At 39.4% G+C, this 144,179-nt stretch overlaps 3 protein-coding genes across 8 annotated transcripts; 2 read left to right on the top strand and 1 right to left on the bottom strand.

The window, feature by feature from the left end:
* The first annotated feature begins 44,505 nt into the window (after positions 1 to 44,505).
* LOC126419850 (sodium/bile acid cotransporter 7-like) lies at positions 44,506 to 74,505 on the top strand. Of its 6 annotated transcripts, none has more exons than XR_007576008.1 (7): positions 44,506 to 44,633; positions 44,729 to 44,948; positions 45,022 to 45,169; positions 45,248 to 45,494; positions 51,745 to 51,870; positions 58,605 to 58,878; positions 72,805 to 74,505. XR_007576008.1 is itself a non-coding variant. In XM_050087106.1 (6 exons), the coding sequence occupies exons 1-6, from the start codon at positions 44,528 to 44,530 to the stop codon at positions 58,760 to 58,762; spliced, it is 987 nt and encodes a 328-aa protein (XP_049943063.1). In that variant the 5' UTR covers positions 44,506 to 44,527; the 3' UTR covers positions 58,763 to 58,991. The 6 variants fall into 6 exon arrangements, 4 of the variants coding, with proteins under 4 accessions (XP_049943063.1, XP_049943062.1, XP_049943061.1 ...); XR_007576009.1 differs by lacking the exon at positions 72,805 to 74,505 and adding an exon at positions 70,067 to 70,337; XM_050087106.1 differs by lacking the exon at positions 72,805 to 74,505 and having other exon boundaries at positions 45,040 to 45,169; positions 58,605 to 58,991.
* On the bottom strand, positions 71,019 to 119,171 carry LOC126419852 (histidine protein methyltransferase 1 homolog). Its single transcript, XM_050087108.1, has 5 exons — positions 118,594 to 119,171; positions 107,099 to 107,271; positions 103,270 to 103,514; positions 89,416 to 89,531; positions 71,019 to 71,655 (listed from the first exon to the last, which is right to left on the bottom strand). The coding sequence occupies exons 1-5, from the start codon at positions 118,868 to 118,870 to the stop codon at positions 71,609 to 71,611; spliced, it is 858 nt and encodes a 285-aa protein (XP_049943065.1). The 5' UTR covers positions 118,871 to 119,171; the 3' UTR covers positions 71,019 to 71,608.
* A 23-nt stretch (positions 119,172 to 119,194) lies between these two features.
* LOC126419853 (mediator of RNA polymerase II transcription subunit 8) lies at positions 119,195 to 121,956 on the top strand. The gene has a single exon (XM_050087109.1). It carries the CDS (start codon positions 119,311 to 119,313, stop codon positions 120,091 to 120,093), a length of 783 nt encoding a protein of 260 aa, XP_049943066.1. The 5' UTR covers positions 119,195 to 119,310; the 3' UTR covers positions 120,094 to 121,956.
* Positions 121,957 to 144,179: the final 22,223 nt, after the last annotated feature.

Genomic DNA, 144,179 nt, shown 5'->3' with positions numbered 1-144,179 from the left:
TTATATTCGATGAATTATTCAGATACAATTCTACCCTTGAATGACGTTTACTATTTTTCTATCTTCATACTCGCAGAATCCATGCGAAAAGTAGTTCATACAATAGCTATGCCATGAGCGCATAAGTATTCTATGTAGTACTCTCTCTGGGGGTTGTTAGAAAAAAAAGAAAGGGGGCTTCTGAGATTGTCTTCGTGCCGATTAACCAGAGCTTGGTTTAGAAGAACTGTAATCTGATTATTGAGATTTATCACAGAAGATAACTGATACGAACTGTACGATTAAAAGGAAATATATATAGATGGCTTCTTCAAATAAAAGGTGTGTAGTTTAAATTTGAGAATTAATGATATTTATCGATATATTGCGTAGTTGTTAATCAGAAGGGACTTCCGAAAGACTGGATACGAACCTGCACTTAATAATCCAAGAGCTCCATTACTTCTTCGGAAGGTTAAACTTCATCAAAGCCAAATATCCGCTTGATCTGAGGTTTCCCGACTGATTATACAACGCTCCCAAAATTACGAGACATTTTATTTGTACAGATTAGCAGACTGCCGCAAAGCACGAGCCTACAGAGAAGAAGAATCATCGCCTGATTTCATTCTAACAAGTAAAATTTCAGAATCATTTTGAGTGACTGAGCTATGACTGTATTTCCTATCATGAATGATTGATTGCTCGAACGAATTGAGAGCTACAGAATTATGTAGAATAGAAAGATTGGAGGAAAAATTACAATCTGAAATTCTGTATGCACCGGCGTTTGAGAACACAAGCATCCTTCTCCACCATAACGTTTCCATTAAAGATATCAGGTGAAAAAATCCAACCGACCACGTAAACTCACGAACGCGAAGAGTGAGTTGTCCGCCAGCTGCGGGAGTTGTGGACGCGCCATTTGCTGCCAGTAGGGACATCGAACAGTCTCGTGAGCGCCGGTGGGGAGAGACCCGTACACATATTGGCTATGCTGGCACCTGCACGCTAATCCCCTGGCAACGACATGTCTGCTGTACTGAACGCTCAGAGGTTGGAGAGAGACTGTCACCAAGCAGTCAACCGATCAGTTTACACAGGTAAATTAATTAAAAAATCTTTAACATAATGCAGAGCTTCAGCAACCGTGAATTGTTCAGACAATAAGAAATTCAGCCTTCAGTTGCAAGGTAAATTTTTTTTTAATGTTTCGATGCCAATAATGATATCTTTTTCAGAACTTATAAATTAACCCATACAGACATATATTAAACATTTAAATACATCATCAATCTGATGAGCCGGCAGGTGTGGCCGAGCGGTTCTAGGCGCTTCAGTCTGGAACCGCGCGACAGCTACGGTCGCAGGTTCGAATCCTGCCTCGGGCATGGATGTGTGTGATGTCCTTAGGTTAGTTAGGTTTAAGTAGTTCTAAGTTCTAGGGGACTGATGACCTCAGATGTTAAGTCCAATAGTGCTCAGAGCCATTTGAATTTGAATCTAATGATTTCATAATAAGGAAAATCGTGATACCTGCAAAAATTAAATAATTTTGAGGGCCAAACTTTGGTCATGTCACAGAATAAAACTAATACAGAATAAAGACGCATAATCATAAGATTATGTCTGTCAATACTAAAAACTATAAGAAAAACGTAGACGGAGCTACGCCGGGTCAGGGATAAGGGTCACACGTAAGCAACAAGGAAACTAGGTGTTGTGGATTGGCAGGAGGGCCAACCCACGAAGTTTAGAGGAAGCCGAAAGGCACGAGTTTTAGCTCACGCAGGCTGGCGTGAGGTCTGGAACAGGACAAGGAATTTAGACTAGAAAAAAAAAGGATGTCGCTAGTGGAATACTTCACTTTAATCCATTAATGTTGAACGTAGCTCTTGTCTGTACATTATTTACAATATCAATAGTAACTGAACATGGTGCCTTGCTAGGTCGTAGCAAATGACGTAGCTGAAGGCTATGCTAACTATCGTCTCGGAAAATAAGAGCGTAATTTGTCAGTGAACCATCGCTAGCAAAGTCGGTTGTACAACTGGGGCGAGTGCTAGGAAGTCTCTCTAGACCTGCCGTGTGGCGGCGCTCGGTCTGCAATCACTGATAATGGCGACACGCGGGTCCGACGTATACTAACGGACCGCGGCCGATTTAAAGGCTACCACCTAGCAAGTGTGGTGTCTGGCGGTGACACCACACTAGGCATCGCGAGCAGTTCTACGGCGAGGCTCGGCAAGTGGCCAAGCGCATGCGCGAGCACATGCGCAAGTGCTAGAGACAAGCTGTCTCAAAATTACTTAGCGCAACGTAAATTGTAATTTTGAGACAGCTTGTCTCCAGCACTTGCGCATGTGCTCGCGCATGCGCTTGGCCACTGGCCGAGCCTCGCCGTAGAACCGCTCGCGATGCCTAGTTTCCTTGTTGCTTACGTGTGACTCTTATCCCTGACCCGGCGTAGCTCCGTCTACGTTTTTCTCATTGTTTTTAGTATTGACAGACATAACCATATGATTATGCGTCTTTATACTGAATTAGTTTTATTCTGTGACATGGCCAACGTTTGGTCCTCAAAATAATTTAATTTTTGTAAGTATCACGATTTTCCTTACTATGACATCATTAGATTGCTGAAGTATTTCAGTGTTTAATATATGTCTGAATGGGTTAATTTATAGGCTTTGAAGAAGATACCATTACTGGCATCGAAACATAGGTAAACTAAAAAAATTTTACCTCGTAACTGAAGGCTGAATTTATTATTGTCTGATAAAATAATTGTCTAGTACAAACGCCTATCATTTTGAATCTTCTTATGCAAGACACACGACTGCTTCTGTCGCCACTCGTCCAGCACACTAATCGCCTCACCAGCCCCCACTGCCACGGGCATGAACAGACAGGTTGGCACATTCTTTGTACCCAACGGCCCATCACTGCAGCCTGCCATGGCACCCTGTGAGTCAAGCGGAAGTAGCGTGCATGTATATAGTAGTACTAACCAATTCCACACCGACAGATAATCCCCAGTTTCAAAAATCCACTATACCCAATCACAGACAGTGACGTTGTTGCCTATACACAATGAATTTCCCACGCGAAATATAGATTCCTCTCTTTTATACAAGTTGTTTTCGAAGATAGAAGAAATCGAGGTATACACACGTTTCACCTCGCTGAAGTATCGTTATTTGTGAAAATTCTGTCACAGGATGGCACATGCTATATTTTCTCTAAGTATTCTCTCATCAGGTAAAAAAAATTGTTCTAATCAGTTTAATATTTGTTAAGTCCTGCATAAGTCCTGAATATTAAACTCATTTTTGGCTCATGATGGAGTGCTAAGACCTATCTCTGTCACAGGATACCTCCTCACTTTCGATCTACCTTACAGTAACCAAATGCTTCACCACATACAAAGTCTATTAGGGTAACAGAACAGAGAAGTAGTAAATGTCAGGTTTATACTATGTATTACTTTAAAAATTCGGCAATACATCTGATTTTATTACGATGGTCATCTCTCCCTGTGCAGGTGGGAATCATTTCCGTGGTATCCAAGCCATCACTTCCATCCACCAGGTGGCATGTCATTGATACCAAATTCATAGGCTAATTAATAAAGCTGATCATGGAGTCACTTTGCAAGGCAAGTATTATTTTTTCAGTAGTCGGATTACGCTCACTACACAGCGCAAATGGGAATCCCTGGAGGGAAAACGATGTTCTTTTCGAGGAACACTATTGAGAACCGACATTCGAAGCTGACCGCAGAAGGATTCTATCGCTGGCAACATACATTTCGTGTAAGGACCGTGAAGACAAGATAACTGAGATAAGCGCTTGTTAGGAGGTATATAGGCAGTCTTTTTCCTTCACTCTGTTTGCGAGTGGAATAGGAAAGGGAATGACCCTCTGCCACACAGCGTACAATGGCTTGCAAGCTAAGTATATAGATGTAAATGTAAATTTATCCACCTATTAAGATGTCAGTCCATCCATTTGTAGGCACATAAAACTCATGGTAGAATGCTGTCTTTGATTTATCGAGAAAAGAAAAGATGGAACTTCTGCTGCAGATTGTCTCTCAGTAAAAATCTTCATGTTAACTCCTAATTCCCTCACTGTAGTCACTTTGAGAGACAACTTTGAGAAATTGTAACATGTTTGCCCACAACACTTAGAAGGAGTGGAATACAGCTCACCTCTAACCTCCTGTTTCGTTAGAGTATCGCTTACCTACCATATCCTGAAGAATCTTCCAATCTTCGATGTATAGTATTTGAATCCACATCATTTGCACGAGTAAGAGATGTCCCCCCGCCAAGTCACAGACCCCTGCTAATTCTCTTGAAATGTTATCACGTTCCAACAACACTGTTTCATTAGTTAGAAGGCTGACGGATAGCTATCACAATGAGGAAAGTAGCATATAAATGTACAAGAGGAGATTCACAGCTATGCAGAGCATACACAGACTGTACAAAGAAATTCAGACACATAACACCAACAATTCATTGATATCGAATGATGTCTATAAACATCACTCTGTACACACCTACTTGGACAGTGTGTCCAAGTCATCATTGAGAGCACTGTGTCACTCTCTCTCTCCCTCCTCGTTATTTTTGTAACATACAATGTAATAAAACTACCAACTATAAGAACTTCACTACCATCACCTGGTAGAGAACTCAATAAGATTTTAATCCATCTCTCTCTTCCGATATATCGGGAAAGAAATATTGTCTGTGTTTTGACATCCCATATGTGGTGATCCTATTGATGATAATACATGTATTAGTTCACTGGAGCAAGTGACCAGTGATCGAACTCGCATCCATGGACCTATGTAAAGTTTTGTAGCCATTTACTAGAGGAAGACCATATTGAGTATAAGTCACAAGGACAGGGATCTTGTGTTGTTTCATATGCAGTTTCATACACTGTTTTTGCTATAATACATCCAAGCAATGTATGACTATAGTGTTGTACACTGTCATTTTTTTTCCCATCACAACACTGAGATCCGTGTCAGGTGCTAAACCAATACTAACACATTTTGATCCATTGATTCTCACAGAAACCTGGACATCGCATGGTGTAAACTATGTTGTTCCCACAGAGCACAGGATGGTTGAAATAAAAGACAGAGGTGGTGCTTCTTATTAACAAAAATGTGGAAGATATTGCAACATAAGGAAACTGGAAGAGTTTTTAGCAATGTGAAGCGTTTGCAATCAGTTATTTACTGGTAATGAGGTCTATGTTTAATCTCATCTTCCATAGTGATGGGGTATTAGATGTCTCATTATTCCATTTCAAAGAGACCAAGAGCATTAATTCCTCATATTGCAGCTATGCATGTGATCACTGTTTCGGTACTGGTCATCCCCATAAGGTGTTGTTCCCACCAAGACTCTTTCTATCTCAAACAAGGGGTGTCAGTCAATCATTACATGGCAATCAACAGCATACCAGTGAATGGATAGGATAGAAAAGACCATTGATATGGGCCGACGTACTGTTATAAGCACCGCAGTCGATAATGTGATCAATTATGTCAGGTTTTCTGCAGTTTCAATGAAAACCATTGACACTGCAGCATGCTTCCCAATTTCTGTATCATCGCTAAACTACCCCTACACTACTTAGAGCCGGCCGATGTGGCCGAGCGGTTCTAGGCGCTTCAGTCTGGAACCGCGCGACCACTACAGTCGCAGGTTCGAATCCTGCCTCGGGCATGGATGTGTGTGATGTCCTTAGGTTAGTTAGGTTTAAGTAGTTCTAAGTTCTAGCGGATTGATGACCTCAGATGTTAAGTCTCATAGTGCTCAGAGCCATTTGAACTACTTAGAGAGTGTCATATACTAGATTGCGAATGTAGGTAGATGACTGTGCAGTATGTCCATTCATGTTTAATTCTCGGACAAGTATGCCAGACAGCATCCTATACTGATGCAGTTAGGTTGTCTAAATATTTCTGACAGTTTGATCATAGTGCACAATTTGCGCTTATGAGATGGGAGTCACAGAGTGTCCTCACATTCGTAGGATAAAGTTGGAGATAGAAGATTTCCCCACATTGTCTTTGACCAACCCTCACTACAAGATTGTTCCTGATTTAATTTGCATCTGACCAAAAATAGGAGTGTAGTATAACTGCTACATTCCATATATTGTGAAGGAACAGGGCAGGCAGAGTCCATAATTGCTGTTCAGTGAAGACTGTACCATATCAATTATACACATGGCACCCATTCAAGAGCACAAGATATCTCCAGATGCATGCATGTCAAGGAGCTTAGCAGCCCTTATTGGTGTGTAGTAGGTATGAGAGTGCTATTATGATATAACAGATGGGTAACAAGAAATGTGTGGTTAATGCCTGATGGAGCTCCAGATGGATGGAGTTTGAAGCACTTTACGTAAATCAACTGTACTATCAATTGTGAAGTAATGTGTCTGAAGTAGGCCAGACAGAAGTGATCATAGCACATAGAAACACATGCTCCTAAGACTACATAGTTCTTTATTTAAACACACTATAATGTTAAATCCATGTGGTTTCTTGAATATTAGTCATGCAGAGTGCAATGCTCTTAATACTCTAATGCTGAACATATACTGTTACAATCAACATCTGACATACATCCACCCTGTAGGTTTTCCAACCCACTCACTACTGTGACACTCTTTAAGATGATGAAACTACTTCCTTCTACACCAGAGAAAAGCATAGAGCCAGCCAGTGTGGCCGAGCGGTTCTAGACACTTCAGTCTGGAACCACGCAACCGCTACGGTCACAGGTTCGAATACTGCCTCAGGCATGGATGTGTGTGATGTCCTTAGGTTAGTTAGGGTTGAGTAGTTCTGTTCTAGGGGACTGATGACCTCAGACGTTAAGTCCCATAGTGCTCAGAGCCATTTGAACCATTTTTGAAAGACATAGTTCATTTGCCATACATGCAAAATATACCTATCCAGAAGTGTATAGCGCCCAGTCCTCACATCTGATTATAGTTCAGAAATTATGCTGTGCTTTCATCAGGCCCACAAAAGTGATCGTCAGCAAATAGAAAAAGGATCTTTGAGGAAACAGAACAAATGCATAACAGATGTGTTTGACATGTGAAATTACACACCATGCTGCACTAATTCCGTAAACAGGACAACTGTGAAGCAAATGTACACAAGCAGCATTTGCAGTACCTCACAAAGTCTTGACAGTGACCTAGAAAAGGAGTTTGAAACATTTTATATAAAACACTTATGCTAACAATTCTGAAGAATTATTCCAGTGTTTGGTGTCCATAACAGATATGTATCTGAAAGAAATAAACGATTGTGGAACACAAACCCATTGCAAGGGCTACATGATTCTGCACTTAAATATGCTATAATGCTAGAGTTGTGCAGTTTCTGATATACTAGTCATATGGAATCCAACACTCTTAATATTCCAATGTAAGACATAAATTTTCAGTGCATGACATATATTCTCTCTGCAAGTTTCTCTCTGATAAACTATGGTCAGACACTGTAAGGTACGTGAGGTACGTTGCACACGAAAGAAAACAGCTATTCTTTGTAACACGAACACTACGTAGGTTTCCAGAGGTGTGTGACGCCTGTTGTTTACGAAGTTCCAGTTCAATTACGGTTTGGAAATTACGTTCACAACAGCCCTATAAAATGGTCGCCAACAGCCGAAAATGCATACGAAGAAACAGTGACACCTTACAAGGAAATAAACGCCACGATTAGTAGCCAGAGGAGATGTAGCAGTCTTACTGCAGTTTACCATCGCTCCTGGTAGCCTTCCTCTTGCACATTCAAGTCATAATCTTATGTTAGGTTATATTGCTCTCGTGCAGGATGATATGTCGTTTAGTCTTGACATCACTTAGAGAAAATGTCTACTCTTTCCATTATTGAGATGTGTAAAGTAGAATCAATCCACAATGGTCAGTACTCCTTTCATGGTATTTTCTCATTAATCTTATGTATTCTCAGTCAGTTTCTGCAATTTAGCCAGGTTTTCGCGGTTTTACACATTTCATCATACTTCCCAAATTTTACGTATTTCATATCAATTTTTTGGGATTATACCAGGCTTTTCCAGAGTTTTACCAATTTTATATAATTTTTCATATTTTTGATAGTTTTCCTTATGCATATGGTCGTATTGCTGACATATCCATGTTTTATTTGACTTTCTATGAGAATATTTCTGCATCTTATACACCAACCTACTAAAAAATCCTATGACTTCTCATATTCCTGGTGATCCACATGCATGTATTTTGGATAGGACGATCCCTTCTCTCTCATTACCTACAGAGTGCATCTCCCAGCACCATCAGTTATAGAAGAACAGTTAGCAAGTTATGCATCTGATCTGCATCCATCCACCACTGACAGCTCTACACACGTACACATAGAGACTCTTCAGACATATTACCAATCGCAAAGTCTCGATTTCAACCAGATTTACATTATTTTTCGACAATGCTACAGCTATGTAAATAGTGAAATACTCTCTCCAAAACGGTACTGCAGTGGATGTTAGCATATTATATTTTCCTGCCAAGGAGTGTAATATATTCGATATAATTTATATTACCAATGTTTGTAACAAGACTATCTAGATACTCCAGTAATAACAAGCATCCAAGGCATCCCACAGCATCTGTCATACCTTCTTTTATACTCCAAAGATAATGATGGCACATGAGCACCCCCAGTCATGCTATTTTGTGCATTAGATGTCCATTGGATAGAGGGAGACATTCCTTTGTGACTAAGATGGAAGAGCACATTACTTGGATTGTATAGTATAACACTGTAGTCGAATGCATCCAGTCACATCCAATCACATATTCTGTAGTTGTACTGCATTTGCTCTATTATCTGTATGTCTGTGTCACAGACAGCTCCCATAACCCAGTGTAGACCTGAGTTAGTGTTTGAGTGTGGATCCTCCATGCATTATACCCGGAGCAGATGGAACAGTAACTTGGGTCTACTTTGGGTCATGGGAGCCATCTGTGACTGTCATCTCTGAATGTATGCTTGCTGCTGAATGTATGCAACCCACACTAACAAACTGTTTCAGAATACAGGTTGTCCCACTACTCACAGTGGCCATCAGGCTTCACTTAATGATAGAGAGCAGCAGCTTTTACGTTGAATTGTCAGTGTTAACAGACAAGCAACACTGCATAAAATACCAACAAAAATTAAATTGGGACATATGACAAACGTATCTGTTAGGACAGTGCTGTAAAATTTGATGTTAGCGGGCTATGGTAGCGGATGACCAATGCAAATGTTGCAGCGTTCGTCCTGGGCTTGTGACCATATCGACTGGATCCTAGACTAATGGAAATTCATGTCCTGATCAGATGAGTCCCTGCTAAGAGCTAATGGTATGGTTTGAGTGTGGTGCAGATCCCACGAAGCCAAGGACCTAAGTTGTCCGTACTGTGCAAGCTGATGGTGTCTCCATAATGCTCTGGGCTGTAATTTCATGAAATGGACTGGGTTCTCTGGTCAAGCTGGACCTCTTGAAGACAATTTTCAGCCATTCATGGCCTTCATGTTCCAAAACAACGATGTTTTGTTTATGGATGGCAATGCGCAATGTCGCAGGGCCACAATAGTTCGTAATTGATATGAAAAACATTCTGGACATTTCGAACGAACAATTTCGTCACCTAGATAGCCCGCCAGGAACCCTATCGAACATTTGTGGGACATAATCGAGAGATCAGTTCATGTACAAGTTTAGTGACCGGAAACACTTTCACTTTTATAGTCAGCTATGCAGGCAGGATCAGTATTTCTGCAGGGGACTTCCAGCGACTTTTTGAGCTAGTGCCATGTCGAGATGCTGTTTTATGCCGAGAAAAAGGAGACCCGACACGATATTAGGACGTACCACATAATTTTTGTCACCTCAGTGTATTTTGCAGCACTATTTGCAGATGCTGCTAAATGTACCTAGAAATTTGTATTACGCAACCACAAACAGTTCAGGAGATATGACGTCATAAACACTTAGATACGAGAAAAACTGCCGCATTGTGCGCGACGTTTCAATTTATTTCTTCTTTGCTACTAACTCCATTCGCAATACATTTCGCAGGCATTATCCACATATGCTGCAGAATGTACATACAAAATAACTGTATGACATGTATGATGAGACAAAAGGAAGTTAAGTGAGTCATGTGGGGCTAGAATTCGACAATAGGAAATGAAGAGAAGGAAAAATAGTAGGTGAATACGGACTGGGAGAAGGAGTGAAAGAGGAAGCCGCCTGGTAGAATTTTGCACAAAGCACAATTTAATCATAGCTAACACTTGGTTTAAAAATCATGAAAGAAGGCTGTATATGTAGAAGAGACCTGGAGACACCAGAAGGTTTCAGATTAATTATATAATGGTAAGACAGAGATTTCGGAACAGATTTGAAATTGTAATTCCAGGAACAGATGAGGACTATGACCACAATGTTTAGGTAGGAATTTATGTAAATGGGATAAAATGGAAAACCAGAGTCTGTAGGAAGTTTCAGAGGGAGCACTAGGGAGAGACTGACAGGAACAGCGGAAAGGAATACAGGAGAAGAAGAATGGGTAGAGATGATTTACTGAAGACAGCAGAGAATCAAGTAGGTAACAAGATGAGGGCTACTAAAAATCCTTGGGTGACGAAAGAGATATTGAATTTCATTGATGAAAAGTGAAAATATAAAAATGCAGTAAATGAAACAGGCGAAAGGCGATACAAACGTCCAAAAAATGAGATTGACAAGAAGCAGGAATGGCTAGAAAATAAATTTAAGGATTTAGAAGTATGAGACTAGCGCAAAGATAGATCCCATCTATAGGAAAATTAAAGAGAACTTTCGAGAATAGATAACCACATGTATGAATGTGAAGAGCTCAAATGGAAAAACAGTTCTAAGCAAAAAAGGGAAAACAGAAAAGTGGAAGGAATATATAGAGTGTTTATACAATGGAGATGTAACTGAGGGCAATATTAGGGAAATGTAAGAGGACATAGGTGAGGATGAGATGGGAGATACGACACTGCTTGGAGAGGTAGACAGAGCATTGAGAGAAATAAGTCGAAACAAGGTCCTGGGACTCGTAGACGAAGAAACCTTTACAGGTGAAATACCCTCACACTTCAAGAAGGACTAATAATTCCAATTCCAAAGAAAGCAGGTGCTGACAGCTGTGAAAATTACATAACTATCAATTTAATAAGTCACGGTTACAAAACACTAACACGAATTCTTTACAGAGGAATGGAAAAACTGGTAGAAACTGACCGTGGGATGGATCAGTTTGGGTTTCGGAGAAATGTAGTAAAATGCGAGGAAACGCTAACCCTACGACTTTCCATGGAAGATAGGTTAAGGAAAGGCAAAACTACGTTTATAGCATTTGTGGACTTAGAGAAATCCTTTGACAGTGTTGACAGGAACACTCTGTTTGAAATTCTGAAGGTAACGGGTAACATACAGGGAACGAAAGGCTATTTGCAACTTGTACAGAAACCAGATGGCAATTATAAGAGTCGAGGGTCATGAAAAGAAGCAGTGGTTGAGAAGGGCGAGAGACAGGGTTGCTGCCTACCCCCAGTGTTATTCGATATGTATACTGAACAAGAAGTAAAGGAAACAAAAGAAAAATTTGGAGTAGGAATTAAAGTCCACAGAGAAGAAGTAAAAACTATGAGGTTTGCCGACGAAATTGTTATTCTGTCAGAGACAGCAAAGAACTTGGAAGAGCAGCTGAACGGAATGGGCAGTGTCTTGAAAGGAGGATATAAGACGAACATCAACAAAAGCAAAACGAAGATAATGGAATGTAGTCGAATTAAATCAGGTAATGCTGGGGCAGACTAGGAAATGAGAGTTTTGCTATATGAGCAGCAAAAATCTGATGATGGAATAAGTAGAGAGGCTGGCAATAGCATGAAAGGTGTTTCTGAAGAAGAGAAATTTGTTAACATCGAGTATGGATATAAGCGTCAGGAAGTCTTTTCTGAAAGTATTTGAGACACCTGGTTAAATCCGCAGGACAGAACAGGTCGGAACTGTTGAAAGGGGCCAAAAATGAGCGGCAGTCAGTTACACTCGAACGCATATAACTTTATTTAGCTGCCCAAACATTACAGCGCAAATTTCCGAGCTTAACTATCGACTGAACATGTCACACAATCTTGTGGCTCAAGGTACAACCTCTTTAACTTCTAAAAAGGCTGAAGGCCCATGATTTAACACACAACTACAATAAATTTTCAAAAGGCAGAAAGTGCAAGGTTTTATCCTTAAATAATATTTCAAATGAGGTTGAAGGCCCAAACAATCTAAGACTTGACAAGAAAGGAATTTTAATTTTAAAACGGCTGAAGGGCCATGATTTAAAAACACAACCACTATAAATTTTCAAAGGCAGAAGGCTCAAAGCTTTATCCTTAAATATTTTTTAAAAAGGAGGCTGAAGGCCCAAACAATGCAAGACTTGACATGTAAGGAACTTTCAATTATAAAATAGCTGAAGGCCCATTATTTAAAACCCAACTAAAAGCATACAAATTCCAACTATCGGCTATGATCCATTAAAATACTCAATCAAACACCAATAAGAAAAGGCAGTACAGCCAGCAGTGTACAGAATTTTCCAGGGGTCGGTCTGCACTTGAAATATTAACGTTTGCTTAGGGGAGACAGGTAGTCGGCCCAACTATATCCTATCCGCGGGTAATCCAACCAAGAGACAGTCAACGGACCCACCAGCAACTTCCACCTGACCAGTACACAAGGAACTCCACAGCCAAACGTAAAAGGCGTAGCCACCCATAACGAAGTCTGCATAAGCTGTCAAAACTACACATACGTGTTGGACAGCGACAACACGGTGAGGAAAGGACACTGCCTGAATTTTATATCAGCGGTCAGGGCAGGTAATCGGAATGCTAACGGCCACAAGGCAGAAAATTCCGCTGGTTCACTTGGACTTCAAATAACCAAAATACAGTTAAACTACACTGGATGGTGGCCAAACTTTCGCCAACTCGAACACTCGCTGTTGCTCACGGGAATACCCCCAACAGCCAACCATGAAAACCAACAGCACAATGTGAACACACTGTCTTCGGTAATTAAATAACCGCTCAACTTTGATGTCCTGGGTTGGTGAGCCATTAACATTATAGCAATTGGAACAGCTCCCACACACTCCGAAACTGCGTAGAGACCGCCAGCCGGCCCAGCGCACTACGCCGCACGAAGATTTCCTGGCTGATTCACACCAACCGACCGACTCCACACATCAGCACGGAGGTAGCACTAAAATAACTGAGCAGTAGCCATCACAAGCTACACACAGTGTCACGAACACTTGCATAAAGGACTAGACAATACTAACAGCAGTGACTGTGCAATATCAGGGACGAATCACGAGTCGGCACATGCAGGCAACCCATAAGCGAATGCCGGCCAACATACACGTCGTCCGAGAAGACGACCGACCTACGACTAACCAAGGTGGTCCGCACTCAACTGATATGTATCGGCAACCGTCGGGCGCGTCATGGCTGTCCGGATCTCACTGCAGCCGCACCCCATCTGAACTTCTGCTGCGTTCTAAGTCAAACACTGCCAGGTCCGAACAGCACAGCTAGCGCCTCCCAACTCACTGGCAGATCCAAACTAACTAAGAACACATGACAACCGGGAAGTAATAGCAGTCAGCAAAGACAATACGACAGGGCTTTTACGATAAACGCCGCTGTTGCTACTCATGGGCAGGCAAGGCTGCTACTCAGTGACACCAATAATTGAAATTATCATAACGAGGTGGTAGTACAGTAAAAACAAGATGTCGAATGAGATATGGCACAAACATGAGCCAAGCACGTCACAGTATTTGTATGGAGTTTAGCCATGTATGGAAGTGAAACGTTTAGACAAGAAGAGAAGCTTCTGAAATGTGGTGCTACAGAAGAATACTGAAGATTAGATGGGTAGGTCACGTAACCAATGAGGAGGAGGTATTGAACAGAATTGGGGAAAAAAGAAATATGTGTCACAACCTGATTAGAAGAAGTGATCGGCTGGTACAACACATTCTGAGACATCAAGGGATCACCAATTTAGTACTAGAAGGAAACTTGGGGGGGGGGGGGGAGGGGGGGTAAGAATCATAGAGACCAAGAGATGAATACAGTAAACAGATTAGTAGGATGCAGGTTCCAGTAGCTACTAGAAGATGAGGAAGCTTGCAAAGGATACACCAATGTGGAGAGCTGCATCAAAGCAGTCTTTGGACTGAAGACTATAACAACATGACACATAGAGCAGGAGATATGACGTCATAAAACTTAAACTTATTACATCTTCGCTACTAACTCCATTCGTAACAGATCTCTCAGACACTATCCACATGTGCTGCTCAAAGTACCTACACAAGTACATACCCGCTTATCAACAGCAGGATCACTAAACTTCAGCGACACTGTAGGTTGCGGCAGATGGGTAAATCGGCCTTGGCGGAGCACGTGCAGTGTGAAACCGACCACAAACTAAAATTTGCCGACACGGAAGTTCTTGTTATAGAGGAGGGCTATCACACACTCTTAGAGAAGCTATAGGAATATACGAACGTGAAAATAACTTCAACAAGAAGAAAGAAAGCCTGAAGTTGAACAGTTCTTGGCTCCAGTGCTGCAGCAAATGATCGTTGCCGATAGCAAGGGGAGAACCGCAGCGGAAATGACCTCGGAAACGTTGGCGCGCCAGGTACATACAATCTGCGGCCGCGAGCTCGACTCCAGTCCACCACCAGCAATGGAGGGTGAAGCTTTGACAATGTCAACCACTCGTACTGACAAAAAGTCAGAAAAAATCATCAAAAAAAATCGGCCGAAGAACTCTAGCAGAGGCCAACAGGCAGTTTGTCAACTTCCTTACATTCTGACCAAAACCATACTCGTCATTACAACCATGTTACAGTAGTCGTGAACCATTAAAATGAAGAAACGAGCAGCGTGATGTATTCTCTTAGGCTGTCAGGTGGCTGCATGGCTGGCAACATCCAACACCCAACAGCTCTCAGCATCTTCCCATTCTCCTTCTATCTAGAACATGTCTGTACAACAATATATAGAAAATTATCATAAGTATAGGACAACAACCAGTTTTTAATTAGCGATTAAATAAGTTAAGGCATTTTCTTTTATCGTGACGACAACCACTACTTTGTAAAGCCACAACGGCTAATTCACTGGGATGCGTAATCGTAATTCATTCAAATCAACTTTCGGTCTACGACGAGGTCGCTATAGTTGCAGAAAGAAGGGCATGCAATTCAATCGTCTCATTATCAAAGCGACCATACAATCAATTGCCGAAAGTCCCATACAGAAACCGCTGTGGACGAAATCAGGGTGTCCACAGTTCTCCTGAATACGAGTCTCCTTCAGTCTGCTCCTCCACGCTCTGTTTCAATGAATGAAGTAGCAGACACTTCTGATAACACATAAGACTGGGTAGAGTGGCTGGCTGAGTAACTTTAATTTACTGAAAATCTTTGAAATAAATTAAGAATGTTTAAAAACGGTTGGATTTCGGTTTTACTCATTTTCTCGAAATGGTTCAGACAAATGCCAGATTTGTTTCCACTACAATATAACCTCAAGTATTCGGATTAGACGGGATCGTAGGTCATTCGGATTATCAAAAACCCGTATAATCCAGACATTCAGAAATTAAAATGAAATGGGTTAATTAAAGAAATCAATTTGAATAGGTGTCATGTGGCGTCAGGTCAGACCAAATACCGAAAACAATAAACAATAAAAACGAAGGGAAAAAAGGCTCTAACGAGTGGCGCTCGACTCGTAGGTACACGGGTTCGAATCCTGGGTGTTGATGAAAGAAAGGGAGGAGATACGGCAACGTGAAGTTCCAGACCACAAGTCTTTGCGCCAATGTCCTGGTTTAAATTCCAAATCTCTCCGCCGTGTCTCTTGAAATGACGGCATCTGACGTTATCGGCCAGACCACGGCAGATACACCTGTTCTTGTCAGATCGCGGAAGTAAAGCGGCGTTGGGCGTGGCCATTACTTGGATGGTTTACACTGCGGATAGGGCTGTTAATTTTTCCTATGTCCTTATGGGAGAGGGCTTAGGAGCGATGGTGGAGTGATGTCACTGATCACCCGTCTTTGCGCCAATAAACTGGATTTAATTCCCAACCCCTCCGCAATGTCTCATGAAGTGAGGGCATGTTACTCAGTTGACCATGATCTGTCCGTCGTATGGGGACGTTAAGCTCGACAATCCCCTCTGTACTATTCGCTATGTGGTGGCACCTGTTTCACGCCCTTCCTTCTCTCATAATCGTTATACAACACCAACATAACACTCTAAAGCACCCGTTACACTTACAGTCCACAAATAAAAATATGAACAGGGCCTTTTCGAGACCATTTTCGGACACAAGCGACTCATCATTGGCTACCTTCCTCCCCCCTCCCCTTTCCCTTCCCATCTCACCCTAGTTGCGTATCCTTGAGCTTTAGATAAAACATTTACAATAAATTTAAAGAAAGTAATCGTGGAAACGGTATTTCTTTAAAAAGTATGTAGCACACAGACATTCCTCCGTAACAGACATAATTTTCTGAATCTTATTACTGTGCTCAACATTAAAAGAAGAAACGATTCATACCTTAAAGCTAATTTCGAAAGTAGAAAGAAACTGACCTGTCGTATGGTCCTAACTTCAATACAGATTCAATTATTAAACTGAGTGGAAACAATTAAAATTTTAAATGTCTACTATTTTTGGTGCAACGTTTCGATTTATTTAAAAATTATTTGCACTTTAGATAGTAAAAACTGGAACAGAAATACGAACGAATCTCATTTTACAGTGACATGTTAAACGTAAAACATTATTTAACTTGCAACATACTGAAGTAGTATTTTATTTCTAGTTATAGTAGATTTTGGGTGAAATTTGAGCCCAATTAGATGGAGATATAATATTGAAATTTATATTTCTAATACATTTATACGAATCAGGATAATATTTGATACTGAAGTCAGTGGAAGCTCTTGACCTCATTTTCGCAATTTCTGTATTTCTTAAGTGGCTCATTTGCAGATCCGTGTTGTCCAGGATGATTTTGCTTATATTATATTATCCTTAAGCCGTGACTGTTCCTGTTCCTAATTATCTTAAACAGAAAAGATGCTAATGTGAACGGAAGAAGAACAAACACACTTTCCGACAGGCGGCGGAGTCCACCCAGGGGGATATCTCAGCCAATAACGCCATACGAAATATACATTTGTATTTACACAAATTATACATTATTTTCACATTAATTTTGACCATACGAGGTCTAGTAGGCAAATAAACGAACAATTCGAATTACGCGCCAACGAAAATATTTAGCGATATTCAGTTGGCAGCACTGTCTTGAGCATTACTCCATTGCAACCACATGTTTCTGGAATGTTGATTTTCGTTTAGTTTCCATGATATTGTTATTTATGTTCGGAGTGTTTAAGTGTTAGTGGCGATGTGTGAAATGTGTGATTTTCTGGGGTAACAATCCAACGTAAAATTTTTGTGAAACTTAGAAAATTTTCACAGAGACGTTTCAGCTTTTGAAATACCATTACGGAAATGATCCTCTGTGTCCTACGCGATGTTACAAATGGTTTTCACGATTTGAAATTGGTCGTCAGTCAACAAAAAATGATTCTCGATCAGGAAGGTCTTCCACTTCTTCCACTTCGATGGTTCACATGTTCAGAAAATCAACCATTCACTGGGTGTAGATCGCTGACGCTGTCAGAAAAATTTGAGAAGAGGTCGGCATCCCAACTGGGCCATGCCATGAAATTTTGACAGAAAAACTGAATATGCGACGAGCAAAATTTGCTCCTTGTTTGACGACACAACAACGGAAATAAAATCGAGTGGACGTTTTTCGGGAACTCCTTGTCAAGCCAATGACGATGAAACAATCATGCTAAGGATCATGACGGGATACGAAATGTGGGTTAACGATTACGTCATTGAGGCAAAAAAAAAATGGTTCAAATGGCTCTAAGCACTATGAGACTTAACATCTGAGGTCATCAGTCCCCTAGACTTAGAACTACTTAAACCTAACTAACCTAAGGACGTCACACACATCCATGCCCGAGGCAGGATTCGAACCTGCGACCGCAGCGGTCGCGCGGTTCCAGACTGTAGCGCCTAGAACCGCTCGGCCACCACGGCCGGCGACATTGAGACAAAAGTTCAGTCATCACAATGGATTGGCGAAGGATCCCCAGGCCCTAAGAAAGCATGTCAGTCTCGACAAAATGACAAAATGGTGCTCACTGATCCTTTCAATAGAATTGTACATTTTGAATTCTTGCCTCAAGATGAAACAGTGAACGTGTGTACTATCAAGGTGTTTTGCACAGGTCACGTGAAAAAATCGGTAACAAGAGACCAGAGTTGTAGCAGTTTTTGCAGTCTTGCGCCACGATAATCCGTCCGCAAACCGTCGGTTCGTTAGTTTTGTGCCGAAATGTCCTCCTGCAGCGTCCTTACTCGACAGACCTGGCCGCTTGCGATTTCTTCTTGTTTCCGAAATTAAAGTCAGCGCTGAAAAGACGCCGTTTTCGAAGTACCGATGAAATTAAAGGAAATTCGTCACAGACCTTCATTTAATCCACCTCAAATTAAGCTATCCTGGATTGCTTCTAGAAATGGAAACACCGCTGGGAAACGTGTATGAACAGAGGAGTGAAGTACTTTGATGGGGGCAAGGACCAATAATCTGTAAAGTTTTTAATAAAATTTAAAAAATAAAGCTCGGTTATTTTCTGAACTTGAAAAAAAACACAGTGGTTTTTTATATATTGAAATAATCAGTAAGTTTCTTTTGAGCCCAATTAATATGTGGTATATGCTCAGCACTCTCACGCAGGCTTCTCGCCAGCAATAGATCGGCCAAAGTTGTTTGGGTTTGGTGTTCAAAATAAATTATTATTTCGTCCAGTTGCGTTGATGCCTCTGTACGTGTCATAATGTCCTGGAATCGAGCGGCAGTTCCATGAACTAGATCATCATCGCTATTATCACTCCTGTAGACGAACAAATGGTGATGATTTCATCATCATAAATCATCAATTGACGAAAAACAACTTTCAGTTTGTTTCCGGATTACTTGTGACCGTACTGGCTACATTTGGGTCTGTTTATCTTCAGGCGTTTGTGTATGCACCAAAGTGTTACTTAAAAGTAAAATGTGTTAAATGAAATTAACGTAGGACATTTTGTTACTGTTCGCTGCTAGTGCGGCTGTTGGGGTATTTAAAGGGAGGGGAATAGGTAGTGGTTCACCAGTGAAAGATTTGTGCAGTGAATTACATCGACAAACAATGCCAAAATAAATAGACCAATAGTGTAATGTCTCACTACAGCTTCACCAGTGTGCCAAACGAAGCTTTGGGACGCTAAAATCGGGTGTGAACAAATGTCAAATAAAAAAGTGTATCACTCGATTTTCGCACCTTAACAACTGATGCAAAAGTATCTGCATCCCATACAGGTTGTGGTGCCAGTCGTATTAGACAACGAAGCACTGTTCTGCACCAGCAGAAGACGTCACTGAACATCAGTTTCAGACCAACTGTGTCCACCGCCCCCTCCTCCCCCCACCTAACACCCACTCCTCCAAATATTCCAACAGCCACACCAGTAGTGAACAATAAACAGAGAGCCATATGTTAATTTAGTTTCAGACATTTTATTTTTAAGTAATAATTCCCTGCGTGCATAAACGCCTGAATATGTGCAGAAAATGCTCGAAACACGTAGCAATATGTTAAATTAAACATAATACAAATAAAAGTGGCTGATAGTAGAAAATACAAGTAAGTAATAATTTCTGGATTATCCTTGAATCTGGAGCCGTTGAAGTTCGAACACCAAACTAAGCAGCAATATTGTCCTTTATCCCTTCTGTGCGTTGCATCCAAAAATTTGTCCGTGGACAAAATGCGTTTCTTTCTCTTTGACGTCATTTCAGCTTCGCAAAAATGGGGGCAGTGCAGTACCGTACAACTCATTCATCTTCAGTGACACTGTGCCTGGTTCCATGTACGGCGATTATATTTAAATGTAATGGTTAACGTAGTCGATTGTTACTGCTAATACTTTCGGATTATCAGAGATTGTACAGTGCACTGAAGGAAAGTCGAATCGGAGATCCTGATTGGTGAGGACCAAATAAACGAGGTCCTACAGTACTAATTATCCAGTACCATCCCCTCCCCCCCTATTAACACGCAACTGGTAAGGTGGGGTCGTGCTGACCATAGGGATATTTTTTTGTGAATGTTTGCAACACTGTAGCCCTACAGATCTCAGTACCTTTCAGACAGTTTGACCTGTTGAACTGAGTGGTTGTATTCACACAAGGTAATTTTACGACCACAGACCAATTTTTCTGCTGAGTTGCGGTCAGACTGCCCCCATCATACTGAGTACAAGATTTTTCTAACATTGTATTTTCTGCTGTCCCAGACTGAATGGCATGACCTTCTCGTAATGTAATCAAAGTATTTGACCCTAAACTCGATGAATAAGTACGGTCGATCCTTGATGAAGTAGAGAGTGAGTTGAGTTGCAACGATGACTGAGATCTTGATACAGATTATAGGAGCAAACACAGCAGTGATTCAGAGAAAGGTGCAAATGAAAATGAGGTGGAAAATGAAAAGGTGTTAGAAACAACTACATGAAAAAGTAGGAAAAGAAAAGTTTGCCATATTACTTGTAGCGCACCAATATGCAGAAACTGGCATAGTGTTTGTAAGGACGATGTATAAAACCATTATCTGCTTTTGTTTATTTCCTGCTTCAGGAAGTTTACAGTTTACATTATTTGGTTGCTTGAGTTCCTGTTGTTATAATCCATTAACATTTTTTAAGTTTTGAGAATCAGCAATTTTGTGATAGTAAAACACACCAATTCGTTGGACACTGCATTTGTGTTACTTTAACAAGTAAATTGTAACATTTCATATATCTAAAGTACGTTTGCCTTAAGGTATTAATAACTTAACTGCTACCCCACACGAACAGGTCTCAGAAGGCCCAAAGGTACTGACCGACCGCCGGGTCATCCTTAGCCAGTAGGCGTCACTGGTTGCGGATACGGAGGGGCATACGGTCAGCACACCTCTCTCCCGGTCGTTGTCAGCTTTCGTGACAGGAGGCACTACTTCTCAGTCAAGCAGCTCCTCAGTTGGCCTCACAAGGGCTGAATACGCCCCACTTGCCAACAGTCGTACAGTGAGTGACCCGTTCAACTACTAGCCAAACCCGACAGCGTTTAAATTCAGTGATATGATGGGAAATGGTGTTACCACTGCAGCAAGGCCGTTGGCAATACAATAATAACTATCGAGATTAAACTGATTTTACGAATTTTTTTATTTTCATTCCCTAATTATGAAATAAAAAACTATGTTCCTGATGACACCACGTTAACAGTAGCACAACAAAAACTTCACTCTACTAGTTACATGTTCAGATTAGATGTAAAACAAGCGAGCACTTACTGTGTGTCTTTACTATTATTACTTTTTCCCAGCCCCGGATCTACGACATTTCCGAACTGGGTCAAAAACTTGATATTTCACCCCCTCCCGCCCGCCCACCACCCCCCGCCCATCAAGCGTTTGAGATACTTACTTACTTTTACTCTCCTGGCCCCACAAACCGCAGTGGGTTTTTGGCCTCGTCAAGTAGCCTGTACCACAATATTCTGTCTTCGGCGTCTTTCCTTGCTCCCAGTCCTTTGATATCCTTGGCAACTTGGTATCTCCATCTTATTTTCGGCCTTCTGGTTAATTCTGAGACTTCTCTCAGTAAACATACCTGCCCTCTTCTGTAGACGTCGCCGGCCCATGAGTTTTCGTCAGGTCACAGATGTGAGTTATGAGTGTTGTTGACATGATATTAAGGAAAGTGGCTTCATTTTCAAAAAAATATTAATCTTGGCTTTCGCAACTACGTCTGGTTCATTGTCCTTTCTTCTTCGCCATTCTGCTCCATCTTATTTTGATCCAGATATCTTTCACAGGATTTTATTTTCAAACACTTTCTCTTTCTCTCCGTGTATTTATCTATTCTCCATATTTCTGCCCCATATAGTAATACTACTCTGATTATGATTTTATATATTCTTGCTTTGGTTCCTCTTGAAAAAATTTTAGACGACAGTAGTTTGTTGACTGTGTGTGATGTTCTGGATGGAGCTTTGATCCTCGCCTCTGTTTCTTGCTTCTCATCGTTTTTGTTGCTTACTTCTACCCCCAGATATTTAAACCCATCAACTTCTTCAAACAAGTGGTTGTCGATCTGCAGAGTTTCCCGGCTTTTTGCTCTTTAATTTACTTCTACCCTCATAGATTTTGTTTTCTCATCATTTACTTCTAATCCAGCTTCCCTTGCTTTTTGAAGGAGTCTTTTTGCCGGTATTTTATGGTCATCTGAATTTTCAGCGGTTAGTGCTACGTCGTCTGTAAAGGCCAGAACATTTATTTTTGTTATTTTAATTCCTTCTTCTGCTTCACTTGCTGCGACCGGCGCTTCCTGTATTACAATGTTGAACAAGAAGGGTGATATTCCATTTCCTTGCCTGTCTCCTGTTTTTATATTAAACGCCTTGGAATATTCTCCATTCATTTTCACTACCCCTTTCGAGTCTTTCAATGTCACTTTCGCAGGATTTATAATCTTTTTCGGTATTCCGAATTTCTGAATTTTATCGCACAACTTATCTCTGGATATACTTTCATAGGCTTTCTTAAAATCAACAAATAGTGTTCACGCTGTTTTGTTATACTCCAAAACTTGGATATGACTTCTTTTAGTATGAATATATGGTCAGTAGTTGAACGATTCCTCATAAATCCCGCTTGTTTCTCATTTATTATCTCTTTTGAATATGGTTAAAAAAATTTCTGGAGGATCTTGAAAAACATTACAGGTACTGCTAATTAATTAGATGCCTACGTAGTTCCTACATTGTTGTCTGTCGCTCTTTTTATGAATTGGTATTATTATTGCTTCTGTCCACTTCTGTGACATTCTTTCTTCATTCCAGATGTTCGCAACAAGTTTATGTATTTGTTTACAATTTTTATTCCTCATTTCTTAAACAGTTCAGCTGTTTGGCCATCTCTCCCTGGAGCTTTGTTGTTTTTTAATATTTTGATTGAGTCTATTGTCTCTTTCACTGTCGGCGGTTCCACGAAGGGATCCACATTTTGATAATCATGTTGTTGCTCCATTTCTGCACTTCTGTCTTCAACATTTAGAAGTTCCTCAAAATATTCCCACCCAATTTCCATGCCTTTGGATCTTTCCAGAACTGAATTACCACTTTCATCTTTAATGAAATACCTCAGTAGTATATATCTTTTTCTGAAACATGTGACTGATCTGTAAAACTCTCTTGCATTTCCTGCACTTACATCCTCCTCTGCTCTTTTGATTAAGCTATCCACATGTTCTTTCTTTTTCCTTCTGAGAAGATTTTTCGTTTCCCTATTAAAATTTTCATAAGCTTCTTTACTTTCGTTGGAATTCTCTTGTAAGCGTTTTTCCTTCGCTGCTCTTCTTTCTTTTACTTTTTATTCATATTCTTCTGAAAACCATGGATTTTTCCTCGTTCTTTTTCTTTTTCGCGGACTTATAGTGTCGCTTCTTCCACATTTGTTTTTATCATTTCCCAGTGGTCTTCAATGTCAAGGACGAGCGTTTGAGAAAGGACATCAAACATTTAAAAAAAGGATTTTTCAAAAAATGTTCATTTTGTAGCGTACATCTTTCTGAAGAGCTTCATATATAAAACAAATATGTTCGACCAAATGTTTAAGACATGTTCAGAATCTTAAGTGAGCCAAGGTGCGATGTCACGTCTCTTCACACAGCAGTCTTCCATCGCATGTCACTGTATTTCATTCTGTAGAGTTCAAACGTGTATATTTTGTAAAGGAAGCCATCAAACCCATATTCAGGACAGTGGAAATTGAAATGTCTTATGGTGCCTCTCCTGCTCCCAGTCGGCCGGTTTGACTTCCTACCCCGTTTAAAAAAAACTCACAGTTATTACTGGGTGGGATTAGTGGTGACCGGGAGAACAACTCTTCAGAAAATTTGCACTCTTTGTTGCCTATTAGCTAATAACTTTTTCTTTTGTGTGACATAAAATAAAATGTAGGAAACATAAAAGCAGCAAAGACAAGAAACAAGCAAGGCAGTACATATTTCTTAGGTCCCAGTAATTTTTTTTTTCCTCTCTAATCTTGCTACAGCTTTAAACGGAGTGCTTTCCTTTCTGCGAAAGAATCTATTATCTCATCAAAGTTCTTCAGACGTTTTGCTACTTGAAAAATCAAAATGTCGCTGTCTAATACTGAAAAAGTTGTTAATATGAATAGTACCCATGACTGGTGTGGTTTCTCGATTTGATGATGTCTATTTTGTCAGTGTCTGCTAGATAAAACGAAATAGGCCTTTCTAATATTGCAACCATTGTAACACACGTTAAATAAGAGAGACTGCTTTGGCACAAATTGTCTTTTTTAATTGCCTCATTTAGATAAATAACACAACAGAACATAATTCATGATGTACGAATATCAAATGCCTATTAGACCTACTACAAGCATAAAGTTTTATGTTAGGAAATAGTTTCACATTTCATTCATGTGCTCCATTTTCTAAATCATGAGATCGAAAAGTGGTAGTAGTAGTAATAGTGTGAAATATTTATATAATTTTGGAATCGTCATATTCTTCCATATAATTTGTGTGATATCCCCGTTTATTCTCCTTCCTCCTTCTAACAAACAATATTGTCATCTCTAATTCTGTAATTATTCCTGCCATTGTCAATACTTATTCTCCAGTTAAGTTCACTAACCCTGCCAGAATCATCTATTTAGTTATCCCAAGTTTATTCTCCTGTTAGTCGTTATTACATGTTCATACAACGCCTTACCGCGCTATTCCGAGAACTGAATTAAGCGGTTGCTAACCGGAGACTATACAACTAGCCCTTTGTAGTGTAGTGAACTGTCAAAAAATTTTCTGTCAGGATTTCATTTTCTTGGATACACCGAGAAGATATACCTGTTATTCCTGTTCGTCGTTTATTTCCGCTCTGGTAGTCCTAATCTATGGATTTCGCTAATAATTACAATAACACTTATCATTCGCACCCCAATCAACCACTTAAACAGCGATTGGTATTCGCCCTTTCAGGTTTATTCGGCTCAGCTCGCATAGCCCATCCCCTTTTGTCTGTTGGAAAGTTTTTTATTACTTGATGCGACGGGGATTCCCCTGGCAGGGACATCATGTACACTATGCACGCATTCAAAAATCAACAAACGATTCGTTCAGATATCAACTCTGAACGTGTCAAAAATGTTCGAAAACTAACAGGTGTGCGTTTCCAACCGATGGACCAAAGTGCTGGAAGCTAGGCGCTTTTTGAAACAAGGTGTTTTACTCGAAGAATATGAACATTGCGCCCCCTGAAATTGCCTTCCGGGGCAGATTCGCCCGTCTGCCCACCGCCCCCCCCCCCCCCCCCTCCTGAACCGGTCCTGCTCTGCTTTTTCCGATGTTAGTTTCATTTCGGAATTTCATTTTTCGACGATTTATTAACCAGATTCTTTCTTTTAATTAGTTCTATGATATCCATGGCATAGTAACATTGTCCCATATATAAATAAAAGTGTGGTGTCACCGCCAGGCACCACACTTGCTAGGTGGTAGCCTTTAAATCGGCCGCGGTCCGTTAGTATACGTCGGACCCGCGTGTCGCCACTATCAGTGATTGCAGACCGAGCGCCGCCACACGGCAGGTCTAGAGAGACTTCCTAGCACTCGCCCCAGTTGTACAGCCGACTTTGCTAGCGATGGTTCACTGACAAATTACGCTCTCATTTGCCGAGACGATAGTTAGCATAGCCTTCAGCTACGTCATTTGCTACGACCTAGCAAGGCGCCATTACCAGTTACTATTGATGCTGTAAAACATGTACCGTCACGAGCGATGTTCACCAATTATGAATTAAAGTTAAGTATTCCAGTAGTTACGTACGTTCTTTGCTACTATAAATTCCTTGTCCTGTTCCTGTCCTCACGCCAGCCAGCGTGAGCTTAAATGCGTGCCTTTCGGCTTCCTCATAGTGGATTGGCTGTCTTGCCAGTCCACAACAAAAAGTTTATTTATCTTTTGAGAAAAAAACAATGTTATGCAACGCTACAACAGACTAAGTACGTTCACACATCGCATGTACGCGCACGACAACACACTGAGCATCCTAACTGATGGTGGCTGCAAGCCAGTTCGACCACTGACTGACCCCTAAACAATGTTGTCAGCGGGGCAGATTTACGGGTGTGAACATTTCCCCCCTAACAATTACCTTCCCGTTTTAGAGGGACAATCTGGGCGGGCCATCAGGAGGGCTAAACGGAGTAGAATGGAGCGGCAATTAACACTTTAGCGGCGGCGTCGTCTTTATTTTGGTGAATGAGCGCGGGATGAGAGGCGGTAAATTACGACGTCCCACCAGGCCTGGGTAAACAAGCCGCCCCGCCACGCCCCTAACGGCCGCACGATAACCACTATTAATTTGCGGCCGTGCCGCTCGCAGCGTTCCTCTCCGTGACGTCACGAGCTGCTGCCCAGGCCTGCCAACCCAACACCATCTAACGGCTCCGCTTCAAAGCACGAAAGAAGACTTTATTTAGATAACTAGCAGGCAGTAGAACAGGTACGCGATTGGACAGAAGGCTTCAAAGAAAACAAAATTCAGTACTTTATTCGTAATACAGACACGATGCCGGAAGTTCCTCATGGAACTTCGTTCAATAAGGACCTTGTTGTTTAAACGTCTCTAACTTTCTGAGTATCGTTTGACTAGATCAAAAATCAGCCACTGCAGTCTGTCATAGTGGTTATGTTACCTTACTTTAATCTTTGAAAACTGGGCAGATTCAGATAATTTGAGTTATTTCACGTATTTTTCATTCCCTTGGACGTTTTTTCGTATATCTTTCTTACAGATAATTCTATCATAGTACCGAACCCATGTAACATTTTTCATGTTGTGCAGTACAATCAACAACACCCCCACACTTTTCAGCGCTGAGCTTATTCCGTTCAACAGTCCACTGAACGTCTACCACAGAAAATATTCTCTCTTTAGCTTCATTGAATGCAGGTATCGCAAAATAGTGTTGTACCACTTTCAGAGTTTCGTTGCAATCATCACTTCTACTCATTTATTAGTACCGTTACTTAGAAAAAGTTTTCACTACCAGTGTTGCGTGATTTCCCTAAATCGCTTCAGACAAATTACGAGATGGTTCCTTTGAAAGGGCACGGCCGACTTCCTTGTCCACCGTTCCACCTCGCTGTTTGGTACCTTCCCCAATCAGTGTTGTTCAGTTCAACGTGCAGTATGTCCTTAAAGTACTTATTTCATCAAAGAGCACAGATTCATCAATAACAACATTAAGACCTTTTAAAAATAACAGAGTTTTCTCCACCGCATGTCACACTGGCTCTTTTCCCATAGCTAACCACTTAAATACAGATATAACACAGTATAACTGCAAATAACAGTGTAAAATGTGTTCATTTCTCTTTCAAAGACTTTAACTAAATTTCCGACATCACATTTAGTAACAATTTCCTTTAGTTTTACAGGACAAAATTATTATTGTGAAAGATCTCTCGTCTACCGCGTCTTCACAAAAGCATTTCGCCAGACTTAACACCTACGGATTTTTTCTTGTGAGGATTCGTGAAAGACATTGTTTATAAAGACGTTCCAATTACACCTGAAGATATGCAGAGAGAATAATCAGACCATGTGCTTCGATAACTGGTGAAGTTATAAGGAATACCACTCAGTTCACGATAATAAGATTGCAGCACTGCATTGATACCAATGGTCATCACGTCAAACACCTTCTGTAAATGGACGTTCATGCCACCTTTGTGACCTTCGTTGAAATTCAAAGACCTTACACATCATTGGGTTCGTCTCGATAGCCGCTATCAGAAAATAAGTAAAAAACTAGAGCATCCCACTTAAAAAAATAAAAAAAACGAAATTGACCTTCAGATCTCTGAAGCGACCCCACCTAGCAACAATGAACCAACGTCATATTAAGGCCCCCATTGTCCAATGCAACTTTTGTCCCACAAACGTTTCAGCTCCTATCATACTTTCGGAGTTATTTTTGGTGGCAACAGTTAGTGACTGACCCAGTATAAGGAAGAGCTTTAATCATTCCTTCATCAGTTGAGATACAGATACAATGTCGACTTCTCGAATACAAGTTGCGTGGTGGTGAGGCAATGTATATTATAAAAACCAGGGGGTGTCTGTTTGGTCCACTCCTCTTTTCAACGATCAATTAGGCCGAATTTTAACCGGAATTGTTCTATTCTATAAGGGAGGAAGTCTAGAGTGCAGTTTTGTTCTCAGGCTCGGATCTTCAGTATTTCCGGACCGGCGAAAGAACTTCATAGTGGCGTCCTCCCCACCCCAACCCACCCACTTCCCCTCGAGGGTTGGAGATAGGACGTCAGAAATTTAAAAAATCGATTTATCAAAAATGTTCGTTTTATAGCGTTATGCAAAACATATTTGTTCGAGGAAATGTTGGTTGGTTGGTTATTTTGGGGGGAGGGAGGAGACCAAATCGCGAGGTCATCGGTCCCATCAGATTATGGAAGGAAGGGCAAGGAAGTCGGCTGTGCCACTTCAAATGAACCATCCCGGCATTTGCGTGAAGCGATTTAGGGAAATCACGGAAAACCTAAATCAGGATGGCTGGACGCGGGTTTGAACCGCCGTCCTCCCTACGCGAGTCCAGTGTGCTAACCACTGCTCCACCTCGCTCGGTTGAGGAAATGTGGGACACGTTATTCGGTCTTAACTCCGCTAAAAGTGCAGAGCCACGCCTCTTCACACAGTGAAAGGTATCTTCGCAACTAAGGGGTATCTTTACAATTAATCTGAATACGGGGGGGAGGGGGGGGGGGGGGGGGAGAAGTATGACCTCAACACAACTGTAGCGTAAAAGGAATGCAGTAGGATGTGCCGTACATCAGAGCTGGATGAAGCAGGAGTGGAATTTTAGCAGTGAGAGCCTAAACAAAAATTCTGGCAAAAGAACATTTAATTGATCGCTACAATTAATTGCACACATGAATATGTATAGTAAGTAATATGATGGTTGCTGTTGCCTGCAATCTATTAAGTCGCATATTAATTAAACCTAGAACTTTACTTCGGAGTCCCCTGCAAGGTCTATGATCTATGGAAGAGGAATAACCAAAGGATGGTTTAACCACGAACACTTACATTCACACGCACTTGAGAGACTAACAGGAGGGAAAAGGACTAAAAACCTTCACCTCAGCACACGTCGGTAGCAATAGAGGATGTTCCCTTGATTTTATCACGCGGGATGAATGAATAAAGTTTCTATTAAAGTGGATTGCTATAAACATGAAACATAAATAGGAATCACAATTAATTCAGATATTCTACAGCGGAAGATAACTGTAGTCTTGGAACTGTAGATTTTCTCATTAGATCACGACCATGTGGTCCTCACATACAAAAGCGCGCCCAGAGAAAGTTATCAAGTGGGACGAATTGCACGAAAGTCAGTCATAAAATCACGGAAATCATACGCAGTATACGTGGTCTCGCGAAGGGGATACTAAAAATGAACTGAATCACAACAAACTCAACACGGCTCCACGTGTTTGATTAACGGTTCAAGTGGACAACAGCCTACATCGTCCCTAGATTTTAACGCATTTAACACTCGCGCATTAGCAAGTAAAATTTGTCACACATGATAATAAACAATGAACGATGAAAGGAATCATTTACTTTGACTAGCATTGAAAAACTTACACAAAACACAATATTAACTTATCATCGAAAAGGTACACTTACCGCCGATAGGTCCACGGAACACTCCACGAGCATTCGCTCTCCACCAAAAACTGCTCCCCGTACCTACGGAAGTGGCCAGTGGAACCCCTGTTGCAGTGCCAACCTATACAAAAGGTTCGTCCAAGGCAAACAGAAACCTCTTTGCTACCTTGCACGTGTTTGCTACACTTGACTGTTCTGACGCAGTGACACACTACTACACTCCCACGGGGCTACACACTGAAATCCTTGCACACATTCATACATTCAACTGATCGGACAAGAAGAGGAAAGAATAGATACATTGAAATATGGCACTTAAATGTATCAAACATGCGTGTGGGGCTCCGACAAGTACCAATAACGTAATGAAATGTTTAGACGAAATATTGATAGTATACTGTGGCCACCACAAGCACACTCAGCTGCTCAGTCTTTTCCCTTTTCTTCTTTGCATCCAGGGCAATAGACAATTTGCACCAACAACTGAGGTGCCACAGGCAAACAAACGAAGCAGTGTGGTATGGAAAATTATGAAGAGACTCATGCAGAGACCCTTCGACAGCATTCTTCTATCACACGTCACTGTATTTCGTAAGACGTGTATATTTTGTAATGGAAGCCACCAAGCCTATATTCAGGGTAGTGAAAATTAAAATGTCCTTAGTGCCTCTCCTGCTCCCAGTCGGTCGGTTTGACGTCCTACTATCTTAAAAAACTCACAGCTAATACTGGGTGGGATTATTTGTGACTGGGAGAAGAAAATTTCTTCAGAAATTTTGTACTCTTTATTGCCTATTACGTAATAACTTTCTCTTCTGTGTGACATAAAATTAAATATAGGGAACATAAAATCAGTGTAGACAAGAGACAAACAATCAAGACAGTACACATTTCTTCAATATTTAGATCTCAGCATTTTTCTCACTGTAATCTTGGTACAGGTATACATGGCGTGCTTTCCTTTCTGCGAAAGAAGCTTTTACCTCACCAAAGTTCGTCAAACGATTTGCTACATGAAAAATTAAAATGTCGTTGTCTAATACTGAAAAACTGTTAATACGAATACTACACAAGACTTGTGTGGTTTCTCTGTTTGGTTACGTCTGTTTTGTCACTGTCTACCAGATAAAACGAAATAGGCCTTTCTAATATTGCAGCAGTTGTAGCACTCGTCAAATTAGCGGGAATGTTTTGGTATAAATGGGCATTTTTATGTACCTCATTTACACAAATAACACAACAGAACATAATTCACGAAGTACAAAAATCTAATGCCTATTAGGCCTAATATACGCAAGAAGATTTATGTTCGGAAACAGTTTCACATTTAATTCATACGCTCCAGTTTCTCATTCATGAGATCGAAAAGTAGCAGTACGAAATTTTTGTATAAATTTTGAATCGTCGTATTCTTAGATATAATTTGTGTTATGTCCCCATTTCCTCTCTTTCCTCGTTCTAACAATCTTTTCATCGCTAATTCTGTAACTATTCCTGCCATTGCGAAAACTTATCCTCTGGTTAACTTCAATAACCCTTCCAGAGTCACAGGTACAGTTATCCCTCGTTTATTCTCCTGTTAGGCGTTATTGCATGTTCGTACAACTCGTTTTCCGCGTTATTCCAAGAACAGAACTTAAGTGGCTGCTAACTGGGGACTGAACAATTGCCCCTTAGTAATGTAGCGATCTCACAAAAAATTGTCTGTCAAAATTTCATTTTCTTAGATACACCGAGAAGGTAATCTTTCTTACCTGTCATTCCCCATCTCGCATAGCCCCAGCCGCTTTTCTCTGTGGGAAAGTTTTTCATTTCTAGATGCGACGGGGATTCCCCTGACAAACACATCACGTATACTATGCACGCTTTCAAAAATAAACTAATGATTCGTTCAGCGATCAACTTAGAATGGGTTCAAAAATATTCAAAAACCAGCTGGGATGTGTTTCAAAATCGTATGAATAATCGATACACCAATGTGTGATGGATGCTAGACGCCTTGTGAAACAAGTTCTTCAAGAATATGAATATGGCTCCCCCTGAAATTGCCTCCCAGGGCAAATAGCCCAGTTTGTCCCCCCCCCCCCCCCCCTCCATCTCCATAGATCCGGGCCTGCATGCGACGACACAATTAATCGAACGCTAAAGATAGTTGCTGAAGAAATATAATGAGTAATATTTTATGTACTATTGTCCTTGCCTTCCCGTCTTTTGGCTTACTTCCATATGGTTAATGTTTTACCTTGTCTTGTGTTACATACTTTTCTAGCGCAGAATAATAAACTGCAGTATTTCATTTGTAGTAGCTACATTGTGTTTTTATTGTGGATAGTGTTCCCACTAATGGTATCCTCACAAGAGCTAAGGAGAATGGGAAGAACATAATGTATGAACCTACAACACCGGTTACTTAGACGCCATTCACAGTGAATTATTGAGTGAATCGAATTAATTGACTACCAGTATTCTTATTCTCAAATACTTCCGACCGGTGGATGTCCGCCAGAAGTTTTGAGTTTCGTGCATTTCACCTACAGCTACACTGCATCTTCCCACACTGCGTAACAAGGTTGTATTTCTACTGCGTATGCCACACCAGCCAAACCTGTGAATCGAATGCTGGAACTTCCGTTTTCCACATATGGCGTGCATAACGACAATATACAGTTTATATTTGCCAATAGCACGTTGGAGACTCAGACTCTACTACACCTTCAGATGTTTTTCATGCCACCTGCACTGTGGACAAACACGAACACCTCAAGGACAGTGTAATTCAATGCGTACATAAATCGAGGAAACAATGCATACAAAATGTCCCATACAGGTAACGTTATTAGTGACAATTCACCATCATCATTTTGGCGTCACCTTCGAACATGCAGCATTATGGCACGTGTGGTTTAAGCAGTTAATTTTCACAGTTAAAAGGCATGTCGTCGCAGTTGACCATCGCTGACATAATTTACAGTATTTTGCAAAATGATAATGCTGGTGTGGACCCTCAAACTGGCGATAATGTCATAGCAATAGTCTCACCCAGCATTACTAGAGGGCGGCAGCTTCCACTAGTGGACCAGATCCGTGTAGTACAGCGATATTGAGTAGTCTCCAGTGGCAGCTTAGGTTACGTTAGGTTAGGTTACTGTCAAAGAAATTACAAACAGATTGCCGTCTCACACCTGCTCGGAAGACAACACCTACAACAACAAATGCTGTAGCACCTCCACGTGAACTCCGGATTGGTGTTGGTACCATGCCCATTACCAAACTCCAGCAATGAAGTGCATTTCCCCTTGCGCTTACAGGCAACAACAGCAACTGGGTTCAGTTGCTACTCCAAGAAGAAGCTCCCTGTAACCAGCAATAGTAGAACTGATGTTTATGGTTCTTCATATCTTTCCAGTGTTTTTACCAACACATCTGAGCAACAAACGACCAGCGCCAATTCATCTGTCTTCAAGTGCAGTATTGGCAAAGTAAATACAAAGGAAGCACCAGAGTAACATAACATGCCAGGTACTTTTTGTGAACCATTCCAGTTATATGTCACAGACAATACATATCGTATTGATTCAGGGTCAGATGTCATTGTACTCCTCATGAATCAGGACAAATCGTGTTTAGCAAACTTCTGCCTTACAGCTGCTCAAACTCCAAAATTCGTACATTTGCTAAACTAACTGTGGTTGTGAATCTAGGCTTCAAGGAATCATTACAGTGGAATTTTCTACTGGCTGATGTTACAGAGTCCATTCTACATGCCAGTTTCCAGCATCACTATAACACTGCTATTTCCTTGTGCCAAGCACATATCCGCATAAGTTTTGAAACTATCCATGGGCATCTTGGCAAAATAAACACCACTCAAACCCTGCTACATGGTGTACCACAACTGAGTGGTGTCCAAGGCATTTCTATATTAGATGCCATGATGACCAGTTTATATTTAATGGTTCCATTTCTCATAACTGCAACTATATGCTAAAGGATTCTAATATTTTAGGGTGTGCTTACCATGATTTCAAAAACAAGTTATCATCCACAAGGGATCCACATCTGCAGCTGAGTGGCCAGCATGGCAGAATGCCAAGTGAGGGGCCTGGGTTCGATTCCCACTTGAGTTAGAGATTTTCTCCACTTGGGGAATGGGTATTGTGTTGTCTTGATTATCATTTAATGCTCAATGACACACAAGTCTCTGAAGAGGCGTCAACAAATAAGACCTGCACCAGGCAACCTGTCTACCCAGTGGGAGGCCCTCGCCACATGACATTTCATATCATCCACAAGGGAAGAAAAAAAAAACGAACATTCTCACTGATAAGAAAGTGTTACATTCCAAAATCTGTGTCGATTTTAAAAAGCTGGAGGGTGCACAAGCCGAAATGTAGACATTATGGGAACTGTTTCCTAAATGCCAGCTTGCATGTACATCCCAAATGTCTCAGGCCACAGTCGCTAGAGAGCAACCTATGACTATTTCTGTTGTAACATGCAGCATAAAACACCACATTAAGACTACTCCCTGACCGGTTGCAACTTTCAAGTTTCACAAACCCACATCCACAGCCAATACTGAATTCTCAAACATTACTGCATCTCAGTGTCATGCCCATCAGCCAACACCTACAACGAACAATGCCTGTAGCATGGAGCATGGTTGACAGATAATTCTTGAAGCTCAGTGATCTATCCAGGGTGACATCCAGATATTTATTGTCAATACTGGGATAACAGTTTGTTCTCAAAATACATATTGTGTTCTCTGTTAGCTAACTGGTTGTTGAGGTGGAATGTAAAGACTTATATCTTTGTGGTACTTGGCTGTAATCTCCAATGGCATGGTTGAAAAGTCAGTTAATATACTCACACTTCACTGAATAGGGCAACAACAGCTCATATCCTTCCTGGGTGAACTCAATGGTGAAAATGGAGATGTATCTAATTTTACTGAAGTCAATGGAAGCATCCAATTTCACCTGTCTGCTTTGACCCATGACATAATGGTGTTATAGAGTGAGATGTCACTATGATGCAATGTGTTTCTGAGTTGGTTGTATTTGTAAATGCCATATTGTTGTATTTGATGGTGCTGAGTCTAACTTGTGCTATTGGGTTTATTTACGTTTTGGTTGTCATTATGCTAATGTGGTTTTGGGCTTAGGTAGTTAGTGTGGCAACATGGGAAGTGGATGTGTTTTCAATGAGTTGCTAACGGTTTTTTTTTTTTTTTGCTTATGTGTTTGGCGCTTTTGTTGTCTGATTAGTTTGATGTTTGTTGTGGGGAAAGAAGTCTAACATTTTTATTGTTTTTCTCTTAGGCACGGATATGACAGTGAAGTTCACAAGTAGATGTAGGACACATTTTATTTTTGGTGTGTGTGTGTGTGTGTGTGTGTGTGTGTGTGTGTGTGTGTGTGTGTGAGAGAGAGAGAGAGAGAGAGAGAGAGAGAGAGAGAGAGAGAGAGAGAGAGAGAGAGCATGTGTGAGTGTGATTGTAAGTGTGTGTGTGTGGGGGGGGGGGGGGAGGGGGAGTTGGTGGGTGGATGGGTGGCTGGGCAGGTGGCTGAATGTGGGGTATTTGGGTTTTAACGTTGTTGGGGTTTTGATGCCACTTTTCGGAGTTGTAGATGTTGGTCTTTGGTATTGACAGCTGTAGTTGAGCTGTATAGGTCAAAGGAAATGTGCAGTTCCATTTTTTGTGGTTGTAGGTGTTTTTTTTAGTACTGATAGTCGCAGTTGAGCTGCATAAGTCAAGGGAAATGTCCAATTCCTGCAGTTTTCTTGGTTTATCAGAATGTAATTTCAATTTTTTTGGATGTTATTTGTTTTTGGATGGTGCAGTGATATTTTTATTGTTGTATATTTAACTTGTCTCCACCCTAAGCCCACACTTTTCCATGGTTGTTCTGTTAGTTTCATTTTATTTTTGAAGTGAGATGTTGTTGTGTCAGTTATTATTTTTGTTCATGTTTATTGGTGTATGTATGTAGTGACGTCATTTTCGCTGTAAGTAGCAATTTTCCTCCATATTGAAGACATCATAGGTCAAAGCAGATGGGTGGAATTGGACGCTTCTGTAATGCCAGTTGAGTAGGGGTGCTGTTTTCTAACGTTCTTATCCTCTTGCATAGAGACATGGCTCCATTCATGGAATTTTAAATGTGAGTATAAGTACTAATTAATATTCTTTCCTGCTGTATTTGTGGTATCTACCTATAGGCTGTACAGTGCTGGAGCTGTTTAGTGACAAAGTAACTTAACTTTTTCTTATATACGAATGGTATTTTTTTCATTTTGGTACACAATTCATTTTTGTATAGTCATTAAATAACAAAATATAAAGTTACAGGATAACCTACAGCCTTTTCCTAATCATTAAATGCTTTGGGGGAAATTGTTAAGCTGATAAATGGGGTAAACTGAAATGTATAAATTCCATAAAATAGCATAGAAAAAACACAAAAAGAATTAAATGAGGAATAATGATCAAGTATCTTTACCAGCATTCCTCAATAATTATATGGTGTCTAACAGACAAATGTTTTACGAAAAGTATGTTATCATTTTCGTACCACATATGAAGTTGGCATAACAGTAAACAAACACTTTGATAGTAAGCTATTTGCAACCTTATTTAAGCCAATATCATTCTTGTGTTTGGCATGAACCAAACAGCTCCACTGTCTTACATAAAATCATTTGTATGATAAACAGTAACTATGTGGAGAAAATCATTTTACATTCACATAACAAATTGATTTGTAAATATGACTAAATACTGATCATTTGTAGGGTCTTTTTAATACACTCACCACTTTTTACACATTACAGTAATATAAATTCTTTAACAGAGTAGGAGTTATAAGGGAGAAACATTTTCAATTTGTTTTCAAATTTTATTTTGCTGTCTCTGGTAAATGACCAAACATTTTAGCTACAGGATAGTGCAACCTTTTTTGTAGTAAATACACTCTTAATTTGGAGTAATGAATGTCATTTCTTCTTCTGTATCATAATTATGTACATCATTGTTTCTGTTTAACTGTAGTAAATTATTTAGAACCAACTTCAAGAGGGAATAGATATACTGTGAAGTAGTGGTCAAAATGCCCAACCAATAGATATATTCTGAAGCAGTAATCAAAATGCCCAACTCTTTAAATAGATGCTTACAAGATCAGCTCAGTTGAGCACCATACATTGTTCTTACAGCTGGAGCAGCAAGGACTGTCTTTCTTGAAGAGGGATTTTCCCAGAATATTATTCCATATGACATTACTGAATGAAAATATAAAAAATAGGTATGGTTACCAATTTACTCTCCACAAGATTTGTAAAGATTCTAAGTACAAATGCTGCTGAACTATGTTGCTTTACAAGTTCCAAAATGTGCTTCCTCCAGTTTAAATTCTTATTGATATTAACATCCAAAAATTTTGAAGTTTCCGCGCTATTTATTATTTCCTCAAAAGTCTTACACACTGGTGTAGTACCCCTATATGTGCAGAACTAAATATGTTGGGTCTTTTTTAAAACTGAGAGTGGGAACATTCACAAAAAACTAGTCAATGATATGTCAAGAACATTGTTTGTGATTTCTTCTGTTTCATTAAGTATGCTTGGATTGATTACAATGCTAGTGTCAACCACAAAAAAAACTACTTCTGCTTGTTATATACATTTGATGGAAGATCATTTGAATATATGAGAAATGATATGAGACCAAAGATTTATCGTCGAAGAGCGCCATGTGTAATTTATATCCAGTCAGAATAATGTCCCCAGACTAGACTGATTGAATTACTAAGGATAACTTTATGTGTTCTTTTTGTTGCATATAAAATTATCCATTGATTGGCTGGAGCTCTGCCTTTGTGATAAATAATGGCCTTAGTGCAGAACTGGCATGAACACAATCAGGTGTTTCACTGAGACGGTAGGCTATGCAGAGAAGCGTGTGTTTCTATCAAGTTTCATGTTATTTAACATTGATAGAATTCCTGGAAGCTGTTGTGTCCTTGTGTGCAAATCTAATTATTATGAAGCGGAATATAGGACAACTTTTTTCTTTTTTTCAAGTTAAGGAAGGAGAAACATGTGGATAAAAAAATCTGAGGAAAAATGTGATAGTTACAAAGAATATAGAAGTTTGCATCTTACATTTGCCTGAAGATCAGCCCAACCCATTGGCAAGTAATTACTAAAAACTTACAAAATATTTTACAGTGTACAACAAGCAGGGAGACTGGTACTGAAGATAGGCTTATTCTTTTTCAGGTTTTGTGCTAGTAGTCCTTTGCAAAATGTTGGTTTAGGAAAGTGGTGCTGTTCTGTCTTACTGACAAATTTCCCTACATATTTCACCTCTCCTGATATTTCTCAACACACACACACACCCAGTTTGTGTTTATTAAAGAGGTACCAATACTGATTTGGAATGCAGCTTTCTGATGGTACAACTGTGCTTTGCACTTACATTATATTTGTTCACAGTAGCTGTGGGTCTATACATGTCATTTGTATTTTGAATTTTGTTTATGTTAATATATCGCCTTGCAATCTGAAGAGTACACATATTAAAAGATCAACTCAGTCCTGTTAGCAAGCTATTGGTCATTCATATCAGTTTGTCACATAATGATACAACAAAATACTTGCTAGACTTTCCTGGTATCAGCATATTTGACTAATTCGTATTTTACCTGACAGCCTATAATTGTTAACAACTGTTCTGTAAACTGTATGCCCTATTTTGCCATGTGTGTTTTACCGTTTCTTCTTAATGTATGTATGTAACATATGCAATATTACATCACATACTAACATGAAAACTAATTACAAGAAGTAGTATAATGTCATTCAAATGTATCCTGTCTATCACAAACAGAGCATGGTATAATGTCTGCCACAGTATGTTCATGTAGACAGTTTCCAATATAAATCATTTAACAGTATTGTAAGGTATCAGAAGTCCAAACCCATATGAGTTGTAATTAATTTTGTATGAGAAAATACAATCACTCAAGTTGAATTTGATTTATGTATGTGTTCAAATCCGCTATCTTACTGACAACTCAATGTGTGATGTCATTAAAGCTGTGCTGTGGCCTTGAGTTTATGAGGGCATTTTCTGTAGCATTAATTTCATAATAACTCAGTTTGTATAGGAGAATATTGTGATTCACGCAGTAGAATGCCTCAGATAGGTCACAGAGAATTACAGCTGGTGATACTTTATTATTTAATGCTTGTAAAATTAGTTGAGTGAATGTGTAAATAGCATTCTCAGTAGAGAAACTTTTCTGAAGTACAAACTGTGATTTACTGAGGATATTATTGTTGCTCAGGTGGAATGCTATTCTTGAATATAGCACTTTTTCAGTAGTGAATAAAGTCGGTAGTTATCGGCATCTCTTCTAAGACCTTTATTATAGAGGGGTTTAACACTGTCATATTTCAATCTACCTGGAAAAATGTCTTCACTGTAAGTCTGGGATTTCCATGTAAAACGTTTGAGATGGATGCCATCTTGCATAACCAACAGAAGTTAAAAGATATATCTAAAGTAATTACTTGTTCACTGGTCTGGAAGAGAGCAACTTCTTTTAAATTCAATATTTGATTTGATACCGTTCTTGTAACATATAAAATCTGCAGCTCATGAGATAAATTCTTGGGTTATTCTTTTTTCTGATGATATCATGATATTGGGCATCTGCATGATAACAACTGAACCAACTTGATTTTGGTAAAAGGTTAAATTTTGAAAGAGGTCATTAAAAATACTAAATATAGAATTCAAAATGAAATAAGTGACATATTTCACGAGATTATAAACTTCTATACTGAATATCGTATTATACATAAGTTTCTGGATATTATAAATGGCAAATACTTGCTGTATGTAGTTATATACATTGTTTATTCCATTGAGTAAGCAGTTGTGTATATGCAAACATGATTAAACTGAATATCTGACCTGGAAAATTATATGTCATATCAGTTCTCTGAAAAATATAGCTTGTGATGTGATGTTGTTTTAATTTTTTGTTCAATTTGATGCACAGTATCTGAAAGGCTATTCCTCAAACTGAATTTTACAGCATTAGAATTTGGGCAAATAATTCTTCCAAATACATTTAGATATTTTTGTGTCAGTCTTACTTCAGGATATGAGTCATGCAAAACCTTTGCATATACTTCTCCTGAAAATTAACCTCAGAATCTACAAGAATATGAAGCTCACCTTTCAGAGTAAAGACATTGCGTAATGATGCATGGGGAGTAGACCACACATAGTGCAAGGCACAGTACTGTTGTTAGATAACAGTCTGCAACTGTTGTATTGTAATTTGAATTGAAAGGAAATTTTTCGTAAATACACTCATGCTCATACATTAATGATAATTGCAGAACGTGGTGCCACATGACGTGGCACTACACAAAACTGGCGCTAATAGCATAGGCACATAAGGAACACACACGACCCAGATCTGTAAGTCCATGGTATTGGTGATAAGTTGAGAAAACAGTCCCAAAACACATGTGCTACAAAACGCCACTGTTTCCTGCGCATGTACCCCGATATCAATATGCGATATGATCACCATGCACATATATACAGGTCGTACAATGGGTTAGCATACTCTGGATCAGGTGGTCGAGCAGCTGCTGGGGTATAGCCTCCCATTCTTGCACCAGTGCCTGTCGAGCTCCTGAAGTGTCATAGGGGTTTGAAGATCTTTTCTTTCAAGGTACTCCTCCATGATGGCAGCTCGGTGGGGCCACGCGTTATCATCCATCTGGAGGTAGGTGGTACCCATTGCACCCCTGAAAAGGCGGACATACTGATGCAAAATGACGTCCTGACACACCTGTTACAGTTCCTCTGTCAAATACATGCAGGGGTGTACGTGCACCAATCATAATCCCACCCTACACCATCAAACCATGACCTCCAAACAGGTCCCTTTCAAGGATATTAAGGGGTTGGTATCTAGTTCCTGATTCACACCACATGAAAACCCAGCGAGAATCACTGTTCAGACTATACCTGGATTCGTCCGCAAACATAACCTGGGACCACAGTCCCAATTACCATGTACTGTATTCTTGATACCAGCCTTTATGGGCTCTCCTGTGACCAGGGGTCAGTGGAATGCACCTTGCAGGTCTCCGGGAAAATAAACCATGTCTGTTCAGTCGTCTGTAGGCTGTGTGTCTGGAGACAACTGTTCCAGAGGCAGTAGTAAGGTCCCAAGCAAGGCTACCTGCAGTACTATGTGGCCGTCTGCAGGCACCGATAGTGAGATATCGGTCTTCTTGTGGTTTTGTACAGTGTGGACTTCCCATACTGTAGCGCCTGGACATGTTTCCTGTCTGCTGGGATCGTTGCCATAATCTTTGTGGCACACGGACAGCCCCTGGTACGACCTGCTGTGTTTGACCAGCTTCCAGTTGCCCTAGTATTGTACCCCTCATAATGTCATCAATATGTGTTCTTTGAGCCATTTTCAACACACAGCCACCATTAGCATGACTGAAAAAGTCTGCACACTTACTCATTGCACGGTACTCTGACATGCACCAACAACCTCTGCATATGTGGACTGCTGTCAGCGCCACTGAGCGACAACCGCAGGACAAATGCACCGCATGGTCATACCCTGAGGTGATTTAAACCCGCATACCACCCACCAGAGCATTGTTTCACCATGTATCAGCATTATCCTTAATTTATGAGCGGGGGTGTAGTAATCTAAAGTGCAGGTTCTATGTTGTCACAACACTTTGCTTTGTTAATGATAAGACCATTCCAATTTCGATTATACAAAACATTTATGCATTCATAACTTGTGTGTATCGTTTCAGCATTCCATGCTTGGTATGAATTATAAAGTATAAGTCCTGTTTAACTGGAGCCCATTCTGCATTGTTTTCTTCACATCATTTCTTTTGTTGCAGTCTTTTGCAGGATGAAGACACACCACTTAACTAATAATTTGTATAGTCCTACACAAAAGTAAAAATTACAGAAATTCAGATCGAAATAAGATTATCTGTTTCGAAATCTTAAATTCAAGTATCATGCTATCTTACAATTCTTATAGCTGCAATTATCTAAGGATAAGCCTATTAACTCCACTTTTATTAACTACTCAGTAATGAACTGTACAGGATACTACTTCAAATTATCTCAATAAAAACTTGATGTAATAATACAATAACATTTTTAATTTATATTACATAAATACTGCACTTGATTTAAATTTTGGTATATTTTTCGTTAGTTTATAGTATGAGCACTGGAGAATAACCAGTATGAGTGGTCATTGGAATCACATGGGATGTTAAGGTTCATTCATACTTGATGGATAGAAACAGAAAATCACTTCAAAATATTCCGCAAAGCATTACAAATGGCGAAATCCCCACAGGTCGTCAATTGGACGGAATGGTACGAAACAGGACTTTTCCGTGATGGTTTCTCAGGATGGAAATGTCGTCGTTGGCGTTACTGCAGAAAACTAAGTCGTTGTCTGCTGACTTCGGAAGTTAACCTATTTTTGCCTTGCTCGCGCAAGTTATAGTTATTACCAAACGTTGTGAGAAATTGCGATTGTTGAGATATAATTCCTCAGAAAACGATAAATGATCTAGATTTTACAACATCTGAACAGAACTGACAACTACACTGTGTGTAAATAAAAACACAAAATTATGAAGCAATTTTTTGTAAATAACTTTTTATTAGGTCAAAAGGCCAGCTTTATTGAAGGAGAAAAATGTGTTTGGCAAAAGAAAGTAATGAATCAGGTAAGCAGACTTTACATATTCCCCTATACATGCTGTACTGTTTCATGTACTCTTAAGTCTATTTTTTGCTAGTAAATAAATGCTGATATTTTTGTAACTTTATTTCCTTTTTCAGCAATTTAGCATATAAAATTGGCCCACAACGTCTGTTATAAAGTTTGTTTTGGCCATTAATTAACTTTATAGTTGCTAGTTCCTTAATTCCGACGATGTATTCCAACGTTTTACGTCACAGATGGTATCTCATAACCTCACTTTCGCCTTTGGGTATTGGGCTAAATGAATTGACTTCATTTAGATGATCCATCCAGTGTGAACGTCACCTGAGAGTTCCCTCCGTTCTGTTATGTCTAGTGTGGATTGGCATCCCACGACTGAATGTTACCTATGGTGTGCGTTGTTCTGTTAGTATTCTCATTGCTAATATGTCTGCCTTTGCAAAAACAGACATAAGATCTGATAGGATAGCCACAATCAATGATTTTACAATGTAACTTTTAATCTGTCTTGATTGCAAAATGTTTATTCATATGACCGGTTTCGGTTACTCTACAATCATCTCCATATCTGTAATGATAATGGTACTAATTTACCATTTCAAGAATGCAAGCCTCTTTCACTCTACCTAATGAACATAAAATGTACCAGCATGTACCTAATATTTCGGTTACAGGAGTAACCCGTCCAAATACAGCAACTTTCACATCCTGCATCACATAAAATTGGTTAGTAGAATGCACATCATTTATATTAATTATAACGCTATTACGGATAGGTGGCGTCTGGTACATTTGTTACATTGTATATGCACATTCTGTATTCAGTAGATTTTTGTAATCAACTTTTATCTCTAAAAATACTTAATTAAAATCTGAGGATGTCAGGGTTAAAACCTGTACTTATCAAAATTAAAGAACACAATAAAATTATCATTTTTATACGATCTAAAAACAAAGAGCGATTTATATATCTTGATTTCCTCCATGGTCTGCTTTAATTAAGTATTTTTAGAGATTAAAGTTAATTACAATAAAAATCTACTGAATACAGTATGTGCATATGTAATGTAACAAATGCAACAGGCGCCACCTGTCGGTAATAGTGTTATAATTAATGTAAATGGCGTGCATTCTGCCAACCAATTTTATGTGATGCAGAATGTGGAAGTTGCTGTATTTGGATGGGTTACTCCTGTAACCGAAATATCAGGTATGTTGTGGTACATTTGATGTTGATTAGATAGGGTGAAAAAGACTTGCATTCGTGAAATGGTAAATTAGTATCATTATCGTTACAGATCTGAAGATGGTTCTAGAGGAACCGAAACCGGTCATATGAATAAACATTTTGCAGTCAAGACGGAAAAGAAGTTTCAATGTCTACCTTTGCTTCTCTAACTGTACTGTCTGGCGACGTTGCTACTTAAATAACATCGTCGTTGCGGACGGGTAACAATAAAAAGAAACCGAATTACCGCTTTCTTTGCGGAAACAATGTGGAATCATCGCCAGTCGTATGTACAGCTCGCTTAATATCGATATCACATCGATACTTCATACGTCTTTGACCGAAGCTCGTTATGTGTATCGTTGATGTGTTTGTATTTACTTATTGTATGGTGATGGCAAGAAGCAGAAAAATTTTGAAATACTGGTTTCTTATCGCTGTTTTAGTAGTTATTTTCATTGCTGAAATCGTACCCCATTTAACTGCTGACGGCGGTTGGTTAATATTTCTATTAGCTAACATGCTGTGTTCTTTAGACTGCCAGAAATTATAGTGCTGTTTGTTCGCTATTATTATGTTTTTTTTTAAGGTTTACCGTGGCCCGACACCAGCGCGAAGTATGGAACAGTACCAATCGTATTTCTTTTAAGTGGCTTAACTCTTCCAACCGATAATCTGTTGACTGCTGCCAAACAGTATGATTTACATTTCGTCACCCAGTGTTTTTCACTTTTATTTACTCCACTCTTCGTCAAACTTTTGACTGTTGTTCTTGCGCCAACTGGTGTGGATGATTGGATTATGAAAGGGTACTTTGCATTTGTATTTCCAGTAATGGAGTATACAGAGGCCGCTCGAGGCAGCTTAATGTTTCCAGTGAAGTTTTATCATTTCTAGCAGTATGCCTGTCTCATCGTCATCCGTCGTGGCTACTATTTGTGCAGACGGCAACGAGGCAGCTGCAATAGTAAACTGTATTGTAGGTGCACTTCTTGGAATGATAACGACGCCACTTATATTGTTGATACTGGTATGTTTTCTTCGGTGGGCATTCGTACCTTCTTTTTGTATAACAGTGGTTTGTGTTATTCTTATTTCATTGTTACAGATAAGATCAGCAGCAGTGGTTTCACCTGTCAAATCATTGCATGACCTAATTCTCACTGTGGGCATACCACTGCTTGTTGGGCAAATTGTTCGCAAAGTAACCGGAATGAGACTGCAACACAGTATTGCATTGAAGATTAGACAGTTGGCGTTACTGATGACTGTGTTTATAACCTTTTGTGACATATTTATGTCACATCTAGATGTAGAATTACAGCCCATTAATGTACTAGTTTCAGTTTTCTCAGGTAAGCCACACTGCACAAAAGGTGCAAACCTAAGGCTACAGTTATGTTTTAGATGCCCCCACCCCCTCCACGCCGATTCTGATTGAGCACAACCGAGTTCTAGGTTACGTTGGAAGGTGACAGTTTGGGTTTGAGTTGGCTAAGCCAGTGAATGCGAATCAGATCTGGTTTTGGTAACAAATTGACCAGTAGCCAAGCCTAATGTTCATGTCCGTGCTGTGTTGAAAAAAATTAAAAGGGGGTTCCAGTATGTAATTTTTACCCGCACCTGGAGTTCCCACTTATCGTGAACAGTTGCCTTATCACTTAGGCTATCCGAGCATGCTCCCCAGACCAATAAAATCTTCCATATGTCATGCTGTCTACATTCTTGAGTCATAATCTTTGGGATTACGGAAGTGTCCGATTCCACCAGTCTGCTTTGACCCTGACTTCTTCACTATGGCAGAAACAGTAATTTTAAGCATCTTGAGGGTCTTAGGGTGAGGACGAGCTAAATATAATAGTAAAAAAAAAAAAAAAAAAAAAATTCAACATTCTGCTACACCAACATAATCTGCAGGAATCGGACACTTCCCTTGACTTATATAGGTCAACCACAGGTGACAATACCAAAACACCAACACCTACAACTACGGAAATGGTAATCAGGCATTTCCGGTGACCTATATAGGTCAACCACAACTACTGACACCAAAACACCTAAAACTATGAAAAATAAAACCAAAACCATAACCTCAAAAATCCACAAACCAAACATCCCTATATAAATTAAAACACATTCGGTACACCATAAATACACAAAATATCACAACAAGAGAAAAAAAAAAAATTACTTACCACCAACAAATTCCGGCACTGCAAACTAGTTTGGCCAGCACAACTCCCTCCCCAACTCACACAGGCACAAATTGAACATCTTCCCACGCTACAAACAACAAACCAATAACACCAAACAAAAATGCCAAACACACAAACAACAAAAATTGATAACTCATTGAAAAAACTTCCAAACCTTCTGTTTGGAATCACAAGCACTGCCAACAACTTCACACATCTAGCACCAAGGCTCAAGTGAACCAAATACAACAGCACACACACACACACACACACACACACACACACACACACACACACACACACACCACCACCACCACCACCAGAGGGCACCATGAAACACAACAAGACACATCTACAAACACAACCAACTCACAAACACCGTGCCTTAATGACACCACACACCACAACACCCTTACGTCATGGGTCAAAGCAGACAGGTGGAATCACACCCTTCCATTGGGCCTAGTCTTTTGTTGGTGTTAAAGGTGGAGTGTGACCACACCAGAATCTACTAACGACTGATACGCAAACTGCTTAACCATAGAACACTAAAAGGGGGGGGGGGGGGGGTTGTAACTACGTTGTTACCAAACTGACGTAAATTTTACTGTTTCATATTTTGTTCAATGGATGTCATAATCTATAGTTCATGCACTAGTTAATTACAATTATAAGGTCTCCAATGGTATGCTACATAGAAAATTTCCTGTTTACACACACAATGACAATACCAAATTGGTCCTTAAAGTTGAGCTATATAGCTAAACTGGTATTGTTGATACCAGTTATGGGTAAGTGGCATAACGTCAAATATCTTATACCTGGCAGTGAGCCATATGTTTTTTTTAAGGCCAAATATTGAAGCAGATCTATAGTATTCTTAAAGCACTTTCAGTCTTAGGATTCCAGCACCAAACGGGGAAAAAATATTGAGGGATTCTTCTAATTTAGTCAAAGCTATGTCCTATATGTAGGTTACATGTTTTAAATAGATGAGGTAGACAGAAAAGGTAGTCTGGCCCTAAAATCTTATCGATTCTCTTAGTTTATTTAAAAATTTAGATATACAAGAAAGTTTTGTACATATAATGGACAAGTTTTGACTTTTGTAGAAGTATTCTTGCCCTTCTTCATTCTCTACAGTAATAAGTGGACTCCACTCAAACAATAGTTTTTTCATATACTTCCTGCTTACACTGTAACGTCCTTACATTATGAGTCATGCTCCCCAATATTTGGCTAATTATACATTACGTTGAACCATCGAAGGCCCTTGTGAATATGAAGATTCTGAGAGCAATGTCAGAATATATACGTTTTATATTTCTCCCCATCCAAACACAGTCATTTATGGTGAAGTCCATTTAAAATAAAAGTAAACTGCAACAAAATAGAAAGCCACTTTCGACTCTGCCTAACTTAAGGTGTGAGTAGCAAATCCAGTTTCATTATTTAGAACTATGAGGAAGTTACTGAAGGTTCATTGCTGAAAAACATGGGAAAATCTTTGCTTAATTTGTTGCCCAAGACTGACAAGATGTATGGTTTGTAGAGGCTGTAATAGGCAAGTTTCCTCCACTTTGTCGGGGGGGGGGGGGGGGCACAGTAAAATATACAAAATGCAACATTGACATAAACAAAATTGAAAGGCCAATACGATATAAAAAGTGTACAATGTATAACAGTGCAAAAAGCCAAAATGTGGGACCAGTACACACACAAAAATTCATGAAAACTAATGAAAGGCTGTTTCTTCAACATCAGTTGACTTTTGTAGCTCAACTGATACCAAAATAGTAAAACAGCACAAGCAAAATCAAAAGGCGAGACCAATACACTCTACCAAAAATTGTGAAAATTAACAAAGGCAGTATCAACATTATTAGTTGACCTGTCTGCAGTACCACAAAGCCAAAACTTGCTTATATGACTAATACAGAAAACCTAACCTCAGGTAAAATGAACTCCATGATACCTACCAATCACAGACCAACATTATCACCAGCAACTAACATCACAGTCCAAACTTTCTTAAAAAATACCGTTAACACCAGTTTTGATAAACAAGAAAAACACTGTTACCCACACCCTACAGTCATAAAGGAAGTCATGTGGTGATTTAGTACACCATGGACTGTCCCATGGACATGGTCAGTCAACTTGTACTGTGAATAAAAAATGTTGCCAGGGCATAATGTCACTTATGATACTACACCTGCACACTGCGTATGTAATAGTCAATCGAAGTGCTTCTACAATGACAAACTGTGCTACGCTACCTTTACTTCATTCAGGGTCTTTACTTACCTTATTGGTGATTGTGTTGATGACAACTCTTGCTTGTGAACTAGTTTCCAAAGTGAAAAGAGTCTCATTGCTATACCAAGTGACAATCAGTATGGAGTCTTGTACATTATTTGTATTCGGAAAAAGGCAATTTATACTACAAAAGCTGGTTAATGGATCTTCACGGTTTAGATCACAAATTCTCATTTCAGTGCGATAGATGTCAGACATCATATATGGATTCTCTAAGTGGAATATCATAGTACACCATGTGCCAGATAGAGAACTTCACCAAAAGGAATTCAGATTACTAGACCCTTTGCTCAAATAAGTGTTGCAAATAGCTCAGGCATTGTAACTCTCATTTAACAGGCTGAGGCACAAATAGAGCAATCTCAAAAATTAGAAAAATAGTATGCATCAAAAAGTTTGTCATTTGTGGGCATTTCAAATAATAGTACAGTGTAAAGGCAATGATCATTTTCAGCCAGCTATAAGCACCTACCAAGCAAACATTACTACCATCTTGGCAGCAAACTGGAACTTGCCATGTAGCAGGACACATCAAAGGCAGCCAGCAGTTTGTGCACTTAATGTTTTTTCTTTCAGATGACCAACATAAGAGATGTTTCCATAGTGCAAACCACGAGTGTTGTGCCAAAGGAGGCCATTTAGCAGCTGTATGCAGTAGCAAGCAAGCATAGTATTTCTCAGAAGATTCAGATAGCCAAATTGACATTAACACACTGGAAACTATTTTGTTATCCAGATTCTGATAAACCATTTATAATATCAGCAACTAGTGTCTTTCTGCACACACTGGTGCTACAGTGACTCCTGTCAGCTTTGAAACTTATCACCAAACCACCTCCATGCCATTATCCTGAACTAACCATCATTTTGTGTTGTTGAAACTGTCATTGTAGCCCTTTATGTGAACCCAGAGGGGGAGGGGAAATTAAGTATCTGGCAGCATTATAAATACCACAGCACCAGAACTATATATGCAGGGGCGAGGGGGGGGGGGGGGGCTGGGGAGGGGCAGTCACTCGCCCAAGAGGTTGCATCTTGCCAACAGCGAATGAGATGAACATTTTGTAAGCCACAAGGGGATGGGCAGTCACGTCTTACCACAGGTAAGACATATCACCACAGAATTATTCGTTGCTTATGGTATTTTTCCTGCTTGTGTCTGTCTACTAGAGCTATTGGACAGTTTCTGTGGTGCAAAACTTAGTGACATTACTTGAACTTTGCAGATGATTTTGCCTTGAATTATTGGTGACTGTGCTGTGGACAGTTCTTTAATACAAACTGGTTTTCAAAGTAAATAAACTTTCATTCATGCACCAAGTGACAGTTATTGGTCAGTATAGCAAATTATTAGTATTCTGCACTAAAGTGTGACTGTGGGCTAGCATTGAAACAGGATCACTATACAGATTGAAAATAAAATAAAGTGGAATTAAATGAGACAGTTTATAAGCAAGAGATACAAAAATGTGTATGCAATACAAAACGCTGTCTGTCTACAGAAGGCATATTATCAATTCTCTGCAGTTTTTAATGGCTACATCCCTGGAATTTCACACTGTACGCATTCCTTACGTATTATTATAACTTGGCAAAACTGAAACATTTCTGCACATTGTTTTACACTGCACCACCTGGCGGTAGCCTTTGTGGGTTTCTGTCAGCACTTTCAAGTGTGTGTGCATGTCTGTATGATGCATCCTTTAATTTTGGCTGAAGATGGAATACATATTCCTAGAGCTGTACTCTGGTGCTAGAAACAAAATGATTCTGAAATCTATATCTATGTAGTCAGTAGTTTCAGTAGTTCATTATCAATACCAAGGGAGTATGACATTTGAATGGTTCATGGATGCGACGTACACACTGCAGACATCCAACTGTTCTCTGCGAACACCATGTTTCTTGTGTGTGACTAAATGGGCTAACTGTTACCGTTATTCCATATGACAAATTGCCTGTAAGGAAGTATTGGGTATGCTTTCTTGTTAGATATCACCAATTTTGTGAAGTGATCACCTGTATCAACAGCAGAAGTTTTTTTTATTAAACACTGACAGTAACTTTTTGTGTGCATAAAGTTGTTTTATGTATCACTTCCTTCAGTAAGTGTTTGCAGACTGCAATTAATGCATTTCTTGAACTCTTATATTCTTGAAAACAAACAAATAAATAAACTTATTTAATTGTATCTAAAAACACAGACGATGTGACTTACCGAACGAAAGTGCTGGCAGGTCGATACACACACAAACAAACACAAACATACACACGAAATTCAAGCTTTCGCAGCAAACTGTTGCGAAAGCTTGAATTTCGTGTGTATGTTTGTGTGTCTATCGACCTGCCAGCACTTTCGTTTGGTAAGTCACATCATCTGTGTTTTTAAATATATTTTTCCCACGTGGAATGTTTCCCTCTATTATATTCAACTTATTTAATTGGATAGATAAAAAAAATCTACTCACCAAGCGGTGGCAGAACACACACATAAAATGTTGTGACTGGCAAGCTTTCGGAGCCAGTGGCTCCTTCTTCAGACAGAAGGGTTGAAGGGGAAGGAAGAAGAGTGAAGAAAAAGGACTGGAGAGGTCTAGGAAAATGGGTAGATTTTGGGAAAGTCACCCAGAACAGCAGATCATGGGAGACTTACCGTACTTCTCATCCTGTACAGTAAGTCTCCCTTGACCTGCGGTTGTGGGCAACTTTCCCTAAATCTACCCCTTTTCCTAGATCTCTCCAGTCCTTCTGCTTCATCATTTTTCCTCTTCCTTCACCTTCAACCCTGAAGAAGGAGCCACTGACTCTGAAAGCTTGGCAATCACAACAGTCTTTAATGTGTACGTTCTGCCGCCGCTTGGTGAGTAGATTTTTTTTATCTATCCAATTAAATAATTTTATCAATAATTGATTGTTTTTGTTGTTATAAACAAATAAATAAAATGAATTGGTATAAGACTTTTCTTCAGCCATGTGCGTATTATAATGCTCATATGGTATTTTGAAATTTATTTTGATGTATGTGCAAAATGTTGAAATTGATGTGTTTCCTACTAATAGAATACATTAAATTAGTTTCATGCTGTTGCAGTGGTAATTCTACAAATGACATTGCTACTTCTCATTTTTTGGACAACCAGATATCTGCCATCAAAGTTTTCACTACAGGACACAAAGGCAATTATGTTCTGTTCAACACACAAGTCTCTCTCCCTTGGTGAGCCATTGTAGTTATGTTTAATTTGACGCATGAAGGCACTCCTAAAAATGTTTTGTAAATATTACTCAATTTTTCTTTCTTTTTTATATATTTTGCTCCAGGTATCTGCTTAAAAAAATGCAAAGGCTGACTGAAATATTTCAAGCATTGCTACGTCAAAATTTCTGTTCACTCTAAAGAGTAATAGAGGGAAACAGTGTCTTGAAAGAAAGAAGCATTTGAGAAGGCCTTTCCCTTGACATTTTTTTTTATCTGTGAAATGAACATTAATTTCTTTGTATAGCCTTACTTTCAAGTACTCATGCATTTGTTTTCCAGAAAATCTAGATCTACTGTAATATTCATTTATGTGTTTCTGTCAGCCTTGACATAATTTCCATAACTGTGGCATGTGGAGACATCATATGTGTCATATCTCGATGTCAGACATTTTTTTATTTGATTTTCTTGTCGTTAATCCACATTTTTTTCTGTTATTACATAGGGCAAGCTTTAAATAAAGTACCAAAGTATTTTTGGTTTGGTGTTGATGAAGGGCAGTATATGCAATAAAGAAATAATGTCAGCTTATGGTAAGAGGCATGTTTGTGAGGGAGGTGTAAAAATTATTCAGATTCTGAATTATGCATGGATGCATGGTTATGTTGTTCCAGACAAAGGTAACGTGAAGCTTCTGCAATTTACTTATTACAGGAGGTATTTACCTGAACAATATTTCATGCATTTTCAGTGTTCAACTTTATTGTTATGTACTATCAAGTATAGCACTGACTAATTTGTTCCTTCATTTCCTGTTGCATGAGATTTTTGAACTATTTCTAGAAATTGCTTTAGCACTGATATCAAATGTGTCACTGGCTATGTTTATTTGCTGTAATTGTGATGAAGTGTGAAACTTTCAGTTGTTGCTTATAACGCTGTGGAATGATTCATAGTTTTTCCTTCAGAGGCTGTACAGTGCCATTTTATTGCAAATGTATTTTAGTGTAAGTTGTTTGATGTATAATGTTTCAAAAGGTGCCTTGATTTGCATTCATCCTTAAAACATGATGCATATGATCAAGTTAGCCACATGAAGTACAGCAAAATCTGAATTTTATACAGCTTTAAACTGTTTTCGTGTATCATTGTCCTTTGATTGTGTTGTCAGAGGAAAATAAACATCGCTGATTATGAATTCTGAGAGATAAATAATTATGTAAATGTCTGATGCCTTCTGTAATGCTTAGATGTTGGTCACTGTCTGCAAAAGCTGAATATAAAGTGTACCTATAAATCTTATTTTGCAGTTGCTCTTGGCGACCAAGACAATGGACTTAGCATATTGTGTGTCACTGGACTTTAGCATATTGTGTGTCACAACTATGAGAAAATGCTTCATGGCCGGACAAAAGGAGGATACAAGTATATGCACTCAGGTGTTCCCAGGATCCTATAAATGACTTTTACTTTTGGCTTGTTAGTTCTATAAGTGTTAGCGAGACAAACTATCATTTTCTCTCTTATTACAGTAATGCATCTGCAATATGAACCATCCCACACTCTGAGTAACTGCCAGTTCCAGTTTTTAATGGTGTTGCCTATCCACAGGATGAAGTGAACAAACTGTCTTCAGGCAAACAACTGAGTTGTTGGCCTCAATGCTGCAGGAGGAACTCTACAATTCTGCTAGGTTTCATATTTTCTAAAATGGGAACAGATGTTTTAGATTTTGTTCTGAAGAAAATCACTTTGTTTATTGCCATGAAAATAAAGGCATTAGCAAATTGGCAAGAGATTCTTAACAGTCCATACAAATTGCGATTGTTTCATGACAGCTCCAAGCACAGTCCTAAGTATGTTCCCTTGCTCAACAGGAAAATATACATTGAAGTGATGAATATAAAATTAATGACTGATTTACTAGAACATTATAACCACGACTGCTAATGCTAACAAATCACAGAATCTACATCTGTACTCTGCAAGGCACCTTATGGCATGTGGTGAGTTTACTTTGTATACCACTGTGACTTCCCTCTTTTTCCTGACCCAGATGCATATTGTTTGCGAGATGAAAGGTTGCTGGTAAGCTCCATGTAGGCTTGAATCTCTTTAATTTTATCTTGATCGCCCTTTCCATGAGATATACATAGGAGGAAACAATATATTGGGTGACTTCTAGAAACACACACTCTCAGAACTTTAACAGTAGGCCATACCACAATGCAGAATGCCTCTCTTGCAGCACCTGTCACTGGGGTTGGCTGAGCATCTCTGTGACACTTTCACTCTTACTAAATAAATTTATAATGACATGTACTGCTCTTCTTTGAATCTTCTGTATTATCAGTCTTGTCTGGTATGGATCCCATACTGACAAACAGTATTCAAGTATTGGTTGAACTAGTGTTTTATAAGCTACTTACTTTATTGATGGTCTATATTTCCTGAGGATTCTTCCAGTGAATCTCAGCCCGGCATCTGCTTTACTTGCAGTTAATTTTGTGTGGTTGTTCCACTTCAGATCACTCCCTATGCATAATGCTTCCATCAATTGTTATGCAGTTTTGTAATCATACAATAAAGGGTCTTCCTGTGTATATATTCACAGTATGTTACATTTGTTCATGTTCAGGGCCAATTGCCACTCCCTGCACCAAGTGTTGATACTCTGCAGGTTGTCCTGCATATGCTACAACTTTCGAGGTTTATGTCTTCTCTGTATACAACAGCATCATCTGCAAACTGACATTATCTGCTAGGTCATGTATACATATTGTGAAAAGTAATGGTCTTATGCCTTCCAGAAGTCAAGGAACAAGCAATCTACCTGTGCGACTCTGCCTGTATCTAGTGGTTTGTAAGTCTCATGGATGAACAGAATGAATAGTTGAGCTGCTAATTCTTTGGCTGGCACATAAACAATACTGATAATGTTTCAGCTTTTGGATGAATCCTCCTTTATAGATATAATAATACCAGAAAAGGAAAGTTGCCACTCACCATATAGCGGAGTTGCGATAGACACAACAAAAAGATTCACACAATTATAGCTTTTGGCCATTAAGGCCTTCGTCAGCAGTAGACACACATACACACACACACTCACACAAACACAACTTGCACACACGTCTGCAGTCTCAGAGAACTGAAACCACACTGTGAGCAGCAGTACCAGTGCATGATGGGAGTGGGGAGTGGGTGGGGGTAAGGAGGAGACTGGGGCAGGGAGGGGGAGGGGTAGTATGGTGGGACTGGTGCACAATGAAGCATTGAAGTTTAGATGGAGGGCAGGAGATAAAGAAATTAATGATGGCTGTCTAGTGCTGGAATGGGAAGAGGGAGGGGGCTGGATGGGTGAGGGCAGTGACTAACGAAGGTTGAGGCCAGGAGGGTTACGGGAATGTAGGACGTATTGCAGGGAAAGTTCCCACCTGTGCAATTCAGGAAAGCTGGCGTTGGTGGGAAGGATCCATATGGCACAGGCTGTGAAGCAGTCATTGAGATGAGGGATATCATGTTTGGCAGTGTGTTCAGCAACAGGGTGGTCCACTTGTTTGTTGGCCACAGTTTGTTGGTGGCTATTCATGCGGACAGATAGCTTGTTTTTTGCCATGCCTACATAGAATGCAGCACAGTGGTTGCAGCTTAGCTTGTAAATCACATGACTGGTTTCACAGGTAGCCCTGTCTTTGATGGGATAGGTGATGTTAGTGGCCGGACTGGAGTAGGTGGTGGTAGGAGGATATACAGGACAGGTCTTGCATCTAGGTCCATTGCAGGGGTATGAGCCATGAGGTAAGGGATTGGGAGCAGGGGTTGTGTAAGGATGGATGAGTATATTGTGTACATTTGGTGGACGGCAGAATACCACGGTAGGAGGGGTGGGAAGGATATTGGGCAGGACATTTCTCATTTCAGGACATGACGAGAGGTAATCGAAACCCTGGCGGAGAATGTAATTCAGTTGCTCCAGTCCCAGATGGTACTGAGTTATGAGTGGAATGCTCGTCTGTGGCTGGACTGTCGGACTTTGAGAGGTGATGGGAGGATAATTACAGTCAGTGAAGGCTTTCAGTGAGACCCTCAGTATATTTTGAGAGGGATTACTCGTCACTGCAGATGCGACAGGCAAGGGTGGCTAGGCTGTATGGAAAGGACTTCTTGGTATGGAATGGGTGGCAGCTGTCGAAGTGGAGGTATTGCTGGTGGTTAGTAGGTTTGATATGGACGGAGGTACTGATGTAGCCATCTCTGAGATGGAGGTCAACATCTAGGAAGGTAGCTTTGCAAATGGGGGAGAAGTTGTTGAGGTTCTGGAGGAATGTGAATAAGGTGTCCTCACCTTCAATCCAGATAGCAAATATGTCATCAATAAATCTGAACCAGGTGAGGGGTTTAGGATTCTGTGTTTTTAGGAAGGATTCCTCTAGGTGGCCCATGAATAGGTTAGCATAGGATGGTGCCATGTGGGTGCCCATAGCCGTACCACAGATTTGTTTGTAGGTAATGCCTTCGTATTTTCTTCTCATAATATTCAGTAGGTTTATATTGGTATTCCACTCTTGACATAATTGTTTTCTATTGAGTACATATATTGTGGAACTGCTTATACTTTTTAATAAAAGAAAAAAAATGTTGAGATGTTATACACTGAAGTGTTGAAGTTGAACTGTTGAACACAGTTCTGAAAAATTACTAAGGAAAGGCAACCTTGAATGTTGCAACACAAACAAACTACAGCATAGAGAAAAATACCAACTTCAGATTGGAAATTAGAATACCAGAATTAGTTCAGAAATAGTCTTGCTTCAATGCAAAATGCTCTCTTTCCCATGATAATAACAGACAAGATAGCACACCCACCAAGTAGAAGAGAAGTCAGAGTGACACCAGCAGATATGAAGTCTGTTCAAAAAATTCCAAAACTTTGTCTACAAAATTTTTCTACAGTTATCTTTCACTTATTGTGTATGGCCTCCTACAAAATACTCTCCTCCACAACTGACACACTGCTCCCAACGCAGTTGTGGTATGCCTCTCGCTGGATCGCACAAAACGCCATCTGCGAACTTTCCTTTATCTCTTCTATTGTTGCAAATCTTCATCCTTTCAATGGTGTTTTCAACATTGGAAATTAAAAAACAGGTCTGCAGTTGCCAAGTGTGGAGAGTGCAGAGGAGGAGGAAGCAGCACAGTTATTTCGTTTTATGTTGCATTAGTCGCGCACCAACAGGGATTAATGTGCAGGTGCATTATTGTGATGCAAGAGCCATGAACTGTCTCGCCACATTTCAGGCTGTTTCCTTGCCACATTTTCTCGCAGATGTCATAACACATCCCGATAATACCATTGATTAACAGTTTGTCCCTGCGGCACGAATTCATGAAGAACTAATCCTTCAATGTAAAATAAAACTGTTAGCATGGCTTTGACATTTGATCAGATCTGACAAGCTTTTTGGGTCTTGGAGAACCTTTCCCAACCCATTGTGAAGACTGAACCTTGGTCTCAACATCATAACATAGACCCACCTTGAGCTGTGGGTGAAGTTGGCAGCAACGCAATGCTTTCCAAGATGCTGTGTCTCGATTTCGTGACATGATCCAGCTGAAGTATTATGTTCTTCTGCAATCTGCTGGACAGGCAGTCTTCGATTGACATGCACAATTTCATTGACATTCCTGACATGAGCATTGTCAGTAGATGTCAAAGGGTGTTCCGAATGAGGGTTATCTTTAACTTCCATCTGGTCATTTTTAAGCCGTATGAACCTTTCGTAACATGAGTATGTTTTAAGCACTCATCACCATAGGCTTCCTGCATCATTTGTTGTGTCTCTGTAAAGATTTTCTTGAGTTTCACACAAAATTTAATGCAGATGCATTGCTCCTCTTATTCTGCCATCTCGAAATTCACAAACAGTTACACATTAAACACAGGTTTGTGCAGGAATGCCAACTGGATTTTGCTCCAACACACCATAGATTGCGAAATAATGAATGTTCCAGAATTTTTGAACAGATCTCATATACCTATTAATGGAAACAATCTGTCTCAGCTTTTGGAACAGAAGTTGTTGAAGCAGTAGGCATTGGAAATGTATAGAGAGAGCATATTTAGAACTTACACAAATAGTGACCATTTTCATGAGAGAAAGGGCCTATTAAAAAAGTATATAGTAGCTGGGAGATGGCAAGGTTAGTATTCATTTAAACAGTACTCATTTAATATGAGGGAATAGAATGAAAGGTGTGATATTGTGGCAGTAGCCCAAGTGGAAAAGTGTCAGGTCAGTGAGAGAAGCTACTGTTTAGCAGGTATTGTACACAGAGAAATGAAAGTGATGTACAATGGAACATTCAGATAAAAGAGAGAAGAGGCTGGATACACTAAAAAAAAGCTAGTCATAGAGTTACAACCCAGTTTCAGATGAGCTGTTACTGAAGAAATAAACAGGTAAGTCACTGAACATAGTTTCACATCCCTCTCCAATGATTTTGATTTATGTTTTCTGTGGTTGCTTAAGGCAAATGCTGGGATGGTTCCTTCGAAAGAGCATGGCTGATTTTCTTTGCCATCCTTATCTATTCTGAGCCTGTGCTCTGCCTCTAATTGGCTTCACTGACCGGAAGCTAATTCCTAATCTCCCTTTCTAGTCATACAGTAAACCTTTTTAACAAAATACTTACTAGTTTTTCATAGTGTTATAAATGTAATAATTGTATATTGAAATGCTTCTTTACAGGAATTCCGATTCTAAGGACAATGTACTCTGGTTACGGGCACCTTTATAGTGCATCACTGCCATTGTTGCTGTACTATCCAAGTCAAATCATACTGGGAGAACTGCTTGGACAGCACATGAAAAACTGGGTGAATTGGGATTCTGGACATGATAAGTAACAAAATGAAGTCTCATGTTGCATCTGGATGAATATATTCAATGAAGATGCAAATTTACCTCCATCATCACGCAGAAAGACGCAGGAGAAATGATTAACCATAAGAATGTTGTTTCAGTTGAGTAATTTTGAACTTTTTTCCCACATTACCTAATTAGTTGCTCATATTGGTCACTGTACAGAATTCAGAGAACTTAAAAAACATAATAAACTGCTTAATGTCCCAAGTACTTCATGGTAGATTAAAACTATATGCCAGACTTTAATTCAAATCTAGAACTCTGGTTTTTGTGGCTACGGTTCTATAACCTGACCTATCTACACTCACGGTGAATCAGTACAGTACTTCTTTCGTAGTATTACAACCTAAGAGAGTTCAATGCTAGAACCATGGCCATGAAAACCAGACATTTAGAGTTGAGTAGCCATTAAGTATACAGGTTTAAAACGGCATAAGGGTCCTTTACTTGCACATAGTCTTTCCACAATGAAAGGTTTGATATGGACATTATAAACTGCTTAAACAAGCACACTAACTATCTGAATTAGGATAAGTTGCTACCACCACAGAAGGGAGTGGTGAACAGCAGTCAAGCCTATTTGAAAGTAGACTGCTGGCTACTTTTATCTGTGGGATAAAGTCCTACCAGATGAAGTCCTACATCATCTCCAGGCACAGGTGCTCAGTGGGTTCTCAGTTCCCAGAAATGGTGTGTGTGTGTGTGTGTGTGTGTGTGTGTGTGTGTGTGTGAGAGAGAGAGAGAGATAGCAATCATTGTATTAGAACATTGATGTAGAACTTCGTAGATTGAACAGTTTCCTGAGGAGTGAATGGTAAACAAGGAAGAAAGTACCACACACTCTGGAGGGGGAAATGAGTGATAACACACTTTATTTTTAGGAAGCAGTGATTTGCAACTTCTAAATATTTTCAAAAAATCTCAATTTTCACAGTACTTTGCAATGAAGTGACACACACACCTACGGGACAAATCTCACTTTTTCAAAAGAATGTAATAGTTGTGGTTAATTAGATGAGAAATGAAATTGGAATTATGGTTAGTTTCTTTGAGATAGGAAAATGCAAGTGTAATATACACTACTAACAAGGAAGTGAAAGTGGAAAGATCAGGTCGTAAGAGTATGTTGTGCATCTAAATTGTGAAACACTAGTAGTAAGTAATATATTTAGCCAAAATAATGATAAGTGGACAATGAGAGCAACAAATAATTCAAAATTTTCTTGCTGGGTTTGTATGAGCCTCTTGATTTTTTTTTCCATTTTTAAGAATTAAATTTGGTTTCTTAAACTCTATCTTCTGAAAAATACAATGTATTTCTTCTTTCAGTTTACCCAAACATGTTCCTATTAACCTTAGGAGGGTGGCTTCTCAAACTGGGAAAAAAATTTTCCTGAGAATTGCAGGCGTGATGAGGAAAATGGTGTCAAGAAGTTCCTGATAAATTAATGGCAAGCAGCAGATGGGTGGGGTGGGATGAGGGGTGGGGGGTGAGCCTACCATAACAATGAATTTTCTTTTTTCTCAGCTGACCTATATACCAGCCACGGGCAGTAGTTTAACAGTAGTTTTTAAACATCGATGATTTCTATCGAGTAATATCCATATAATTATCACACTTTGAGATATTAAGTATTTTAAAATTTGTGATTTACAAAATTTAATTTCATGCTAGGTTAAAAATGTGGAATTCCCTGAGATTCCCCTGATTTTTGTAATTTCCTGAGAATACCAAGTTTTCCCGAAGAACTGCCTCCCATGTTATCTTCTGTGGGCTCTCAATTTATTTCTATAAAAATATTATAAAGTGTTCATAGTTGTTTTTCTATTTTGGGCCTAATGTGATTTTTTAGTTGTGTTTGAAGTGCTCACTTAAAAGCAAATTAATGGTGAAGCTGGCTCTGTTCAAGTTGGATTGTTTTTATATCTTTCTGGCTTGACAGCTTGTCATTGGCAGAGTACCCCTTTTGAGGTACTTACTTTTACCAATGTATGCATGCATTCAGAGTGCTTTCTTTGCTGGCTGCAATTACATACACAGTTTGCACTGTTTCATCGATATTTCACTTCTGTGGAAAACTACAAATAGTCTTTCATATCAATTGGTCCACAGCCACATGAATTTCTTGAGGGAAGTCATTTTCCAGCATACATTGTTTTACTCTGAAATAATCACTTTATTTCATTATTTAGCAATTAGTTACTTTCACCTCATTGGCTGCTACCAGGTAGCATTTACCTTAACTGCAATTGTGTTAGGAACAAGTTAGTCACTTATACACATCTTACCAAGAAGAATGTTCTCTCTCAGCTGCCTCATTTTGACTTTTGCTTTTTGATACTTGAGCCCAGTACTCCACAGAGTAATGCATCAAGGAGGCAAAATTAGCTATCACTAAATAATGAAATAAAGTGATTATTTCAGAATAAAACAGCCTGCACAGTAAAATGACTTTTGGCAAGACATCCATACAAATGTACATATTACAACCTTTATTTCAAGGTATTATCCATTCTGTTCTATTCAGCTGTTCTTCCAGATTCTTTTTGCTTTCTCTGACGGAGTTACAACCTCTAAAACTTCTTTTTTCTTTTCTCCATGAACTTCAATTCCTTTCCAAATTTCTCCTTGTATTCCTTTACTGCTTGCTCATTGTACAAATTACATAATGTTGGCCAGAGGCACCAACCCTGTCTTATTCCCTTCTCAGGCACTGCTTCTCTTTCACATTCTTTCATTCTTTATAACTGGAGTTTGGTTTCTTTACAAGTTATAGATGAGTTTTTGATCTGTGTATTGTATCCAATCTTAACTTCAGAATTTCAGAGTGTTGCAGTCAACATTGTCAAAAGCTTTCTCTAAATCTACAAATGCTATTTAGGGTTGCCTTCCTTCAATCAACATATCTTGTAAGGTAAGTTTGCCTTGGTCATCCCTACATTTCCCCAGAGCCCAAAATGATCTTCCCCTATGTTGGCTTACATCAGCGTTTTTTTTTTTTTTTTTTTTTTTTTTTTTTTTTTTTTTTTTTTTTTTTTTTTTTGTCGGAAGTTTGCAACCATGACTTCTTAATCTAATGCTTGGAATTATTTACATTCTCTTTGCTGTCGCCCCCCCCCCCCCCCCAAGGAGTTTGCCACTCTTTGGTGGGTTCGTGTTTGGCTACCCCAGGGCCCCAGTCTTTGCAGCATCTTTTCCCTTCTGTGCTGCATGTCTGTCCTCTTGCTATTCTCTTTCACCTCCCATGGGGAACATGTCTGGGATGTTTTTGGGAGTTTTCCGTAGCCGACGTAAGAACAGTCTCACCAATCTTTTTCGTTCCTTTTTTTTTCCTTTAGTCATTCACCTCCTATCCTCCCTCCACTTTGGCATTTGAGGCTCCTCTTTTTCTTCTTCCTCCCCGTGCTCTCCTGAATGTGAACATCGCCTGGGCCTGGGGCGAAGGATCAGGTTGAAGTGAGAGTATGATCTTGCTCCCTCATAGTAAAGATGGCGCTGTAGCACTCACAATTCTGAGAAGTGAAGGGTATTGCCCAAGCCTCCTCCACTCATTGCCAATGGAGGAAGGAAGGATGATGGTGGGAGGTGCTCGAAATGTCTGCAAAATGGCAGCCCATGGTGTTGGAGATAGCAATAGGGCTCACTATCTGTCTGCTACTATCAGGCCGGAAACTGTCAATCTTGTGATATATGCCTCTACGTCCTTTCATTTGTCCTCTAGCCATGCCTGCTTAGCCATTTTTCATTTCCTGTGGTTCCTCTGTTAGGTGCTCGGGAGTTGTGACCTGAGATGTGAGTAATCACCGAAGGCGGGTGAGCCCCCCCCCTCTGAGGGGCCCCCCAGTAGGAAGGAGCGCATCATCGGAGATGTGGGCAATCATGGGGTATTTTCCCGCAATGAGCCAATCATCATCTTTGTAGTCCATGTCTACCAAACATAAACGGAATGAAGGTGTCAATCCAGAGACCCTCCCAGTTGCACCATGCTTCCTCATGGTTTCAGATATTGAAGATGGTCAGTTCTTTGCAACAGTAAATCCATTTGTAATTGAAAAAGGCGCTGATGTAGTTGCCGGCCCTGTGAAATCCTGCTCCCATTTACACAATGGTATTTTGCTTTTGGAGATTACTACTTATTCTCAAGCACAACTGCTTGCCGCTTCGCTTTTCCACGGCTATCCTGTTCGTGTTGAGGCCCATAGAACTCTGAACTCTTCCCATGGTAGTTGCAATATAAAAAATGCAGTAAATGAAGCAGGTGAAAACTAATGTCTCAAAAATGAGATCAACAGGAAGTGAAAAATGGCTAAGCAGGCATGGCTAGAGGACAAATGTAAGGGCATAGAGGCATATATCACTAGGGGTAAGATAGATAGTTTCCAGCCTGATAGTAGCAGACAGTTGCTATCTCCAACACCATGGGCTGCCATTTTGCGGACATTTCGAGCTCCTCCCACCATCACCCTTCCTTCCTCCATCGGCAATGGGTGGAGTAGGCTTGGGCAATACCCTTTGCTTATCAGAATTGTGAGTGCTACAATGGCACCTTTACTATGAGGGAGCAAGATCATACTATCACTTCATCCCAATCCTCTGCCCCAGGCCCAGACGCTTGTTCACATTCAGATATTGCAGCATCTTTCTCTTGCGGGCAAGCACTTTCTGCTTCATATGTACAACTGCATCTGGGCAGAGGGCACGTCTCTCAGACACTGGCATGAAGCCACTGTCATACCCATACTTAAGCCTGGTAAGGACAAACACCTTCCTTCTAATTACCACTCCATTTCTCTCACCAGTTGTGTTTGCAAAGTGAAGGAATGTATGATTCATGCCCGGCTAGTATGGTGACTTGAGTCTTGCAATTTACTAACCACTGCACAGTGCGGATTTCGAGAGCACCGTTCTGTAGTTGACCATCTTGTCACTTTATCCACCCACATCATAATAGTTTTCTGGGGGAAATCCCAGACTGTGGCCGTGTGTTTCAGTTTGGAGAAAGCCCAGGACACCTGCTGGAGGACTGGTATCCTCTGTACTCTCCAGACCTGGCACTTCTGTGGCCACCTACCCCATTTCCTTCATGAATTTTTAGAAGACTGAGTTTTTCAAGGTATGTGTGGGTTTAATGCCTTGCCAGAAAACTTTATCCAGGAAAACGGCGAGCCTCAGGGTTCTGTCCTGAGCATCGTCCTCTTTGCTATCTCCATTAACACTATCATGGGCTGTCTCCCGCTAGGCATCTCAGGCTCCCTGTTTGTTGATGATTTTGCCATCTATTGCACTTCTCCACGGACTTGTCTTATTGAGCGGTATCTTCAGCAATGTCTCAATCACTTTCACTCATGCAGCATCAACAACGGCTTTCGTTTTTCCACTGACAAAACCATCTGTATGAATTTCTGGCAGTTCAGTTGGTTTCTTCCGCTGCCTTTACATCTTGAGCCTGTTGCTCTTATGTTCATTGAAACTACGAAATTCCTGAGTCTCATGCTCATTGGGAAACTTTTTTGGTCCTCCCACATGTTTTACCTGGCAGCCTGCTGTATGCAGTCTCTCAATGTCCTACATATCCTCAGTGGTACTTCCTGGGGAGCAGATCATACCACCCCTCCTCCGTTTGTACTGGCCCCTTGTCTGTTTGAAACTAGATTATGGGTGTTTTGTTTACGTATCTGCTGTGTGTCCCTCTTATGCCATCTTAATACTATACACCATTGTGGCATCTGTTTGGCCACTGGTGCCTTTCTCACTAGCCCGGTTGGAGTCTGTTTACAGGAACTGCCAAACTACTGCTGTCCTAACACTTTGACTTTCTCCTCAGTTTGTCTGCCATGTGTGGCTACCCATCAAATGCCTCCTTCTTTGACGACTCCTTTGATCGCCAGTATGGGGTGTGTCCTTCTTCTCTGTTACCTCCTGGGGTTCACTTTCGGCTCTTGCTCTGGTAGCTTAACTTCCCCAGTTGGTGTAAACCTTTCACCTCCTTGGCTAAGTGTGGTGGCCCATGTTCACCTTGACATCCATTCATTTGCTAAGGACACTACTCCAGCCTCGCTCTATTGCCTTCACTTTCACAACCTTAGCATGGAACTTCACAATAGTACCTTTGTGTACACTGATAGCTGTCAGATTAACCATGGTGTCGGGTGTGCCTTCGTCAATCGCACCGACGTTTTTTGGCATCAGCTTCCAGAACACTGCTCAGTATTTACAGCAGAGATTTTTGCCCTGTATCAGGCCATGCAGTACATCCGGCAACACAGGCTTTTCAGTTGCTCCAACTCTCTTGCCCTTCAAAGCCTCTGCGTGCCGTACACCGCCCATCCCTTAGTGCAGCAGGTCCAGGAGAGCTGTCACTTGTTCGCTCTTGATGGAGCCACTGTGATGTTTATATGGGTTCCTGGTCACATCGGTCTGACAGGAAATGAGGCTGCTGCCAAGGCTGCAGTCCTCGTACCTTGGCTCGCTAGTTCTTACATTCCCTCCATCACCACACAGGATATTAAGCCTCTCCCAGAGGCTTGGACGGCCTCCTCTCGGCCCTCTCACCATGAGGAGATCATTTTAGCTAGGTTGCATACTGAGTACTGTCTATTTAGCCATCGCCATTTGTTAAGTGGTGCTCCCCCACCACTTTGTACTCACTGTGCTCAACCTTTGACAGTCCGCCATTTCCTGATGGATTGCCCTTTTTTTTTTTAACTCCTTACATTCTCATTTGTGTTTGCCATCTGAGTTATTGGCCGTTTTAGCAAACAATGTGCACATTTTACTTTTTATCCGTCATAGCAGTATGGCAAAGGTCATTTAATTTTTAGTTCAGGACCTCTGTTTCTCTAGGGCATATTTTATAAACCTTCCTCCACATCCGTTTTCAGCCATTTTCTCTTCCATCATTTGGGATTAACGTGTAGTTGTTTTTAACTCCTCTCTTTGTCTTTGTGTTCTACAGTCTGAAATGGGCACGTATGAACCTAGTTGTCTTTGCACCCAAAAACAAAACAAAACATTCTTTTTGCTTGTTGTGCATATCTTACATATCGGCTGAAATAGTTTTGTCATGGCTAGCTCTCCCAGGAGTCTCAGCAAAACTGAGTGTGACATAGTGCACTCACTGAAAGTCCATTGTATGTAAATTTAACATTCATTTATCATTAATAATCAATCAAATTTAAAAACAAAGACCATTATCACAGATAAAAAGTGGAAAATGACAGCTCTTCTGTCAGTCATAAGATTTACAATTGGTAATGAAACGACTTTGAAAAGTAATAAGCTCCTCCTCATATGTGGATAGAAAAAAATGAATGTATATATCACAGTGACAAACAAAACTGAATCCATAACCGAGTCTTTTTCATTGATTTGTATAATGAACGTACATGACCATCATGCCATTATACATGAATTTGAGTATTATATTAGCATATTTTTTAACAATGGTATGTTTGACACTTATATTGTCCAGCTTTTAAACTTAGAAAATAGATACTGCAAGGGTTCATACCAGTAAGTGACAAATATTTGCCTCAACATGAGACGGAGAGAGAGAGATAAAGTTGCCCTGACTGGAAATACATACATGTGTAGCTGTTGCTTTAAACTATGAATCTTTGACTTCTTTTATCATTGAGCTAGGAAGTTCCTTAACACTTTTTCTGAATTATGGTGTTTTTTTTGTTAAACTTCCACTTTCTTCCTTGTTTATCATCAATAGTAAAAATAAGGTAAGTAAAGCAGATTGAAATTGTAAGTCTTTATAATGCCATTATCCTTACATAGGTGTACTTCGATTACAGCTTCTTCAACCTATCTCAACTGGTTTGAAATTTAATTCCAAAAGGAATTTGTGAGGTTAAATTTTGCCAATTTAATGTATGGTGCTATAAAACATTGAAATTTTTTGGTTAATATGATGAAGAGAATAATGCAACATATTTGGAGAGGACGCATTATGTAGAGAAGCCCAAATGGATTACCCAGTTTGGTGAGCACATCCTGTTTGGCAGTATGAAATGTGACTTGAATTAAGCTGTAGATATTAGGGATGAAATTGTTTGATCAATTCTTTGTTGCATTCTGTGCATGTAGCATTGAAGATTTAGACTTAGAAATCCCATTTGCATTGTAGAACATATAGCTGATAGGAGAAGAAAAAATAATTTGTGAGACAAGGAAATATTTCACTGCACAAAGCTTCAAATTGAAAAAAGGATCTGTATTATTTTGTGAGAAATAAGATGATTTCAATAATTAAGATTTTTGTGCTGTATAATTCCTAATGTGGCTACAGAGTGGTTACGTAATGCAGCACAACCGCAGAAAAAGAAGCAAATCTCCTGTTTCAAGTTTGATATAATGATACGTCTCACTGCACTACAGGAAGCTGCACTTAAACCTATTGCCAGGTGTCAAAAAGGAAGAAAACATCACCTGTGAAAGCCTTCAGTGTAGGTTCAAATGAAGTAACACTTCCTTTGCATTTGCAAAAATTATTGAAGTAAAATACCAATGGGGAAAAAATATAATGTCAACAGAAAATCGATGCAAGAATTCAGTGACCTGTAAATGAGTAGTCTAATGTAATTATACATTGTTGAATTTTTCTGTGAGACAGCATAGTAGTCACGTGTTTCAGAAAGGAAAATTTGTATAATCTTCGAAATCAAAATATTTGGAGGTGGGTCCATGGTACAAATATATGTGGACTGAAGTATGGATCACCATATTTTGTGACAAAAGCAAGCAGATTGGTACCAGTGTAGCTGAATGTTACTTTGTAGTACTTGGTGGCTAATTAACGATGACAAGCTGGAGACTTGTCAGACTGACACACTATCAGTAGAACAGCATTAAAATTAATGGCAAGGAAGTTGCACAATAAAATTGATGGAGCATGAGTTTTGGAATAACTGGAGACTATACTCAGTAACATTAAATAACAGATCAAGTTTAGGGACAGTAAGAGGTTTCAGTTGTCTCCCAACCTCACCTATATAGAAGGAGATTTTTAACAGGTTAGTTTTAATAGCTTGTTATAAGTAGTATAAGCATAGTAGTGGCAAGGCTACAAACAGTAGATCCAAGTGGACATTAGTGTAAGTAAATGGATGCAAAATATAAATAAGAACTATTACATATTACTGCTGTTTGTAAAAGCAATGCTGTAGAATTGGAACAGTGATATATATCTTTTATTTTAGATACTATGTGAAAGGCTCTGTGTGTATCATACACCCATCCACCCTCCATCCCTCCGTCCGTCCGTCTCTCTCTCTCTCTCTCTCTCTCTCTCTCTCTCTCTCTCTCTCTCTCTCTCTCTCTCTCTCTCTCGCTCCCTCTCTCCCCCCTCCTCCTCCCCCCTCCCTCATCCCACCACCAATCCCTGTCCACAACCTGTAGAGAAGTAGTCAATGTTTGTAGCTCTAGCAACATGGACTCAGTCTAAATGGAAGTCAAAGAAGGTTAAATGTCCTGTCAGCAACAAAGTCATTAGAGATGCAGCCACAATCAGAATGGGGAAGTATACCGGCTAGCTGTGTCCATATACAATTTAGGGAAACTGTGGAAAATCACAAGCAAGATTACCAGGTAGAAAATTTAACCCTGGTCTTCGTGAATGTAAGTCCAAGGCCTCAGCTGCTGTGAGGAAGAAGAAATATTATGGTTTAATGTCCCATCAACAATGAATTCATTGATGTTGGAACACATCACCAAATTGGAAAGGATGGACAATGGAAATTGGCCATGCTCTTTCGAAAGAACCATCTTGGCATTGCATTGGCTTAAGAAAGTTAGGTAAATTGCAGAAAATCTAAACCTACGTTGTTAGATGGGGATTTGAACTGCTGCCATACTGAATAATAGTCCAGTGTCATACCACTGTGCAACCTTGATCAGTCATAATCACTCTACCTGTTTTGTACAACTTTGTGCACAACAATAAGGAGAGGTGGGCTACACAGTGATGCAGCAATTGTCATCGTAGGAAAGCTGGACAAGAGCAGAAATGATTAGCGAGCAAGTTAACACAGCAAATAGAAGATTTATTTAACTTGTATTTCTCCAAGTGAAGGAAGACTCATTACAAATATTGTAGCAAGAAATAAAGTCCAGCTATCTGTGTCCAGAAGGAAGAGGCCTGCTGAGCATGAACAGCGGTATTGTAGTTAGGAGGCTCCAAGTACTAGTGGATTGAGTGGCTGCCATTGTGGTGACAGAGGGCGCTCATAGTACTGAGCGGGTGCACACCATTGTGGCTGCCGAATCCTGTCCAACTGCTATTGGTGTCAGATGGAAACATGCCATTCCATTACGAACTTCACGACACCTGTGGGGTGGTATCGATATGTGATACCACACTACCAACTGTCTCAGCAAGAACAATTAGCATTTCCTTTGATGCAAGTGGATATGATTGTACTTGAAGAAGGTAAGCCAGTAACTGCTAATTGAACAAAGCTGGATATGCATCAGATTTTATCCCTCTATGACAAAGTATCCACTTTATAGGGTGGCCAAAATATTATTTTTTAAAAGTTCCAAATACATGCTATTCTGAATTCAGTTTAGAGACGACATAAATCCTAATGTGACCTTTTTTTGTGTACCCAAAAGGGGGGGGGGGGGATGCATCTTGTGGAATCTTCACAAGTGGATTTTGAGTGTACACCAGTGCATACATGTTGGTGAATACTTTGAAAAGATGAGAATGTGTTATGAGTTTCCCAGTATTGTAAGTACAACCGTTGTAAATTTCAGGCCCTGTGAAGTTTTCCAGTGGTTGTAGTTTTGAGAGGTCTGATGGAGTAAATGATATAATGCTTCCAAGCAAAGTGGTACAATAGTTAAACCATTCTGGTTTATGATTTCTGTGGTTTCCTTTAGTTGCTTAAGGCCAGGGTGGCTCTCGTGAAAAGGACATAGCTTTTGTGTTCAACCAGAGCTTGCGTCCAGGAATGGCTGATTAAGAAAATTGATCATGATTATGAAGGTGAGCAGATTAGCCCAAGTTTCAATTGGCTGTTAATACACATTACAGAAGTAGGTGCTCCCAATTGATGTATAGTTTGACATCAGCACTAGAATGATTTTTGCCTTCACCTTACTCCATTCATGGATGTTACATAGGAAGAACAATTCTCAGAACCCTTTGTAGAAGTGTGAATTTGTGTCATTTTACTATTAAGGAGGTCATTATGCAGTCAGACAAATATGGTAGTGTTGGATCTCAGAATTTTCAGAATAAGGCTCTAATCAACGCAAAATGTCTTTCTTGCAGCATTTCTCACAGGAGTTTGATATTTCGCTACAAAAAAGGAATTAAATGAAGTACACCATGTTGTCCTGTGTTCATAATTTATTAAGATTTTAGTTGTACATTGGAAGACTATTTCTCTCTATATATCATTTTGCTTTTTATTATTCTGTTTCCACTTATTCTAGATAGCAAGTAGCAGGTCATAAGTGATTGTCCTAACCCCAAATGTATGACTATTGCAGTAAATGAAATACTGTAAAATTTATTCTACTCTCTCATAGCACACAATAATTTTAAAATTTTTAAAGTGAAATATATTGTGCTTTGGACTTTGCTTCTGAATAATGCATTCTGATTTTAAATTTGCATCATTGTTTATACCATCCATTATTTTTAAATTTTTATTGAGTAAAAATTAAAAAATAATGGAATATTAAGAGTACATCAATTGATAGGCGTAATATGATATACAATTTATGCAAAATTTAATTAGTTATTGAAATCGAGATACTTTTCGATACATCCAGCATGTTGATTTCAATTACTACATTTGGTTACTAATGTTATCCTTTTGTACTTGCTTTGAAAGAAAGTAATAATGTTTTCCACATTGGTGCCATAAGATGACTAACTTGTTCTTACAATTTTCCCATGTCAACTCAGTCATTAGGAACATTGTGCTTTGCAAACTTTTTTTCTGTTGTACAAGGCCAAATCCTGATTGCAAGGTAGGTGTGAACGGCTATTATGAAACAACTTAAAGCCAATTTTGGTAATGGCAAAAACTGGATTTTATACAAAAAATTACACATTAGGGAAAGTTTAATATTTTGAGTCTCGCCTATCCTAAACTTAGCATGTAATTAACTTTTCTTTAAGTACATAATTTTTGATGAAGTGGTAATTTGCCACCTAAAGTAACACATTCCAGTAGATAACACCGGGGTTGGGAGAATTTTCATTAGATAAAAAGTTATACTACAAGTTCCTCAGGTTTTTATTTAGTAAAGACAGCATTTTCTGCTGTATACTGTATGGCACAATTCATCGTACCTCAAATGCAGTTCTTGTTTTCTGAGAGAGGACTGTTGAACAGGACATTAAAACTCTTGTTACAAGATGTAGATGTAGACCTTGCCAATATGCTTACTGCACCATAATTGTCCTCATATTCTTTGATGAACATTTTATGCAATGTAACTGTTTCATTTGCTACACACACATCTATATAAATGAATCCTGTCTTATGCCAAAGTGCTGCAGTGTCAGCCACTGTCAAGTATTCATTGGAAGTGGAGGAGAAAAAAGAAAATCACCAAGATCGTTGGTTTACTCCACTGCTGCTTTCACAACTTTATATATGCATACCATACCTATTTACAGCATTAATGAAGTCCAAAGTGTTGCAAATAAAAATTCATTTTATTCACTACTTATGTCAAAAGTTCATCAAAAATTAAATTATATACAATACTCATTTTTCATAACTGGTTCTGATGCAGGAGACAACGTGTACAGTTATTATGAATATTTTTCTGTAGAGATGATGCACATAAGCTGGTTTTATCTACCTTTTTTGAAGGTAATTTTTAATATTTCTCGTTGGACACCTGTAATCAGTCAGAAAATGTATAATTTTTAAAGTTTCTGTATGCTAAGGGTGATTCTGTCATTAAAAGGCAGCTAGTAAAGAAACATTAATTGAAATTCATTTTCCTATATTAAAGAAAAAGCAAAAAATAAAAAAATTGCAATGACAAGTCAATTAACCGCACACAAAAAATATGCAAATAAAAATGTACTACACACACTAAACATTTGTGAAAGCTGTAAAACCATATAGGTTATACACAACTAAAAATGAATTTTTACCACAAATTAGCTACTCAGTGGTTCACTGATGATTAAGATTACAGAAATGTACATAATCTCTGTACTGCATGTTTTTAACTCATAGGGTTAAAGTAGCCATGTGCTAGCAAGAGATAGCTGTTACCTTGGACAAACTGCAGCCAAAAGTTGAAATTCTATTATCACCAGTATTGTGAAATTGTCCAGTCTGTCCAAAAAAAAAAAAAAAAAAAAAAAAAAAAAATAATCATAATGTAAATGAAACTTGGTTCCCAGAAAACAAATATAATACACTGAAATTATTCAGTGATTACTTCCTCACAGTGACAGGCTACTTTCAAGAAACAGCATGCTTGTGCAAAGGTACGAATCCAGGTTGGCCTCACACTTCTGATGACATGGTGGAAAGAATTTGCAAAATGTTTGAACAGAGTTTACAAAAGTCTATTCACCACGCAAACAGAGAACTGGCAATGCCTCATATGACTTGTCTGGTAAATGTTAAAGTGTGGTTTGGTCTATAAACCACACAGACTATAATAAGTGCAAGCTCATCAGTTTGCTGATAAAAAAGAAACATTTGACCTAAGCAGTGCTCTGCTAGAGGATATGGAATATGATACATTTTTACCGTGGTTAATTTTCAGTGATGAAACATCATATTGTGTTAGCAGTAAAGTAAACTGACATAATGTGTGCATGTGGGAACTCCGGAACCCTCATGACATTACTGAGCATGGAAGAGACTCAAATAAAGTGAATGTTTTTTTGTGGTATTTCCTGTGAAAAATGTATGGTACCTCCTTCTTTTAGGAAAACACAGTGATTTGAATAAGCTATCTTCAAATGCTGCAGAACTGTGTTTTTCACAACTTCAGGAGGACTATGATGAACTCATTTTCCAACAGGATGGACCTCCTCCAAGCTCGCACTACAACATACATCAGTTTATCAATGACACTCTGCCTCAACGCTGGACAGGGTGCACGGATCCCAAGACACGGCCTGCATTCTTGGCCTCCAAGATCACCAGACACGACTCCATGTAATATTTTCTTGTGGGGATATGTGAAGCAAAGTATGTTCATCTCCCCTTTACGTTATGACATAGAAATAGTGCAGAACAAAATAACAGCCGCTACAACTTCTGTAAAAGCAGATACGTTGCGTAAGCTATTGTCTACAGGTTGTTTGTGCTGCTACTAGTGAACACATTGGGCATTTGTAACAGCATAGCTAAAACGTAAAGGTTATTTTGCAATTCATCCATGTTTGTAGCACATTTTTATAAATAAATATCTCTGTGCATGCACCTGTATTACATTTACGTCAGCAAACACTGCAAAACAGTAGACAGTTTAAAACATGCAATTCTTCAGTTGTTGTTGTGGTCTTCAGTCCTGAGACTGGTTTGATACAGCTCTCCATGCTACTCTATCCTGTGCAAGCCTGTCCATCTCCCAGTACCTACTGCAGCCTACATCCTTCTGAATCTGCTTAGTGTATTCATCTCTTGGTCTCCCCCTACGATTTTTACCCTCCACGCTGCCCTCCAGTACTAAATTGGTGATCCCTTGATGCCTCAGAACATGTCCTACCAACCAATCCCTTCTTCTAGTCAAGTTGTGCCACAATTCTATTCAATACCTCCTCATTAGTTATGTGATCTACCCATCTAATCTTCAGCATTCTTCTGTAGCACCACATTTCGAAAGCTTCTATTCTCTTCTTGTCTAAATTATTTATCGGCCATGTTTCACTTCCATACATGGCTACACTCCTTCAGGAGATTACAAAATGTATTGTATCACTGAAAAGTGCTAATTTCTCTGGCTATGACAATATTAAATCTCCCATGCCTGATCTTCCAGTTACCCACCACCTACCAAGGTCTCACCATACAGCCCTCATAACTCAGTATTACCCAGGACTGGAGCAACTGAATTACGTTCCCTGCCACGATTTGACTACCTCTCATTGTGCCCTTCAATAAGCAATGTCCTGCCCACTATCCTTCCCACCCCTCCCATAGTGGTATTCCACCGTACACCCAACCCACAAAATACACTCGTCCATCCCTACACAACCCCTGCTCCCAATCCCTTACCTAATGGCTGATATCCTTGTAATAGATTTAGATGCAAGACCTGTCCCATACATCCTCCCCCCACCATCACAACTTTCCCATCAAAGGCAGGGATATCTGTGAAACCAGTCATGTGGTCTACAAGCTAAGCTAAGCTACCACTGTGCTGCATTCTATGTCAGCATGAGAACCAATAAGCTGTCTGTCCGCATGAATGGCCACTGATAAACAGTGGCCAAGAAACAACTGGATCACCATGTTGCTGAGAAAACCATCCAACACGACATTCTTAATTTCAATGACTGCTTCACAGTCTGTGCCATATTCATCCTTCCACCAACATCAGCTTTTCTGAACTGCACAGGTGTCTGAAATATGTTCTACGTTCGCATAACCCTCCTGGCCTCAACTTTCGTTTGTCATAGTCCTCAACCATGTAGATCCTTTGTTGTTCCCATTCCAGCACTACACAGCCCTCTAATCCACCAACACACCTAGTCTTTTTACTTCTCCCCTTTTCCGCTACCCCCTCTACCTCTGTCTAACGTCCTGACTGCACCTACCTGCTCTACCCTCTCTTCACCTCGTGCCTGCATGCTCGCCAGCAGCTCTTTACCATCCCCCACCCCTACCCTGCTATCCCTCCCCCTCCCCATCCCAGCCTCCTCCTTACTCCCACCCAGTTGCCTTTCCCATCATGCACTGCTGCAGCTGCCAGAGACTGTGTGTGTGTGTGTGTGTGTGTGTGTGTGTGTGTGTGTGTGTGTGTGTCTATTATTGACAAAGGCCTTGTTAGCCAAAAGCTTATTTGTGACTGCCTATCTGCAACTCAGCATTTCTGTTAAATGGTGAGTAGCACCTATCCTTTTCATAATATTGTTAGGCTCACATTAAGCAATTTCAAACAAACATCAATGACCTGCTACTATCAGATGTAGGCATTTATGGTCATGCAATAAATGTAAAACATCTTTGGTGGGAGCTGGATAAAAAAGTAAAATGGAGTCAATACATAAATAAATCTTTCAGGAAGCTCAGTTTAACATGTTTTGTACTTAAAACTATCTCTTTTGATTATGCTTGATATTACCTTCTGCAACATTGCACTGACTCGACTGAAAGGAGCAATAAGAGTAATGCATAAAGCAAATAGCTGCACATCTTGCAGAGGCATCTTTAAGGTTCTTCTAATTCTTATACTCCTTGATAATTATCACTGCTGATAATAAAGAATATCTTTCAGGTAGACTGAGATTTTTAGAATCACAATACAAGACAAAAAAAGTTTTATTTGGATTCTACCTATATGCTATTTACAATGTTGCAAAGGTGTTCAACAGACTCGCTTCTAGAATAAAGCAAGAAATTGGGAATAGCAACCATTTCAAAAGAAAATTAAAAATATACCTTAGTAGCCACTTCTACATATTATTTGAATGTCCAGATTAAAGGACTAAAATGCTATGTTAGCTGATGGCAAGTAGCAATGTTTATTGTATAGATGCAAGACAAATGGTAGTGTGTTGTAAACAGGACTCTGTTGTTATGGATGCACATAACTATTATGCTTCAAAAATAACTGTTTGTTCACATAAATAATTTAACAGGGTGAAGGTAACAACATGTCAAAGGATAATTCCCACCTTCAGAGAAACTGGTGTTGGAGCAAAGGGTCCAAATAGCCTGAATCGTGAAGCAGCCATTGAAATCAAGCATGTTGTTCTCAGCAGCATGCTCTGCCACTGGTCATCAACTCTGCTCTTGGACACAGTTTGAAGGTTCCCATTCAGTTTAGTTGGTAGTCTTGTCGACATAAAATTTTGTGCAGAAATTATGCCAAAGTTTTCACAGCTGGCACTGCTTTGACAAGATAAGCCTGTGACAGGACTGGAGTAGGATGTACTGGCTGGGTGTATGAAACAGATTTTGCACCTGGATGGTCCACTGTGGTATGATGTGGTACAAGGAAGGACTAGGTTATCATGCATAGATTGATATGATAGCGAACTGTGGGGAGGGTTCAGGATTGTAGGCTGGATGTTCCTGGCAAACAGTATATTTTGGTTGATGCAGTCTGTGGTGATATAGAGGAAATGAGGGAGAGGGAGGGCGGTGTATCTTTGCAGCTGAGAGTGGTCACAGCATTAGGTATGTATGTGGATATGGCACAGGAAAACTGTCTGTGAACTAGATTTTGGGGACAGTGCCTGCTTTTGAAGACCTCTGTAAGAACCTCAATAGACTGTGCAGGGATTTATCATCAGTGCAGATGGGATGTCCATGAGTAGTCAGACTAAATGAGAAAGTTCTTTTGATGCGGAATGGATGGCAACTACTAAAATACAGGTATTGTTGGTGATTAATGGGCTTGACATGGTCACAGGTTTAGAGGGATGCATCACAGAGATGGATGTCAATGTCCAGGAAAGTGGCATGTTGGGCTGAGGAGGAAGAGGCAAAGTGAATGGAAGAAAAAGTTCAAGCTGTGGAAGAATGATGATGGGGTGTCTTGGTGGCCCTGTGTCCACATCATAATGATTTAATCAATGTACCTGAATGAGACAAGGGGCTTGGTATTAAATAGATGTCCCATAAAGAAGTTGTCATAGGTGGGTGCCATGCAGTATGTCCATGTCTGTCCACAAATTTATTTGTGTATCTTCTCCTCAAAGGAGAAGTAGTTAAGTATAGGGCAGCAGACAGTTAGATGTATAAGGAATGAGATGGTGGATTCAGAGTCAGTAGGACACCATGAGAGGTAGTGTTCGATAGTGGCAAGGAGTACGAGAGATGTCAGTATGCAGCAAGATATTGTGAACTATAATGATTAGGGATCCAGGTGGCAAAGGGTTGTGGATGGGAAGGAAACTTTTTGTGTCTTTTATAAGGGAGCTTAGGCTGTGGTAAATTGTTTGGAGGTGTTGGTCAACAAGAGCTGAGATATTTCAGTGTGAACTCTCACCAACTACAATGAAGTGACAGGACTGTTACATTTATGGATTTTGGGCAGCATGCAGAAGGTGAGTGTACAGGGAATGGTTGGGAAGAAGAGGCAGATGGATTTGGAACAAAGCTTCTGGAATGAGCCTAAGGACTTCAGTATGGATTGGATGCTATTGGATTTCTGGGTTGATATCACTATGGCACGGCTTGTAGGTGGAGGTAGTCATACAGTTGGCAAATGCTTTCTGTCATGTGATCGCTATGGTGCATCCTGTCTGCAGGGAGGATGATTAAATTGGGGTCTGTGTTGAGGTTGAGGAGATGTTATTGCCTCTGTTGAGATATATGTGTTCCAGGAAAGGGATCTGGAACAGGATGGTGAAGCCAAGTTGGAGGTAAGGAATTCCTAAAAGGTTACCAAGCAGTGGTTGGGTGGGATTGGCAAGGGAGGAGGGTTGCAGTTGGATGGCAGTATGAACTGCGTGAGGCAATGGTCAATACTAGTATTGAGTTGGAGAGATTGGTAGTGAAGAAGTGTTTCCACTCTAGGGATTGGGAGAGGGAGTGTAGGCCTTTAACAAGTCCAGTTCATGATTGGACATGGGTGAGAAGTGGAAGGTGAGGTCTTGTTTGATAGGACTGAATTCTTTTGTAAGATTGAGAGATCTTTGATGGATAATTTGACAGCAGTGTTTTGGGTTTGTTTAGGTTCTGGGTTTTATGGGATGTTTGGAGGGAGTTTTGGGGGTTGTAGAAGAAGGAAGAGGTCAGCAAGCAGTATTTGGATGCTATGAGGGTAGGATGGGTACTAATGAGTAGTGTTGTTCCGTGGCAGTAATATCAATAAACTGAACACTATTGCAGGTGGTGTCTGGAGTGCTCCAAGAGTTGGAAGACAAGGATTTAATTTGAGAGACATGTAGTTGGGACTGCACAGTAACAATATCATGCAGAGTGGTTCACAGATGCCGTTATTGTGGTGATTTCTTTTCCCTAGTAACAGGTTAGTGGGGCACAGGGATCAGAAGAATCTGGAGTTTTGAAGATTATTGTGAAAGGACAGGTGGCATCCAGAGATGGAATTTTTTCATGGTTAGACCATTTCAGGGAGAGGAGGTGGGGGGGAAATTCCATAGCATATGCAGCATTTAAGGAACAGGATTTGGGGCTGGGTTTCAACTAGGGATAGGGATACTTTCCTGAAATGATGTACTGAGAAATCCATTGCCCAGTGTGCTGAAGATCTTATTGAGATCTTCACAGACTTGCACTATCCCCCAAACATAGTCTGCAGAGATATTTCCCGTGTAATTCTCCCCCGCCTCCCCCCCATCAATCCTCTGACCACTCCCAAGAACTAGTCGCAAAGGAGGATCCTCCTCATCACCCAATATCACCATGGACTGCTTTCAGCATCTGGCTAACACATGGACTTGCCTGTCAGCCTAAAGCAGTATTGTCTTTCCTCATCATTCAACTGACACTTGTGTCTTCAGCGAATGAACTGATGGCATATGGGTGTACTAGGAGCATGGTTCATATTCAAGTGCTTCCCAGTTAAACCTACAAAAAGGGTTCCTTACACTACCATATGCATTTTTCAACAAACTTCTGGAGCACTGTACTGACCGAGATGTATCCACTTCCAGAAGTTTTCCATTTTGTGTATTTCCAGATGTCAGGAACTCTTACTTTCTGTGATTTATCTGTACACAGTTTACGCTTATAAAATCGGCGTTGTTGAAGAAGCAGACTTACAACTAAAAGGATCATGATAGCTAATGATTTTAATATAAAATGTAATGAATGAATCCATTGAATCACTGATCTCAGCCCATCATCTGATTTCAAGCCAAACTTCAAGGAATTCACAAGAAAGACAGAGAGAACTGCAACCTGTATAGATAATAGTCTGCAAAATTATGCATTTGATGATACAAAAAAAATTCTGCATTGATGTAGGGAAATCTAATCATTTTGCATTGTTTCTGGAGCCGCCAAAAACATATTAACCATACATTAGGAAAGCATGCATCAAAAAATACTTCAGTAAATAAAATATAACGTGTTCTACTGCAGACTTAAACAGGCCAATGGGTCATTGTAATATAAGTTCTAAAACTTATGACAATTTCATGAAAGCTTTTTTGTGTGTTTTTAGAGTCTGCCATAAAAAATTACAAGCATAATAAAATCAACACCTGTTGGTATAAAAGCGCCAAATGGTAAAAAAGATGCAATGAACTAAACACACAGATTTTATGAACTATGTAAAACAGTATAAAACTGTAATTAGGTGGGTAGTAAAGGCAACAAAAGAAACAGTGCATACACCAAATTCATTCTGAACCATAGAAAAAGTCCACAAATCTCTAATATTAAATTAAGTGATAATTTGAAATCCTTCAGAAACAGAGCAGAATTATTCAATGAATTTTTTTTTTTATAAATATGAACCATGAACCATGGACCTTGCCGTTGGTGGGGAGGCTTGCGTGCCTCAGTGATACAGATAGCCGTACCGTAGGTGCAACCACAACGGAGGGGTATCTGTTGAGAGGCCAGACAAACGTGTGGTTCCTGAAGAGGGGCAGCAGCCTTTTCAGTAGTTGCAAGGGCAACAGTCTGGATGATTGACTGATCTGGCCTTGTAACAATAACCAAAACGGCCTTGCTGTGCTGGTACTGCGAACGGCTGAAAGCAAGGGGAAACTACAGCCGTAATTTTTCCCGAGGGCATGCAGCTTTACTGTATGGTTGAATGATGATGGCGTCCTCTAGAGTAAAATATACCGGAGGTAAAATAGTCCCCCATTCGAATCTCCAGGCGGGGACTACTCAAGAGGACGTCGTTATCAGGAAAAAGAAAACTGGCGTTCTACGGATCGGAGCGTGGAATGTCAGATCCCTTAATCGGGCAAGTAGCTTAGAAAATTTAAAAAGGGAAATGGATAGGTTAAAGTTAGATATAGTGGGAATTAGTGAAGTTCGGTGGCAGGAGGAACAAGACTTCTGGTCAGGTGACTACAGGGTTATAAACACAAAATCAAATAGGGGTAATGCAGGAGTAGGTTTAATAATGAATAGGAAAATAGGAATGCGGGTAAGCTACTACAAACAACATAGTGAACGCATTATTGTGGCCAAGATAGATACAAAGCCCACACCTACTACAGTAGTACAAGTTTATATGCCAACTAGCTCTGCAGATGATGAACAAATTGAAGAAATGTATGATGAAATAAAAGAAATTATTCAGATTGTGAAGGGAGATGAAAATTTAATAGTCATGGGTGACTGGAATTCGAGTGTAGGAAAAGGGAGAGAAGGAAACATAGTAGGTGAATATGGATTGGGGCTAAGAAATGAGAGAGGAAGCCGCCTGGTAGAATTTTGCACAGAGCACAACATAATCATAGCTAACACTTGGTTTAAGAATCATGAAAGAAGGTTGTATACATGGAAGAACCCTGGAGATACCAAAAGGTATCAGATAGATTATATAATGGTAAGACAGAGATTTAGGAACCAGGTTTTAAATTGTAAGGCATTTCCAGGGGCAGATGTCGACTCTGACCACAATCTATTGGTTATGAACTGTAGATTAAAACTGAAGAAACTGCAAAAAGGTAGGAATTTTAGGAGATGGGGCCAGGATAAACTGAAAGAACCAGAGGTTGTACAGAGTGTCAGGGAGAGCATAAGGGAACACCTGACAGGAATGGGGGAAAGAAATACAGTAGAAGAAGAATGGGTAGCTTTGAGGGATGAAGTAGCGAAGGCAGCAGAGGATCAAGTAGGTAAAAAGACGAGGGCTAGTAGAAATCCTTGGGTAACAGAAGAAATATTGAATTTAATTGATGAAAGGAGAAAATATAAAAACGCAGTAAATGAAGCAGGCAAAAGGGAATACAAATGTCTCAAAAATGAGATCGACAGGAAGTGCAAAATGGCTAAGCAGGGATGGCTAGAGGACAAATGTAAGGATGTAGAGGCCTATCTCACTAGGGGTAAGATAGATACTGCCTACAGGAAAATTAGAGAGACCTTTGGAAATAAGAGAACAACTTGTATGAATATCAAGAGCTCAGATGGAAACCCAGTTCTAAGCAAAGAAGGGAAAGCAGAAAGGTGGGAGGAGTATATAGAGGGTCTATACAAGGGTGATGTACTTGAGGACAATATTATGGAAATGGAAGAGGATGTAGATGAAGATGAAATGGGAGATATGATACTGCGTGAAGAGTTTGACAGAGCACTGAAAGACCTGAGTCGAAACAAGGCCCCCGGAGTAGACAACATTCCACTGGAACTACTGACGGTCTTGGCAGAGCCAGTCCTGACAAAACTCTACCATCTGGTGAGCAAGATGTATGAAACAGGCGAAATACCCTCAGACGTCAAGAAGAATATAATAATTCCAATCCCAAAGAAAGCAGGTGTTGACAGATGTGAAAATTACCGAACTACCAGTTTAATAAGTCACAGCTGCAAAATACTAACACGAATTCTTTACAGACGAATGGAAAAACTAGTAGACGCCGACCTCGGGGAAGATCAGTTTGGATTCCGTAGAAACACTGGAACACGTGAGGCAATACTCACCTTAAGACTAATCTTAGAAGAAAGATTAAGGAAAGGCAAACCTACGTTTCTAGCATTCGTAGACTTAGAGAAAGCTTTTGACAATGTTGACTGGAATACTCTCTTTCAAATTCTAAAGGTGGCAGGGGTAAAATACAGGGAGCGAAAGGCTATTTACAATTTGTACAGAAACCAGATGGCAGTTATAAGAGTCGAGGGACATGAAAGGGAAGCAGTGGTTGGGAAGGGAGTAAGACAGGGTTGTAGCCTCTCCCCGATGTTATTCAATCTGTATATTGAGCAAGCAGTAAAGGAAACAAAAGAAAAATTTGGAGTAGGTATTAAAATTCATGGAGAAGAAATAAAAACTCTGAGGTTCGCCGATGACATTGTAATTCTGTCAGAGACAGCAAAGGACTTGGAAGAGCAGTTGAATGGAATGGACAGTGTCTTGAAAGGAGGATATAAGATGAACATCAACAAAAGCAAAACAAGGATAATGGAATGTAATCTAATTAAGTCGGGTGATGCTGAGGGAATTAGATTAGGAAATGAGACACTTAAAGTAGTAAAGGAGTTTTGCTATTTGGGAGCAAAATAACTGATGATGGTCGAAGTAGAGAGGATATAAAATGTAGACTGGCAATGGCAAGGAAAGCGTTTCTGAAGAAGAGAAATTTGTTAACATCGAGTATAGATTTAAGTGTCAGGAAGTCATTTCTGAAAGTATTTGTATGGAGTGTAGCCATGTATGGAAGTGAAACATGGACGATAAATAGTCCAAACAAGAAGAGAATAGAAGCTTTCGAAATGTGGTGCTACAGAAGAATGCTGAATATTAGATGGGTAGATCACATAACTAATGAGGAAGTATTGAATAGGATTGGGGAGAAGAGAAGTTTGTGGCACAACTTGACCAGAAGAAGGGATCGGTTGGTAGGACATGTTCTGAGGCATCAAGGGATCACCAATTTAGTATTGGAGGGCAGCGTGGAGAGTAAAAATTGTAGAGGGAGACCAAGAGATGAATACACTAAGCAGATTCAGAAGGATGTAGGTTGCAGTAGGTACTGGGAGATGAAAAAGCTTGCACAGGATAGAGTAGCATGGAGAGCTGCATCAAACCAGTCTCAGGACTGAAGACCACAACAACAAATATATCAGAATGAGATGTTGATGTAACATGTTACCTAGATAATGTCCACCTCTTCAATTTCAATACCCACTAGAATAATTAAAATAGTTCCTAGTTTAAAATCAGAACCCCTGTCTGTAATAATTAGTCAGTCATTTGATGCAGAATGTGTCCCAGATGCTCTAAACTATGCGCAAAGGAAGATGCAGTGAGCTACCAACCAGTAAAGCTCCTCCAAGTACTTGAAAAAATTGTTGCAACTGAGATCCTAAATTTCATGGCAAAATCTAATATCATCACATTAAATTTGTGCAGCATCCAGAAAGGGAAGAGTACAATAAGAGTAATCAAAAAATTCTCTGAGAAAATTTGTTTATTTTTGGACAAGGCCCAAAAAGCCAGGAATTTTCTGTAACCTTACAAAGGATTATGACTGTGTAAACCAGTTCCTACTATTCCATAAATTAGGAAGATATGGAATTAACAATAGTGAAATGGGTCAAATCATATTCAATAGATAGAAAGCAAAGTAGTGTTGTAATATCAGGTGTAAGAAGTTATTTCTCAGACTGGAAAATTATTTCATGGGGACCCTCAAAAGTTCCATTCTATGTCTCCAGTGATGCATGTGCATACTTTAAAAAGCCCGCGCATGTGGCAGTGCTATGTCATCCACAAAAGGTGCACAGACTTTTGTTTATGGGTGGGGGTTCACCATCAGAGCCCACCATGGGCCCCAGTCTATTTAAGGCTATCCGAACTATGTTCGACCTCAGTTATCTACGTGTATTGCTACAGCTCTTAATGAACACAATTGGTTCCTTCTGAATGTTACTTAAATACTGTGTTTAGTTGTTAATGCTTCCCTGGAATAAAGTTGTGTTCAGTCTACTGGTTGTGTTGCACTTATACCTAATTACAACACGATTGGTGATGAGTATGGTCCCAATCTCCATGCAAATTTCTGCTCTGGTTGGTCCTCCATTTATTCTAACAATGGCTGATGGTGTTACAGAGGACATTTTATGTCAGTTGGTCGAACAGCAAGACTCATTTGACATGGCATTGCACCACCAATCATGGGTGCTGGACAAAACTCAGGTACTTTGATCATTGGCTTCTGTTTTATCTAATCGGCACACTGCTCAGTCTGTGTCACCTGCTGTTTTGCCCTCCACAGCACCCATGCTTTATCTGCCTCCCTTATCTACATACGATTAGTCTGTTGAGGAATGGGATGCATACCAGAAACGTCTGCAATGCATACCAGAAACACCTTCAAGCTTGTGGGATTACTGATGCTATTTTATGTCATGCCTTGTACCTTTCATGGGTATCACCAAGAATGTATCAAGTCCTATGTCAACTTTCTCCTTTGCAGGATCCTTCTTCTTTAGTGATTGATCAAATGTATGAACTTCTTTCAAAATACTACTGTAAGCCCACCCATATCTTCGGATCCCGGGCTGAGTTTACCGCTGTAGGAAGCAACCACATCAGTCCTATTGAGCGTGGGCGGCTGAACTACATGAGTTAAGTCTTAATCGTTGTTTTGTGTCCGATGTGCATAAGGAGTTTCCAGAATGAGATTTTCACTCTGCAGCATAAGGAGTTGTATGCTGATCAGATGGTGAGAGATGCTATCATTTGTTTAGTTCCGGATCGTGAGCTGCGAAAGCAACGCCTCTAGGGTGGAAACCCATCCCTCTCCAAGGTTTTAGATATTGCACAGTCATTCGAGGTGCTTTGGGTAACCAAACTGAGTCATGGTGTGAGGTATCAGCAATCCAACCTTCTCCTCCACACTGAACTTCAAATAGTTCGCAGAAGGAAGAGAAGGTCACAGTGGTCCACACATGATCACAGCGTCAAGGTGGCTGGCTTCGCTCCCAGGAGTAGCCTAGTAAGACTACAACATGCTGAGAAAATTTATGTGAAATGCATTCCAGATTTTCTCTCAGTTGTTCTGCCACTAATGCTGCTGAGTCGGGAGGTTGGTAAAAGGAGCCAATTACTAACCTAGCTAGGTTGTTGAGTGTAACCTCCACCCATAATAATTCACAGGAACTATCCACCTCTACTTCACTACAGGATAAACTACTACTAACAGCGACAAACACGCCACCACCAGTTGCGTGCAATCTATCCTTTCTAAACACCGTCTGTGCCTTTGTAAAAATTTCAGGAGAATTTATCTCTGGCTTCAGCCAGCTTTCCGTACCTATAACGATTTCAGCTTTGGTGCTTTCTATCAGCGCTTGAAGTTCCGGTACTTTACCAATGCAGCTTCGACAGTTTACAATTACAATGCTGATTGCTGCTTGATCCCCGCATGTCCTGACTTTGCCCCTCACCCTTTGAGGCTGTTGCCCTTTCTGTACTTGCCCGAGGCCATCTAACCTAAAAAACTGCCCAGTCCACGCCACACAACCCCTGCTACCCGTGTAGCCACCTGCTGTGTGTAGTGGACTCCTGACCTATCCAGCGGAACCCGAAACCCTACCACCCTATGGCGCAAGCCCAGCTTGGACAGTGATGTTACCGCCTGGTTGCCTCCTGTTCACAGTGTACGACACACCAAGCAGCTCCCGGGGCATTGTTGTCTCCTTGACTGATACCGTGCAATGCATGGGACCATATACAAGTGGACTTCGCCAACCATTTTCTGAATGCTTACTGCCTGTTGTTTGTCGATGCGTATTCTCATTTTCCATATGTTATTCATCGTGTCTCCACATCCACAGCTGCCACCGTCACAGCCTTGTCCAAATTTTTTTTACTCAAAGGCTTGCCCACTACATTAGTGTCTGATAATGGTCCAAAATTTTCATTGCAAGAGTTTGCGGCATTTTGTGATTCCCGTGGTATCTGTCACATCCTCGCCCCACCATTCCATCCTGAATCTAACGTTGAGACAGAACGGCTAGTGCAAACATTCAAAACTCAAATAAAAGAGTATGTTGCCTCAGATTGGTTTCTCTCCTCATACTGCTACCACTTCACACCATTTGGCGAGAAGAGCCCGGGCAGAGCTACTCCATGGGCATCAGCCAAGGACACTGCTACACCTTCTGCACCCTCCATCTAGACATTAACCTGTGCAGCCACCGTGGCTCTTCTGGCTGGATGTGGCTATCTGGATCGTATGGAGGACAGACTATGCTTGAGACACCATGATCAGCTTCGCCTTCACATGGACAGTCAGGCACCCCCTGATGTCACACCATTGCCTCCAAGCCCGTCCACATTGAGCGTCACATCACCTGCTCCTGCCAGTTCTTCACTCCCGTGTGAGTGAGGGCATCTGTTCTCGGTAGCCGAACCAGCAGTTCTGTCACCTGTCCCTAAGCAACTGATGCCAGTATCATCAGCACCACGAGCACCATCATCAGAGGCAATGCCCGATGTCAACATGGAAACTGCCCTGGCATTGCTGGTGTTGCCATATGGTTTGACATGTGAACGAGGGTAAAGAATGTGTACATGACCGAAGCAGTTCAGACCGAACACTTACATTGCAGCACGCTATGTTAGCCAGAGCCCAGTGGATGAGGAAGACAGCATGGACATCTTAAGAATCTGTGATCTTTCTAAAAGAGGAGGAAGGTTGTGTCACGTGTGCGTACTTTCAAAAGGCCATATGTGACAGTGCTAAGTCGTCCAAAAAGGAATACTGTGTTCAAGTGGAATAAAGTTATGTTCAGTCTACTGCTCGTGTTGTATTTATACCTAACTACAACAATGCCGAATCCTATTTTTGTTTCATTTAAATGATTTACCTCAAAATATAGCATCCCACTCAGTTTTATTTGCAGATGACACACCTGCACTCATTGGAAGTTAGATCACAGAAGGAGTCATTGACACCCTAAACAGCTTAGAGCATTGGTCTACCCTAATTGGATTAAAATTAAACATGGCAAAGACCCAAAAAACACAGTTTAAAACTAAACAATCAAAATCATATAACTCCCAAATTACCTGTACAAATCAGGAACTTAGATTCTGTAAAATTGCTGGAGATATATCTTAGAAAATAATTTATCGTGGTCTTCTCACATAACCTACTTGTCAAACAAGTTAAAGTCTTGCATTTGCAATTACAAAACTGTCCTAGGACATGCAGTTGACATGGACATTATAAAAATTGTTTATCACAGCTACTGTAAATCCGTTGTAAGATACAGAATAATCTTTTGGGGGGAATGCAGGTAGTGGAAATAGGATATTACTACTACAAAATCCTGTTCTTATAAATATCAACAATAACAGGAAAAAGACAGATTATTTCCTTTTCCTAATATTGTTGATATTCCAACCTGGAGCTTCTATTGTTTTATTATGACACACATGTGTAATATTAAGACTAGTGATTCATGCTGACTCTTAATATTTTAACTATTCCATTTATTTATATTTATACTTAACAATCCTGAGTTATTTACAGGAAACCCTTTTCAGCATATGTATGATGGTAGATACAAGATTAATTCCAATTTACTACCTAATGATTTAAAACTCTAATCTTAGTCTCCGCTTGGCTATGAAAATTTATAGAAAATTAAAAGTGAAAAACTTTCAGAGTATGGAATTAGGTTTGCTGAAAAGAAAATTACTTGCTCTCCGTGTGTAACAATATTATTCAGTCACAGAATTTTATATGGTGATAAAGTTTCTTTGTATAGTAATGAAATAAACTTGTACTGATAATTGTACATTAAGATTATGTTTCAGATTTTTTGACTTTCTATGCCTCAATTATACATGGTGTTAGGGCTATAAGTGCAGATATTTGTACTGATGACAAGGGACAGTTTATTGAGCAACATCACATCACCATTTACTTAATTTGTAGACTAATAACCGTAGCTATTAAGCATAGTATGTTTGTGTTGTTACTTGCCGATTTTTCAAAGTGCCGCCGCGCAGTTACGTGCGTCCTCTACGTGCGGTGCTGTCTTCCAGCCATGCAGCAGCAGCGCCACCTAAGCGGCCAGCCAGCCAGTGGCTGCTAGACTTGGACTCAGTTATGATTTGACTGTTAAAGTGTACACACGGCTTACTCTGTGACTTTCATGTATTGCGCCTTCCTTGAAATATATTTGTTCAACTTGAAGTTATAACAGTTTGTATGTTGGTTAGTACTTCAAAGTACAGGTGGCACAAGCAAGCCATTAATGTTTACCTTCCACTGGGCAGCAGGTCAGGTATTGAAGTGTGGCCATATGGACGCAAAATGAAGCCTATACTGACAGGAATAGTCCATAATGTGGTGCAGTTACAACAGTGCAGGATCATTAGGTAGCAAATTATGTGATGTGTTTGCGAGAAGACCGTTAGATGCAGGGGGCAAAAAAAAAAAAGACAATTAACACACTGAAATGGACACATATTAAGTTACCAGTGATCAAACTATCTGTACCTATGCCCCTAATACTCTGTATAGTCGAGTCTCCTGTGCATTAAATCAACAATTTATATGCACATGATGGGATTCCAAAATTTCGATTCTTTCATATTCAGATAAATATTTCTCAGTTTCTGCAGTTACTCACATAATATGTTCTAACAGCACTACTGCTGCCATGACCCTCTTTCCATTCTTCCAGTAGACTCTTTTGCAATACCTTAGAAACTCAGTGCGGACAATAAGAAAACTAAGGCATGAGCAGTGTGAGAACACATTTTAAAATCATATATTATTATCGAAGCGCTGTGTCTGTTGTTTTAAGTTTTAATACCAGACTATTCTTGCGAAACTCTAAGGAAGCATTGCATTCATTTGCTGACTTTACACAGGACTAGAACTTCCAGAATTTTCTGGTAGGGCTTTCAATAGGAGCAGACTGTGAAAAATTATTGTAGGATCTATGCACAGCCATTTACTTAAGGATCCGCAAGTTATCATTTTGTTTTCTTAATCAGCTATTTTCTTCATCATCTGCCTACGTTCTCTTTCATTGCAAGAGTGTAGCAAATCTTTCTTTTCACAACAGTGTCCAAATTTTAGAATTAAACCATGGCTGGTGTTTGTCATCTTTTATTTCTTTACTTGATTTATGTTTTTGTACAATATGATTTAGCATGTATGCAAACTGTAACAACACATCTGCATTTATCATGTTTAACTGCGTGTTCTGAGTTCATCTTTTACGCAGGATGTTAGCGACAATTAGTTCTACAAAAAACATTTATTCTTGTAACTTTCTGGCAGAACTTTTGTTTTAGGTGACCATTGTCTCTTTGGTAACACACTCAAAAAGAATGAGACTGCTTGTAACCAGAAAGATCCAACTATGTCAGCATAACATACGATTATTAATCTAAATTAACTGACGCCTGTTATTCTTGCCCATGTGATGTCACTGTCACTAGACACAATGTTTCTTTTTGTTGCTACAAACACTACATTAGGCATCTATAATCAACCATCTAAGATTAAATGACTGAACAAGATATCCTCACAAAGACTATAATTCCCCATGCTACAGTGTTCACCCTCTATGAGCTCATTGGTGTGCATCAAATGCTCTGAATACAGCAGTGTAAAAGGAGGCATGGAAAATAATTTAGAAATGGTATCTACTCTATTGAAATTTTTATTGCTAACATTACTCACACTCTAGCAGAGTTGAATCTCATACTCAGTGAATGGACTCGTAAAATCAGAATAAATACAGAATATTAAACAAGAACTCTACACGAGATGCCATTCCAGTTATAACTAATTTAAATGTTTTTGGATCATTATTTTTATTTATTAGTACTCACCATCTGAGCTTTTCCAGCAAGTTTCACTAACTAAGTCACCAGCAGAGCACAACATACTTTCAAACTGTCTCAGACTACCACCCACTCCAAAATAATATGTTTTTCCTGCTAAATATCTGAAAGTATGATAAGGAAATTCACACATATTCTTTTCTGTTTCAAGCAAAGAGGAATACACAAACCTTAGCAACAACTATCCCTGCCCACAGACATAATGTACTGTCTGCCAGAAATGAATATATGCGACACTGAAAGCCATGCTCTGGTTAAATAGTAGATTTTAGCAGTGAACCCCCCAGAATTTATACATCCATAATTTATAAAACAATAAAACTGGTAAGGCTATACAATACAGACACAAAGAGTAAGGACTGTATAACTAGAAAAGCAACAGAGCCTCCAATTTCATTTTTTTTTAAATTTTTGTTATTTATTTATTTTTACCACTGAAGAAATTCCAATCAAGTTTTCATAGACATATAAAATGGAGCAGCCTTTGTTTCATAGCACTCAATCAACCGGAAGAGTAGTACTGTTTACTCAAACCTGATGTGGACAAAGTTGAAGGATAATTTTACTGCTGCTACAAACAAAAATGCTGATGTCTGACTCGTGAGTGATGCATATATGAAGATCACTAATACTGGATATTAAAAAGATTTTAGTTCATCGTGCATATTAAATATAGTAATGTGTATTTTAAACACAAAACCAAATATAAAATGCAAACACCACTCACAGATTAGGCATTAGGCCTGTTCCAACATGCCAACTGACATCTAGAAGGCAGTACAAGGAGTGATCTATTTTCATGGGATATTGTGATCAGCATGTCATCATCGATACATTCAGCCATTATCACCACTAGATGAATACTTATGATACCAGTGCTTCTTTATTCTAGCAGCTCCCCATCTGGCAAAGTGGACCCTGTTCCAGACCTCTCTACCTCAGAAAAATCCATGTAAATACTGGGAATAGAACCGGTTCATTTAGCATTGAAGGCAGCGACGCTAGCCACTTGGCTCTGGAGGCAAATATTCCATCTAAAAGTCGTTTGCAATGCACATCTGTCTATGTCAATCATTTCCTTTGAACATTAATTGACTGGGCTATTAAAATATTTTGCTTTCTGATCTCAAGAATATAGTTGGGAGAATAATGATTTTCCTGTAATCAGTTAGGCAAAAAGGGTCATTTCTTGCACTTATTATACTGAATTTGCTGCTACAGGTGGTATGATCAATATGTTTGCAGCACATTTCAAATGACTCAAATGAAAGAAGATGTATGTGATAATCTTTAGGCTCCAAGTATAACTTTATCACAGAGTTGTTATAACAGCACACTCAAAATTTTCTGTGATATAACAATACATTGATTTTTCAGCTCCAAAATATATGGTGCATGCATTACACAGTGGCAATAGGGTGATTAAAAGTTATTCATAACTGTATTCTGACAACCTACCATAAAGTGTATAGTACATATAGTACGTACAGTACCACCCATGGCATAGTATTATGAGAGGGAACAATTCACTCTGCACCAGAATTTAAACTGTTATGAATCTTCCTGCCATAACAATTGCTTGCTGGCCTGTAAATTAAATTCAGATTAGTGGCTTCTGTGGGCAGTGCATCTGCCCTTGGGTTGTGACTCACTGTTCAATAGCTTAGTGAGAGTGCTGCACACATAAAGCAAGGGTATAGGATCTAGTCTGGCACACAGTTTCAACCTGAGAGCTAATTTCAGACATATTAAGCTGTGGGGAGGCTTGCCTGCCTCAGTGATACTATAGGTGCAACTACAATGGAGGTGTATTTGTTGAGAGGCCAGACAAACTTGTGGTTCCTGGAGAGGGGCAGCAAATATTTCAGTAGTTGCAGGGGCAATAGTCTGAATGATTGACTGATCTGGCCTTATAACGTTAACCAAAACGGGCCTAATGTGCTGGTATTGTGAACAACTGAAAGCAAGGGGAAACTACAGCCATAATTTTTCCCAAGGGAATGCAGCTTTACAGTATGGTTAAATGATGGTGGTGTCCTCTTGGGTAAAATATTCCAGCGGTAAAATAGTCCCCCGTTCGGATCTCCGAGCAGGAACTACTCAGGAGGATGTCGTTATCCGGAGAAAGAAAACTGGCGTTCTATGGACTGGAGTGTGGAATTTCAGATCCCTTAATAGGTCAGATAGGTTAGAAAATTTAAAAAGGGAAATGGATACATTAGATATAGTGGGAATTAGTGAAGTCTGGTGGTAGAAAGAACAAGATACAAAATTCAAAATGGGTAATGCAAGAGTAGGTTTAATAATGAATAAAAAACAGGAGTGTGGGTAAGCTACAGCAAACAGCATAGTGAACACATTATTGTAGCCAAGATCGACACGAAGCCCACATCTACCACAGTAGTACAAGTTTATATGCCAGCTAGCTCCGCAGATGATGAAGAAATTGAAGAAATGTATGATGTGTAAAAGAAATTATTCAGATACTTAAGGGAGATGAAAATTTAATACTCATGGGGGCCTGGAATTTGATAGTAGGAAAAGGAAGAGAAGGAAAAGTAGTAGGTAAATATGAACTGGGTGTAAGGAATGAAAGAGTAAGCTGCCTGGTAGAATTTTGCGCAGAGTACAACTTAATCATAGCTAATACTTGGTTTAAGAATCATAAAAGGTTATATACGTGGAAGAGGCCTGGAGATAATGGAAGGTTTCAGTTTCCAGGGGCAGATGTAGACTCTGACTGCAATTTTTTGGTTATGATCTGTAGATTGAAACTGAAGAAACTGTAAAAAGATGGGAATTTAAGGAGATGGGATCTGCATAAACTGAAGGAACCAGAGATTGTAAAGAGTTTCAGAGAGAACATTAGGGAACGATTGACAAGAATGGGGAAAAGAAGTACAGTACAAGAAGAATGGGTAACTTTGAGATATGAAATAGTAAAGGCAGCAGGGGATCATGTAGATAAAAAAATGAGAACTAGTAGAAATCCTTGGGTAACAGAAGAGATATTGAATTTACTTGATGAAAGGATAAAATATAAAACTACAGTAAACGAAGTAGGTGAAAAGGAAAACAAAAAATGGTTCAAATGGCTCTGAGCACTATGGGACTTAACTTCTGTGGTCATCAGTCCCCTAGAACTTAGAACTACTTAAACCTAACTAACCTAAGGACATCACACACATCCATGCCCGAGGCAGGATTCGAACCTGCGACCGTGGCAGTCGCGCGGTTCCGGACTGAGCGCCTTAACCGCGAGACCACCGCGGCCGGCAAAGGAAAACAAAAATGAGATCAACAGGAGGTGAAAAATGGCTAAGAAGGCATGGCTAGAGGACAAATATAAGGACATAGAGGCATATATCACTAGGGGTAAGATAGATACTGCCTTTAGGAAAATTAAAGAGACCTTCGGAGGATAGAGAACCACTTGTATGAATATCAAAAGCTCAGATGGAAAACCAGTTGTAAGCAAAGAAGGGAAAGCAGGAAGGTGGAAGTATATAGAGGGTCTATACAAGGGCGATGTAATTGAGGGCAATATTATGGAAATGGAAGAGGGCGTAGATGAAGATGAGATGGGAGATATGATGCTGCGTGAAGAATTTGACAGAGCACTGAAATACCCAAGTCAAAACAAGGCCCTGGGAGTAGACATTCTTCTATTAGAACTACTGGCCTTGGGACAGCTAGCCGTGACAAAACTCTACCATTTGGTGCACAAGATGTATGAGAAAGGTGAAATACCCTCAGACTTCAAGAAGAATATAATAATTCAAACCCCAAAGACAGCAGGTGTTTACAGGTGTGAAAATTACCCAACTTTCAGTTTAATAAATCATGGCTGCAAAATACTAACACGAATTCTTTACAGATGAATGGAAAAACCGGTAGAAGCCAACATTGGGGAAGATCAGTTTGGATTCCGTAGAAATGTTGGAACACATGAGGCAATTCTGATACTATGATTTATCTTAGAAGGTAGATTAAGGAAAGGCAAACCTACATTTCTAACATTTGTAGACTTAGAGAAAGCTTATGACAATGTTGACAGGAATACTCTCTTTCAAATTCTGAAGGTGGCAGGGGTCAAATACAGGGAACGAAAGGCTATTCACAGTTTGTACAGAAACCAGACGGCAGTTATACGAGTCAAGGGGCATGAAAGGGAAGCTGTGGTTGGGAAGGGAGTGAGACAGGGTTGTAGCCTATCCTCGATGTTATTCAGTCTATATATTGAGCAAGCAGTAAAGGAAACAAAATAAAAATAAATTTGGAGTAGGAATTAAAATCCATTGAGAAGAAATAAAAACTTTGAGGTTTGCTGATGACATTGTAATTCTGTCAGAGACAGAGACCTGGAAGTGCAGTTGAATGGAATGATCAGTGTCTTGATAGGAGGATATAAGATGAACATCAACAAAAGAAAAACAAGGGTAATGAAATGCAGTAGAATTAAATCAAGTGATGCTGGGGGATTTAGATTATGAAATGAGACACTTCAAGTAGTAGATGAGTTTTGCTATTTGGGGAGCAAAATAACTGACAATGGTTGAAGTAGAGAGGATATAAAATGTAGAATGGCAATGGCAAGGAAAGCGTTTCTGAAGAAGAGAAATTTGTTAACATCAATTTAGATGTCAGGAAGTCTGTTCTGAAAGTATTCGTATGGAGTGTAGCCATGTATGGAAGTGAAACGTGGACAATAAATAGTTTAGACAGGAGGAGAATAAAAGCTATCAAAATGTGGTGCTACAGAAGAATGCTGGAAAAGATGGTTAGATCACATAACTGATGTGGAGGTACTGAATAGAACTGTATCATAAATTTCTTTTTTCATCAATTTCAACTTTCAGCATACTTGTGTAATACTACAGTTCAAAAGCTTCTATTTGCTCCTTGTCTAAATTGCTTATTGTACATACTGGCTGATCAAAAAGTCAGTATAAATTTGAAAACTGAATAAATCACGGAATAATGTAGATAGAGAGGTACAAATTGACACACATGCTTGGAATGACACGGGGTTTTATTAGAACCAAAAAAATACAAAAGTTCAAAAAAGGTCCGACAGATGGCGCTTCATCTGATCAGAATAGCAATAATCAGCATAACAAAGTAAGACAAAGCAAAGATGATGTTCTTTACAGGAAATGCTCAATATGTCCACCATCATTCCTCAACAGTAGCTGTAGTCGAGGAATAATGTTGTGAACAGCACTGTAAAGCACGTCCGGAGTTATGGTGAGGCATTGGCGTCGGATGTTGTCTTTCAGCATCCCTAGAGATGTCGGTCGATCACGATACACTTGCGACTTCAGGTAACCCCAAGCCAATAATCGCACGGACTGAGGTATGGGGACCTGGGAGGCCAAGCATGACGAAAGTGGCGGCTGAGCACATGATCATCACCAAACGACGCACACAAGAGATCTTTCACGCATCTAGCAATATGGGGTGGAGCGCCATCCTGCATAAACATCGTACATTCCAGCAGGTGTTTATCTGCCAGGCTGGGGATGATGCGATTCTGTAACATATCGGCGAACCTCTTACCCGTCACGGTAGCAGTTACAAAACCAGCATCATGCATTTCCTCAAAGAAAATAGGCAACAGAACACTAGATGTGGTAAATCCAACCCATGCCGTGACTTTCTTGTCATGCAATGGAGTTTCCACGACAGTTCTAGGATTTTCGGTAGCCCAAATTCTGCAGTTGTGGGTGTCGACAGACCCTCGGAGTGTGAAATGAGCTTCGTCGGTCCACAACGCATTACTCAACCAATCATCATCTTCCACCTTCTTTTGAAATGCCCTCACCGCAAATCCCCTCCACTTCACTAAATCGTCAGGTGACAGTTCATGATGCCGATGGATTTTGTATGGATAGCATCGGAGGGTACGCCTCAGTGCCAACCAAGCAGTAGTGTATGGAATGCCGGTGCGATATGCGACTGCACGAGTGCTGACTTCCCCGTGCATAGACGAACCCGCTACAGTCTCCATTTCTTCCTGAACTGTCTCAGCAGCATTACGCCCTGTGCTCGGTCGGCAACGGGGTCTATCGTCTAAACAACACGTGGCTTCGAACTTCGAAATCATTCTTGCCACAGCTGCATTTTTAAACGGACCTTTACCCATTCGAATCCCCTTCCTATGGCGATAGGATCGTAATGCTGAACTAGCACATTGCCCATTCTGATAATACAGCTTCACTGAAAGTGCCTTTTCAGGTATCGTCAACATGCTGCGAATGCTACCGCATCTGATTCTCTCATTCATTACAGCTCCTTTTATACATGCTTGTCATGCACAGTCACTGACGTTTTGCTGTCCAGTGCCATCTGTCGGACATTTTGTGAACTTCGTCCCCCCCCCCCCCCCCCCAATAAAACCTCATGTCATTCTCAGCATGTGTGTCAATTTTTACCTATCTATCTACATTATTTTGTGGTTTATTAAGTTTTCAAATTTATACTGACTTTTTGATCACCCGGTATTTCACTTCTGTACAAAGCTACACTCCAGACAGATACCTTGAGAACAGGCTCCCTAACACACAAATTTATATTAAATATTAACAAATTTCTCTTATTTCAGAAATGCTTCTCTTACTATTGCAAATTTGCATTTTATATCATCTCTACTTCAGCCACCATCAGTTAAGCCGAGTTCCATGTTTGCTTCTTGGTCATAGCTTTTTTCTATTCGATATTTATTTTGGTGTATCTGATAACATTCCGATAATTTGAATACATTTCATTGCCCTTTTTTTTTTTTTAATAAAACATCAGGATGTGTGATTTATAACCATATAAGTGTATATAATGTACTGACAACTATTTTCACCACATGACATTACATGCTACAACAGGATGATGCTTAACTCATCTACACCGTGAAAGTGATGCCACTGAAATGTACCTCTCTTTCTCAACATTGTGATATTTATTTTTTCCAACAGGCAAAGAATTTTGCTGCACAACTTCAAAATCACGCAATATCACAGCGGATCAGAGTATTACAAGATAGGGAGATGCCATCAAAATTCATGCTGTGGTCCATAACCAGTTGTCCATGCCTGTCTTTCGAGATGTGCTTTTATAAGCTTGGTACACTTACAAATTGATATCTGACGGATGTGTTTTTAGCAACATGATTCAGATAAGTTTTCTACACACATTGTACCAGAAAAAAATGTCAATGTGGCAAGGTTTCGTTCATGTATTGCACTTGGTGAAAGAAATATTTGTGATTTGCCTGTTTCTATGACAATTCACCCTACTGATTGCAAGAACACTCTTGAATAAACCATCAGCTAGGATTATGCAATTATATATTTTAGGTGTATTTTTGTACTATGTATCATGATGAAAATACCTGTCAATACATTTTACATATTTATTTCATAATGTTTTACTTCAAAAAAATGCAAAGAAAAGTATTCCGATGATCAGAATGTTATCAGAGACACTGAAAAAGCTATCGGATGGGTAGAAAGCCATGACCAAGATTGAACAAGGACCAGCAGTTTGGTAGTCTAATGCCTCAACTGCTCAACGACCAATATCGCTCTGCTAGACATGTAGAATGACAGGTACCCTAGCTACAGCATGAAAACACAAAAACATTAATAACTTGAACATTATTAACTTTGGACCCCACATCATATTAATAAATAATGTTGTTTTTAGACAATCACTGAAAATACAGTTTCTGCCATCAACTTTTTCGAAAAGTAGGGAGTGTCTAACAAAAAGTGGAGACATGTCTCTCTTTATTTTCAGTATAGATCCTCCTCGCAAAACTTGACCAAAATTGAGAGTTCTTAATGTTCACACAGCTGCTTCTCTTTTCTGTAAATTTCTTTCTTATTTCCTAATAGGTGGCCTCTTATCTTTCCCCAATCATGCATGATTCTGCAGCCTTGTATTTGTTCTTTATCCATTCCTGTTTTTCTATTTTGTATTTTCTGTCAATCTCATTTTTAAATATATGTAATAGCTTGAACCTAATTGATTTGATCTATTTTAATATTTTTTAATTTTACCAATTAAATTCAATACTTCCTCTGTTATCCAATGATTTCTGCTACGCCTTGTGTTTTTACCTATTTAATCTCCTATTGCCTTCACTATTTCATCTGCCTAAGTTACTCATTTGTCTTCTACGGTATTCCTTTCCCCCCGTTTCAGTCAAAATATGCCTAATGTTCCCTCTGAAACTCTCAACAACCTCTAGTCCCCCCCCCCCCCCCGCCCCAATTTATCCATGGCCCAACTTCTTAATTTCCCAACATTTTATAATTTCTTCAGCTTCACTCTGCAGTTCATAACCTATGAATTATGGTCATATTCCATGTCTGCCCCTGGAAAAGTTCTTCAGTTAAGCATCTAGTTTCAAAATCTCTGTCTTACCATTATGTAATGAATCTGAAACCTTCCATGGTCATCAGGCATCTTCCACATATACAACCTTCTTATGAGGTGCTATCCAAAATTTTCGGGACTGGTGCTACCATCTGTTGAAAACCTTACCTTTGGACTAACAGTCACCATCACCCTCGAAGTAGTTCCCATCCTCATGTACACACAGGTCCCAGCGCTTCTGCCACTGGTCAAACGTTTTCTGGAAGTCCTGTTCTTTGAGGGTGTTTATCACCTCCAGCGATGCTTCTTGAATCCTCTCTAGATTGTCAAACCCATGGCCTTTCAACTTGAGTTTCAGTTTCGGGAATAGCGCAAAGTCGCGAGGTGTCAAATCTGGTGAGTACGGTGGGTAGGGTACAACCGCCATGTTGTTTTTTGCCAAAAAGGTCCTGGAGAGCAAGGACATGTGACAGGGCGCATTGTCGTGATGCAGCAGCCAGTTATACTGACGCCAAAGTTCGGGCCGTCGTCGCCACACGTTTTCACAGAGCCATTGTAAAACGTCACAGTAGTATGCGGAATTCACTGTTTGGTTGAGAGGGACGAATTCTTTGTGCACAATTCCCTTGGTATCAAAGAAAATGATGATCATGCTCTTTACTTTGCTCTTCACCTGTCTCTCTTTTTTGGGTCTTGGAGAGCCCGGGATCTTCCACTGGGACAATTATTGCTTTGTGTCTGGGTCATAACCGTAAATCCAGTTGAATCATTGCAAGGGTCTCCGCAGCACTTTTCCCGAGATCTGCACAGATCCATCGTATTATCACCACACAACAAACACAGAGTATTACGGAAATCACTGTGGACACGCAACATGTCCTCCCAGCTGAATGCCACTCAGCACACTGACTCATCAGATATGCAGCTCTCGCCACCTAGTGGTGCAAAGATCTACTACTCCTACTTTCCAGATGGCAGCAACAGTCCTGAAAATTTTGGATTCCACCTCATATAGGATTTTTACACCAAGTGTTAGTAATAATTAAGTTATTCTCTATGCAAAATTGTACCAGGTGGCTTTCTCTTTCATTCCTTTCCCCCAGTTTATGTTCTCCTACTATTTTTCCTTCTTCCTTTGCCTACTATCGAATTCCAGTCACCCATCACAAATTTTTGTCTTCTCTATCTGAATAATTTATTTTACCTCATAATATATTCTTTCAGTCTCTTCATAATTTGCAGGGCAAGTAGGCATATAAACTTGTACGACTGTGGGTGTTGGCTTCATGTCTTCCTTCCCTTCACTAATGAATTAATTATGTTATTCATTATCAGACCTACTCCTTCATTGTCCCTATTCGAATTTGTATTTTTGGTCCTGTGCTCAACTGACCAAAAGTAATAATATGAGAAGGGAAGTTGTCACTCATCATACAACGGAGATGCTGAGTCGCAGATAGGCACAACAAAAAGACTCTCACAATTTTAGCTTTCGGCTGTTAAGGCCTTCGTCAACAATACACAGACATATGCGTGCGTGCGTGTGTGTGTGTGTGTGTGTGTGTGTGTGTGTGTGTGTGTGTGTGTGTGTGTACTGTCGACGAAGGCCTTAAGGGCCGAAAGCTATTGTGAGAGTCTTTTTGTTGTGTCTATCTGTGACTCAGCATCTCTGCTTTATGGTGAGTGGCAACTTTCCTTCTCATAATATTGTTACATTCAATCCTGGATTTTCCATTGTTTGACCATAAGTAATGGTCTTCCTGCCATCGCACTTCAAAAATTGTCACTAAACCTAAGTTCAAGCTATCTATTTCCCTTTTTAAATTCTCTAACATACCTCCACAATTAATGGATCTCTCACTTCACACTGCAACTCATCGATTCCCAGTGTTGTTGTTGTTGTTGTTTTTTTTTTTTTCCCCACAATGACATACTTCTGAGTAGTCCTGCCCAGAGATCTGAATGTGGAACTATTTTACCATGGAATATTTTATCCAAAAGAATGTCATCAGTATTAAGTCTTGCAGTAGAGCTGCACGACCAGTCTTGCAGTAGAGCTGCACGACCTCAGGAAAAGCAGTGGCTGTAGGTTCAAACTGTTGTTCCTGCAAATACAGCAAAGGCCGCTTGCCCTTCTGCAGCAACCTCGAGTTAATCTGGCCTCTCCACACGTACTCCTCTGTCCTGGCTGTATCTACAGTACAGTTATCTGTTTTGTTCTGGTACACATGCCACCCTGCTTCATGGGGCCATTGGTGTAGATTCGCAAGGGCACTGGTAAAGGCAGAGGGGGTTTGTAAACATAATCTTTGTACAATAAGGGCACAGAATACAGCGTTTACAGTAAGGAAAGCAGAGGGTGGTTCCTTTGATTTGCATCAGACACCATATTGAAACCGAGTAAACACTATGGCTAGAACTAGACATCTTTTCGAAGTGGAAGTAATCTAACTGACTAAATGAAAACCTTCATGAAGGGAAACACTAATGAAACAAGGTTTGATGCATCTTTAGTTAAAAACTCATCACCTGAGCTTTTAAATTAATTACTATTCACATGTGGAAGTTGTAAACTGCCATTGCTTTTCAGCTTCAGATGACGATAAGCTACTTCTGTTTTGTAAACATTGGTCTTTTTCTTCACACACATAATAAAACTAAGAAAGTACAAAGTTGTATACTAGCACTGTTACATTGATGACATAACTGCCTGACTGATGAACCACAAACACACATAGAACTTCTACACAATGAAATAAACAACTTACACCAAAAACTTCAAATCATAATATAAACAGAAACAGACAGCACACTAAATTTTGTGGATCTCACCATATAAAAATCAAACAAAACCTATGACTTCATGATGTTCACAGAACCAATAGCCACAAGTACCACCATTCACAATCTATCAAACCACCTGGTGGCACACAAAGAAAGCAAGCTACAGATTCATGCTCGACAGACTGAACTTAACACCCATAAGCAAACAGTTACATGCGGGTGCTAAACACAATAAAACAAATAGCAGAGGAAAATGTTTACAAGTCCCATACAACATGTAAATTAAACCAACAAATTTGTAAACGGAAAAAGAATGAATGCACCATACACACACAAAACCTTACACAACATAATACACAAACAATGACCACATACAAGACACAACACAACAACATCACACACACAAAACAAAATGGCACATACTCACCTACAATAACAAAATTGTCCACAGAATAGGTAACATATTGAAGAAACAGGGATTTCAAACAGAATACAGGACAGACAACACAACACACAAAAAACTCATAACACAGCAGACAGCCACAAATAAATTCAACAGATCAGGAATATATGAACTCACATGCAACACTTGCCAACAGTATACATAGGACAAACATGCAGGCACTTTAAAACAAGATACTCAGAACACCTCAGAGCCCCAAAAAGTAGCAGCACCCATAGCACATTTGCTGACCACCTAATAGCCCATAACCGCCATCCATCTACAATAGCAAAAAGACTTAAAAATACTAATAAAATCCATCCAAAGCCTATGCCACAACGCTCTGTAAAGGCACCTTATTTAAAACATTAAAGGAACTTAGGCAACACAAATAGCAGCTAAAGGAGCTTACACGCACGCATGCACACATACACACAAAAGGGACAGAAAAAAGTAAACAATTAAAATTCTGCACCAAACTCACTCGGGAACAAATGATCGCCAATGGGGTTAGGACACACAACAACATCGTGTACATTGCATTTCGCGAGGCAGAGGGCAACGCTCTGTAAAGGCACCTTATTTAAAACATTAAAGGAACTTAGGCAACACAAATAGCAGCTAAAGGAGCTTACACGCACGCATGCACACATACACACAAAAGGGACAGAAAAAAGTAAACAATTAAAATTCTGCACCAAACTCACTTGGGAACAAATGATCGCCAATGGGGTTAGGACACACAACAACATCGTGTACATTGCATTTCGCGAGGAGGAAAGGCAATTACAAAACCAAAAATATGCAAAGTATATTTAATATGTGCATGCAGTGGCCTCAGAATGAATAAGAAGAAGGACTAGATACAACAAAATGTGAATAACATATAAGTACACAAAACATGTTGCCACACCGAAATGACTTTTTTTCTCTAATATCAAGGGATAGGTTAACTCAATGATAAAATTCATGTTTACATTGTTTGGTTTGCAGATGATAAGCTAGTCCTGCAAACCTATATAATGTAAAATCAAGGTAAGAACAAAACAAACAAAAATACTGTCTTTGGGCCTCATTTTGTTACATCAGTTACAATCTAAAATTTGTTCACTTTTGCAGTTGTCCAATAAACAAAACACACTTATGATGGCACAGAGGTGCTGAAACATGTTAGGGAAATAAGAAAAAACAGTGTTTTGTACAAAAGAACCTATATCCCATAATAAGGAACAAGTTTCTGATATGTTGCAGCAGAACAAAAAGACAAAAAAACTTACACTGTTTTGTAATTTTGCTCCCAAGGATCACATTAAGTTTAAATATTACATACTGTAACACAACATAAAGCAACTACTAAAAATCTGAAATCTCTGTTAAACGGTGATAAATGTGTCTTCAACGGGCATTTTGTACCAAAACACGTGAATGACAAGAATAACTTTTTCTTTTCTTGTTTACTTTTTACATTTACAGACTATAGTAACACAATGCATTGTGTGCAACTATGACTAGACAAAGGGACACAATGATATGTGTTAAGACATCAGGAAATCATTTCCATAGTACTAAAGGGAGGCATAGAAGACAAAACGGTATGGTAAGACAGAGAGTAAATGTATCCAACAAATAAATGATGAAGCTGGGTGAAAGGGCAAGACTGATGAATTTGGGTTCATTTAGTCACAGTAAGTGTGTTATAGACATACTGCTATAGAGAATTAAGTTAAAATTAAAAAAAATTCATGTTCATACACAGACTGTGCATCTAATGTGAACAAAGGGGAAATAATGACACTTGTTCACAATATACCCTCCACTTCACACCATTTGGTATTTTGCAGCACATAAATGTAGATGTAATGTTTTATCCCAGATGCCTCTTTGGTCTTCAACAATGATGATTGTGGTTATCATACTGTTAAATGAAAGGGGGGAAAAAACAGAAAGATATCAATACAAATAGTTCTAAAATCTAATCAATATGCTAGACATTTCAGTTATGTAAAGATCTTCAATATAGTTTAACATGGACTCCAAACAACATTCATACAAGAATGATACCAGAAATGAAAGGAATAACAAGCAACAGAAAAAAATCATACAACTGACTGTGGACTGAACCTTACATAAGCACAAACACAAACACACACACACAAAATCATATACTAATTTCTAATGCTTCATTAAAAATAATTTGATGCATTAAAGGTTTTATTTATTATATTTTAGAAATTAAAGGATACACAGTTCCATTACTGTTCAGTGTCTTCTTAAATACTGTGCATAGTTTCTGCTGATTTTGTGGATTATATATTGTTTCAGACGACAAAATTATGTCATATTTCTGTCCTTCTTCCTTAACCAACTGTAAGAATGACTCCCAATCTCCACTGAAGAATCTGCACAAATTAAGTTTATTTTTCCATTCCTTGTGTGGGAAGTTCAACATGATATTTTGAATTGTTACTGAAGAAAGCACACTCTTATTCTGAAATTGCAATAAAAAAATGCAGAACAGTGAAGAAATTACTCAAGGAAGTACAAACACAAAAAAAATGTAAACAATTGTTAAAATTATAACACTTGTTATTTGTTTCTACACTGGTCCAGTAATCAATTAAAAATATTGTTCCAGCAATTTAAAACTCCAGAGACCCGTCTTGCTCATTTCCTCTTTCCAGATACAGTATTAGTGTTTGTCAACTACTCAAGAATGTGGACACAAAGGTTCAATTATTCTTACATAAGTTCCTGTTAATCTATCCAAGATATGACATAATATCCAACTTAACTTTGGCATTTGCAGAAACTACATTTATTCTGATATTACAAGAGAATGATTCCTGTAAATGTTTGGCTGCACAAGCCCTATCTGCTTATGTTAAGCAACAATCACTTAACTGACATTTTAAGCGATACAATAGTCACTAATATTTATTGATATATGACCATGGTAGTTTTTTGCACCAGATTATCAAATTAAAAATGCAATGAATAAGAGGAGTTTTGTGCTGTTTGGTCATCTGAGTGGCTACCTCGAAGGTTATTACACTTCCATGAACTCTAGTGCCACCAAGACAAGCAATACATGACACTTACATCACTCTTGACGGGGAGAGGAATAAACTTTGAGATTTCGACCATTCAATAGCCACAACAACAGCACATAAATACCTTCAATCTATGATACAAACCATCAACAGCACATATAACTGTAACAGCAATGACAGTGAGGGAAAAGGATTTATTAAGTGTGCTATGCTTGGTATTTTGAAACAATTTCAAGCAATGCAAATATGAAGTATCATTAAAAACCATATACCATAAACAACACAAAAGAGAATTTACAGCATTTGTAACAAATTTTTGGCAGTTTTGTAGGAGGAAAAGATGTCTTATCATATTTTTAGGATGGTCAAAATGTTTGTTAATGTGACACAAAATAAATTACCCCAGTTAATTAAAATTAGAACAGCTCTTTGCAAAAGTTGCTGGAAATGTTCACTACTGACACTGATGTAGTGTTGTGTGCAACTTATCAAACTACAGGATATGCTTTTAGAAGCTGTATCCAAGGGCTGGCGCAACAGCATTTTCATTTTTCTTCTGTAGCTTCCAGTTTGTGGGGTTTATAGGAGTGCATCTGACCCTTTAAACTGCCGCACAGAAACCAACTGCAGGAAGAAAGAACAGTCAATATTGGAAGAGAGGGTAATTTTACTGTCTTTGCTGACTGTCCTCACTTCACCAAACACTTCATGGGCTCACACATGTACAGTGTGTGCCATTGCTTCATCTTTTTGAAAATATCTATACAAGCATTCACTGATCTGTGGCAGGCTCATGTTATGCATTGGATTAAACCTTGATAGCTATTCTGTGTTTAGTCTCCCGCGGTTATGGCGATTATGCTGTTATCCTCTCTCTCCGCGAGTGGCAGCAGCAGTGTGGATTGATATTTGCACATTGTATTATCTTTGGCCTGGCGCTTATAGTTTCCGGCTGTGCTGTGTGCGAGCAGTTGGTCGGTTGGCATGGAACAGCGAGGAAATCTCCGCGGTGCATAGTTTGGCCGAGGCCGCTGGCAGCATCCACATATGGTCGGAGTGTGTGGAGCTGTTCCCATTGCTACGAGTCCGTGGCTCACTGATCCAGGACACGAAAGTTGAGTTTTAACTTAATCTACCAGCAAGTTGTGACTGTTCACACTGTGTCATTTGGATTTCGTGTCGGCTGTTGGGACATTCCCGCAAACAACAATGTGTGTTTTCAAGTTGGCAAATTTTAGCCACCCTCCGATGGAGTTTAACTGTGCTTGGTTATTTTGAATTGAAGTGCACCAGCGGAATCTTCTGCCTTGTGGCCGTTGACGTTCCGGTTAACTGCCCTGGCCGTTGATGTAAATTCAGGCAGTGTATTTTCCTCATTGTGTTGTCACTGTCCAGCGAGTGAGTAGTTTGACAACTAAATGTATAATTGGTTGTGGGCGTCAATACCTTGTACGTTGTTCCACTGAACTCCCTGTTGTGTGCTGGTTGTGTGGAGCGGAGGTTATCTTGTCGGTGGGTCCATTGACTGCCTATTGGTTGAGTTGTCATCAGATCAAGAATGGATGGGCCGACTGCTTGTCTCACCTAAACGAGCATTAGTGTTTGAATTCAAGGCCGACCCTCAGAAACTTCTGAGTGCCGTTGAGTGTACTGCCTTTTCTAATTTGTTCTTGTTGTTTGTATTTGTATGGCTTCTAGCCGATTTTTAAATTAAGGTTGTTTTGCCCTTAAGGCGTAAGATTGTTTGGGCCTTCAGCCTAATTGAAAGAACTGATTTACGATAAGGCCTTCTGCCTTTTAGATTTCTGATTTTGGTTTGAGTCTTAAGTTATTGGCTTTCAGCCAATTTTAAATTAAAGTGGTCTTGCCCTTAAGGCATGAGACTGTATGGCGCATTCAGCCGGTAAATTAATACTGTGTTTTTTTTATTTATTTTTCTTGACTTGTAATGTTTGGGCAAATAAATAAAGTTTTATGTTCGAGTGTAACTGACAGCTGCTTATTTTGTCTCCCCTTGACTGGACCAAAGCAGATTCTGAACATACCACTAGTATTAATAGTTTGGTGAAGCAATCAGAAACACTATACACTACACTATACTACATCTTCATTCAAAAACTAATAGCAGGAATGAACTGGCACAAGTTGGTCTGAAAGTTTTAATACTTCATCAACAGAAAACTTCCAAGGATGAAGACACAGGTTCTTTTCAGTATTGTCCAAATGTGATAATCTTTTAATTCCAATAGGCATAGCTAATCAATATTATGATTTCCGTGGGATTTTCTGCAGGCTATATTTCATCTAACCAATGTTTCGTGATGTCAGATCCGTTTTAGCTACAGCTTTTGTTCAATTCTGGTTTTTACCATTTTGCTACTAAGTTTTCCTTGCAGATTTTCATGGAGGTTTTTACCAACACTCTTCCACCCTTAAACTCTTGCAGTATACCATGAATACAATAACTTGGTGAATGAACAAATAAAATAATGTTATGATTCCAGTGGCGGGGAACAGTGTTATCAGTGTGCAGCCAGCCACACTTAACAAGGCTCTGCATGTACCTACAAAATGGCCAATGTCTACAGCAAGCATGTGGCACGAAAGAAAGAACTACGATTGGCTGGCTGCTGGCCCCTACAACTTGATGCATCACAATATCATTTAAAAAGTTGTTATAATAAAAATACAACACTTCAACATTACTTCCACAGTTTGAACTTAACAATGAGCACACACTGTTTTATCAGCAACACCATTTTTTGTCCTTTTCAACAAATCACTAACACATCTGCAGCTATGCTTCGAACAGCCTGTAGCTGTCACATGTCTACATATGCACCCATCTCACACGCTGATGTGCCAAATGCTGCTCCCGCAACTAGTTGGGTCCATCGCACTTTCTAATCATTCATCACTGTTTCTAATATTCTCATGAAATGCCAGGACAATTTTTGGACCAGTTTTACTTTTGCCATCCTGTAACAGTGAAACAAAATGAAGACAGACACAGCATACTCACATAATCTTGAAAGTGAACTCTGGCTCCTTTCTGCAATGCAAAAATGCCCAGTATACCATGTCCACATCCGAGATCCAGAACATCTTTCCCATCAAAATCAATTTTTGCATCTTTTATTTCATTCTCAAGGTATCTGACTAAATCAAATGTACATTCCCATACCTTCAGCCCACCTAAAACACAAATAACAAAGCAAGCAATATAGACATTGTAAAATTAAGCATTTGCAGCTGGAGATAAGAGCACGTTACCTACTAAAGAGAGTAATATTTTCTGAATTTTGACTGCATCCTAAAATATATACATTGATTGACCTGCTTTCTCACTGGCTTCCTACCAGGAAGTTTCAAATCTGCACACTCTCCACTGAAGAGTGAAAATTCATTCTGGAAACAATGCCCCAGGCTGTGGCTAAGTCACTTCTATACAGCATCCTTTTATCCAGGAGTGCTTGACTCACAAGGTATGGAGATAAAACCATTCATTAAGTTTAGAAGGTAGGAGAAGAGGTACTGAGGGAGTTAAACTGTGGGGACAGGTCATAAGTTGTGTTTGGATAGGTTAGTTGCTACAGCGTTTGCCCACAAAAGGCAAAGGTCCCAGGTTCTAGCCCATGACCGACACAGCCAGGAAGTTTCAACTCAGTGCACAATCCACTGCAGAGTGAAAATTATACTTCAAATTTCCTTTAGTTGATGTTGTCTTTAGTACTAAGAAGAAAACCCATTCAACATTCACACTAACATGCGGTCGCACATCCACACTGTTTTGTCAGTATTGGTGATGTATTTTTCTCAACAGAAATTTAAAAGCATCAAATATATATTCACCTGTAATTCTGTGGCTGCTAACTAGAAAGTGTGAATCTTCTGTCAGTTACTATACCAGATGACAAACTGGTGACTGCCTCTTCATTACAGAAAATCAAATGAAATGGAATATCCATGAAAGATCACAGCTCATACTAAAACTGGTAAAAAGTACACTTTCTTTTTCAAATACAGATGTGCCAAAAGTGCACAACATATAAAACAGAATCAAGTTGACAGAGGAATTCATCGAAGTAAAAAATTAATGAAATGTAGGATGACCAAGTCATTACTGATAAATTAGACCAGAACAGAGAAACATTTGTTGACTATTCACGTCAATACTAAGAGGAAAAATAGGTGAGATACATATTTCGCATTATAAGTTAAGCAGTAAATGGAAATCTGGGAATCCAATAAGAAAATATATCTTGGAGAAAAAAGTTTACTTGTAACCAAATGAAGGGTACAGTTATACACCATACTGGGGAAAACAACAAAACCAAACAATGTATTGCAGACAAAGCAAGAACTAAAAATGTCTGTACAAAAAGCCAAGCTAAAAATAATTGCAATAATCTTTAGAAGTAACACAAGTCTCATAACAGTGGTGCATGCAATTAGTACAGATGTGAGCCAGTTTTACTTACAGTCATGTTCTTTGTGCTTTGTAGAGCAAAATTATATCCATACACAATTATCTTACTCTCGTAACACAATTTTAGGAATTTTTATTATGGTTAAACTTTAGAACAAGGTATGTAGTTGTAGGAGATTTTTTACTGTTCCTGTTTATTCAGTTGTTGCGGAAATCTTTGTTTCTTGCAAAAATATTCTGTGTCTGTGATTATGATGTGTTTGTAATAGCTGAACTAGTTAAATGACACCATATGTTTTACAAAGATGTTGAGATACATATGGCTTGAAGTTCAGGTCCACGCCACTGTTCTGCCAAGCTGACAACACTACTGACATGCTGTACGATAAATGGATAGAATTCGTGAACACTGACGCTGACTATAGCTATGATCAAACACATGAAGAATAAATCTTTGGAACCACACAGTAAAATTTTATTGCACAACGGTTTGCATTTTTCGTTGATGATTATCTTCCCGATGAATAAATATTCTCATTAGTAACAATCCTACCATGAAGAATGGAGAACTGCAACTGCTCTTTTTCTTCATTATGCAGATTATATGTATTTTATTTGTCCTCATGACTTGGAGGCAATGCAGTAGTTCACAAATCATTGGAATTATATACATCCCAACACAGAGATTACAATGAAGATTCAGAAGTGAGGAAACCTGACTTCCTTAGACACTATAGTATAAACTGTATGGACACTTGTAAAAAATATAGTTTGGGAGGGGTAGTGGTGTGGGAACCTCGGGTAGAGGGGGAGGGGCTGTTATTTCATAGGCTGGGGTGTTCTGATGATGTTTTAATGCGGTGAGCATATGGAGGAAAGTGGTATTGGTTGCATTAATCGATGAATATATTGAAGAGGGGTCCACAATTGTTTCATTTATTGTCATCTTAGAGGGATTTAGGGACTAGCAGTTTCAGCGTTTGTCAAAGACTTTTAATGTTGCATGCCCCACACTGCCATAGACTTCAGCATTTAATTGTAAATCATTGGTCTGAGTTTAAAAATTTACTGCTGGAGGCTTGCACAAGTAAAATAAAAGATTGCTGGAGGGGGGGGGGGCAGTTAAATCAATGATAGGGAGGGAGACAATTCACTCTTCTACACTGTAGTCACATTTACATGAGTACATTTGGGTAAGTACTGCTGGAGGAAGAGTTTACCAGATACTTTTTGCGTTATTTTATTTTTTGGTCATCAGTCAACTGACTGGTTTGATGCGGCCCGCCCCGAATTCCTTTCCTGTGCTAACCTCTTCATCTCAGAGTAGCACTTGCAACCTACGTCATCAATTATTTGCTTGACGTATTCCAATCTCTGTCTTCCTCTACAGTTTTTGCCCTCTACAGCTCCCTCTAGTACCATGGAAGTCATTCCCTCATGTCTTAGCAGATGTCCTATCATACTGTCCCCTCTCCTTATCAGTGTTTTCCACATATCCCTTTCCTCTCCGATTCTGCGTAGAACCTCCTCATTCCTTACCTTATCAATCCACCTAATTTTCAACATTCGTCTATAGCACCACATCTCAATTGCTTCGATTCTCTTCTGTTCCGGTTTTCCCACAGTCCATGTTTCACTACCATACAATGCTGTACTCCAGATGTACATCCTCAGAAATTTCTTCCTCAAATTAAGACCGGTATTTGATATTAGTAGACTTTTCTTGGCCAGAAATGCCTTTTTTGCCATAGTGAGTCTGCTTTTGATGTCCTCCTTGCTCCGTCCGTCATTGGTTATTTTACTGCCAAGGTAGCAGAATTACTTAATTTCATTGACTTCGTGACCATCAATCCTGATGTTAAGTTTCTCGCTGTTCTCATTTCTACTACTTCTCATTACCTTCGTCTTCCTCCAATTTACTCTCAAACCATACTGTGTACTCATTAGACTGTTCATTCCGTTCAGCAGATCATTTAATTCTTCTTCACTTTCACTCAGGATAGCAATGTCATCAGCGAATCGTATCATTGATATCCTTTCACCTTGTATTTTTATTCCACTCCCGAACCTTTCTTTTATTTCCATCATTGCTTCCTCCATGTACAGATTGAAGAGTAGGGGTGAAAGGCTACAGCCTTGTCTTACACCCTTCTTAATACGAGCACTTCGTTCTTGATTGTCCACTCTTATTATTCCCTCTTGGTTTTTGTACATATTGTATATGACCCGTCTCTCCCTATAGCTTACCCCTACTTTTTTCAGAATCTCGAACAGCTTGCACCATTTTATATTGTTGAACGCTTTTTCCAGGTCGACAAATCCTATGAAAGTGTCTTGATATTTCTTTAGCCTTGCTTCCATTATTAGCCGTAACGTCAGAATTGCCTCTCTCGTCCCTTTACTTTTCCTAAAGCCAAACTGATCGTCACCTAGCGCATTCTCAATTTTCTTTTCCATTCTTCTGTATATTATTCTTGTAAGCAGCTTCGATGCATGAGCTGTTAAGCTGATTGTGCGATAATTCTCGCACTTGTCAGCTCTTGCCGCCTTCGGAATTGTGTGGATGATGCTTTTCCGGAGTCAGATGGTATGTCGCCCGACTCATATATTCTACACACCAACGTGAATAGTCGTTTTGTTGCTACCTCCCCCAATGATTTTAGAAATTCTGATGGAATGTTATCTATCCCTTCTGCCTTATTTGACCGTAAGTCCTCCAAAGCTCTTTTAAATTCCGATTCTAATACTGGATCCCCTATCTCTTCTAAATCGACTCCTGTTTCTTCTTCTATCACATCAGACAAATCTTCACCCTCATAGAGGCTTTCAATGTATGCTTTCCACCTATATGCTCTCTCCTCTGCATTTAACAGTGGAATTCCTGTTGCACTCTTAATGTTACCACCGTTGCTTTTAATGTCACCAAAGGTTATTTTGACTTTCCTGTATGCTGAGTCTGTCCTTCCGACAATCATATCTTTTTCGATGTCTTCACATTTTTTCTGCAGCCATTTCGTCTTAGCTTCCCTGCACTTCCTATTTATTTCATTCCTCAGCGACTTGTATTTCCGTATTCCTGATTTTCCCGGAACATGTTTGTACTTCCTCCTTTCATCAATCAACTGAAGTATTTCTTCTGTTACCCATGGTTTCTTCGCAGCTACCTTCTTTGTACCTATGTTGTCCTTCCCAACTTCTGTGATGGCCCTTTTTAGAGATGTCCATTCCTCTTCAACTGTACTGCCTACTGCACTATTCCTTATTGCTGTATCTATAGCATTAGAGAACTTCAAACGTATCTCGTCATTCCTTAGTACTTCCATATCCCACTTCTTTGCGTATTGATTCTTCCTGACTAATGTCTTGAACTTCAGCCTACTCTTCATCACTACTATATTGTGATCTGAGTCTATATCTGCTCCTGGGTACGCCTTACAATCCGGTATCTGATTTCGGAATCTCTGTCTGACCATGATGTAATCTAATTGAAATCTTCCCGTATCTCCCGGCCTTTTCCAAGTATACCTCCTCCTCTTGAGATTCTTGAACAGGGTATTCGCTATTACTAGCTGAAACTTGTTACAGAACTCAATTAGTCTTTCTCCTCTTTCATTCCTTGTCCCAAGCCCATATTCTCCTGTAACCTTTTCTTCTACTCCTTCCCTTACAACTGCATTCCAGTCGCCCATGACTATTAGATTTTCGTCCCCCTTTACATACTGCATTACCCTTTCAATATCCTCATACACTTTCTCTATCTGTTCATCTTCAGCTTGCGACGTCGGCATGTATACCTGAACTATCGTTGTCAGTGTTGGTCTGCTATCGATTCTGACTAGAACAACCCGGTCATTGAACTGTTCACAGTAACACACCCTCTGCCCTACCTTCCTATTCATAACGAATCCTACACCTGTTATACCATTTTCTGCTGCTGTTGATATTACCCGATACTCATCTGACCAGAAATCCTTGTCTTCCTTCCACTTCACTTCACTGACCCCTAATATATCTAGATTGAGCCTTTGCATTTCCCTCTTCAGGTTTTCTAGTTTCCCAACCACATTCAAGCTTCTGACATTCCACACCCCGACTCATAGAACGTTATCCTTTCGTTGATTATTCTATCTTTTTCTCATGGTAACCTCCCCCTTGGCAGTCCCCTCCCGGAGATCCGAATGGGGGACTATTCCGGAATCTTTTGCCAATGGAGAGATCATCATGACACTTCTTCAATTACAGGCCACATGTCCTGTGGATACACGTTACGTGTCTTTAATGCAGTGGTTTCCATTGCCTTCTGCATCCTCATGCCGTTGATCATTGCTGATTCTTCCGCCTTTAGCGAAAATTTCCCACCCCTAGGACAAGAGAGTGCCCTGAACCTCTATCCGCTCCTCCACCCTCTTTGACAAGGCCATTGGCAGACTGAGGCTGACTTCTTATGCCGGAAGTCTTCGGCCACCAATGCTGATTATTTATCAAAATTTAGGCAGTGGCGGGGATCGAACCCGGGACCAACGACGTTTTGATTATGAATCAAAGACGCTACTGCTCGACCACGGGTTATAGAGTTTGTTAAAGGTTATTGGCAGATGTATAAGCCAAAGGTTGTAAGTTGAATTATTTATGGGGGTGGGGAGTTTAATTTGGTTAGGGTTAATTCTGGGTTTCGGTATTGGGGTCATTATGTAGGTGTTGTTTCTGTGGGGCGTTGTGAAAATTTTGTTTGGATTGTGGTTTCCTTTTGTTTGAAAGGTATAAATGATTTAATTATATTTTTGTTTGGGTATCATGTTGAAAACAGGTTATTTGGTGAGTGGGTAGTGGTTTAGGGAGAATAGGGTTTGGGATAAATGTATGACATTAACGGTTTTCATTTTGTTTTGTATGTATGTGTGTGTGTCAGCGTGTGTGGGATGTGGCAGATAACTTTGGTTGGTAAGTATGTTTTCATGTTTTTACTGCAGTATGTATGGTGTGTGTATTTAGGTGCATAATTATGTTTTAATTGTTTATCAAAATTGATGTTAACATTTTTTTTATGAATTTTTGGATTGTGTCACTAGTTGACAGTAATAATGATTGACTGTGATTGGTGGATATTATGGATTTTGTTTTAACAATTTCAGTCAGGTTAGTGTCAGTAATAGATGGATGAGGAAATTTTGGTTTCTTGCTACCACGGAATTTATTTAAGCTATATATGACAAGCGAATTTCTGAACCCAGCTTTTGGAGCTATCAGCAGTTTCATGGATTTTGTCTGAGTTATATACATCAAGTAAAATCCCAATATAAGCTTTTGGAGCAACGTGTGGTTTTATGGAGTTCATTTGAGCCATATGGGTCAGCTGAAATTTCCAATACCAGTTTTTTGGAGATTTATTCATGCGTTGGTATTATAGAGTTCACTTTTTCTATTTGTGTTTATTTGTATATTGCTGCTTTGTGGACTTTGCTTGCTGGATTTTTGCCTAAGTTTTTGTCTTGATATGCCTTCAGTATTATCAACCTCATATATTTTGTTTGTCTGAGCCCAAAACCCCCTAATTCCTATGGTTGTCCTAGTTTCAAGTTCTTTTTCAAATGAAATATATTGTGTGCAACATTGGCTGTTGATGTCTTTGATGTGTGATGTGGTCACCATAAGGGCATGATCTTGATGATGTGATGGTCATAACTGACAGCCTGTATTGGATGTTTCGATATGTCTGATGATCCAGCAGAGGGGACAACCATACGAGTTGTCAGATACTGGAATAAAGAACACAAATTATAGTGTATTTTGGGCATAGTGGGTATACAGATTGAAACAATCAGCATAAAACAGGAAATGATGAAGGATGGGATCACACCACTCAAATGACAAATAACTTAAAACCAAGGGTGAAAAGTAAAAATGACAGCCTGGACTCCGCATATCAAGGCAAAATTGGTGTGCATACATGCATGTATTAAATGTTCTCTCTGACACCAAATTACACACCAAGGCTCAAACACAGCCAAGTAACTTAATATTTCTCAAAATATAAAAAATAACTGCTAGCACAAACATGCACTTCCATAGAATTGGAAGTCTGGTCCCTTCCATATCAGCACCGTTCCACTGAAATAGCTGCTTCTGTGGTAATAGAGGATAAAAATTCATGAATGCCATATATGACATGTTATTTGTGGTATCTCAGTTTTATTAGCAAATGTGATGAAAAATTAATTTGCTAGATCTCAGTAGTATCCAATGACCACAATATTTTGGCAGTCTGAGTAGGGATACTTCCAGCTATTTCTTCCCCTTACCCACAGTTCCCTCACTGACTGGTATGCTACCACTTGGAAGGGATGGTTCCAGGGCAAAGGGCTTGTGGCCTAACCTCACCAAAAAGATGATGTACAACTCCAATACAGCCTGCAGCCTCTATGCAGTGCTACATTTGCAAGTTTCTCAAACCTCACATCAGATAATATGTCAACACACTAATCCTGTGGTCTACAGGTGAGAATAAAGCCAGCATTCAATAACCTTGTGTGGACTGTCATTTGACACTGTCTATTGTGATCATTCAATGAATGTCTGGTCCAATATCACAAATTTCACACAAAATGAAGAAGTCTGTATCCTAAACATTGAGTACCTAAAAAGTATATTCCCAATTTTATCATCTGCTCTCAATCTATCCTCCCAAGTGCATGCTCAGTAGCTAATTTCTAAAATTTTCAATCATTCTTTGCAAAGCAGTTATTGCAAAGAGTGTTCATAACGAGAAATGAGAAATGGTAAAGACAAGTGACTGCGCCTGAGCATCAAAATAATGTCACTGATTGAGAATGATTCCATCAATAAATATAAATCCACTCTGTTGAGGCCACATAGTACTCATGACAGCAGAACACAAATTTCCACTTTGTATTCATAGAACGGGTGGTAACACTATAATGGTTCAAATGCTTAATAGTTGCAAAGAAGAGTTCTGCTAACACTACTGCTTATGCCACCAATAATCAGCATCCTGTTGTCACCAAGCATTAACACAGAAATAGTGGAAATTTGTGTCAAATTAAATAAAGCTTAAAGTTGTTCCACCATGAGAAAGACTGGATCTGCATCACCATGAAACTCTAATTGGTCTGAACGAAATTCAGCACAACATGCTGCAGCACTGTAAAATATCAGAAGTACACTATGTGACCAAAAGTATCCGGACACTTGGCTGAAACTTACAAGTTCATCGGCCCTCAATCGGTAATGCAAGAATTCAGTATTGTGTTGGCCCACCCTTAGCCTTGATGACAGCTTCCACTCTCATAGGCATATGTTCAATCAGGTGCTGGAAGGTTTCTTGGAAAATGGCAGCCCATTCTTCATGGAGTGCTGCACTGAGGAGAGCTATCGATGTCAGTTGGTGAGGCCTGGCACGAAGTCGGCATTCCAAAACATTCCAAAGGTGTTCTATAGGATTCAGGTCAGGACCCTGTACAGGCCAGTCCATTACAGAGATGTTATTGTCGTGTAACAATTCCACCACAGGCCGTGCAGTATGAACAGGTGATCGATCGTGTTGAAAGATGGAATCGCCATCCCCAAATCGCTCTTCAACAGTGGGAAACAAGAAGGTGCTTAAAACATCAATGTAGGCCTGTGCTGTGATAGTGCCATACAAAACAACATGTGGTGCAAGCCCCCTCCATGAAAAACATGACCACACCATAACACCACCGCCTCCGAATTTTACTGGTGGCACTACATGCACTGGCAGATGACGTTCATCGGGCATTCATCATACCCATACCCTGCCATCTCATCACCACATTGTCTAACGTGATTCATCACTCCACACAACGTTTTTCCACTGTTCAGTCGTCCAATGTTCATGCTTCTTACACGAAGCGAGGCGTCATTTGGCCTTTACCGCTTGACCATGAAATCCAAGTTTTGTCAGCTCACACCTAACTCTCACAGTACTTGCAGTTGATCCTGATGCAGTTCGGAATTCCTGTGTGACGGTCTGGATAGATGTCTGCCTATTAGACATTATGACCCTCTTCAACTGCTGGTGGTCCTATCAGTCAACAGACACGTGTCCCTTCATATTTCCACTTCACTATCACATCAGAAACAGTGGACCTAGGGATGTAGGACATCTTGCATACAGACGTATGACACAAGTGACACCCTATAACCTAACCATGTACGAAGTCCGTGAGTTCCGCAGAGCGCCACATTCTGCTATCTCATGATGTCTAACGACTACTGAGGTTGCCGATATGGAGTACCTGGCAGTAGGTGGCAGCACAATGTATCTAATATGAAAAACATATGTTTCTGGGGGTGTCTCGATACTCTTGATCACGTAGTGTATCTTGCAAGCCATGGAAACAGTGAATCCTATTGTCGAGTTGGCATAAGATTATCGCTGACTGCTGGCAGCGTTGTTGCCAGCTTTAAACTGCAGAGGAAAAATGGCAGAAAGCAAAACAATAATATTCTATAAAGCTGTGCCAACACTAACGCATTGCCCTAGAGATATTTACAAAATCTTGTTGGGTGATTGGTTGAGGAAGGCATGCAAAGCAGTCGTATCCAGCTCCCCTGTAACTCTCTGAGATCCTCTTACATCACCTTGACTAAAATCCACTTTCTTAATAGGCCTACTTTTGAAGAGTTGTATATTGCATAACAATATCTCTCTACAAAGATGGCCGAGTGTGGAGAGGATAGAAAATGCTTGCACGGGCTACAGCATGATGTAATTAGAAAAAACTTCCAAATACTGTTTGACGTGTTCCAAATGGGAAACAGATGGCTCATTTCTACTGACACGAAATAGTCAAAAGTACATGCAATAGATATGAGCACTGCAATCTGTGAGATTGGTTGCATCATTGTTTCCTATTGCAAACCTTAGGCCTACCAGAGATCTGGGCAAACAAGTAGAATGAATAGCAGTGTACTCAGGAGCCAAATGATCAATTTTGGCTCCACAAGTTCTAAGAAGCATCTACTATACTTGAATGAGAGAAATACTATTTCAACTAATTTCAAATATTACGGTGTGACATATGATAGTAATCTGCATTAGGTCTTCATATGAGAGGTGTCACCTCTAAGGAAACCAAGTCCTATTCCATGTAATGATGTAATGAGGCTTCTGAAGGGAAGTGGTCAGCATGACGGACTGCCGTCTTAAGGCAGCCGGGTTCGATTCCTGGCTGGTCGGGGATTTTCTCCGCTCAGGCACTGGGTGTTGTGCTGTCTTCTTCATTTTTTCATCCCCATCCAGTACGCAGGTCGCCCAATGCGGCGTCGAATGTAGTAAGACCTGCAGCAAGGCGGCTGGACCTGCCTCATACGGGGCCTCCCGGCCAATGACGCCAAACGCTCATTTCTATTTCCATTGATAAGTTATCTGGTGGAAATTGTTTAAATATTGTCAAAAGGGCATTAGGCAATAGGCACTGATCGAATGAGACAGCATAGCTGTTGAGGCACTGACATTGTATTCAAAATGATGAAGTTTGTTCCACCCATCCACCCAGATTTAGTTTTTATAAAATATTTCAAGCAAATGTCAGAATGATTTGTTCAGCAAGACACCTGTCCTATTCTCATAAAACATGGGGTCTACTTATATATTTTGTGTTTATGTGTATAAGAGATATTTCCTTTCATTGCATTATGATGACAAATTGTACATCACTGTGAGATGATCGCTGCATGAATAAATAAATAAGTGGAGATCACAGGAAGCAATGTAAGAGGCTTACTGATTCTTGATTAGGCCTCATCTGTATTCTTCTGTTTCTGTGTGGTTCACATCTGATTTCAGGCATTAAGTGTGTAACACAGATACAATAAGATTATTCCAGAAAAATAAAACAGCTGTAAAATGAATAGGTAACAAAAGACTGTCACTCATAATGGATAGTATTAGAACCAGAAACATTCAATTTGATTTAACAACATGCATTTATTCTTTAGAAAATACAATTGCGTTAAATGAAAACGGTGCATCCACTCTAAGAAAACGTAAATATTCAATGAATATAACTACAGATAAAGTTAAGTAAAGCAGAAAATTTCTCACGCACCTTCATACTTGGATGGTACTATGTCCGTATGTTGTTCTTCTGCATTTAAAACATCAGAGTCTAATGTTAATTCTTGGAGGGCAGAAGTAGGGTTTATATAACATATATTGGCTTCTGTTATGGATGAAACTGATGAACTTTTGATGCTGACATCCAGAACGTCTGCTTCGAATTTCACTTCCTCTGCTGGCGCCCAATTTAGCAAATTGGCGATTACACCACGCTGTGATTTGTCGGGGCCCACATCGTCTGTTTTTGAAAACCCAAAAGCAAACATCGTATCTCACAAATATGCTGGATAAATTTTCTTGCATATAATATAGGTATGATCTTCGTAAACACTTCACTAACCCAAAGAAAATGTTTTTACTGTGAATGAATTCTATGGAATCACATAGCCCAGACCATTTGTAAACAGTGAAAGCTCTGTTCGAAAACACATTTGAAATCAAAATAAGCGCCCTTCCAACCAAAGACATCTACATGGCAAAGTTGAAAGTCCGCACGTCCTTCCCCCAGCCGTAGAGAGCTCAAGTTTCGGTAGCATTCGCTCCCATGTTCATCATCTTTAACTGTGATATCTGCATTACAGATGACCTTTGAGCTACGCGCTTGGTAGTTTTAATATCTCTGAAAGCAAATAATTAGATGTTGTTTATATTGCTATAGTGTGAAGTGTGTTGTGTGCGTGGTGATTGACAGTCCAATTCGTTAACGATGCAAAGAGAAGAAAAACAGTTGGACGCGGCTTTAGAAGCCTTGATATTACGTGTGAATGATTTGAAAACCTCTATCGGTTCAATGCTTTTCAAATTAGAACATGAATACGAAACCATTAACTGGCCAACTTTCTTGGATAACTTTGCTCTAATGTCAGGTCATCTGACATCAATATCCAAAATGCTCAGTCATGACAAATCACCGGCGCTGCGTAGCCTGACAGTTCTTCCTCTGCTTTTGAGCCCTGAAAGAGATGAAGAACTTGTTCGTCTTACCGAAAATCGTATTAACACGTTTTCGTATGATGTTGTGCCAGATTATTTGCGAACGAAACCAGAACCCGAAGTTGAACATAAAATGATGCAGATGGAACACAAAGCAGCAAACTTAAGTTTCGAAACAGCACAGAAACAAGTTAGTCAATACACAAAAGTAGTGACACAAGTTTGGGAACTTGTTAGTAAGGCACGAGAGGAATGGGAAAGTGAATCAGGATCACGATCTGGTGCAAACCAGACGTCATCTATGGCAGATACACACACTCTTGTTGCAGCAGTGGGTATGGGAAAAGGTCTAGTCCCAATGGTTCAACAACAAGTAGCTGCAGGACCTCCAGGAATGATGGTAGCACCAGTGGGTCGACCAGGTGCAGGAGCACAGCAGCCAGGAGGGCCTCTGAATCCCAACCAGCCAGTACCTATGGGACCAATGGGCAAGGCACCTTCATCAATCAAAACGAACATTAAAGCAGCGACTCAAATTCATCCATATGGACGATAAAGTGGCTTTACATATAGGCCTACCAATAATGGTAGAATGATCCACACACATACATTCGAAGTAAAAGACTGATTGTTGTGTTATTTATTGATACTGCTTTATATCATTGTTTTGATTCAAAACATCCTTAAAAGTGTTTTAATTTATAAATGTGGTTGAAATGAATGTGTAAAAGGTTGGTTTGCAAGCTTTGTAGAAAATCAGTTCTGTATACTGAATATGGCTTGCCACCAATTTTCTCTTGTGTGTTTTGCATATGATGATGTTAGTACAACATTGCAGCAGCACAGTGTACATCATAGAAATCCAGTCTCTCTGACTGTTGTAGTGTAAGTCAAGTTCAAAGTTCAGTGCCTTTTAGACCTTTCTATAATCCATTTTTAGATTTCTTGAATGTTGTTCTCCTCCACCTCCACCCCCCACCCATTGTTAATGAAATTTGTTTTTAACCCCATGTTAAAGCTGATATGCAAGTGTATTCATATTTAAAATGAAATGGCAGCTTAAAATTATTGAAAATGTAAAATTGTTTACTGAATCAGATGTAGGACATGTATACCTGCCTTTCAAGGGTATGCATATACTTACTCCCAACGAGCCTTTCAGACATGTGTGATGAACCAACTTAGATTCTAGCTGAAGTCTGCCTGTTAACCAATCTATGTGAGCTACTCATTGGAAGAGCATTACTTGCAAATGGTTACCTAGCTGTTAGTCATAGTCCAGTGCGTAAGTTCAAATTAAAGCATATTCTGCTTAGTAGTAAGAAATTTATCATTGTGATATGACATTTAATTGGTATTTGGAGTTTAGTGAGCTCTGATGAATAAAAAATGAATTATATATAAAAAATCTTGTACACAAGACTATTTGTAGGTGTACAGTATTGATGAGCAGAACTGATCATCAAACAACTATTTTAAACTGTTGTCATGGAGTATACTTTAAAGCATGCCTTTTTTGTGATATAACATTTGTTCATCTTAGTATTATTGTTGAGTAGTGGAGTACAGCAAATCCTTTTACCCTGGGATTTCGGATGATTGTTGTACATGCACACTGTGTTGTTATTCTGTGTTTCCTGTTTACAACATTCAGTTATTCTTGTTGAACTGGTACTGAGTGTAAGGATGGCACTTAACTGTATTCCTCCTCCCCCCCCCCCCCCACCCCCTTTCTCCCATAATGTTGATTCAGGGGTCAAGTGATTGTTATGAGGAGGCTGACTTGTAGCAAAAGCAGAAGTATAGAATCATTGTTGACAATATTCACTCCATATTTGACACACATCATTTTGAAGTGTGAAGACCCTACTTTTCAATTCACACAGATAGAGTCCATTGTTACCAACTTTTGCTCTAGGTCTATATTTAAAACGATATTTTCTATAGTCAACTAAAACTCAAGTTAAGGTAAAACATCGTAAGAGAAATTTTAAAGGAATATTTGGGTGCACTTTATGTACAAAGGCCGTACATCACCTATGAATGAGGCCCGAGAGTTACGAGAGAGAGAGAGGGGGGGGATGACAGATCACTCTTACCTGAGAGTATGCAATGTAAGATTGCTGCTGTAACTTTAATGTTGATTGAAGAGATATGATGATCTTCATTTTAAATTATATGTATTTGAATCAAGATGATTTTGCATTTTAAGACTGAGTTTTCTTAATGTTGAACAAGGTAAAATAATTGAATCTGTGGTTCATTCTCTCAGTTGCCACACTGAAAAGGCATGTACAAAATCATGATGTAGGCGCGCGAAGCAACTGTACTGCATACAGAAACTGTCCAGGATCGTATTTCTTAATGTGAATACTGTACATTTGTACATTATGCTTAGTTCTTTGTGTGACTGTTTGATAATTTCAAAGATGTTTTCAACAAATACATGAAAATTAATTTTTCCATTACTTCACTACAAGCGCAGTTCATTTTATGTTTTTTAATCTAAGAGAAAATTGGCAAAATGAATACCTGGGCAATACCAAGTATGTCAGATAGCGAAATTTTAAAAGTGAATGCTATAACACACACTTAAGATTACAATAACAGCAACATATTGGTGCAGCATTACAGCTCCATAGTTTCCAGTTTGAGTATCCTAGCACTTGTAGCCCAGGATGTTTTGCTACTGGCAGGAAGTTAATCACTCAAGTACAATCATCACTGTCTTTTAACTCAGATGAGTATCATCATTATCTTTTTAAAAGCATTTGTATGATTTATCTCCATTTCAGAAACTTTGCCTGCTGTGTTTTCCAGCACTGCCTGATCTCAGGTTTGTTTAGTCAGAGTGAGGGTTGCTACAGGGATACTTAAAAAACTGCAGTGAGCTACATTACAAGGAAGATATTGTACTTTGGAGGAGTTTGACTCACAAAATTCGATAACCCACACTGCTTCCTCCAGTATACATCTCATGTAATGACCACAAGTATTAAAATCTAATCTCATATAAGTACATTGAGCTCAACAGTCCTTTTCCTTCACCCTTCTTCCTTCCCATTCAACCCTTCTGCCAGAAGGAGTGACTGGCTCCAAAAGCTTGCAAATTGTTATACCTTTTATACGCATGCTCTCCTGCTCCCTCTTGGTGAGTAGATTTTTTATCTATACAATTACTCATATCCTGGTTTTTTGCCACTTACTTGTCCTTAATCCCAGCTCATTATTAGCAGTCGATGGTCAGCGTCCAAGGCCTCTGATGATATTACCAAGATTTCTCTGATCTTTCTATCCATTTCACTATTGTAGAGGGTATAGGCAACTACGAACTTTGTACTCAGGTCATTACTGTGCCATATGATGTGGCTCTCCCTTTTTCATGAAGCGGTAGCCCCCAACCAACAAACCATTCCTTTAGCAGAAATTAAACACTGTCACCTTCCTCATTTTGACTGCCCCAACCCTTGGATCCAAGCAAACTTTCATAGTTCTGTCTTTCTCTTCTAATTTGTATATGAATCTCCCATTACATCCTATTAAATATTGTTGTTGAATTGTATGATTTACAGTACAGAAGAAATGTGTGTAAATGACAAAATCTTCGTAAGTGTTCGGTGTTGTCCTGAAAGAAAATTATCTCCTCTTCTCATCATATACTCATATTTGTGTTTTGTATCATATTCTCCTAATTTGTCTATGTAACTGTATCACAATTAATCATCAACTTACCTATGCAAATAGGAGTCAGTTGCATCTTTTGATCTGATATTATACTGCTACTGTCGCCCCAGAATGACATGTCACTGCATACCAATCTGTATCTTACCTCTAAGCGTCTATAAACTAATTCTACGCAATGTCTCATGTTGGTGCACCTGTGTCAGTTATTGCATGTAAATTCTGTACCGCTAAATTGACTGTCCTTAACGTGAGCTAATCAATGACATTTTGTTTGTCACAATCAGATTAATAATAATGAAGATATACGTTGTGTTGGCAGAAGAGCCAACACCATGTTACTAGAGGAGGCCGATATGCACGCGTTTTAGCTCACGCAGGCTGGCGTGAGGAGGGAAGAACTATACTGACGTGAGGTCTGGAACATGACAAGGAATTAGAATTCAGAAAGCGGACATAGCTAGTTTGATACTTAACTTTAATCCATTAATGATGAACGTCGCTCTTAACGGTACATGAGTCACAATATTATCTGTTCAGAAGACATAGTAACTGAATATGGCGCCTTGCTAGGTCGTAGCAAATGACGTAGCTGAAGGCTATGCTAAACTGTCGTCTCTGCAAATGAGAGCGTATGTAGTCAGAGAACCATCGCTAGCAAAGTCGGCTGGGGTGAGTGCTAGGGAGTCTAGATAGACTAGACCTGCCGTGTGGCGGCACTCGGTCTGCAATCACTGATAGTGGCGACACGCAGATCCGACGTATACTTACGGACCGTGGCTGATTTAAAGGCTACCACCTTGCAAGTGTATAAATTTCGTAAGTGCTAGTACACTTCATATAGCATAACTTCCAAGTAATTGTTGCAGAGTAAAATCATTGTTGTGTTGTTGTCAGTAATTCTGTCCATTTACTTTCTTCATGTGGGTATATCTGCCCATTATTTATTGTATGTGACACATATAGTAATATATCCCTCAATATGAATATCCATCATTCACCGTACTTGAGCTCCAAATGGAAGCTTTTTCTGCCTCCGGAATACTGGTCTCCAAAACTTTTTACTTGACATCGTATCGCATACCATCCTACTGGGCCCTTGCACCAGTTTCCGGCTTATTGGAATTCATCATCTCTCTGTGAAAACAGCCTAAGCCAAATCTGCTAACTTATAAGTTACTTAAAATTAACAAATTACAGCAGAAATTGTGCCTTTCTTAAATGCATCTCGTAACTGGATCTTATGTAAACTATATTTTGAGTGCTTCAAGGGGAAAGACAATGCTGAAGGCACTGGACTGAAACTCGTAAGAGCAGTGTTTAAATCCACTCTATCCTTCCATCCAAATTTAGATTTATTGTAGTGTCCATAAATCATTTAAGTCAAATGCAGGGATGATTGTTTTGATGATACAACCAACTGCCTTCCTCATCATTGTTCGGTATGAACTTGCACTCCACTGATTATCAAATGGATGTTAAATGTAAATTTTCTTTTCTATCTGATCTGATTAGCTGTGATGCAAAAGGAGAATAAAAGATTTTAATGTTGGTACAACCAATATAGGTGGCAAGTTGAATCTTGCCTTTCAGGAATGGTAAAATGGCAGATTTTGGATACATGAAATGAAGTACTGTTTAGCTTTTAGTCTGAGAAATCAGCAATGAGCACATTGTGTGACAATCCAGGTTAAATGGAGAAAAACCGAATCCCAGGCAAGCATTCATTGTAAATCTTTAGGTGGGAGTGAAAATCATTTGTATTGACAGTAACTGACAAGACCAGTAATAGTTGTGTACTGTTCCACTAGTTACACAAAGAAATAATGTGAAAATAAAATCAATGGCAAGTGCAGGGAAACTGCGGTCTAGCACATATCCTAAATGGCACTGTACAGGAGTGAGAAAATGGCATGTGCACTGGTGTCTGCATAGCAAAACCAGTCCAAAAAATAACCAAATCAGAACCAGTAAACATAGCAGTTATTATCAACTGACAATTAAGGTGCATTATTGACAGTTTCATACAAGAGAGTAATCTGAAGAACTGTTGCACTGCAATTCTCATAGATCTACTTATTATCCAGTCTGTAACAGAAGAATTTGTCTTTTGACTTTACCTTCTTGGTGTGATTACACATGGCAACAGGAAAATATTCACATTGTTTTAAATTGCACTACTATTGGTTTTGCATATGGTGCCTCCTGGCATATGGTGGACTGCTGGCTGTCCTTGTGCACACACAGAATCCAAGTTGAATGGTAGATCTGCTCAATAACAAATGCCATGTCTGCCAGATGGTGTAGCTCACAATTGGGAAAACATCTGGCATGTGGAAGGACCCTTGCATCCACACCATCAGACTTCAGTAACTGGTTTGTGTGCAAGTTGGAGCCAGCAACTTTCCTGGAATTGAATTATCCCAACTAAAGTGAAGCAACTTTTGCCGACACTGAAACAATGACATCGTCACTGTTGTGCACTGCCACCAGCTGGATATGGGCAGGGTCTGAGAAGGCCTCATTATTGTGAAATTATTAGAGGAGAAGTCCACTGAGATGTTCACAATAGTTTCTGGTGCACAAACAGAGTCGGTTCCTTTTTTTTTAAAAAAAGTATGGAAATACCAGCTGCCCCCCTACAAAAGGCTTTTCATCTCTGGACGGCAATATGCCTCATCCTGGACTAGCAGATCCGCTCCTTTAAGCGGCCTAGGTTTCATAGTTGCAAGCCACTGCTTCAAAATAATTTGTGCCACTCATATCAATAACTTCTGAATGGGGTATAAAATCTGACATGATTCCGTAATTGCTGTTACTCCTCGGTGATAAAAAAATCACATCAATCAAATTTAGCGTAGATAGTAGTAAACAGCTTGAAATAGTTCATTTATGATGATGTCAGCTTTACCCCTCTAATAAATAAGAAAGATAAGAGAATGTGTTGAGAAAAATTTCTGAGTATCCTTGGGAAGTCACAAGCTGGTGATTAATTACATGGTAATTTGTTTGAAAAAAATATTTTAGAAAAGGAGCTCTAATGATGCCACATGGTATCCAATATTGACAGGGCATGGAGTACCTGCCGCCATGGAGCGCCCGGATGCTGCTGCTGCTGTCAAGAGATGATAAAAATAATTTACCTGTCAGTTATTACTCTGTATCATTCGTTGACTGATGGAACATTCTTATGAAACACCAGGCCAGACAATTTACTGAATTTAATGTTTGAAATGATTGAATAATTAAGAGAGAGAAAGAGAAATACAAGGTGTGTTACATGTACAATTTATTTGAAAATAGATATGAAGTATGTTACAGTATTTATCCATGCTGATTTGTAGTTTGAATATATTTATGTGTTAGTCAGTGGTGATTAATAGTCAGTGCAAATTGAGAATTTTTTTTTTCAAATACTGCAGAACATTTATTCCTTAAAAAAGCTATGATCTTTGAGGAAACTTTAATTTTAGATTTGTGCATGGAATAAATGATTTTAACATAGTCAGATGCAGATACAGGATATATCAGTGAATATTTCAGTTTAATTTTCCACTGCACCTTTTCGGCGGATTTTAACATTAGGTCCCTGATGCGGCTAGTTTCACCTGCATTGGAACTTGATATTCTCTTAGCATTCATTATTGAGAGTGTGTCAGCATACGGGCAGTTTTAAAATATTCCTACACATGTCCTGATAGGAGAAATGCCACAAACTCTATATTTTAAATCTCGGTCATTTATTTTCCCAGTCTCAGAGCAGCATTGCTGTCTCACAGAACAGAGTCATGAATTTGAGTTCCATCGTGGACTTCAGTTTTAAATGTGCCATTCTGTTTGTGGACACCAATGAAAAATGTATCCTGAAAATACGTTATCATCACCAGTATAAAATACACTGGCTAACAAAAAAAGTTAAGCTCCTAGAAGGGGAGGAGGTTGAGAACACATTTAATGTTATGTCAGTGATTACAATATTGAGCCAAATTTACAGAGAACTCTGCAGTATGAGTCTACTTATCAGCAATATGTTCTACATCCTCTGGTCTGGATGCATGATTCAGTTGAGAATGAAGTCATAAAGCCATTGTATCCTCTCCCGAGGGAAGCTGTTGGAGCTGATCGTGGATACTGGCATTGGGATAGGGTTAGCATCAAAGCTGGTCCTAATCATTTTCTATAAGGGACAGATCTGGGGCTTTTCTGGCCATGGGAGTTCACATAGGATGTCCGTGTTGTATCACTGTGCTGTCAGAGATTCCTCTGTCTCTATCAGCTGTGATATGAAGTCACTATCAATGATTACTCACACCATGACACCAGTAATACTGTTGTGCCTTTCCAAAACGGTGGAAGAATGGGACCTCTTCCAGGTCTGCTGAGGATGGTCATTTGGGGAATGCAGAACTGTGATTCATTACTAAACACAGTGCAATGCCATTCATCAGCAGTCCATATTTCTCAGTCATGGCACCACTCCAAACACAGCCATTTGTGTTGTGGTGTTAATGGCAGCTTACACATGGGACTGTAATTCCTTTGTCCAGCTGCTGCTAGTCTCTAGCCAGTTGTGCAGTATGACACAGAACATTGCATGGGGTCCATTACTTGTTCTCGGATGGCAGGCAAAGATGTGAAGAGGGAGTTACAAAGTGCTTGGTGCACAATGTGGCTGTTCAGATATAACAAATCTCTCAGAGAAATCACTAGGGTGGAAGACTGCTGTAATGAAAATGAAATGGAAGATGGTGGGACATGTAGTTGGGCCGGTAGATTATAAATAAACCAAGGAAGTTCCTTGCTTCATTCTTTGAGACAAGGCATTGGTTGACAGGAACCTTGATGATACATAAGTCTGCCCCCATGTTCTCATGCAGTTGCACGTCAGGTAAATATCACATGTGCATGCCTCACAGATCAGGATATGGCATGATCTGATCAGCTGCCATATGGATGCCCACAATGAGACACTTTCAAATTGGTGTCAGGTGTTGATATCCACATGAGTATATGGCATCTCAAAGTCCTTGATGGTGATGCCCCTACGCCGTCCATGCCCCTTATATATCCTTTCAGGCCTGGTAACAATGTTAAACATGACTAATGCACTCTGCTATCTGTCCTTCTTGTCACTAAGAACTGCAGTTTGAATCACTTACATATCCACCAGGGGTATGTACATGTACAAAGTTACATTGACATCTGACCATCTCTTCTGAGTACTTCACTTTTTTTAGTCAGGCAAACTTCACATTATGGATGTGGATGTACAATGTCTAAAAGCCTAATCAAAATATGTAGGCTGTTTAGATATAACAAATCTCTCAGAGAAATGACTAGAGTGGAAGACTGCTGTAATGAAAATGAAATGGAGGTTAGTGGGACATATAGTTAGGTCTGTAGATTACAAATGGACCAAGGAAGTTCTTTGCTGCATTCTTTGAAACAAGACCAAGATGAGGACCAAATGGAAAATGTGTATGTGACATTGAGAAGCATGCTTGAGCTACAGGATGCAAGCAGATGAAGTCTGTATTGCATGGAAAAGTGACATTAGTGTGGAATATTACTCTCTTTCAGATGTCGGTATTGAAGAGTAGGCTAAACACTATGCAGAGGTATGGCAAATGCGCATCTTTGCATATTACTATTTATTTATTTTATTTATCCATCCGTTGACAATAAATATTGTGTGGATGTTGTCAAGGGTACATGTAAGCCATTTCAAAGAAATGGGACACAAACAATATATACGTAAAAAAGTACAAAACAAAACAATACAATGAAGTTAATAATAATAATACAATGAAATTAATATAGCCTATATACATCCCTGCTTGTTATTTTAAATGCATAGTCTGTTTTTCATAAGACAGGCTTTAGTTTTGTCCTCCCTAAACGGCAAGTCTTTATATACACAACACTGCTTAAGTATGTATTTACGTCACACAACAGCTGTCCTTTAAGTATGTAAATGTAATGAATGATTAGGTACAGATAGAGTATTTTCCATTTTGCCTTTATAAATATCATCAGAAAAAATTTATTGACGTGCATAATCATTTACAGAATAAAAACATCGTTCTACTAGAAATTGTTTAAATTCTGTTTTAAATTTGTTATCATCTTCTAACTGCCTGATGTTGACTGGCAGTGCGTTGTACAGTTTTGCACCGATATGGCACACATGCCTTTGTGTATTCGTTCCTTTTGTTCGCTGAGTATGGAGTGCTGTGCTATTACGGGTATTGTAGTTATGAAAGTCGGCATTTGTCTGAAAATCTGCAATGTGGGTCCTGACATACAATACACATTTGTATATATATAATGATGGTATAGTAAGTATTCTAAGCTTTTTGAATATGGGTTTGCAGTGTGTCTGTGGATGACTGTGAGTTACTTTTCAGATGGCCCTCTTCTCCAACAAAAAAATTTGTTTTAGGCGTCCTGTTGTGGAACCCCAAAATATTATTCCGTATGTGGCAAGAGATTGAAAATAACCGAAATATGTCATTCTGGCACCTTCTGAGGTACAAACATTTGCAATAATTCTGAGGGGAAAACAGGCTGAATTAAGTTTCTGTGCAAGTTTTATTACGTGCTCATTAAAATTTAAATTTTCATCTACATGAATCCCCAGCAATTTTGTGGATGTCACTCTGTCTAAGGCTTTGTCACCCCACACCAGATCGAGATTTACATTTTGACATCTTTTCCCAAACTGCATATAATTTGTTTTATTTACATTCAATGTCAACCTGTTTGCATTGAACCAAGAATGGATGTAATTTAGTAGTTTATCAGCAGTTGTTGGTAGCAATTGCTTTGGTGCACTTATTATCACACTAGTATCATCTGCAAATATTATTGCTTTGGCTGCATCATCTGAGGTGTGAAAATCATTTAAATAGACAAGAAACAAAATGGGCCCTAGGCTGCTGCCTTGTGGTACTCCTATCACAACATTTTTTGCCTCTGATACTGAATTTATTTTGTGGTTGGAGTAAGTTGGTGTTAGTCCTACAACCTGTGTTCTGTTTTTTAGGTATGATTCAAACCATTTTTTTCCTACCCCATGTATATCCAATGCTTCCAATTTTTCTAAAAGAATGTCCTGGTTCACAGTGTCAAAAGCTTTGGAGAGGTCTAAATTTACTCCTACTACACTATAATCTTTTTGTAGATTTTTGATTATTTGTTCAGTTTAGCACATTACTGCTGTTTCGGTATTTTTATGTGCTTGGAAGCCATGCTGATTTCTGTTTAGTAAATTATGGTCATTTAGATATTTGTTGATTTGGTGCTTCATCAGTTTTTCTAATATTTTTGAGAATGCTGGGAGGAGAGATATTGGGCGATAGTTTTTTACCTTATACTTGTCGCCATTTTTAAATAATGGCTTCACTTTCGAAATTTTCAGCCTTTCTGGAAAAGCTCCTTCACTGAATGATAAATTGGCTATGTGTGCAAAGGGCTTTGCGATTTGTGGTGCTGTCCTTGTTATGATTGACACAGGCACCTCATCTATGCCAGCCGACATTTTTGGGTTTCAAGCTTTGTATCACTTTCAACACTTCACCCTCATTTGTTGGCTCTACCCTCATCCTACAAGCTGTTTTTGGATATTCAGGTTTTTCTTCGTTTGTAAATTTTAAGGTTAATGAAGTTGTTGCATTTATGAAATAATTGTTAATATAATTTGGCAAATATTGTTTATTAATATTGACACTTTTTTAAATTTTTGAGGCTAATGTCCTGGTTTTCAAAACCCTTCCCCATTTCAGTCTTCACAATACCCCATATGGCTTTTGATTTGTTTTCAGACTGTCTTATAAAACTATCATTACTCATGAATTTTGCTTTAGCAAGTACTTTTCTGTATACACCCTCTTGTAATTCCTGACTGTACAAATAAAATAGTTGTTAAAAGAAGATATGTGAAGTAGTTCAGAGTACATCATTTTCAGTGACAGAAAGCTAAGAAACAATTGTAATTGAATATAAGAATCAGGGTACACCTCACCCTGACCTTGTATAACTATAAATGAAATCACAGGTTTGAGAGAGGAATTTGTAGAAAGTTTGTGAGCATTGAAGTGGTAGGGTGAGGAGTAATTTTAACAACAATTTATTAATCTAAGAGTCACCAAATAAAGAAATAGCAAGCACTTAATGCAGAAGCTCATATGGCTCTCAAGGAAGTGCCTTGTAAGCCTGAATAAATAATTATTACTATTCTTCACTGGGAAAGAAATTTAGAAGGAAATTTGGTTACTGTTCTTTTAGTAGTAGATACAAATACAAGCACAATAACTACTTGAACACCTCACAATAATAATAAAGAAATATAAAATTCCAAAATTTTAAAAAAAGAAGAAAGCCTTCTGCCAAATGGATAAACAATAATTTTTTTTTAAATATATTATTTGGGGTCAGAGGTCAATTATAAGTTTACAGTAAGTCGGGTGACTCAAAATTGTACTTAACATACACAGAATGCCACACTGGAATATAGTCAAAGCCCACTGAGGATATGAAAAATAATTTTAAATCAGAATTTGCCAACAATGGCAAGTAACACATAAGAGACTGAAAACCAACTCATTATGGTACTAGCAAAGATTTATTTTAGTTTCTATAAACAAAAGGAACTGCCATCATTGAACAGATAGAGTTTGGCTTAGAAAAAGAAGTGCCTTAGAGTAATGAGAAACAAAAATGGAGTAGCAAATACAAGCCACTAATGGGATCTTACAACCTAGATATTTACATAATGTGCCTTCCAACGCCAAATTAATAAATCAGGTAAAATGCCCTGTGGCAACAAGCAAATTAATTTCTTTTTTAAAAAAGTAACAGGAAATTTATGATGATCAGTTTAAAAGAAATTTAACAATTACTAACACCATTTAAAAAAACAGGAACAGTAAATACAAAAGCCATAAATTAACTTTCGCCCACTGGGCCAGCAGAGGGAGGGAGAACAATGGGTAACAACAAAAAATTATAACAATATCACAAAAGGTTGAGCTCTCACAAAATGTGGCTCAAGCATTCAGTATTACAATAAAGATACACAAATTTAACTAGCTGGCCAGCTGCTTTAATAAAAGGAGACACACCATTATGAACCACTGCATTCAGATATCAAATAGTATGACAAGATGACTCTTTGTCTTGAATTAGTTGACAACTGAGGCACATAGCACTATAAAGTGTGCTCCCCTTCTGGGCTTTTATACCATCTATGTATAACAACAACAACAATAATAATAATAATAATAATAATAATCCTTTGCTCCCCTGTAACACAAAAAATTATATTAATAAATTTCATACTAAAACAGGCACACACACACGCACAAATCAACTGTACTATGTAAACAAGGATATAAAATGCAAACCAGAAAGGGAGTTTTAAAACAAATCTCTTATGAGCACATCTCTCTAAAAGAATAACAACAGAACACATGAAGTTTGTGTGAGCAACAATGAGCTACGCCCTTCAATAAGTACAGCAACCTGTCACCTGGTGTAGTCAACAAGAAGATTCAGCAATAACACATACCTGCAGCAATTCATGATGCATGCTCAAAATGGTCACAAACAGCCTAATAAAATTAATAGCTGAGTGCAGTCTTACCCAGTTGTATAGAAAACACAGAAAACAGACTGATAGATGCAAAATAACCAGGTTGATGAGGCTCAAGACACCTATTTAACAATGATGGAGGTAGATGCTCACCATAAAGATTCCAACAGTTTTGAGATGAGAAGAAATCCCAGGGAAAGTTATCATCCATCAAATTGTTGAATATATAGTGGCTCGAGTTCAGGAAGGCATATCAGCACCACCAATCCTCAGGCCAAGCTGTCATTTATACCCCAGTGATGAGACCGCTCAGAAGGTAAGCACATCCACAGCAATAGCAAACCCTGAAGAGCACACTGTGCCTCTAAATGGTTAACACACTTAATATATGTCGTGCATACCGATATATCACTGTTCAGCACCACACTGCTCTCTCCTTGCAGAAGCACATTCACTGGTTACCCAGCAACTAATAGTACTTATTTATTGTTTTATTTATTTCTTTGCCACTGTACATCTTTTGATAGTGTGAAGGCATAATATTACAGAATGCAAGTGTGGCAGTGGAAACAGTAACTGCTGCTAAAAGCATGAGCTACGTTTAGTCTAGCTAATGTATAGTTAGAACCACTCTTGTGCTTATGAAAATAATATCAATGTTAAAGTAGTTAGAGTTCATACTGAATAACAGTCAGGAATTTACACACATTATAAGATATAGTAATCTCTTTTATGAAAATGAATATGTTGTGTACATAGCTGGCACCAATGACATCACAAGAAACGAGGCGCAAAATTGCTTAGCAAGCCTGAAAAACTTCTTAGGAGTTAATAAATCTTGTAACACAATAGTTACAACACTACCTCATAGGTATGATCTAATATATAATTCATGTGTCAATTTAAAAAAAAAAAAAAAAAAAAAAAAAAAATGAAACAGTTGTGTGCTTCATTTGGAAAATATAGAGTAGTTGATATAGGTAAATTGGACAGATGCCTTCATACCAAACATGGGTTGCACCTAAATTCTGAAGGCAAAAAACTTTTTGTGTGACAAAAGAAACAAAATTACTGCAGGAAAAGGTGACTTAAACAAAATTATAAATATCAGAGGTATTAGGAATGCTTTTTTAGAGTAAATGGTAGCATAGACCAACATCCAAGCAGCCCTAAACAAGTTTGTGTTGTTGTGGTCTTCAGTCCTGAGACTGGTTTGATGCAGCTCTCCATGCTACTCTATCCTGTGCAATCTTCTTCATCTCCCAGTACCTACTGCAGCCTACATCCTTCTGAATCTGCTTAGTGTATTCATCTCTTGGTCTCCCTCTACGATTTTTACCCTCCACGCTGCCCTCCAATACTAAATTGGTGATCCCTCGATGTCTCAGAACATGTCCTACCAACTGATCCCTTCTTCTAGTCAAGTTGTGCCCCAAGCTCCTCTTCTCCCCAATTCTATTCCATACCTCCTCGTTAGTTATGTGATCTACCCATACAATCTTCAGCATTTTTCTGTAGCACCACATTTTGAAAGCTTCTATTCTCTTCTTGTCTAAACTATTTATCGTCCACATTACACTTCCATACGTGACTACACTCCATACAAATACTTTCAGAAACGACTTCCTGACATTTAAATCTATACTCGATGTTAACAAATTTTTCTTCTTCAGAAACGCTTTCCTTGCCATTGCCAGTCTACATTTTATATCCTCTCTACTTCGACCATCATCAGTTATTTTGCTCCCCAGATAGCAAAACTCCTTTACTACTTTAAGTGTCTCATTTCCTAATCTAATTCCCTCAACATCACCCGACTTAATTCGACTACATTCCATTGTCCTCATTTTGCTTTTGTTGATTTTCATCTTATACCCTCCTTTCAAGACACTGTCCATTCAGTTCAACTGCTCTTCCAAGTCCTTTGCTGTCTCTGACAGAATTACAAAGTCATTGGCGAACCTCAAAGTTTTTATTTCTTCTCCATGGATTTTAATACCTACTCCGAACTTTTCTTTTGTTTCCTTTATTGCTTGCTCAATATACAGATTGAATAACATCGAGGATAGGCTACAACCCTGTCTCACTCCCTTCCCAACCACTGCCTCCCTTTCATGTCCCTCAACTCTTATAACTGCCATCTGGTTTCTGTACAAATTGTAAATAGCCTTTTGCTTCCTGTATTTTACCCCTGCCACCTGCAGAATTTGAAAGAGAGTATTCCAATCAACATTGTCAAAAGCTTTCTCTAAGTCTACAAATGCTAGAAACATAGGTTTGCCTTTCCTTAATCTTTCTTCTAAGATAATTTGTAGGGTCAGTATTGCCTCACGTGTTCCAACATTTCTATGGAATCCAAACTGATCTTCCCTGAAGTCGGCTTCTGTCAGTTTTTCCGTTCGTCTGTAGGGAATTTGTGTTAGTATTTTGCAGCTGTAACTTATTAAACTGATAGTTTGGTAATTTTCACATCTGTCAACACCTGCTTTCTTTGGGATTGCAATTATTATATTCTTCTTGAAGTCTGAGGGTATTTCGCCTGTCTCATACATCTTGCTCACCAGATGGTAGAGTTTTGTCAGGATTGGCTTTCCCAAGGCTGTCAGTAGTTCTAATGGAATGTTGTCTACTCCGGGTGCCTTTTTTCGACTCAGGTCTTTCAGTGCTCTGTCAAACTCTTCACGCAGTATCATATCTCCCATTTCATCTTCATCTACATCCTCTTCCATTTCCATAATATTGTCCTCAAGTACATCGCCCTTGTATAGACCCTCTATATGCTCCTTCCACCTGTCTGCTTTCCCTTCTTTGCTTAGAACTGGGTTTCCATCAAAGCTCTTGATATTCATGCAAGTGGTTCTCCTGTCTCCAAAGGTCTCTTTAATTTTCCTGTAGGCAGTACCTATCTTACCCCTAGTGAGATAAGCCTCTACATCCTTACATTTGTCCTCTAGCCACCCCTGCTTAGCCATTTTGCACTTCCTGTTGACATCATTTTTGAGACGTTTGTATTCCTTTTTGCCTGCTTCATTTAGTGCATTTTTAAATTTTCTCCTTTCATCAATTAAATTCAATATTTTATCTGTTACCCAAGGGTTTCTACTAGCCCTCGTATTTTTACCTATTTGACCCTCTGCTGCCTTCACTATTTCATCCCTCAAAGCTACTCATTCTTCTTCTACTGTATTTCTTTCCCCCATTCCTGTCAATTGTTCCCTTATGCTCTCCCTGAAACTCTGTACAACCTCTGGTTTAGTCAGTTTATCCAGGTCCCATCTCCTTAAATTCCCACCTTTTTGCAGTTTCTTCAGTTTTAATCTACAGTTCATAACCAATAGATTGTGGTCAGAGCCCACATCTGCCCCTGGAAAGGTCTTACAATTTAAAACCTGGTTCCTAAATCTCTGTCTTACCATTATATAATATATCTGATACCTTTTAGTATCTCCAGGGTTCTTTCATGTACAAAATCTTCTTGTATGATTCTTGAATCAAGTGTTAGCTATGATTAATTTATGCTCTGTGCAAAATTCTACCAGACGGCTTCCTCTTTCATTTCTTAGCCCCAATCCATATTCACCTACTATGTTTCCTTCTCTCCCTTTTCCTACTGTTGAATTCTAGTCACCCATGAGTATTAAATTTTCCTCTCCCTTCACTACCTGAATAATTTCTTTTATCTCATCATACATTTCATCAATTTCTTCATCATCTGCAGAGCTAGTTGGCATATAAACTTGTACTACTGTAGTAGGCGTGGGCTTCGTGTCTATTTTGGCCACAATAATGCGTTCACTATGCTGTTTGTAGTAGCTTACCTGTACTCCTATTTTTTTATTCATTATTAAACCTACTCCTGCATTACCACTATTTGATTTTATATTTATAACCCTATATTCACCTGACCAAAAGTCTTGTTCCTCCTGCCACTGAACTTCACTAATTCCCACTATATCTAACTTTAATCTATCCATTTCCCTTTTTAAATTTTCTAATCTACCTGCCCGATTAAGGGATCTGACATTCCAAGCTCCGATCCATAGAACGCCAGTTTCCTTTCTCCTGATAATGACATCCTCTTGAGTAGTCCCCGCCAGGAGATCCGAATGGGGGACTATTTTACCTCTGGAATATTTTACCCAACTACTGAAAAGGCTGCTGCCCCTCTTCAGGAACCACACGTTTGTCTGGCCTCTCAACAGATACTCCTCCGTTGTGGTTGCACCTACGGTATGGCTATCTGTATCGTTGAGGCACGCAGGCCTCTCCACCAACGGCAAGGTCCATGGTTCATGGGGGGGGCCTAAACTAGAAAAACCTGAAACTTCCTGGTAGATTAAAACTGTGTGCTGGACCGAGACTCGAACTCGGGACCTTTGCCTTTCATGAGCAAAACCTCTACCAACTAGGCTACCCAAGCACGACTCACACCTTGTCCTCACAGCTTCACTTCCACCAGTACCTTGTCTCCTACCTTCCAAACTTCACAGAAGCTCTCCTGCGATGCTGCAGAACTAGCACTCCAGGAAGAAAGGATGTTATGGAAACATGCTTGCCACAGCCTGGGGGATGTTTCCAGAATGCAGTTTTCACTGTGCAGTGGAGTGTGCACTGGCATGAAACTTCCTGGAAGATTAAAACTGTGCGCCAGACTGAGACTCGAACTTGGGATCTTTGCCTGTCACAGGCAAGAGCTCTACCAGGAAATTTCATACCAGCGCACACTCCGCTGCAGAGTGAAAATTTCATTCTGGAAACACCCTCCAGGCTGTGGCAAGCCATGTCTCTGCAATATTCTTTTTTCCAGGAGTGCTAGTTCTGCAGCATCGCAGGAGAGCTTCTGTGAAGTTTGGAAGGTAGGAGACAAGGTACTGGTGGAAGTGAAGCTGTTTGAATGGGGTGTGAGTCATGCTTGGGTAGCTCAGTTGGTAGAGCACTTGCCCGTGAAAGGCACACTTCACAGAACGTGAAAACACACAAGTACCGTGTGATCAATAAGTCAGTTTAAATTTGAAAACTTCATAAACCATGAAATAATATAGATAGAGAGATAGAAATTAACACACATGCTTGGAATGACATGGGGTTTTATTAGGGAAAAAAAAGAAAAAGTATTGCTGGACGTGTGAAAGATCTCTTGTGCGTGTCGTTTGGTGATGATCGTGTGCTCAGCCACCACTTCTGTCATGCTTGGCCTCCCAGGTCCCCAGACCTTAGTCCGTGCAGTTATTGGCTTTGGGGTTACCTGAAGTCACAAGTGTATCGTGATGGACCGACATCTCTAGGGATGCTGAAAGACAACATCCGACGCCAATGCCTCACCATAATTCCGGACATGCTATACAGTGCTGTTCAAAACATTATTCCTCGACTACAGCTATTGTTGAGGAATGATGGTGCACATATTGAGCATTTCCTGTAAAGATCATCATCTTTGCTTTGTCATGCTAATTATTGCTATTCTGATCAGATGAAGCGCCATCTGTCGGACATTTTTTGAACGATTGTATTTTTTTGGTTGTAATAAAACCCCATGTCATTCCAAGCATGTGTGTCAATTTGTACCTCTCTATCTACATTATTCCATGATTTATTCAGTTTTCAAATTTATACTGAATTTTTGATCACCCGGTACTTTCCTTACCATGTCACACGCCCGCAATGACACCAGGCTACATCCAGTTCTGCAGTAGGCAGTGCTCATAAAGTCTTGACTCATCAGTGTATAAGGTAATTAAGAGTAATATCTTGGCATGATCTTATGAAATGTTAATAAATATGGAAATGATTTACCTACGTTTATTTCACAAGAGGAAGAAATAAATATTCAGCTTTGTTACCTGTGTTTCCTAATACATTTAAATTTAAAGTCCAGTGGAGGAAGGAGGTTGGTTTTAAGAAGAAGATTCTTTATTCTATCTGATTGCTTTGGTGCAGTATAGTCTAGCTGTGTGGAATAAGCTGTAAATATCTATTACACTGCACATTTTTCATCAGTCATACTTCGGATAGAGGACATACTAATTTGACTGAAGTTATCACAATACTGGAATTGCTATCAGAGAGCAAAATGGATATCATTTTCTCTTGTTAATACATTTTCAATGCTGATGCTGAGATGCTGATGAGCTGCAGCCATTACTGCAAATTAAAGCCTCTAATGAACAGCAACAGTCACATTGCAGAGTGACTGTTGTGGGAAGAAAGCGGTCAGAATCATAAAACACTCAGTGCCACAAGAAGATCAGAATCAATGTGATACACATCCTCAGTCACATTCTCATTATTGTCCCTCTTTTCATGTGAATGATATCCACATAGTCAGGTGATGATTGTTGTAAATGGTGTTAAGGCTACACACTTGGTCCTCATGATAGTGGAGGTTATTTGTAGATAACTCTTAATGAAGGGGATTTCAGAAGGTTGTCTAATATTGTACAATGTCATACTTAAAATGTTTATATTCCTAGTTACATCAGTTTCCAAGGTATTTCTGAGTGGCAGCAAAAAAACATTTCAGCTGGGCAAAGGTATCCGCTTGAGGCAGATGTTCAGCTGGTGCCAACAACAAATCTGACAACTGATCTGATGGAACTGCATTATCCTGGTAACATAAGAGTTCCAACCTCATCTTCAATAAGGATAGAAGCTGAAGGAATGAATTAAAATTTGTGCCACAGGTGGGTCTCCTGCTTACTAGGCAGATGTGCTAACCATTACCTTACTGTATCATTGTGGTTCTCATAGCTGCATGGATTATCTTACTCCAGTGTCTTTTCTAAAGCAAACTTCAATTCATGCCTTCAGCCCATTTTCCCCTTTTTAAGTTGTCAGTATTGCTGAGGCTCTCCAATATTAGAATAGCATTCCAGGTTTGTATATAATGGGGAAACGCTACTTGTACCTCAAGCGTAGGTGATTGATTGATCTGATAGAATTACATTTTCCCGGAGATATGTGACTTTGTGTTAGGGAGGGCATTAGACAAAGGTAGTCAGTGCAGTTGTGGTGGCCCCAATTCCATGGTAGTGTAATGGTTAGTAGCACATCTGCCTAATAAGCAGGAGACCCAGGCTCAAGTCCCAGCTGTGGCACAAATTTTAATTCATTCCTCAGCCTTTATCCTAATTGAAGAAAATTTGGTGATGTTCATGAGTCAACAGAGAAGGGTGAAAAATGGAGATTGACCTTTCCCGAATGCTGCAGAAAATACCAAAAGAAACAGCATCCATCACATTTTCACAACAGTGCGCAATAACAACAGCCTGGAGATGCATGTTCATAGCTCTGGTACTAAGTGAAATGCTAATAATGGTGAGCCCGTACTTCCAATTTCTACTGTGTAAATTATGACATTGTCAAAATTGTGAAGGGTTGTTGCCACTACAGTTCTTAAATGACTTTCACATCACAGGTACTCAGATATTTGGATGAGTGCTTTTGAAATATACTTTTCCAAATTAGAATTTATTGCAGGTTTGCTAAAGCAATGAAACCTACTTAGCACTTAGTATATTACATCATTTAATGGACTTTTTTGTTACTGTTATTCATATTTAAATAGAAATACTACCCATTTGTGGTGTGTGTGTGTGTGTGTGTGTGTGTGTGTGTGTGTGTTTTGGCAAATGAAAGACTTAGATTTCTGAGAAATTGCAGTGCAGTGTAATGGAAATTGCATACAAGACCCTAGGGCATCCAATTGTAGAGTGCTGTTCCAATGGTTGGAGTATTTATCAAGCAAGCAAGGCAACAGACACCAGACAAACACAGAAATGAGCTGCTTGTATTGTAAGAGGTCTGTGTAGCCCACACAGAAACGTAGTAGGTAACTTAAATGAACATCTTTGGAAGAAAGACAACTTAGTTCTTGTGAAATCCATTGGGGCAGATTTAGAGAATCAATATTTAAGGAAAACTGTGAAATTTCAGCTTTCACTGTTATATTCGTCACATACAGATCATAACAGTAGATAAGAAAGGTGTGTGCAGAGACATGCTGGATACGAAAATGGAACAGGACAGGAAATCACTAAAATTGGTACAAAATGGCTTCTGCCCTGCACAGTTCCTTGTGGAATGTGTATACACAGGCTATCTCTAAAGTCACACTACCATTTCAAAAAATTGTATGTTGCAAATTATTAAGGACAAAGAATCGTGGTTTGTTGTAAAGTGTCTAGCAGCTCTCAATAGTTGTTTTTCTTCCTTTGTTTTTTTTGGCAGATTTGACTTGGAGTGTATAAAAATGTTGACAGACCAGGAGGAGGCGCAATGTGTCATGTGCTATGTAGAATCCAAATCTGTGGCAACAGTACAGAGTTATCAATATAAGTATGGGAAGGGACCACTGGCAGAAACAATAATGATTTGTTGTTTCAAAAACATTAAAGAGACAGGCAGTGTCAAAGACCTTCCTCAAAGTGGTTAACCATATGTTTCTGAAGCACATTTGTTGGTAGAGTGCAAGCTACATTTCAACACAGCCCCTAGGTATCAGTTCATCGTGCATCATGGGAATTACATGAAGCAAATCAACTGTTCATAAAGTGCTACATAAGTGGTTACATCTTTTTGCATACAAAATGCAATTGGTCCAAGCATTGCTGTCAAATGATGATCCTCTATGGTGTGCACTCATATGTTCTTTGTTGGCCTCCAAAAGGGCTGGCAACGACTAATTTAAAGAAGTGCCTATTTCCAAATGAAGCAACATTCCTCATTTCTGGACATGTAAATCGTGACAACATGAGGATTTGAGGCTCTGAAAATCCACACAACACATGTGAACACATCTGTGACAGCTCTAAGCTTCATGTTTGGTGTGTCCTAATACACAATAGTGCTACAGGCTCATTTTTCTTTCCAAAGAAAATCATAATGAGGAATTTTTACCTGGACATACTTAAACAATTGCAGCCACCCATTATCTTACATGATGACGGTGCACTACTACTTTGGAGTTTGAACATACAGGACATGCTGAGTGACACATTTCCTGAGAGATGGATCGGTTGTAATGGTTCCATAGTATGGCCCTCACCTCTCCCAATGTCACGCCATTACCCTTCCTTTTGTGGAATTACATTAAAGATGACATGTGCACAACACCAGTCATGATGTTGCTACCATTTGTGCATGTGTCAATGAAGCAATCAGAACCTTTGATGCTGCTGTGCTAACCTGTACATGGGCAGAACTCTAATATCACCTTGATGTTCTCTGAGTGATGAGTGGGGCATACATTGAAATTCTAGGATGGTAGGGAAAAAAACTTTGAGAGCTGATAATTGGTTTACTACAAGCTATCATATTCTACCTTTAGTAATCTACAGGTTATGATTTTTTTAAGTGGTAGTAATTTTTGACATTTATAACTGTCAAATTGTGATACTGACTTTGTTCTTAATGGAACTATAGACTTTTATCAATGACTTAACATATGTGGAACAAAATATTACTGCCACAAACATCTGTCCCACCACCAGGAGAAGAAGTAATATAAAAATATGACCCACTACACCAAATGTAAGCAAATGTAACTCAGATATTTTTCATGTGTTTACTATTCTGAGTGTCATATCATGTGCTCAGAATCTTGATCTTGAGCACATATAAATAATATGAAGCAATTACAGTCTTGCAATAATGCATGCTGAATTTCATCTGGATTTATCACAGCATAGGCACATGATATATGGTAACTCATGTTTTCTGGAGATGTGCATTGTTTCTTTGTATATTTTTTTTTTTATTTCCCCCACAGATAAAACTCCAGAGGTGCTTGATCTGGTGAGTGTGTGGACTATTTTGAGTTTCCTGAATGACCTATCCAATGATCTCCAAATGTTCTGTTGAAAAAATCTGTAACTAAATGCGAGGAATGGGCAGGACATTCGTCATGCCTTATGTCCAATGGGATGTCTGCTGACAGTTGGCATGTTTGTTAGGAACTGTGAATAGTTGTGGCTATTTACAGTCCCATGAACAAAGTAAGGATCAATGATGTGATTCCTGAAAAGCCCACACCATACGAGGGTTGACTGAAAAGTAATGCCTCCACCTTCGTAACTCTTCAACAGTTGGCAGCATTGGTATACGGCAGTACTGGCTTTTTCCATAGCCTCTTCTCTACAGATCCAGTTGGCAGGAAGCGTTAGCATTTAACAGTTATGTTGTTACAGTTTAAAGTATGGAACCCTGCACAGACAGTCGATCAATGCGATTTAAGCAACGTGCAGTCATTGAATCATTGATAGCAGAAGGTGTCACCCCAAAGGAGATTCATCAGAGAATGAAAGCAGTTTATGGTGATTGTGTTGCAGTGAGTACTGTGCATTGTTGGGTGAGTAAGTTTAAAGATGTAGAAGTGGGAACATCTGACCTGCATGACAAACAAAGAGTTGGATGTCCTGTGGCAGTAACCACTGAGTTTCACAAGCAAAATGTTGACAGATTGATTCAGGACGATCATCGTATCACACACGGCATCCTCCATACAGTCCAGATTTAGCACCATCTGACTTTCATCTGTTCCTAACAATGAAAGATGATCTGCAGGGACATCATTATGCTTCTGATGAAGACATTGAGAGGACTGTGAGACTGTGGTTGTGGAAACAGAGTATCGACTTCTTCCATGACAACTTCAGAAAACTTGTTCATCGTGGGCATAAATGGCTGGTGATTATGTGGAAAAGTGAATATTGGAAATTAAAGATCACATTCTAAGGATTATTTCTGCAATTTGTTTATTAAAATATTCCCATCCAAACCCAATTAATGAAGGTGGAGGCATCACTTTTCATTCAACCCTCGTACATTTACAGACCAAGGTGCTGATTAGCCACGCCTTTCAGCCAGCATTGATTTTCAACTATTACATCTACGCTTTGCAAGCCACTGTGAAGTGCATGGCAGAGGGTACATCCCATTGTTCTAGTCATCAGGATTTCTTCCCACATCATTTTTAATTTTTGTGGATGCCATTTGGTTACCAGTACACAAGTTTGAAAGTGATTGTTATGAAGCTGTTGATGGAGCACAGTATGCAAAGGCTGAAATGCACTGGAATGTAGTGTACTTCTTTGGCTGATTACAATCCAATGTTGATGTTGTCTCGTAGAGACGTGAATTTTTATGTTACAGCTGCTAAAACGTTTGTTTCATATCTCTCACTGACTGATATCCATTTTATTGGTGCATTTTATTCTTCACACTTTCAGTTTCTTGATTTTTTAAAGTAACATTTGCAGATAGATATTGTCAGGGCATGGCATGATAAGCATGATCAGGATATCTTCCAGTCTGGTTTTAGGGAATCAGGAAAGATAGGTGCAATCTTGTAAATGGTGAAGATGAGACTACGA

This window comes from Schistocerca serialis, chromosome 9 (genome assembly GCF_023864345.2).
Source record: "Schistocerca serialis cubense isolate TAMUIC-IGC-003099 chromosome 9, iqSchSeri2.2, whole genome shotgun sequence".
Lineage (NCBI taxonomy): Eukaryota > Metazoa > Arthropoda > Insecta > Orthoptera > Acrididae > Schistocerca > Schistocerca serialis.
This window is presented reverse-complemented; position numbering and strand designations above follow the sequence as displayed.

Excerpts from the sequence above, each read along its gene's own strand:
- LOC126419853 (XM_050087109.1), top strand. The coding sequence starts at position 119,311 with ATGCAAAGAGAAGAAAAACAGTTGGACGCGGCTTTAGAAGCCTTGATA.
- LOC126419852 (XM_050087108.1), bottom strand. The coding sequence starts at position 118,870 with ATGTTTGCTTTTGGGTTTTCAAAAACAGACGATGTGGGCCCCGACAAA. Across the intron at positions 107,272-118,593 it reads AGTACCATCCAAGTATGAAG|GTGGGCTGAAGGTATGGGAA; the intron begins GTGCGTGAGAAA and ends TTTGTGTTTTAG. Across the intron at positions 71,656-89,415 it reads TTGCTGGAAAAGCTCAGATG|GTGTCCAACGAGAAATATTA; the intron begins GTGAGTACTAAT and ends GACTGATTACAG.
- LOC126419850 (XM_050087104.1), top strand. The coding sequence starts at position 44,528 with ATGGTGATGGCAAGAAGCAGAAAAATTTTGAAATACTGGTTTCTTATC. Across the intron at positions 44,949-45,021 it reads GATGATTGGATTATGAAAGG|TTTTATCATTTCTAGCAGTA; the intron begins GTACTTTGCATT and ends TTTCCAGTGAAG. Across the intron at positions 45,170-45,247 it reads CACTTATATTGTTGATACTG|ATAAGATCAGCAGCAGTGGT; the intron begins GTATGTTTTCTT and ends TCATTGTTACAG.